A 121,896-nucleotide genomic window follows, 5' to 3' on the forward strand; every position below is an offset into this window, starting at 1 on the left:
TTTAACGTGACCCAAAATCCTGGTGTTTTACCACTTGTTAGACATGTGAGTATTCAGGAGGCTCTGGAAACACACAAGGGTACAGTGCCTGGGGACCACTGGGGTGTGTTTAACCCATGGGCTGCTCCATGTGTGTTGTTTTATTCATCCTTCAAACAGCCGCATAGCCGCTGTCTGTCTGTGTGCAGCATTTCCTTTTGTTCTTGTTTCTAGTTAACAGAGACACCATTTTCTGTGGAATTTTATAGGAAACTATCAGATTTTATTGTGTCCAGGTAGTTTCCACCTCCGGACACGTGGTCAGCAGCCCCGTGCTGTGCAGGGGTTGGGTGCTGCTGCCCCTCACACCTCTGCCCCCACCCTCAGGTGTCCCTACACAGCACACAGGGGCTTTTCTGCCCTGATCCTCTCTCAGGACTGTTTGCTTTCCTTGGGGCTCTGTATAGACACATACTCCCTTGCTTTGGGAAACAAATTTTTGTTACACTCTTGAAAGATTAAATGGAATTTTCCACAAGTTCATCTTTTGCAGCAAGTCGAAATTCAAAAGCAGTAATTTTGGCAAACCATCTGTTATGTTTGCTTTTATTGGCTGTGCGGAGTTTAGAGGATTGTTAAACAACTGACATGCGATAAAATAACTTTTATTCATTACACAGAAGGTCAGGATGTTTGAGGGGGTTTCTATTGTGAGCTGTTAGGCCAATTCTTCTGTTCCCACTTTATCTTAGATCAGCTACTGCAATCCCAAACACTTACAATCATGGAATCATAGAATCATCAAGGCTGGAAAAGACCTCCAAGATCATCAAGTCCAACCTTTGCCCAAGTACGCCCGTGCCACATCTCCTCAGGTTTTGAACACTTCCAGGGGTGGTGACTCCACACATCTGAGACTGATCATAAACAAAGGCTAAAAAAAAGTTTAGTATCAATACCATGAATATTCAAGAGAGAAATAATATTGAGCAGTACTTTTTTCCTAAGTTGCGGTTTGTTTATATAGAACATTCTCTGGTTTCATGCACAAGTCACTGGTTTGTTTTCAATTCCATCAGCATTAGGGAGCGCAGAAAAATCAGACTTTTCAGATTAGGCTTTTTAGATGATCAAGTGAGAAGGACTGAGACTTTATTGACCATGAAAATTCCCTATATTTTTATGCCTAAAGCTGTAATATGCAATGAAAGTGAAACACTCTACAGTGCATAAAATTGTGCAAGTTTTAAGCCACAGCATATTAACCAGCTAATGGCAGACCAAAGGGCATTTTTATCTTTTTGATTCTTGCATTAACCTTCCATTAAAATTATCTCTGAGATTATCACAAAGCATTGGAGATAATAAATTTAGGGAGTAGCAGGCTTGTTAAATATCATTTAAAAATGCTTTCATCAAGTAAAATGTGCCAAAACACAGGGAAACTCTGAGATTAGCTGAGTATGCAAACATCATAATGGAAGAATTCTTTTTACTGAGGCTGATAAGGTCCTTTATTGACGTTCATTACTGGATTATCCCAGCACTGGGGGGTCTGCACAGCTCGCTGCCTTCCCCAGAGGTTTGGGTGACCAGGCAGGATGAGGGGCACAGGAGGACAGGCCAGGGCTCTCCTGGCACTCTGGGTGCTCTCTGCCATCATCATGCTGGTGGTTGCTGGGACCAGTTCAGTGGGTGGAGTGGGGTCCCTGCCCACCCCGGGCCGTCCCACCCAGCCTCTGGTAACATTAAACACCATCTCGTGTCTTACAGGTTAACTATATTCTAGAGTCGCGAGCAAGCACAGCCAGAGCAGATTATTTTGCTCAGAAACAAAGAAAACTGAGCAGGAGAACAAGCTTTAGCTTCCAGAAGGAGAAGAAGTCGGGACAGCAGTGAGGCCGAGCCTCGAGGAGAGCCTGTGTGCCGCGTTCGGAGGAGCCGCTCCCCGCCCGGCCAGGCGGGAGCCAGGACTGTGGAGCTCCTGCTGCCCGGGGCAGGAGCGGCCAGGAAGGAATCTGAATTATCCCGTCTCTCACGGCTGGAAGATTATCCCTCGTTGGTGATGGGAAGTCTCCCCCGTGACAGAAATAAAGAGCCATATCAGCCGGAAAGAAGACTGTTACGCTTCAGGTTCCTTTGATTGGAAATAAGAGAATGACGTAGACTGGCATCATTTAATTACTGTATTATGTACAATCACAAGAAGAGATGTGATTACATATTATTTCACAGCCTGGTTAAAATAAATTATATACATCTGTAATCCACCCACGTACACGCAGGTATTGCTTGTGACATGATCAAATTTCTAAAAACAAAATGTAGGACAAATGTATCCATTTTTACTATTAATAAACAGATGTAATCTTTTTCAAGGTCCATATGATGCACAGTTCTTTTGGGGGGAGGCTGCAGTCCCAGATGGTTTCACTTCTGTTGCTGAAGTGCAGGAGGCATCCACGAGCCAGGAACAGCAGCCATGGCAGGGGAGCGCTTAGCGAGGGAGCACTGAGACAGTCGAGTCTGTTGTGTTTGTTTTGTTCAAAAATATTTTTATTTAACTGTGCTTTTCAGCTTTGCAAATGCTTTATTGGAAGTTCCTTGCTGAAGGCAGCACAGTGGTTGGAAATCCACGTCTTGGTGGTGGAGAGGAGCATCCTCCTGCCCAGGACCCTCAGCTGCTGCCACCCCGGGGGTGACGCGTCCACCGAGGCACCTTGCACCCGGGGACTGAGAAATGCCTTCACCTTCTCTCAATATTATTCTTTAAAAATAAAAATTAAGAACTACTTTGTACTGGGATTTGTAACTATCTTGGCCTTGTCCATCCTTAACACATCAGGGAACGCGGGAATGGATTGCTGGGACCCAGAGCCGCCTTTTTGGTTGAATTCACCAGAGGTGTCTTTCGTCCATCTCCAGGTCACTGGAGCTCTGCACACACACCCCGCTTTTGTAGAACTGCCCCGGTTCCCCACAGGGCTGGGGGCAGCTCCCTCTGGCACTGCCCACCCTCTGCCAGCCTCCCGCTTTGCTTTTGTACAGAGAAAACTTCCTGAGCCTTAACACAGCGTGTGGGAGCAGCCCCTGGGGCAGAGGGAGGGTCTGTGTCTCACCTGTTGTGTTTATGTTCTGGGTTTCAGGGGCTCAGCCCTGCACCACCGAGGCCAGGCCTCCCTGTACAGTCTTCCATGATACCTGCAAAACAAGAGAAACTCTATTTTATAGTATTCTATTAATTTTTTAATATTTTCTATGTGCAAATGCAGCACAGATACAATGGGAAAAGCCCCTTCGATGTAAATGACTCTTTTAACTGACTCTGTGAACTATTTAACATTAAAGTTGTTCTGTGAATGTTCTTTGGCCACCCAGTTTCAATTCTTTTTAACTGAACTGAGAAATTGCCTATTTGGTACCAGAAACTGCAGCAATCTCCTGTTTCCATGGCCATAGTGCTGTTGCCACCCCCTCACATGTATTTATCATCAGTGGGGATTCAGCATGTGCAGGTTTGCTCTCAGCAGAACCTAAAAAACAAATAATAGTATCTCTGCTGTGTGTGGTGACATTTGTGGCACAGTCCCTTGCCCAGGCCAGCTGTGTTCACACCCTCTCGTCAGTTCCACTGCCTGTTCCTGGTTTGGGTGTCCCTGGGAGCCAGGCAGAGACGGATGGATGGACAGACGGAGGTTGCTCCAAGGGCTGGGTGAGGAGTGGGGAGCTTTGGAGCCCAAAGTGAGTTTATTTGCTCCGAAAGGACCATTGACAGTTTAAAAGCAAATTTGCTTCCAAAGATCATATTCAGTTTGATACATGGCATGCAGGAAACCTTCCTTAAATCCTGGAAAGATCCAGCACTCCAGGAGCTGAGCAGCCCTCCCCCAAACACACATTTGTGCTCCTTAGTGTTTCTGAAGGAGTTAAATCGGAGCTCATGGCTGCAATGTGTGCACAGCTGAGCATGGAGCCATCACGGGCTGGTCTTTCCCCGGTAGCTGTAGATGTAATTGAGTCAGATGGGCATTCAACTGGGTCAGCAAGGCAAGCTGTTCCTCCATCCCTGCTACCGGGCAGAGCAGCGCGGCCGCGGCTCACGCCGAGGATGGCTCCGGCCTGCCGCGCACAGGCAGCTGCTGGAGGCAGCAGAGATTCCCTGAATTTTCTCTGACTCCTGCTGTTGGAGGAGTCTTGTCCACAGGGACAGTTCCCCTCCACCTCCTTGGTTTTATCAGAGCATTGGAGAACACCAGAGTGACCTTTGAGCAGGGGACACCCAGGGCACCCTGGCACATGCTGGCACCCAAGGCCGGAGTGCTTGATGCTCTCCCTGCGCTCCTCAGGGGTTTGCCATGAACTCCCAGAGGACCAATTCCAGCCAGAGGCACCTTTGTGTGTGGGTTGGCGGGAGCCTGGTGCATCCCAGGGGTTTTGCAGCTGCCCCTCAGGCAGGTTTGAGACCTGGCACTGGGACAAGCAGGCAAAACCCATCTCACAGCTGTGGGTGCAGCCCTGAGATTAATGGGGGGAGTTATTTATGGAGACATGTTTGTAATGGGTCCATGAATTCACGGAAATGCGCTGCTGTGGCGACGGGTGGGGCTGGGTGCTGCTGCTGCAGCTGAAATTAATGTCCCTTAAATCACATCCCAGCACAGCCACCCTGTGCAGCACTGGGACAAGGACGGCGACGAGGGCAGGGATGTGCGGGCACAGTGGGCACACGGCCAGCTGGGCCAGCAGGAGCATGCCCTGGCCAGGTGCTGCTCCCTGGCATCGCTGCCGTGACCATGGGAGATCTCAGGGTCACCAAAAGCTGGGGCACGGGGAGGGCTAGCCCCAGGCACAGCCCCATGCTGCTGCTCCACTGTCTGAAGGGTTAAGCACTGTCATGTTTTATTCTCCCCACACACCTCTGCTTAAATGCAAAAAGAGAAAAAAATCTCAACAGGGTGTTGTTCACTCTAAAAACCCTAAGCATGATTTGTGAACTCTCACAGCCTGGGTAATCTCATCAGAGTAATGGGATTATATTTCAAATCACCATGGCCTGTTCATTACACATTTAAACTCCTTTGACAGAGGAAAAGTTAAATAAAATGTGTGCGTCAGCCCTGGTTGACTTTCCCAGTTCTCTTTCTTGATTAGACAAACAGATGCTGAGCTCCAAAATGAAAAAATAATGTGCTCATTTATTCATTTTTCTGACAAGTCACAATAGATTTTTAACTACAAATGAGCCCCCTCCCCAGGTGGGAGCGCGGGGGCCGCCTGCGCCGTAATGGGCTGGGAGCGGTGGCGGGGGCTGCAATGGGGCACAAGTGGTCATTTCCGTGCTGTGAGCGTGGGGACGCTGCCGCGATTCCCCCGCCACCGCTGCCACCGCTGCCACTGCCGGGTGGATTTCTGCGAGGAGCTGGAACGCGCTGGGAGCGCAGCCACCGCCCGCAGCACCGCGGCCCTGGCTGAGCCAGCCCTGCCCTGGGCACCACAGAGGCTTCTGGCACCTCCTCTTGGCTCTGCTCACCCGGGCTGGAACACACCCAAGCAGCAGCACATGGGCTGCTGGGGCTGCCGTGGCCACGGGCATGGCCGTGGTGTGGCCGTGGTGTGGCCATGGGGACAGCTATGGTGTGGCCATGGGGATGGCCGCAGTGTGGCCTGGCTGTGGGGATGGCTGTGGTGTGGCCATGGGGATGGCCACAGTGTGGCCTGGCTGTGGGGATGGCTGTGGTATGGCCATGGGGATGGCCGCGGTGTAGCCATGGGGATGGCTGTGGTGTGGCCATGGGGATGGCCATGGTGTAGCCATGGGGATGGCTGTGGTGTGGCCATGGGGATGGCTGCAGTGTGGCCGTGGGCATAGCTGTGGTGTGGCCATGGGGATGGCCGCAGTGTGGCCTGGCCGTGGGGATGGCTGTGGTGTGGCCATGGGGATGGCTGTGGTGTGGCCATACTGAGCATTGCCAGCCACAGGCACGTACCTGCTTAGTGCTCTGGAGCTCCCAACGCCTCTCCCGATGCCGTTCCTCCCAAACTGACCTTGGCACGAGCCCCAGGCATGCGATGGGGATATGGGAGAGTTCAGCCCAAGGGTGGTGAGTCTTGGTGCCCCCAGGTCCTGCATGAGGCCTCACCAGGGCTGTTCAGCCTCTTCCCAGGAGCTGTAGATGAAGGAGCACGTGGGCTGCCAGCGGCATCGGGGCTGAGTGGGCTGGGCTGTGCTCCTGCTGGAGAGCAAGGTCTCGTCAGGGAGCTCCGGGACTCTATTAGGGAGCTGAAATGCCAGATAATTAGAAATACACCAGCAAACCCCATTATTGTCAGGAGGCTGCAACTGCGTACAGTAATGAAGCAATTATTAATGAGCAACTGCAAGGCTGTCATTAATTTCAGCTTTTCAGGATCACAGACTACGACAAGTTAAATGTTACAGCAGAGCCGGGCTGGGCTGAGCGGGGCTGAGCAGGGCTGGTCCCCACCCCAGCTGGGCGCAGCAGGATGTTTTGGCAGCCCTTGTCCTGGGTGGGACAGCCCCTGTGCCCACGATGCCATCCCCAGCCCCGTGCCCTCCTCCTTTCCCTTGATTCCAGCGCCAGCCCCTTTGGGCAGCCCGGGTCGTGGCACTGACAGGGATGGGGACAAGAACAGGGACAGGGATGGGGACAGGGTCAGGGGCAGGGATGGGGCCGGGCTGGGAGTGCTGCCCCATCCTGTCGCAGCACAGGCGCGGTGCCGGTGGCTCCGGGTGTGCTCGGGGCCGGTGCAGCCGGGATCTGCTCCCGCACCAGCGCAGCCCCGCGCCGCAATCTGTCACGGCGGCTGGGGCTCGCCGGCTCTGCAATATGTACCTCATGTCTGGGCTGTCATCGGACATAATTCCTCCCTGCTGGCATATTGCTGATTTGTGCATAAGTGATGCGTGCAATCCACCTGAGCCGGGAGTCAGGGGTGCCTCGATCCGGGGCTGTCAGGGCAGAGTGTTTTAGTGCCTCCTGCGATTAGCTGGAATTGACAGGCCCTGAGAGCCGGGAATTGCACAACAGGGGAATTAACAGCCAGGGCTGGAGTGGAGTGTGGCACTCGTTTAATCTGCAATTTATCAGTTTGCGTGCCTCCTTGTCGCAGGCAGAAGATTACACTCCAAAAAAGACGACTGTTTTTCTGTAGTGCCACCAGACAGGGAGAGGGCAGAGCAGCCCTCGGGGTCACCGGCGTCATGGGAAGGGCACCCTGGAGTGGGATGTGGTGCGCACTGTCCCACTCCATGGGCTGGGCTCCTCCACAGATCTTACGGGGAAGGGCCAGGGGCAGGTGCCCCCACCCAAGGTGCCAACCCCAGTCCTCACAGTGGCTCCCGGGACCACGCAGGGGTCCTCCGCACCCCTCAGGACATCACCCACGGGACTTGTGCTCCAGAGGAGGATCTGTGCAGCCTCAGCCCTGTCCCGCTGCTCCCACGGCCTCTCAGGACACAGAAAGTGGTGGCAGAGGCGATGAATCCTCGGCCCCCACCATGCCACGAGTGCTCCAATTTTGATAATATCATTAGAGGCTGATAATGGTTTCCAGGAACTCCGCAGCCTCTCTGCGAGGTGACAGCCTGTAAAGGCAGCGTGACAGATAATGTATTCTGCAAGGGTACAATAATGTGACTCCGAGCACATTAAACTCCTTTAATGCGGGTGACATACACCTTCCTCCTCTCATGCATTCCCATCCCGGGGGCACGCGCAGCCGCTTGGAGCCAGAGCCCCGTGTTCATGGGCCTTACCCTGCTCGTGCCGCGGTGCTCCCGGAGCCGGGGCTCCACAGGCCCCCGGTGCCAACGGAGGCTCCCACCAGTCGTGCTCCCCCTTCCCTGGCATGAGGACGTCAAACCACGGGATGCAGACACTCCCACTGTGTGCAGATGATCTCCTTGGCCTTCCTCGGTATCCTGCTCTGATACTGAAAACCTTTATGCAACCTCACAGTATCAAAGATTATTTATAATGAATTAAATACATTTTCAGCAGCTTCTTTCCACACTTACTGCCACACTTCCACTGCCACTTCAACTTAATTAGGGAGAGTTCGCTAAAGAGATAGGAATAAATGCATCTATAGAAATATGTCTATGTATAAATGAAGAAAGCCGCCACCGCAGGTCAGACCAGTCCTTTCAATTTATTGCCCTGGTACATTCATTTGTAAATAGCTTTGCCTTGCTGGTTTCTAAGTGCAAGGCTAATGTTGGAGTGCTTAAATTAATAGTGACGCACACCTTTCATTATTGCTATTAAATTAGGTGCTGGGCTTTGATGGATTCACTTGTTGCTGAACTAAAAGCCTCGTGGATGTGGGTGTGCATATCCATTTGGTTTTACAGCAAGTTTAGGTCTTAATGTCAAGGCAGGCAGAGCTGAGCGGGTTCCTCCTCAGCACACTCCAATTACCAGGAGGGCACCTCCCGCGCCCCGGCAGCCAGCGGGGGCTCACGGCCCAGGCAGGGGCAGGTGGCCGGGGGGAGTCGGGCAGGAGGACACCCCACACCCAGCACTGGGTTTGGGCTGCGTTTCAGGATCAGCATCCCTGTGCCTGAATAAGGGAGAGGGAGCTGGGGCCCCCAGCATCACACCTGGCACCAAAGGGCCGGCTGCGCCCGTGCCATCGCCTCCAGCGGGCACCAGCCCTACACCACACACACGGTATCCGCCTACCCACGCCTGGAGAAACACAGAAACACGACACTCACCCCAAAATCCCTGGAGACGCGGGGTGTTTTACACATACCATCAGCCCGGTCGCCTCTGAGCTGTGACTGACACGGCCCCGGGCCATGCGGAGCCTCACGCTGGCTGCTCGTGGGGGTCCTGTTGCCCCGCGCTGGCCGGAGCTGTGGGTGCCCCAAGGCCCCCAGCTCTGCCACCCTCATGACCCTTTTTTCTCACCAGTGCTGGGATTTTTGCCGGTGGCATCGTGACCCTCCTGTTCTGTCCAGGGACTTCAGGCTCTGAGCTTGGACGGGAGCTCTGAGTCGGGCTGGGGTCTCTGAGCTGGGCTGGGGTCTCTGAGCTGGGCTGGGGGCTCTGAGCTGGGCTGGGGGCTCTGAGTTGAGCTGGGGTCTCTGAGCTGGGCTGGGGGCTCTGAGTTGGGCTGGGGGCTCTGAGTTGGGCTGGGGGCTCTGAGCTGGGCTGGGGGCTCTGAGTTGGGCTGGGGGCTCTGAGCTGGGCTGGGGGCTCTGAGTTGAGCTGGGGGCTCTGAGCTGGGCTGGGGGCTCTGAGTTGGGCTGGGGGCTCTGAGCTGGGCTGGGGGCTCTGAGTTGGGCTGGGGGCTCTGAGCTGGGCTGGGGGCTCTCGGCCGTGCTGGGGGCTCTGAGCTGGGCTGGGGGCTCTGAGTTGGGCTGGGGGCTCTGAGCTGTGCTGGGGGCTCTGAGCTGGGCTGGGGGCTCTCGGCCGTGCTGGGGGCTCTGAGCTGGGCTGGGGGCTCTGAGCTGTGCTGGGGGCTCTCGGCCATGTTGGGGGCTCTCGGCCGTGCTGGGGGCTCTGAGCTGGGCTGGGGGCTCTGAGCTGGGCTGGGGGCTCTCGGCCGTGCTGGGGGCTCTGAGCTGGGCTGGGGGCTCTGAGCTGGGCTGGGGGCTCTCGGCCGTGCTGGGGGCTCTGAGCTGGGCTGGGGGCTCTGAGCTGAGCCTTTGTTCTGCCGCGCCGTTTCCACTCTTACGGTGCCACCTTGAGGCCGCCGATCGCAGCCCCCGGCGCGGCACCGGCTGCGCGACCGCCGCCAGCGCCCGTCCCTGCCCGCTCCCCTGTCCCTTTCCCTGTCCTTGTTCCTGTCCTTTTCCCTGTCCCTACCCCGTCTCTGTGCTTTTCCCTGTGCCTCTTCCTTTCCCTGTCCCTATCCCTGTCTCTATCCCTGCCCCTATCTGTATCCCTGTCCGTATCCCTGCTCCTGTCTGGAGGGCCAGTGATGCCCTCAAACCCCCCGTGCACCTCACCGATCCAGGACATGACATTCGGGACCGGATCAAGTTACGAGGTTTTATCCCGGAGAAACAGCTCAGGACACTCCTTTGGGGTCAAGTTTCTTATTTCTGGAGAAAGTCCCAAACCTCCCTGTGCTGGCCCAGGCAGTGACTGTGGGACCCACTGGTGGCACTTTCTGCCCTGTGCCACACGACTGGCAAGGACCAGCCACCATAGCCCTGCCCGCAGCCACCGAGGGGCTGCGACCCCCGGCAGGGCTGCCAGACTGGGATGCACAACATCATCCATCCATGGGCTCTCCAAGCAGCTGGCATCGGCAACCAGGTCACCGTCTAGCCTGAGGGACCAACATCCCTGTGTCCAGAGCTGGGGCAGAGACATCTGTTCATTGCAGCCTCCCTGCAGGCAACAGGGAAGGGCTGGGATGTGCTGACCCCCCTCGGCTGACCCTTCCAGCAACACGGGGGACACAGGCACAGAGCTGGTGACTGTGACAGGTGATGCTGGTCACTCTGTGTCCCTCTGGCACGGGCAATGCTGGACACACAAACTGCCCTTCTCTTGCTCTTCAGCATTTTAGGGACAATAAATTCCTAACCATCCCAAATTCCTCCTTGGTATCCTCTGCAGCAATGCTCCAATATTATATATAAACTCCAATGCTCCAATATTAATTATAAACTACAAATACTGACCAGCTTCTGTGTCCTCCACCAGTGCTGACAATCATTAACCGGAATATCAAATTTATAATGTTGGGATGCGGAACCCGGTGAGATGAACTGCTCTGCTTTTTAATCAGCTTTATGGGATGATAGAAAGCATTGATCGACAAAGACAAGACACAGCTCATGCTCCTGTGTCTGTAGCTGTGCAACCTTATTAATTTAGATTTACAAAGGGTTGGTTGAGCTGGTGGGGACAGAGCTGGGGAAGTTGCCTTGCGCTGGATAGACCAGTGCAGGAGCCCACATGTGGGGCAGCTGGAGGGGGTCTCTGGGCAGGGGCCTCGCCAGCAGCCTGGCTCTAGCCAGGGGTCCCCAAAGCTTGGCCACGGTGGCAAAGGCACCCAAACTGCACCCAAGCACCATCCAGGGTGACACCAGTGGGACCTGCGGGTTGGTCCCGGTCTGACGAGTGCTGGTGCTGTCCCAGCGACCTGGCACCGGGCAGCGTGTGCCTGCCCGCACGTACGTGCCCGAGCCTGGCCCTGCCCGAGCCCTCCCTCCTCCCCCCGAAATGCATCTGTGACTGGGGCATCGCCTTCCCACCCAGTACGGCCCAGTGGCGGCCGGACAGCTGGTAACCATATTGGTGTGTCTTGTGCTGTCATATCGCATTTGCACGCCTGCTCCTGCTCCGCATCCGGGGAGGCTGGGCCGGCATTTTCAGGTCAGAGGCTGCATCCAGCGCAGGAGGAAAATTCCCACTTCTCCACCAAGGCTTTAACTGTGAAGTGGCCTGGAGTCGGCTCCTCCATGCCGGCAGCAGCTCTGCCCTGGCACCCAGCCCTCCCCCGGCACGTCCAGCCCCGAGCCAACCTTGCAGGACACACCCCTCCGGCCACACTCACCCGTCCAGTCGTGTCCATCCCGGGGAAAGGCTGAGGAGCTGGAACAGCTGCAGGTGGTAGTGAGCAGGGCTGTAACCAGAGCCAGGAGCATGGCTGGATGGGAAATCAGGCTTGTCAAAAAATTTGGTTTCGTTCCTTGAATTTAAAAGTTTACCTAATAGAAGTAGCTGAGGAGCAGTGGTGTGCTTTGGCTTCTGTTCGGCATTTGATTTAATAGCACATGACGTTTTGATTAAAAAATTAGCTGTATATAATATCAATAGAGCTCACATTAGAAGGATTAAGAATTGGCTGACTGACAGGTCTCAAAAAGTGGTTGTCAATGGGGAATCATGATCGGATGATGATGTTCAACATGTTCATCCACGATTTGGAAGTAAATATCAAATCAGTGCTGATAAGATTTGGGATGACAAGGATTAGTGGGAAGGTGGGAACACTGACAAGGGGGAGCTCTGGGGAGCTGATGATGCCCTGCACAAGCAGCCTCCTCACGCAGCTGCCAAGGGGAGCCGAGGGCAGGTGACCCCTGCAACCACCAGTGCTACTGCAAAAGGTCCTGAGTGAGCCTTCAGCCCTCGTGAGACACAACACATTGGAACCAACACCTCCCCAGATACCCGGAGCCCTCAGCAGCCCTGACACCCCCCTCAGCTGCAGGTACCGCATTTCTCAGGGCGGTGGAGGTGATGAAGGTCTGACCCGTGTGATGCCACTGGCTGCTCCCAGCACGGACAGGGCACTGCAGCCATTCCTCCTCTGCTGCCCTCGGTAGCCATGGATTTTTGAAAGTCAAACCCCTGTTAGTGCAGGGACTGTGCCTAACCCACATGAATTCCCAATTGTGTGCACTTTCAATTAGCGACCGCAGGCACTCAGCCCCTGGATGTGTTCATTAGTGACATGGCCCTGCCGCGCAGTGACAAGCTGGATGACAAACCTGTCTGAGGGATGCACGAGGTTTCAGCTGTGGCATAGCTCCTGCATCAGCCCTGGCGAGGGACAGGAAGGGGAGGCATTTCCAGGTGCCTGCAGTGGACTGGGGATGGGATCCCACCACCAGGCACGTGGAGCCCACAGGGACCAGGGGGATGGCAGAGATCTGGCACCCACCTCCCAGCAAGGGCCTGTCACGGTGCCCACTGGTGAAGGGGCCTCCCCTGTCCCTGCTCAGCACATCCACCAGCAGGAGAGGTGCCCACAGAGCCCTGGCTCCATGAGTGCTGAGTCCTGTAAATCCCCCTGAGCAGATGTCCCTGAGCCACCTCCAGAAACACCTGGCAGTAGGACACCTCCTGTCCTCCACCATAGGCAGGGTGAGCAAAACCACGGAGGCTTCAGTGCTTCTGCGGGGCATCAGCTCAGGGGACCGGCCTGGGGGACACGTCCCAGCACAGCCAGAGCACTGTCCGAGCTGAGCCCTGGCAGGGATGGGCATCGCTGCCATCCCAGTGCCCGGGTCCTTGAGCTCCCAGCTCTGAGTGCCTGTGGTAGCCAGTAAAGGCATCCTGCTTCTACAGGGCTCAACTGGCCCAATAAAAGATTATCAGCTAAATAAAACAAGAAGTGAGTGATGCCACGATGCCCTGTTGGATTGGAATTGTGTGAGCAAAGTGGTTTTCTCAGGGAGATTTATATCCTCTGCTGGCTGCAGGCAGCCAGCCCAGCGAAGGGAATGAGCCTCTGGCTCCGAGGCCACTGCTCCCTCCTGGTCTCAGCACACAGCTTTTATCCCATTGTTGAGGGAATCAGAATAAAGGAAATACAAACAGGTATTCACCCATTGCAAAGTATGGGAGCACAGGCTCCAGTTCTGCTCCCCGGGGCCCTGCTCTCCTCCCAGCCTACAGCTCAGCCCTAGAATCCCACCTGTAACCCACAGCCAGATCCAGAAAGGCGATCCCATGCCAGTGGGGACGGTTCCTGCCTCGGGCCTAGGCATGGCATCAGCTGTGACAATGCTCACAGGCTCTGGGACATCTGTGGCCTCTGCCATGGATGATGGCATCAGACCCAGGGGCTCTGCCTGGCACAGCCTGCAGGGAGCTGCCCTGACACCCAGTACCTGAGGTTATAAAATCTCCACTGCCCAGTGGGATCCTCCCGCAGACAGTGCGGCAGAGAGAGAGCCTGGTCCCGCTCACCTTCACCACTCCTGCCACAAGCTTCATCTTCAGCCACTGTCCCCCCAGGGACCAGGAACCGGTACCTGCAGGGAGGCACAGAACTGGATCCCCAGGAATGGTAAATACTGCAAAGTGCTGGAGTCAGCACTCTTGCTGAATTTTGCTTTCAACATCTGCAGCCCAATAAATCTTTGTCTCCTTCCAGTGAACTGTGCTCCCGCTCGGGCTCCAATTTACATCCCTCAGCACTGTCCCCACAGCTGCAGCGGCCCCTGCGTCACCCTGCAGGGCCAAGGGGAGAGTGAGGGACCCGTGGTGGGCAGCCGTGGTGCCGAGCAGCCGCAGCTCCATGGGCTTGGTGACCACCGGCACTGCTCGCTTTGTGCCAAAACCCTTCCACTCACCAGACCTTCACTGGGCTTTTTTTTTTTTGTTTTAATTGTTTTCAAAACAGATTTCATGTGGTCCCAAAATGAGACCATGATTGTAAATTAAAGTGTAATTAGCCTTTACGCTTTTATATTCATTAACTCTTCTCTGTTAATGATGCAGAGGCTGGAGCACAAACCCGGCATTATGAAACCACATCCAGGAAATAAAATAGTGATTTAGATAATGGCCAGAATGTATTGCTGCTTACACATAATTAAACAAATGCTCAATTTACACTTGGAAACATGAATGAATGTTGATTAACCCCAGCCCAACGACTCTGCTGGCGCCGTGGCTCAGCGCGGTTCTGCCGGCGGGGCTGGCAGCGGTGGGCAGGGTGGGCAGTGCCCGCTCCCCGCAGGGCCCCGCCGCCCACCCGCACCTGCCCGGCCCAGGTGCCGCAGCGCAGCCGGACCTGCAGCCGCCCCGCCCGGGCCCGCGGCTCTGGCTCTGCAGGCTGGTGCCAAAAGCCACCCCTGCCACACGGACAGGGGCACTGCCACCGGCACGGGGGCGCTGCCACGGCAGTGCCACACCTGCCTCCTCACGGAGCAGCGGGGCCGGGCCGGTGCTGAGCCGATGCCAGCGGGGCTCGGGGTGACAGCGCCTTCGCCCCGGCCGAGCAGCACCGCGGGCCCGAGGGTCCCTGCCCGCCGCTCCCGCACAGGCTTTGTCTCCCGTCCTCTGTGCCTCCTGCCCTCCAAATGTGCCAGTTACTATGGAGACATCTCCTTCTCTGCGCAGGAGGAGCCTGAGACCCCTTGTGCAGGATAACGTTCTGTTCTTCGGCAGATCCGGACGCCAGGAGCCCGGGCGGGGCCAGGGCCCAGGGCCCGGCTCCTTCTCCGGTCACAGCAGCGCGGCCCTGCCTGGCCCCACAGCCACCGCCGGGGCTCACAGCGGGCCTGGGCAGTGCTGGGGACTCCCGGCCCCGCGGGGCAAGAGGTGCCATCCACCACGGGCTCCCCTGCCTCATTAGCTGAGCCTGAGAGCCAGACTGAGTGCAGGGATGGCCTGGCGGACGCAGAGCTGGATCCAGTGCCAAGCAGAGCTCTGCGGTGTTTCCTGGTGAGCACGGCCGTGGGCTGCCCGTCAGGACCAGGCAGGGGCTCTCACCAGCAGCGTGTGACCAACAGGGCCCCACAGAGGTGTCTCCCATCCTGGAGCCAGAGCTCAGGTCGTGCTGGGCACAGGGAATCCCTGTGCAGGCACCAGGGGAGCAGGAGCTGGGGGACATCCCGTGGCGAGCCCTGGGGCCCAGCAGAGCCATTCTCCACCTCAGCCTGGCTCCAGGCTGCCCGGCAGGACAGGGCAGCTGGCAGCATCCACACTGCTGCCTTCCCTGAGTCCGTCCCTGCCTCCTCACCTTGCGCATCCCTCAGCCCCGCGGTGCCGGGCAGGACGGCGCGGGTGTGGCGTGTCCAGACCTCTGCTGCCATGGACCCCGTTCATGGATCGTTGCCTCAACAGGCCATAATGGCTCCATCTATCGGGGTCAATACGGGCGCCTTTGACACATGATAGACAATAATTGCTCTTGCTTAGAGACTTTTTAGTTCATGGATCATTGACCTGATGGGCTGTAACAGCTCCGACAGAGGCTGCACACCCCTGTGCTTAACCACCCTCAGGAGCAGGCGGCTCTGTACAACCACGGCGCGGGCATGGGGCCACGTGGAACAGTCTCTCCACATCCATGCTCCCAGTGCAGGCTGCCAAGGGCCCTGGAGCCATTGGAAGCCCTTCTGGTAGGGTGGCCATGGAGGAGAGGCCATGGCAGGAGGCACAGGAGCCCAGGAGAAAAGGCCAGGAGACCCCAGGATCCCTCGAGTACCGTGGGACAGGACCAGGATGCACAGGACCAGGTCACCTCCCAAGCTCTGCAGGCTGGAGATCCCCACTCTGACAGCAGCTTCCAGGTATATGATTTAATGAAAGGCACAATAAGAAGTGAAACAATTAGAATTTCTGCCTCATTATCATGGTAATCTTATCAGTCGGATAATGAGGTATTAATGGAGATTTAATGTGCCTCTCATAACAGAATCCCTTGGAGAAAACACATAAGGAAATTGCTGTAAATCCACTTAATGATGGAAAGGTCCCCAAACACCATATTCCAGAGGATGAAAAATGCTGGATGCAAATGAGAGAGAATCAAGGTCAATAACACTGCGGGGACCAAGCTCATGGCAGCACCGTCACCACCACGCACCCACCCCGGCCCCGCCCGCCCCGTTCTGCAGCGAGACCAGGTGGGTGCACGACAGCTGAAGAAATCCTCCTGTCTCATCAGAAGAACTGAACATTTCCTAAGAAATAAAATGCCAAACATAATACTTTCAGACTTGACCATTCCCAACAAGGCATCAAACAGCAGCCAGCAGAGGGACAGGCACAGTCCTGGTGCAGGCAGAGCTATTTCTCTCCTCTCAAGCTGCTAGAACAGCCAAGCTGAAGATATAAAATAATAACTGAAGAGCTCTGTGTCAATGCAGCAGAGCTTCCTCTCTCCTTTACTGGATTTTGGTTCTTTTTTGCCAATGTCCCTTCCCTGTGAGGTGTGAGGATGGAGCAGAGCAGCAATTCCCAACGCAAAACCACACAGAGTTAGTGGGAAGCTGCTCACACTTGCACTGCCATCCCCAGCACAACTGCTGATGGCACTGGAACAAGGCAGAAACGTCAAAGCCAGGTGGTTAAACTGCTCTCCTTTTAATCAGTTTTTACAGAATAATACATTAATAATCACGTTAAGAGACAAGATGGGGTTCCTGTATACAAGATTGTGCAAGCTCGTTAATTTAGATTTATAAAGGCTTTACCAAAGAGGAGAGGCAGTACAAAGCTTTTCAATAGAGGTAAAGCACAATTAAAAGGTACAGAACACACACTACTAACTCAGCAGAGGTTAATTCTCAAGTAGTACAGGCTCAACCACGTCCCCAGCTGTATCCAGACACGAGCATCCTTCCCGCTCCGTTCCCACTGCCTTCCTGCTGCTCCAGCTCTCCAGGCACACTGTGACTCACTCGTGCCAACACACAGTTCTGCTGCCAGCAGCTCTGCCCCCTCTCCTACCCCCTTCCCCCACCCCATTCCCATGGCAGTGAGTTCTCCAATTCTGTGACAATTTGGCTTAACAGAACAAGAACATTTTCAAGCAATACAAACCAACACTGTGCTCACCAGATTCACCCACAGGAAACAGCATCATGTTCGTGGCTTTTTTTCCTGAAGTTTATGGCAGTTACATTCAGCATTTGGTAGTAAAAGGTCTTCAAAACAAAAACTTTTAAACTCAAATCCTTGATAGGCCAGACACATTCTGATTCTCCTTAAAGAGGATTTAATAAACTTTTAAAGAGAAATCTCACTTAGGGGCACAAAGGAATCTCCTAGAGATGAAAAACCCAGCCCTTTCCCTCATCTACCCAAAAAGGAAACCAGCACCTCTGTAACATTCCCAGGCACAGATATGCCATTGCTTAAGTGGCAGCTCCTCAGAACGTGCCAACAATCGGTGCTGAGACAACGACCAAGCCTGAAGTCCCTGACTGTGACCTGTTACCAAGGATCTTTCCTGCTCCACTTGGCCCAAAATGTTCCATTCCTCCTCCAGTGGCTGAAGTAGTTAATTCACAAAAAGCACCGAGATTACAGCAACAGGCCCGTGGCTGGCACCTTTTGGCAGCAGTTCTGGTGCTTTTGGTCCTTTATGCAGTGTCTTTTCACCTTCACTATTGCACATCAAACCTAACAACATCACTTCCTAGACACGGAATTTAGCATTTTAAAACAAAACATTACGGGACACCGGGGAAAACAGTAAAAGGACATTACAGGCAGGTTTTTAATTCTTTGGAAAGCCTAATTCTCTAACTACACCTATCAAGACTATATAAAGGACCTTCAGAGTAGGCTGGAAAAAAGAAGCACAGGACCATCTTGCTACAAAAACTCTCAGCTCACCTGGGGCTCACTGAAACACCTACTGATTTTAAAATAACTAAGTAACATTAAAAAAAAGACTCCAGTTCTTTTAAGTACTTTTCTATGCAGAGAAACCAAGTGATAAAAGCTGTGAAGGAAATGGTTCTTGCCCCTTCCATAAAGGAGAGTGAACCTGAAAGCCCTGATGGTGCTGACCAAACCCTGTGAGCCAGGCCAGCAGAGAGGCAACACAGAGGGTGATCAACACCTCCTATGTCCTTGTGTCTTCTTCAGGGATCCTACAAATACTCTCCTCAACCAATACCCAAACTGCAGAACTTTCAAACATCAGTCTTAACATCTCGGATATTCAAGTAATAATTACGTATTACAGGACACTTCAATAGAGATGAATTTATATTGCTTTTTGATATGATCTGGCCATATCTTCAAGGGCATGTTTGTGCTTTGCTGCTGAGTGTTATTGGTCAGGGCTGTGCTTGCAATATTGAGTTATCTGTTCAGCACCAAAAACCCATCAAGGCTAAAGAACCAGAATATTGCAATGCTACACAGACTGAGTCACCAAGTAAGGCAGATCAGAAGAATTCTGTTTCAACTGAGTATTGCTCCTCCATGAAACTGAGTCTCTAACAGAGGAGAAAGACTATAAATAAAAGGAAAAGGTTACCATCCCACCTTCTCACCTGTGATTAGTTTGGCAAAACTGTTAGACTGAGTTGTATCTGAGAGCCCTAAAAAGGAAGTTTCCTTATTATGCCTTGACAAGTAGCACAGCCAAATCAAGCACTCAGTATTTTACATAAATTGCTCTAATTCCAATTAACCACATGATTTTCCCAAGTACTAGTTGTTTACAGGTTTTAATCATCAAAATGCACACACACAAAATGAACCAATCGTGCTTTGAAAAGAATGTGAGAAAGATTTTGTTTTCTTTACCACTCACAGACACCAAGTCTTACCACATCCCTCTGTCAGAAGTGCAATGAACACTCTGGAAAGAGCAAGAAATAATACTGACATGAAAAAGTTCAATTCTCACTGTCCTTTTTCACTGTATTCAAGCTGAAAAAGAGCAGCAAGTACTTATATACAGCCAACACCCACTGGCCATGCCCCAGACCACTTCACTCATGAAAAACCCATGTGGTGTTGTGCATAAAAACCTCTTTAAATTGGTAACTGTCAGTTTAAGGGGAAGGAGGGGTGAGAAATCTATAAAACACCCTGAACTGATGTCATGATATGTTTCATAAAGAACAGTGTTATATTATTTTAAAATATTTTTTATGAACAGTAAAACTTGCACTGCTGCATAGCAGACAACACGAAGAACATTTAGTAAAAACATTCACTGAACCCCCTGGCATATGTATTTAATGTCACTAATCAAAATATATATTACAGCCCAAGGTTCTGTTAAGGATCTCTGTTTGGGGTTTGTACAGTATACACAATAGCTCAGAAAAAATATTACAGTAAGGTATTTTATTTCTCCTTTTTATATTAGACTTCTCTATTGTAACTTACAGTCCCTCTCCTCTATATATCCAAACCTCTGTAACACCCTAATGCCCTAGCCAAGAAGTGTTCAGCTAGTTAATAAGCCCTATTATAAATTCCAGTTTTAGAAATTTCAGTAATCTTAATTACATCTTAATAAATAGTTCCGTTTGCCCTTTTTAAATCTTAGCCTTTTAAGGAAGTCCTTTTGTCACCAAAACATGGTACGTCACAACCTGTTAGAGGTCAGAGAGGCTTTTGCTTGTTTATTCAAAGGATAGTAAGTCCAAAGATACTTGCAATGCATTAAATATAATTATATAATATTTACACTGTCCTCTCAGATTTTAAATTTAGGTGAAATATAACCGATAACTTTCAGTGTGGCTGGTGTTTTCTTAATAAAAGGTGTATTCAACTAGAAAGTTTACTATGTGGCTGCCCTGATTCCTCTTTTTTCAGTTTTCTGTTAGAAATTAAATGAAGTGAATTATTCATGTGAATAATAATTCAGGAAGAGGAGTGGTGGAGAAAGCATGAAGAATTTTCTGAATGTTTTGAGATTCCAAAATACCTGAAAACTGTGGTCCCTTTTGCAGTGCCAGTATCTAGAGGGGAGAAAAACGCAACCCAAAAAGAAGAGGAAAACCTGTTAAATTAATTAGATTAGTAAAGGTGTGTTTTAAAATGCCTCAATTCTGTACAGTATTTTACAAGGAAAGTCTTTTCTTCAGCTTTTGCAGCTGTTGTACATTCTTAGAAGCTCCTCTCCTGCTCACAGTCTGCCCGTGCCTGTGCTGTGCAAGCTACTTGCGGTCATCGATAGTTTTGATGAATTCCACGGCTGCCGTGAACTGCATCCACCAGTACGACTCCTCTCCGGACAAGCAGTTGGCATAGAAACTGCTGATGTACTGCACAGTGGACAGCAGGCAAGGGGGGTTTGCCTGGGGGTGGACAAGAGAGAGGTACTCACAGCTTCTTTGCAAAGCTCAACATCAACAAACACCGCAAGATACAGAACAGAAACACAATTCCCTTTGCGCAGTGATCCTCATCCTACAGAGTATGTAACCTACCTGCAGGGTAGGGACTGTTTATCCTCACCAGCCCCATTTCACACGCTCAGGAGGCATCAGGTTTGATGAAAGGAACACTTTTCCAACAAGGAAAAATGACTAGCAGGCAAAGAGAAAGAAGGGGAATGCTGGCAGAAACTGTGAAGGTCATCAGGACCTCAACACACGTAAAACCTGTTGTTTCAGCATCTTACACGTCAGACCATTCTCCACTCATGCCAAAAAAGACCAGCAACACAACCCAAGTCAGTCCTGGTGTGGATCTTGGTCCTGAGAGGACAGCATGAAGCAGGCACAGATGACAGATGTTGGTGGACATGCCTCAAACAAACTCTACTCCACACACAACATCTGCACCCCAGTTTCCTTGGTTCCAAATGCGAAGTTCGCTTGGATTCAAAAACCTAACTGTGACCACATTTCTGACATTCCCATTCAAATCCTGCTGAATCAGACCTGGGTTTGGGCCTGGACAGCTTCCCATGACCCACAGGCATTATTTCTCCTCCTAAATTTGTTTGTTGATTACAAGAATTAACTGGGGTTTGTGATCTCTGCAAAAGAACTCACCTTTATGAGGACAAAGACCAGAACAGGAACAAAATCATCTGCCCCAGGTACCGAATCCTCGTTGGCCAGACTGAGCAGGTTCATGATGGTGGAGCACATCCTCAGGATACACTGCACCTTGTCCCGGGGGGTTTTGTAGGCGCTTATTGTGCGGATCTCGGACTGCGCCGATGGCCATGGTGCCTCCCGGAGATACACCTGGGGAGAAACCAACCCAGTCCTCATTTGGCCAAGCTACTGCTGTGCACCACAGAGGAGCTGCAGTACCAGAGGCTCACAGGCTCTGGAGAAATGGGAAGCTTTAAGGCAAGATGAATTCAAACTGAAAGAAGGGAGATTTAAGTTATATATATGGAAGAAATTCTTCCCTGTGAGGGGGGCAAGGCCCTGGCACAGGGTGCCCGGAGAAGCTGTGGCTGCCCCACCTCTGGAAGCCTCCAAGACCAGGATGGATGGAGCCCTGAGCACCCTGGTCTGTGGAAGGTGTCTCTGCCCATGGCAGGGGGTGGGACAAGGTGAGCTTTAGGGGCCTTTCCCACCCAACGCACTCTGAGTCTGCAATTTGGAGATGGCTACGTTACACTCACAGTGAAGGTGGCTTCCTCATGGGTTGTAAAAACACTGTAAGGAGCCAGTACTCTGTGGGCAACTCACAAAATTAGCTTGTTCTTCTTCATGACTTGCTCAGAACCCTGTTCCAGATGAAGGCAGAGCCATAGGTGCTCTCTTCCTCACCAGCAGCTTTGTGAACACTCACACTTCACGTGTGAACTGAGAACTAGGCAGCCGCAGACATGCAGCCCCTGACAGACCCCCTGAGCCCACCAACCTGCTTTTTGTTACCCTAATAGCCAGGAGAAAAATGAAAGTGCTGGGTAAATGGAAGACACATGGGTACAGTGTATTTTTCCTGCAGGATACTTCAGCTGTCAAAGACAGCAAAGCAACCCTTCTAAGTGTCAAACAGAACAATCCTCTCCCCGTCACAGTCCCAGTCCAAACCCCAACACACATACAGAAGCAAAGGAAAGGAGTTGTTACCTCAGGTATCTGAAGTGCCTTGTGGTTTGCAGTCACTACTTTGGATAACCTCTGTATGTGCTCATGAAGGACCCTGAAAACACAAAAAATAAAAGTAAGCAGCAGCCAGCCAGCTGGGGATTCCCACCTGTTTTATGTTTGATAGGACCAGAAAGATCTTCAGGAATGTGGCCCTACAGATGATGGACACCAGGTCAGTGAAGATGCAGAGGATTGTTCTGTACAGCCAAGAACAACCATGCATCCTCTAGAGCATCCCAACAGCATCTGTTCTAAACCACAGAAACCCCAAATCCACGGAAAATACTGAGTCAAAGCAGAAAATGGACGAGGTCCAGTCCTGAAACAGGTTTTGATCATTCTCTCAGCACACACACTTGCAGACCTGACAGTCTGCATCCCAAATTTTACAACTTTATTCTGCTCTAGCAGTTTGTTGCAAACACATTTGCACATGATGCTAAAAGCCCTTCCTTGTTCTTTTACAAAATGTTCTGAACAAAAACATGAGTTTGTGTGGCTGACTCAGACAAGCCTGTCACAGGAGGGCTGCACAGCTTCCACTGCACCAACTGCAAAAGAGAAAACAAATCCTTTGAATTCCATTAACTCACTGGTCACGCAAAATATCTCCATCCTGATTAGGGTAGAAGGCGAGTTTGAAAATGCGATTCATCACACTGCGCTCTATGGCTAATTGTGCATCCTGGAGCTGCTCCTCGCTGGCGTTCTGCCATATGGCATCCTGAGCCATAGCCCCGTACAGGAACTGGAGAAAGTCCTCTACTTGGGCTGTTTTATCATCTGCTGCTGTGAGTTTCTGGAAATCTGATAAAAAGGAGGAAGAGAGAAAACATTCACTTAAGTAAAAAAAAATATTCTTTCTGATAGGTTTTTCAGGCACATTTAATATGCAGCACTATATGCTCCAGGAGCAAGAATTGACTCCAAATTCCTTAGGTGCTTCATTTAGTCAGGTATGTGCATAGAGAACACAGAACCAGTTTCGTATAAGTGGCTGTTTTGAGTTTCTTGGTGCCACTATCTCTTATGCTGTGATATTTTTGAATCTTTGAGTCACTTGATTCACACTATTACTATCCCCCATATCTTCTAAGGTGCAACCTTAGGTTCTAGACTAAGAACTGAATGCTGCAACTTAGTTTATCATGTATCAGTAGATACAAAAAATCATTAATAGTATTCATGCTTCTGCCATGGGGCAGATAATGTGATTTAGCAGAATTTCTTTGGCCAAGTAAGGTCAAATTACCTTCATTCTCTCAGCCCATGAAAAATGCAGACAATTGCCATGGCTTAGCTGCTACAACATACTGTAAAGTCACAGTAATCTGTCTCTTTAGCCATTAATTCACCATCTAAAATTAAAATCATTTTAGGAATCTACTACTCAGATCAAAAGACATATTTTAAAACATTAACCCAAGTCAGCATCTAAATATGGAGTAAAGGAATATAAACACTTTGGTCTGCATTAATCTTACCTTGAATGAACTCCCTTATTTTCTTTTCCTTGCTCTCCAGCAGTAACCTCACACACACTGTAGTGAAGTATCTGTTGGCCACTTCTTTATCTCGCAGGACTCTCTGTAACAGCCTCTCCAGGTGCGCCTGTGTCGTCTGCAGGCCTTGGCGACAGCGAGTTAAATACGCAATATATGGAGCTCTTTTCCTAAAGCAAAGAGGGTTCTACATCAGGTTGTTAATAACAGCAGAGGCTAATAGCTTTACAGACTGCTGAGTCATACTGCAAAGGATTCTTCAACTTCTTGCTTTTGAAACAAAACAATGCCTGAATTCGGAAGTTTGCCTCACATGGGTGAGACAATTGCATTGTTTTGTGGGGAAGCAGAGATGCAATAACCTGGTTTGGTTAAGTACAATTTAAAACAAAAGGGATCTTCCCAATCTGCTAGAGAATAAATACATGAATTTGGGAACCCATTGCTAACGAGACACTGGACAAGCTACCTGTAGTCCTCTGCAATGGACGCCAGCAGCTTCCGGCAGGTCCGGTTGTCGAAGCGGCTCACGCAGCGCATCGTCTCCTGCAGCTGCGCCATCAGGTTCTTGTCCTGCAGGTTGATGGCTTCAGCCAGCTGAACTTTCAAGAAGCACACAATTTCATTATCTAATAAAGAACAAAGGAAAAATATTAAGGAAAAGAAACGTAGGCACAATGAAAATAAAGTATTTTTGAATATGGGAAACACATTGATGGTTTAAAATAAAACTTCTGTACATTAGGCAATAAATGTTATTTCAGAACAATTTAATAAGCCTTTTTGAATTTTCCAGGTCTCAGAGGATAAGCTTCCACATCACTATCGTATCTAGCATTCAGAACCATTCTGAAATGTGAAGAGGACCAGATAAGGTGACAGATTCACCTGTCTGCAAATAAACCTAGAGTGAATGAAGGGACACAACACAACACATTTATACTAAGTCAACATAAAGACCCAGTAAATCATTCAAGTAGCACAACTCCCAAAAGCACATGTATTTTGAGAGTCTATTCTATAGCTTCAGGCTCTACCCACACTGTATCTGTGATATTTCATGACAAAAAAATCTTAGACCAGGTTGAGATGGCAGGTTTGTCTGTGGAGTAAGAATGAAAACATTCTGGGGGCAAAAGGCAGCCTGTGCCCTCAATATCTGTGGCAGAGAAGGGACCATAAATGGTGCAGTACAAGTGCCATTGCACGGGGACAAGGAGAGACACACACACAGTGCAAAGCCTTTACCTTCGGGGTCTGTGTGGTCTGGGAGACCATTCCTTGTTGAATGTGTCAGCATCGGGAGGGCAACAGAATCTGCTGAACAAAGAGCCAATCTCAATTTCTTCTTTGCATCCCTTAAAGAGGAAAAATATTTTCTTAACACAGTTGATGAGAGGTCTGCTTCTTCAATAAGAAGTCTCTACTCTCTTTTTTATTTAATACTGCCTAGAAGTTATTTAACATCATTTTAATACACAACATTGTCAAGACTTTAGAATATCAGTTCTTTTGATCCAGCACCATTGTCAAAGGGATTTTCCTAAACACTGAACTGCTTTGTCCTCTCAGGTTATAAAATCCCTCTTCATCAGTGGAAATATGACAGTTTGAGATGCTTACAACTAAAAGCACATAAAAGTTTACAATGAATCTATATTAAGATTCTTGTGGGAACCAATCACACAGCTTCAGTTCTTAATTCTACTTTGTGGGTAAGACAAAACCTGCAAATATATTTACCTATAGGAGAAAGCAGAACTTTGTGGCTGTGCTACTTGACTTGCAGAGTCTGGGAGGTCATCTGCAGACATGTTCTGCAAAGCCTCATCCCGTGGGGAGTCATGCATGCTCTCACCATCCCCAATTGCCTCTGTGGAAACGAAAAACACATTACACCTGAAGAGAGGAGTCAAAAGAAGGAACCAGACTAATTGTCTGCTCGTTATTCTAAGGTCAGGGAGAGAATGGAGACAGCAAATAAACCAGCTTGTTCTGGATATATGAAAAAAGAGTATTAAAACATACAACCTAGAAGCTCCTAAGAAGAAACTCCAAAAGCTTTGGAGAGCAATACACTTCTTCAGTGCCATTTAAAACAAAACAAATCAAAAAACTGGTAGGAGGAGATGTGCTATCAACAACCAGCTCCCTCAATGGCAATATGAAAGAGCTGTCCTTGGGAATACTGATTTAATTCCCAGCCTTTGAGGGACTGTCCCACAGATTATTTGACAAAAACATTCCTTGTTCAGAGGTCACACTGTTCAGCTGCTAATACCAACATTGGTCTAGAATACCAAAGTGTTTTTATCTTTAAGGAGGAGAAACTATGTTGGTGGTGATTACAAAAGCCAGGTTCTCACCTGCACTGTCGTAGTTCACTATGGCTCCTTCACTAGGACTTGTTCTCTTGATTGCATTCCTGTATTTGTCCAGAATGTCCTCAGCAGCTTGTGCCTGTGCACTGAGCCTTGGGCTGGGATCATCTGAAAGGACCATAAAAAACAGCAGGAGTTACCCTGGTGTTGGGCCAACTGAAAGCAAATACAAAAACTTAAGCCTACACATTTGGACTCTGTTTTTAGCCAGATCAAAGAAAGAGATGCTTGCGTCCCACGTAGCCCAAATTCAAATGTATTAATAAAGTCTGAAGCAAACCAGAAGACAAACAGTACAATCAAAGTGAACAAATGAAGTCAGATCCTGAGCAGATCCTCAGCACATTTATACTGCATACACAAATGGTTCTTGGATATTTGAAGACTTCTAGAAAGGATCAGGCAAACAGAAAACAAAACACCCAGGTTCAAACCATGTTTAATTTAACACTGAAGTAACTATTACAGGACTGTGTGTACAGCTATCCTTACAGCTCAGCTGTGACAAGGACAGGAGCTTCATAATGGGGGGGGGGGAAGTGAGGACTTGAGCTGAGATTCCACTACATGCACAGACAGACAAGTGACAACTTAAAAACAGCCTTCAAGTCAGGAAATCCTATCTATTTTCTTATTCAAAATGTCAGTTCTGAACATGAACTACAACAGCACATACCTGTCTGTCAATAGCTACCTGGTGGGCACTCTGGAACTCCAGGAGGCATGTTCTGAGAGAAAATTACTGGGATGATGTTACTCACATACCTTGAAGTGTTGCGTATCTGTCAGGCACCATGTCATCTTTGTCTTTTTCTTGTTTTTCTTTCTTCCTAAATGGAATTGGAGCTGAAAATGCAAGGAACCTCGTCAAAGACTACTCTGAGATAATGGCCAAATAGCAGAAACTTTAAGGAAGTGGCTAATGCAGAAAATTTTCATCAAATCAACTTCCATAAAAGCATAAGCTTATCCATGGGGTAGAGCAGAACTGTACTGTCATCACCTATAGCCAGCTCCACCTTTAACAGACATGAGGTCAGGCAGAACAGTTTTGCCTTTGAGGTACAGCACACTCTAGGGAAGTACTAGCCATGGGAGTCAGGTAGCTTCCCGTTTCTATTTACATATTTATTTATACTTTAGCCATAAAAGTGACTAAAGATATAATAAAGGCAGTGTGAACTCTGACTGAAGTACCAAACCCAGACAGACATGATCCTACCTTTGGGCATGGCAGACACAAAACGTTTTCTCCACCAGGGCTTGTTCCTGTCAGACTTCTCATCATCACTGTCTTTCCGTTCCTCAATCTGCGGAAGGGCAGAGTCTACATCTGAGCATTTACCAAATCAAGTGTAAAGAGAAAATTTCTCCTTCACATCAGCTTTTGCTACACTGACTGTAAAAACAGAACTACAGCAGAGCACAGAGAGCAGATTAAGTCAGAAATATCTCTTCTAAAGAGGGTATCCTGCAAAAGCAAACCCATAGTCATAAAGAATCTTAGATTTCACTTATTTCTTTTTTAAAGAAAATTAATTCTCAGGCTGCTGCAGTTTAACAGTACAATGAATCTGTTTCTGAAGTACCACCAAATCCAGTAAACCTCATCCAGTAAATTCAAGAGAAGCCAGATCCACTTAAGCCACTCTGAACATCTGTTTTATCTTATAAAACATTACTGGCCAATGTTTAAAGGGTAACAAACGTGTTGTAATTCCTTGGCTAAAGACATTTAATTCCGGCCTTCTGGCATTACAAGTATAGTTAAAGTGGGCACGAGAGATAAAATTACAATGATAAACAGAAGGCTCACCTCTCCCCTGGAGGAGTCCTTGCTGGGAGATGACGATGAGGACTGAGAGGCGGCCGCCAGCACCGCTGCCCCGGCACTGCTGGAGGCCATGGGCAGCTCCCTCTCCTCATTCCCAGGACGTCTGTTCCACCCAGGATCACTCATAGGCCTCCGCACTGAGGACACAATGTCTGAACTCCTGCTGCGGACCAGCCTCTCCGGGTACGAATGTCTCTGCTTGAAGGCTTCCAGGTCAGTTGGAATTAAAGCATGAGACCCAAAGTTTGGCAGTCGGGCCTCGTTACCTCCCACGGCTCCTTCCAAGATGGGTGGATCTGGAGGTGGATGAGAGGGTCTTGCATAGTGCACTTTAGGCCTTACTACAGCTGACACACCTGTGGTCACAAGCAGAAAAGAAGTCACACACATTTCTTTTAATATTATTCCAAATTACCTGGTACTAACATAGAAGCATCGAAAATGCCTATTTTTAAAACAAAGTTTAATCTTTATAACTCACCCTCATTTGAGGACAGAGGGTCAAACAATGCAAGCAAAGAATCTGTCTGAGAAGGGGGAGATGTCAGCTGACTGGCTCCTGAAATACAGAGAGAACAAAGTTAGTGCCATGCCAAAACTGCCTCCAACATGAGAGACACTGGAAAAACAAGCCTCAGCAACAAAAGGTTACAAAACTTATACTGCAAAGTATTTGTAAAGATATTCCTGTACGGAAAGATCTCTGTAGTACATTGAAATGATCAAAGAATTACATCACAAAAAGTGGGGAATTCTTGAGGAGCAGCCCAGTTCCAAAATGCAAGAGGACAGTCAATGTCATCAAACCGAATTAGGAATCTTAGATCTAGTACTCAAGCTCTAGTACGGCAAAGCAGTAGACTGGAGTCTCTTTGTCAAACAAACACAGTACTGGCAAATAAGGAAAATATTAAGCTTAGTCACCAGCACTTTGAAATTGGGAGAAATTGTAAAATTTATGGATTCCATAAATGTCACTTGTGTTTATCAGCGATTCCAGATAACTAACTTACCATGGGCTGTTTCATCCATGTCGGGACTTGTTACAGAATCTTTTCCCCCAAAGTCAGAGCTACATTCAGACCTGAGATCCTCAATCTTGTTAGGAATATCTTCAGATGTTGCACTAATACCTTACACATAACAAAAGAAGCATCTGTAATAGTCTTTCAGAGAGCAAGGAAGCAAAAATCCTGAGGCTGTTAAAATGTTTGATGGACAGTGAATAATCAAGTTCTAACTCACAGTAGCACCTACAGACACCACGAATTTCTATACTGCTGAAATAACAGTTTATTTCTGCTCTACATCTTCAAAAGTGTTATCCTAGCCATGAATACACTCTGACAAGGGGCATTAGAAAGACACTCCACTCTTGTATACCTTGCAGAAAATTAAGAACTAGAGCTATGACTGACTTAAATAAAACAAGTTGTGATAATAAAACTAAATGCAAGAAAGTTTGGAGTTTCTTCCAAAGCAACACTCCTCTGCTAACCACTGCTATTGCAACACAGGGCATTCACCTCTCTGCTGCCTTTTAAATTTCTTCTGTGAGGTGAACAAACAATCACTGCTTTGAAAATTCCAGAATGAGTACAGGATGTTATTTTATGAGTGATGTATAAATCAAGCACGTGCAGCAAAGTGAGTGCTGACCATGCTGTGATAGAGCAGCGTTTTCAGAGACAGTTCCACACACCTGATACAACACTCAGGCCGGGAGTGCTGGGCCGAGAGCTGACCTCCCTCACATCTGTGTCATCAGATGTGCTACCCAGCCCAGAGCAGCTCTCCAGTTCTTGGAGTCTTTCCTCCTGTTTTAAGTCTGGAGCCTCTACAAAAGGGAGAAAATGGAGAGTAGAGAGAGAAAGTATCATTACTCAATGCCATGCTCCCTAAACATTCACAAGCAGAAGGAAGGGGGGGTGTTGATTTAGTGTATCAAGTTTTAAGGTAACTCAACCACTCCAGCAAGAGTTTTCTTATATCCTTTGGTACCGAAGGCAGGACTCTGCACAGACAGCAATGCTCTGTCTGCACAGGCATGCTAAGGAGTGTTTACTGTTTTAAGTGTTGTATTTCTTAGACAACAGGATACAGTCACATCTTCACTAACCAAAGTAAACCGTGGTCCTGGATAGCTTCTACTCAACACCACAGGGAAGGAAAGCAAGCACAAGTTTGCTTTGCAAACCCTTCTCTTCCCCTTCAGAGCTTAAGAATTTCTTAAGTAACAGAAGTCTCTCCCAAGGCTTTCCATCTTCTTTCTGCCTAGGAACATTTTGTCCTTTTAATTCTGGAAGTATTCACAAAAACTAACTTAATCCTAGGACAGTAATTTCTTGAAGAAAGAGGAAGAGGCCGTTGTTTTGCATTCTATGCCTCTGGAAGAGTCTTAGAATCATGCTAAAGAAATAAGCAAAAACTGCCCGATTCTGACCTGAATCACTTGGTAATACTTCCACACTCCACGCCTCACTTGTGGTTTCTGATATGGTTGAACCTGTGCAGGGATCAAGCAACACGGATCCTGAACCTGGCAAACACAGCAAGCTGCCTAGCATGTTCTCTGCAGCTGCACCTGCAAAAGTAAAGCCGGAGCGTATGGCTAGAGCTGGGCCTGGGGAGTCAGCTCTAGAGAGAAAAGTAAGAACACATCTTAAGTGTCCTTAATAAAGCAATCAGGAAACACAACGTTGAAAAGAAACAAGTAACTAAGAACAGTCCAGGTCATGCACACAAAAGTCCTCCTACAGCAAATCTCCAGTTGAATCCGTGGAAATGCCCCTGTTGAGGAAAGGAGGAGGAGGAGGAGGAGGAGGAGGAGGAAGGCTCTGCAGCCTCGGTTCCAGAGCAGCACAGGACCTACCCAGAGCACAGCCGTTACCTGCGATTTCCTGCAGCCGGTCCTCGTCGATGTTGGGGTCGAAGTCGCTTCCCAAGACATCTGTACTCCAGGTTTCGCTCACAGTTTCTGATATATCTCTGTCATCAGTCAAACCCATCATGTCACGGATTTCAAACTTACGGAGCTTGTCATCCAGATTATCCTGAGTGGTGGCTGTGGAAAAATAAACAGGTCTCGATTTTCTGAAAGGCTTCTCCAATTACTTCGGATTGAAAACCTGTAAGAGTACATTAGGAAAAAAATTCCGAGCAAATAACCCCCTTCTTCTGTCAGGTAAGGCAGTGGTTTAAAGGAAGAACACATTTGTGACATAAGAAGAAAAATCTGGAAGTTCACACGGTGACCTATCAACTAAATTGACCGAAAAAATAAATTAAATGTAGTGCTACAAAGACACTGATACAATTCCTGTAGAGGAACAACTGATTACAGAAAAGCTGAGGCCTCCAGAGACCATTCCAGCCCAAACCCCCTGCCCTGGTCAGGGACAGCAGGTTGCTCACGATCATGTCGAGTCATATTTTGAGTATCTCCAGGCTGGAGACACCACAACCTCTGGGCAATCTGTTCAGTGTTTGACAAATGGATATTAAACAGAAAATTGTCCAGATGCTTCCAGACTACTTCAATCCAGATCACCCTGCTCCTGAAGGGAAAAGCTTGATATCAAGCAAAACCTTAAAAGCAGTTTCCTATAAAGGAATTAAGCCTCAAAATTCCAGACAATTTCCTTTTCCTAACAACAGACTAAAACCAATATTTCTTGGGAGAAAGAAAACCCCAAACCAAACCCACAAATAAATACAAGAGCGATTGCACAAGGAAAATTTCTACTTTTTTTTCCCCTGAATTAGTCAATTTTGCAATCTCTTTCCACAATACTTTGGCTTTAGCATCTACAGCACCTCAGGCACTTGTGAGAGAGAACTGGCACCTGCCTTGCTCGTGCTCCAGCAGCTGCAGAGCCTCAACGCCGTTGCTCCCGGAGGGGCCCGCGCCGAGCTCCGACACCGACTCCCCTTCCAGATCCAGAGATGACACAGAGTTGGAGCGATTGGAAGGGCCTGGGAAAACAGATTTTACCTTAAAACTAATTTGAATAACAGTTCCTAAATATACGGCATTAACAATGCAGGACACAAAAGCTCATGAGAAAAATTACAAGAAATGAAGTAGCAGTTCCAACACAAAATACTGACTCTCACCACTACTGTACTTAGCTGTAACTAAAAAGCCAATAAAGTCTTTGCCTTTAGTTTATTTACTTGCACATGAATTTGTTTTCTTATTTTGAGGAGACAGCAAAAACAAAGTTATGGAAGTTAAACAAAATAATGCAGAAGATGCAAACCTCTTCCATCCCATAGACACCTGTGTTTTGTTATGTCAGAGATTCATATAAAGGAGTTGTGCAGAAACTATTCTGAGATATGTAACAGCTCATTAAAACACGATGAAAAATAAGTCTGAGAAGTCCAAGTTTAGAGCTAAGTTAGATTATCTTAATAACTAGTACTGCACTTAAGTTTCAAAAAAAAAAAAACCCCTCTATTTTCTCTTTCTAAATACACTTAGTTTTTCTCTTCCTAGTTCTCAGACTCAGTTATGCCTTTGTAGGTCAAAATTTAGCTCCAGGCTTTATTCTCTGAACAACTAAGAGAGAAGACAGGCTCTCAGAGTGAAATAGCACAGCCTTCAAAACAGCAAAGACAAGATGCTGTATTTAACACACCTTCCTTTTAGAGTTAAGGGGTGAAAAAAACCAAAGAGCAACAAAACTTCTTCAAGACTTAAACAGCCCTTCACCTTCAGATATTCCTTCCAGATTATCACTGCAGAGGGAAAAGCGCAAGGTTTTATCAGGTTTACCATGGAGTTTGTTCTCGTCGATGGGGACATCTCCCTGCCCGCCATCTGCAAGCTGCATATTTAACACCTGGAGAGTGGGAGAAAGAAACAAGACTTCATTAAAATAATCTATTTTTCAGATAATTAAATAGCAAATAAAACACTGGAGGCATGTTTTTGAATTGTTAATGGAACAACCAAATTTCTAACATTCTGTTTGAAAAAAGACAGCAACCTCCCAAGTCAGAGCCTGGGGAGAATGCAAGGAACCACCCCGTGGACATCAGGCATGTCCTGATAACAACAGAGCCACAGCTCCTGATGTCATGAAGATTTTTGCCTTTTCTTTTATACCCCTGTTATACCTTTTTACAGCTTCTGTATTCCTAGTGCTTTTTGCCTACATTCTTGGACTTGTTTGTTAAGCTAAGAGACTCAACATTTTAGAAACTTCGTAGCTGGGGATCAGTGTGCCCCAGACCCCAAGGTCCTCTCCAGAACATATTCTGTAAACCAAGATAGAACCATCCAGGGGAAGGTTCCTTGGGGAGGGGGGGCTCACTTGAGCCTCTCATTGGGGAATCTTTGATAGATATGCTAATTAGTAAAGCCTATAATGTTATACCCAATGTTGGGGGGGACACAGGAAGAAAGAAGAAAGACAGAGACACAGGGAGAGACTCGGTGGGGTACATCTTGATGCATATGACCTGGACGTGTACACCTAAGGATCCTTAAAAATAAATACCAAGGTAAAATCCCTTTTCCCCTTCTAACCGTGTATGCCTCTTGATTTTAAGACCAGGAAAAGGCATCACTCCCTTATCACCCCACAGAGCAGTGCAATATGGAAAGGATCTGCACGAGGCTGCCAAAGGAGATAATCCCAACCACCAGGCTGGAGAAAGAAAAGGCTGGAACACCAGCCCTGCCCTAGGAACAGTCTGCAGGCACTGATGGCACTGTGAGCTCAGCTCTGCCCTCACAAGAACCTGGGCCTGTGCCTTTCATAAGCTGCCAAATGCATCAGGATCAGTGCTCCAGTTCTGTCATTCACCTGTGTTCCTGGATCCAAAGGACAGGGTGTGCAGAGACACAGTTTCTTCAGGCTCAGAAGCAATAGCCCAAGTTCACTCTTAAGCTTCTTAAGTGAGGGAAAAACCCCACCTAACAAAGGCAAATTTGAATGCTACAACCCCCAAGTTCAGTAACACGGAGTAAGGATTTTAATTCCCATTCTGGATTTACTACCAAAACTTAGCTTTTCAACCTCACTGCTCTGCTCTGAGAGAAGACAGAGGCTGCACAGTTCAAAACATCTGAGATGTTTCTGGATACCTCATTTTCCGACATCATTCCTGGAGTAATCTGTGGACCTGTGCCCAAAGAAATCACCAGCACTTCTTCTGGCTGAACTTCTGGAATAGTCTCCTGGGAGGATCCTTCATGGTCTCCATGCTGGTCCATTAGCATGTTTGATCTACTTCTGCTTCGAGTGGCTAAGAAAATATTTTGAAATATGGACATTAGAAAGCTCTTCCTCCTTGTCTAAGAAGGAAAAAAAGACAGTGCAACTGAAATATAGAACTGCAGTGTTTTAATTAGCAACACATACTAAACAAATTTTCAAAATCAAAGTCTTATTAAACTTTTGAGAGATGGAACTGGTGTTTAAACTTGAGCACTGCCCTGTGAAGAAGGAAAAATTCAACATAAAAGTTGAGAAGCAGAAAAACAAGGTACACTGTGACTTGTTTGCCTACAGCAATTCAGCCTATTCCAATCACAAAAAGACTTTTTATACATTATATGAGAAAATTAAGTTTGTTACTAAAAAAGGTCTGGGTTTCTGTGGTTTAAAACTCTAATTAATTTGTTTAAAAGGTTTTTTCTCCTAAAAAGTAGGAAATCTTATTCTAACAAGTGTCTCAAACCCAGACACACAATACATCAGTGGTTTACTCTAATTACTTTGCCACTCTTAAATCCTCTTTTCAACTGGCCTCAGATTCCCATGTTCGGCTCCACAGAAGGAAGAACACCCACATGAAATTAAGGTTTCTAAGAATGGCACCATGACACCAATTATTTCTTTATTTGACCCAGGGAAAACAAGGCAAGTGTGCAGAAGTCACAGCCAAATTCTGATTGTCACACAAAGGCACACGAGGGGTTTTTAAAGTCCACACGTACACCAAATGAGTTCATACACCCAAGACATCTGCAAAGGGGACTGATTGCCAGGGTAACTCAAAGACATGCTTGAGTTATGTGACACGAGCCAAAGTTTCACAGAAGAATGGAAAGAGGGCATTACCCACCAAAAGGGGTTACTAGAGTTATGTGAGCTGAGAGATTGGTAGCAGAGGTATCCCAGGCAGTGATCGCTGCCAACTGCTGTCCTGGAGTTCGAAAGCATTAAAATGAACAAAAGAAACAAAAACTTTGAGCAAAAGATATCTTATACCAGAAAATAAATGCTGTAAAGTGTCCCTACTTTAGAGGTGTAAGACCAGAACCATTCAAAAGCAGAGTTAAACCAACATGGGACAGGTTTGTTTCGGGGGTGGTTTTGTGGGGGTTTTTTGCCACTTATTGGCCTCTGTATATTTTCGTTCTTTTACACACTGACACCAAATCTCTGAAACAAAAATATCCCATGTGGTCATATTCACATAATTATACACTGAAGAAGCGTACCACACTTGCTATTTTAAAAGAAAGTATTATTAATATGAAAAAGTTCAAGATCCAGAAATCCTGTTTGAAAAACAAAACCCAACCAACCTAAAATTGCATTCCAGAATACTGACAGTTGGAATTAGAGCAGGCAAGGAACGGAGAAAGGAGAAAGCTTCTCTTCTCAGCACATACTCTAAAAGTCCTGCTCCTGCTTGTTCACCCTCCTGTCCATTCGTTCTCTAATAAAAATGTTAAACGTATTCTATCCCACTATTTAAATGCCTCTGCTTCCATCTTACTACTTTCCTAAGCAATTTTCCCCCTAGATCTGCTTCCCATCTTCAAACCTTCCTTTTATTATCACTGCCAACCACCACCATTATGACTACCAACCACTCCAGCAATTTTCTCCAGTTCGAGCTGGAGTGATGAAAGTCATCCACCACACTTGCATCAGACAGTAAGGAAGTTACCTTGTATGCTAAAGAAAATTCTTCACCATCTACACAGAAAAAGTAGGAAGTGAAGGTATAAAGAGTAACCCCAAGAGATGACTGAAAATGGCACAGAAATGCCCAAGGTGTCAGAAATCATGAGGGAACTCCGCTCGCTCTCCTTACCTATGGGCAGCCGATTTTTTTTGTTAGCTGGAGTAGTTGCAGGAGAAAGCTGGGGGGTGTTATACGGAGTCATTTCAAGGCTGCTGCTTTTCCCTGGCTTGTTCTGGGGTAAATTTGCCAGCAAGTTTTCCAAAGCCATCCGATCTTCCTTAAGCTGATCGCTTGACATGACGTTCCGCATGAAGCCAACCTAAACATTGACAATAGTTTTGGTAAGAACTGCAGTGCAAACGACCAGCCTGCTTTTGCCAAGGTGGGACCACACGGGTACAAGCTGACGCTGGCTCTTTCCAGGAGCAGGAGGCATTACCAGGGCAGTGAGCTGGCTGTAGGTCATGTACACCACAGTGCGGCTCAGCCCCTCCAGCAGGTTCACGGCCGACATCGGGGGAGTCTCGACTGCGCGCCCGTCGATCACCACGTCCAGGAAAGCAGCAACACAGCTCTGAGAGACAGCAGAGAGTGTGAATGAGAGACCATTCCCTAGAGCTCGGAAGGAAACCTATGACAGGAGTTAAGTAGTTCACAGAATAATGTACGTTTTGCTTCCTACTTCTAAAATCTTAGGCTAAAATGGCAGATATTTTAAGGTCACTGAAGAGCAAGCAAGGAAAGTGTGCAGTTACTTTTATCATTTCCTTCGTTCCTTTCCTGCATTCCAAAGTGTTACTTACTTAAGTGTGCTCTTACAATTTTAAATAAAAAATAACGGCAAGTAAACTGCCCCTTCCCGAAGAATCTGCTGAGCACAGACTAAAAGTGAAACAAGGAAGCAACAACAAGAGCACTTTCTAATCTGAGTGAAAACGTTACTTGTACAATAAATGTGTAGCTTTGTGTGGTGACTGTGTAACAACTAGAATTACCAACACCTGGAAGGATACAAGGTTACCGAGGATACCAACAGGTTTTTAAACACTTGACAATATATCAAAGATCATCAGCTTCACTGTTGCTCCGACAAAGACAACTGCTCTATGGCTATGGATGATTAATACTAACAGACGAAAAGCTGAATAAAAAAAGCAAAACTATGCAAAAAAGTAAGAGAAGTTACTTGTACTAACAAATTACTAGGTGTTAAAACAGACATTATACTTAGGTTGTCTTCAGATCAAAGGGTTTTGTTAGGTTCAGTTGAAAAACCACAGACAGTAATTCAGTATTTCATGGAATCACAGAATCGCAGACTGGTTTGGGTTGGAAGAACCTTAAATGCCATCCAGTGCCAACCCCCTGTCGTGGACAGGGACACCTTCCACTAGACCAGGTTATCCCAAGCCCCATCCAACCTGGCCTTGAGCACTTACAGTGCTCAGTTGAAAATGTCGTTTCCTTTGATTTTTTAAAATATTTTCTTTTCAGAATTATTAGGTCAGAGCAGAAGCAAGAATTCCCAACCCTTAATCCTAGTACTCAAGATTTTTTTCCCCAGCTTTGTGCAGGATTTAATCTGCTTTGCATTACATGTAACTTGGAAATTAAACACTTAGTAAATCCTTTGCAGTGTCTGAAAAAGGAGGCTGAAGAAGGATGATGATGTATTCACCAAGTCTTGGATTTTTTCAGTCTGGATTCTTACTTTGTCGAACTTAGCGAGGTTGCTCTTCGTACGTGGATCTCCCTCCTCAGAGCCTGTCATTGCCAGCTGCTGCAGAAGTCTCCCAACCTGAAATTAAAAAGAAGTACCAAGAATAAGCCTTTCAAACCAACATGATGGACCTGATTACAAAAATTATTCAAAAAAACCTCCTCCATTCTAAATCCTTTTTTATTTAATACTCCAAGGAATACTTCTGATTGAGTGGACAGAGACTTGTGCTTGCTTTCAGGGCAGAAAAAATGCAAGAAGCTTAGAAAAGAAGCAGTCATTGCCTTTAACAAGAAAATGTGCACACACAGTAGGCTGTGAGCATCCATACTTCCCCCTCCCAGGAACAAAGCATGTTTTGTTTTTACAACACGTCAGAATTGAGAGTTGAATCTAGGTCATCTAAACCTAGAGATTTTCAAAGGCTGCATATATTTTACTAAGGAAAAATAGCAGGAAGGCTAACCCTTATTTCAGAGCACATATTCTTTATTCATCTCCAACTGCAAAACAACCCTCAATTTAAAGAGTTGCCAACTGCTCTGCTGCAGCACGTGAGCAGTGACACAGGAGAGGATTGCTGCTGGATTCTAGAAAAACACTGAGCAAAACTCACCAGCGTGATTGCACTGTGAGAATCACTCCCTGCCCACTTTATACACAACAGTAAAAAGCAGGTTTTGTTCCTCATGTGGAGGAACATCCTCAGTCAGACAAGTGTTGCTCAACACCTTCAGATGACTCCTGTATGTAATACCATTTAACTACCCAAGTATTTGCATAACTACAAAAGCTGGTCACGAAGGCTGGGGAACGCTCCAAGTAGAGCATTGGGCATTACTGCCAGACAACAAGGGGTTTTCAGCAAAGTATTTCATTGTTTTTTGCAATACCTGTTACAATATGTAACATTAGCAAGAACAGAACAACATCCATCTACATACATTCCAGAATTCATCTTATAGTCACTTTTATGCCTTAGCTTCCATCCCTTATAACAGCTTTCATAAAGGGTATTTGCAACTCTTCTAAGGGATACAGGAATACATGCTGTCAGTTTTTTCAAGTCAGTATTTTAAGCAAACAGATAAACTTTGGAGCCTGCCTTTTCAGCAACAATTAACACAAATATTTCATTAGCATTCATTTTATAAGTCGGAGAGAGAATACTTTCACTTTTACTGTAGTAACATCAGTTCTAGTGGGAAGAAAAAGGCCATTTGTATATTTTTAAGACTGCCTTACTGTGAATCATACCTGCATCAGATTAAATCTTGCCACCTCATTTATAGGAGCATCAGAAATGATCCCGTACTGCTCCGGGTTGACGATGGCAGGGCAGATGAAACAAGCCAGAAGGAGATCTGTGCACATGGCTCTGACCTCCCCAACCTCCAGCCTGTCCACACACGACAGCGTTTTGTACATCTGTGATACAATCCACCTCAAGCTGTGAGGAAAACAGTAAGTGTTTTGTTTGAGATAGCCAATGAATTTGTTAACCAAGGTCACCAGCTTGGCCTCGTTGGAGTCAACCATCTCCTGGACTCTCTGCTTGAACTTTTCTGTGCCTTTCTCTCCAAATAACTTTTCCTGCTGTACTGGGGAGAATCTCTCAATTAACTTGTTTGCATCGGTTTCCAGGTGGTCTTCATCTTCAACCAGAAGCTGCATGATTGGCTCATGTAAGGTTGCAGTAAGAAAAAGTTTTGCAGAAAAGAGTCCTTCAGAGAAAAGCTTGAACAAGATGCTGAAGGCACAGGTGCCTCGTCTCAGCAGCCGCCTGGGGTTGTCGCTTTCCTTGAGCTCAAACTCGATCAGGTAACGGAGGACCTGCAGGAGGTAACTCTCATCCTCCTGCATGATGCAGTTGCCATAAATGGAGGTAAAGACTGTGTGAATGACACTCTGGGTGTTGTCCTGGTTGAGCTTCTCTCCAGCAACCAGGCAGGATGCAATAAGCCTGGGGTTCTCTCTCAGTCTGTTTAGGAATTCTCCATAAGCAGTCTCCTGAAATCCCAACTGCTTGTATCCATCCACAAACTGTGTGTCCTCCAAGATTTTTGCGTGCTGGCAACATTCAGCAGGAGAAGCTTCAGCACTTGAAAGAAAAACATTGAAACAGTTTAAGTAACTCTTAAGTAAACAAACTTGCTAAGAGATGCCACGTGGTCAATCTATTAACCAGGCTGCCACAGAGGGAAAAAAGTCTTTCCAGATTGCAAATACTTTGTAATAGCTAATTCAGGAGAGTTTGTTCTCATGAACAGAAGCAAAACACACATAGGTATTTTTAAAAAGTTGCCCAAACGGCCAGGCGTGTAAGATTCCCTAGCTGAGCTTTGCTTTACAACCTCACCATTTCTATGATTAGCACAGCAGAGGCCTCCAGGTTCCGAGGATCATCCATCCCTGCCCGAGGCGTGGCGTGCGCTCCCCCAGTACCTGGTTATGATGAGCCTGTCGAGGTTGATGCGCTGCTGTTTGGAGATCCAGGCCGTGCGGTAGAGCCGCTCCGCCGTCTTCAGCACGTCCGCGTTGAGCCGCTGGATCAGCTGCTTCTCCGAGGTCACGTACAGCCGCTCCTGCTTCAGGTGATGGGCCAGCGTGTGGATGTCCAGCTTCACCATGGTGGGCAGCGAGCGGGCGGCACAGCAGCCCTGAGCACACAGAGGGGAGAGGGTCAGTGCCAGCAGAGCGGGGACAAGTCCTGCCAGCCCCATGAGGTGACCAGCGGGGCACAGGCTCACACCAGGCAGCGAATGCTGCTGTGCCCCTCCCCTCAAATCCTCCACTCCACGATGCAAGGTTTCCCAAGTGCCAGTTCCATTGTTCCGTCACACATCAGGGACACTGGCAGAGAAGCAAATGCTATTTTCAGCTCGCCCTGGTGAGCAGGAACAGGAGCACAGCACTGCACAACCCCTGACCACACCTCGGCTACACAAGGTGGGAACCTGGCCTTTACCCAGGGCATGTGGCCCTTGCTACAGCTCAGGTGACACAAGTTCAGGGAGAGGAAGACCAGCCCCGTTCCCACTCACTGCCTGGGGAACAGGCACTTACTCCTTCGTCCTAAAGGCCACCCACATAACCCAGCACTACCCCAGGACCTGGGCGTCGGAATCTCTGGCCTGTTACCTCTCTCACCTATGCACCAGAAGCACCAAGCTCCCAATGCTGTTCTGTTCTGCTAAAAAAAAATAAATAATAACAATATTACTAATTAAGGAAAAAACCCACCAAACCACAAACCAAGGAGTATCAATACCCGGACAAGGCAGAAGTTGGAAATAAATCTGGAGACTTTGCTCAACAGTAGAATTCATTCAGAAAAAATTCCTTAAATATTTCAATTCAGAAGAATATTTCTTTAGGCCATGATCCAAAAATGTTGTTTTATAGAGAGAAAAACTGAAACAACCGTAGGCTTTCATAGCACATCAGGGGCTAAAATCTACACAAACTACTGTTCTGTATGAACGTAACATCAGCTCTAACTTCACAACTAGAAAACATCTCAGCAGAGTACTGCACCAGACAAGACACATTCCAGGAGCAAACCCATCTAAAAATTAACTCTTTTGGAGAGAAAAAACCCATCAGCTGCATTAATACTGACAAAGGAAGGGGTACAAGCATGAAGATCACAGAACTGATGGTTAACTGCTTTATGTCTTCCCCACCAGAACTAACAGCCACACCAGCTAATTTGGGAAGGACAAGGGTCTGATGCAGATGTGATCTGTAACAGATTATAATATACCTGTCCATGTGTATCAGAGATACATCAGAGGGCTCTAGTGAGGAACCCTTCAAAGCCATGCTACAGTCAAAAACTTCCCACAACCTGCAGTGACTCTGGACAAGCCTTGCTTCACAACCCCATTTAGATCATGCTTGAGAAACTACAAATAACGTGCTAGAATGCCATGTGCTGGCCCAGTGCTCTGCCCTGCTAGTGTTTTAAAGATCTGTGTTCCACCGTTCAGCAGAGCAGGAGGTGATTCTCACTGAAGAATACAGATTAGCTCCCTAATTAGGCACAGGTTTCCCATTTGTTGGGTTTTGCAGCCTGACAACCAGCTGCAATGACAACCATCACTGCTCCTGGTGTAATTAAATCCTTTCATCTATAGTTTTGACCTCACAACCAGGAGCCAGGCAGACACGAACAGAGAAGCTGTCACAAGTCTTTATGCATTTAAAAAAATGCAATTTTATTACACCTGATGGTTTAAAGGCCATTCCTAGTAAACACAGACAACTGGGTATAAAGATCTTTAAAAAACACCCCTAAACTCAAAAGACCCGAAACCAAATTCAGCAACCCTAACCAGAGGTTACAGCTGATGCATCCAAAAATGAGATTACGACAGGAACTTGAAGGATGTGCTAATTCAGATGTTTTTAACTAGGACAGTCTCAGAGAAATGATTAGAAGAAGAAACATCGCTGTTACTGCCACAGTTCTTTGTGAAACAAATAACAACTTCTTGCAACAAATTTATTTTTAGTCTCAGAATTTAAGAGCTTGCAAAAAAAAAAACCAGCAGTAAACTTGCTACTGCCTGCAAACACTGTAGTAACCAGTTTTTAGGTTGTGAGCTACTGCTATCAGCCAGGAAAAAAAGTTGAATCCATACAAACACACACAAACAAGACCTGCAGAGCTACCTTCTGGCTTTTCAGAGTTTCCCACTGTAGGGCTGTGCTCAAGAGCTGCTCATGCTTGATCAAACCTGAACAGTTTTAGTTGGCATTTTCCACTTTCAGGTGTCAATACACTCTCCACTTTCCCGGACAGAAAGTCAGTCCAAGTGGATCTCCTGCTTCTAAGCAACTTTGGGAAGGAAGGGGGGACCCACATGGGGTACCCCTATGAACAGCCTGTTGCCTCTGCCTACATTCCTATACCTTTGCTTCGCCAAATTTCAAAACAAGTCTCTGTTTTTGTGTCACTGGTTACAAACCCATTTAAGAGCAGACAAGCCAATTAAACAGCTCCCGAGGTGTCTCCTACACTTACAAGTGATTTCTCTCACAGTTTCATTCAGGGTCTTTTTCTGGTTTTTTATTAGAGAAGATGTTTTCAGCATCAGGGACAGGCAAAGCTCCCTGAGAAGCCTCTGAGGAAGATGCTCCTTCCTCCTCTGCCCACAGGTTGGAGTGAGCTTCAAAAGCCCCACCAGCAAAAGAGACAAAGGTGCTCTGGAAACAAGAGACCTTTTGAGGTAAGGTATGATCATCAAAACAGAAGTTACATTGCTGGTAACCTTTTCTGGAACTATGGACAATGAAACACAAAGAAATATACAAAATTAGTTAATACTCAGGAAGCAAATAAGACTCTCACACATTCCAAAGTCCTGTTACAAATGCATTAATCTACCTGACCAGCAAAAAGAGGTCAGACTCCTGCACTGTACCATTTGCTACCTGAAAAAAAACCTGACAGCATAAACCTCACCCCTACTTGGAAAGTGAAGTGACCACCCAACGCAGGAACAACTTGAGCACCTCCTCATGAAGAGCATCTCAGCCCTTCCACAGACACTGAGGCCCTGAGAAGCTGTGGGAAGCTGCCAATTGCTGTGCATTCTGATTTTTCCTTTTAAACTAATTGCCTCTGTGAACTCCAGGCCCAAAACAAGGCTCCAAAGAGCACCCTTAGCTGCATCTGTGCTGCTAAATATACTGGTCCTGTGACTACCTGATAACATCCCATCAGTTGGCCACTACCCACGTGTGTGTCTTATCTGCCTCTGCTGCAGAACGCCAGAAATAACAAAAGTAAAGGAGAATTGATTCAGAACTGAGCCACAGCAGGTTACTGTGTACCACTGCTTCGACAAGAACTGTGAAAATCCACAGGATTTTCCTGTCAATCCACAGGAAGACAACTGCATGACAGCAGCTTTCACCCTGTGTACAGGAAAACGGGATCAGCAGCTTCCCCAGCTTGGTAACCTCCATAAAAGACAAAGTGGCTTGACTGCCAGGATTGTTGCTGAGATGCAGCTCTGTGGAGAGGAACACCTCATCACTGCCTTCCACCAGTTTTGAAATGAATTATTCTGAAGCCACACACGCACAGCAAGCAAGAGCACAAACAATTTTGTCTTCACCTGAGGTCTCTGGCAGACACCTGAGAACACCAGAGATGTAAAGCAGCAGTTTAACACACAAGGTACTTCAGCAAGGCTCAGGGAAGAAAACCCAAAAAACCCAGTTGAGCAAGATGCATGTGCTATTCCTCTCCTCAGACACTGGTATTACCAACACAGCTTGTTCTGAAAGAAGAAACTACTGTACCACTAACACACCTACCTGACACACACTGCTCCTCCCCAAAACCTCTTCCCTTCACAACAGTACGAAAAGACAGCAGCTGCATCCTCTGACCAGGCTCCACCACGTTCACTCTGGACCAGCACTCAGGGCCAAAGCTTCAGGAGCACTTGGCCACAGCCAGTGTTTGGTGACATGCCACAGAACAGCTCTGGAGCAGAGCCTCTGCTGATTCCAGAACCTTGTTTGTCAGATTACCTTATCAGCTGCTCATAAACATAAAGGCGCCTGTAATTAACCAGCAACCTCGTTTATGACTACCACAGACCACACTTAGAAGAGCAGATATCTGTACACAGCTGTATGAAGGAGTCAGTTTATGGTATTTAGATATCCAACAGCCTGCTGTGGCTGAAGGAACAACAGATATTTAAGATTGTGCTATGTGCAGATTACTTTTCAATCCTGGAATTTCATGTTGATATGAAAACATTTCCATTTTCTGCCAGTTATTTCAAGACTACTCAGGAACCTACGAGTAACTGCGGCACAGTAAGAGCAGCTTAGCACAACAACTCAAAGAATTTCCCTTCATGATGCTCCACATATCAACAACAAAGACTGCATGACCTGACAGCATCCAAGATGCCTTGCCCTGCTGGCAGCACACATTTGCTCAGAACCTGAGGCAGTCTACCCTTTGATGAACACAGGACACAGACTGCTTCCTACTCTTAAAAGTCCTGGAAAACACGACATTGAATCTTCAGGTGCCGACCTCCACCTCACAAAGTCTGTGTGTTTGTCCTGTGATATACAGGAATGGGTCACATTTCTGCTGAGTATTTCTGTGATTCAGTTGACAGAAAAGAGATTAAGTAAAGTGGTCAATACTGCTGGTACACCAGATCCTCCTTCCTCCTCCTGTGTTTCCTGCTCAGGGTTAGTTGCTCCTCCTGAGTCTCGCTACACAAGACTCAACTTCCAGAGCAAGTTTGGGCAGATCTAAAGTCAGCAGGGCAGGGCAAGGCAAAATCACTCCGTCCTGCTGAAAAATAACTCCTAAGCAAGCCCGAATAGCTTCCAAGCTAATTCAGCCCCGATAAAGTACCTCTTTCCTCATTAGTAATTATAGTAGCACCTCACAAGCCTTATTTCTCTATACAAGCTAACTGTCTGTCTCCCACAGCTGAGCTAAAAGAGCCCTTTTTTCAGTAGGATGGTTCACCATGACCTAGGGCTCATTGCTGAACCCTCACGTCACAACACCCACCAACTCAAACACACAAAATGCAGTTCCACTGTCTAATTGACATTAATAAGAAACTCATCCCTCACATTTGTTTCTGCCCAGAGGCTGCTCTCACCTAGCCCTGGACATACTGTCCATCCATGTGCAAGGAGCACCTCGTTTCTCGTAGCCCATAACAGAATTTACCAGTAAAGCACAGGATCAGCTGGCTACTAAATTATCTATTAGGCATTACCACGTTGCATAAAACCAACAAAAGCACATAAGCAGGCTAAAATCTATTCCAGTTGCTTGTGATGCTAGAAAGTGGAGCTCTCTTTAGGTAAGGGTCACACTAATAAACTTTTAGTCGTAACAACTGCAGAACTTGAAGCTGCTCAAACTGGCAAAACCAACCTGTTCCCAGCCTGCTCTCCTGAGAGCAGCTCCCTTCCCATCCACCAGGAAGGATAGCTGCTACTGAGGAGAGTATATTCTCCAGGACCTGACAAATCTCACGTCAAAACCCGTGTGTGGAGCATCTTAAATATTTTGGAACCCTACTCGGCAGCAGCAGTTAAAAAGTCTATTTCCTGAAGCCACCATCCTGCTGCTTTTACAGAGTATTTCAGATTTCACATACTGCCCGTGCCATTTCCCCTCCATCCTCTTCAAATTGCATCTTCTTACTTGTGAGTCAACTGCATCGTCCACCAAAATAGCACTTTACCTATCAGTAAGTGTAGTGTCACATGCTCGCTCCGAGAGCTCCATCCCAACAGCTCTCAGGAGCGCGGTATCATGACTTTGCAAGAAAAAAAGCCCGATACTCCCCGGACCGAGTTCTCCAGCGTTAGGGGTCTGCGAGTAACCAAAAAGGGAAGTCACCACACTCGTCAAGTTTCAAGTTTTAAACCTGCACAACACAAAAGCCATGAAGGAGACACGGCAGCGAGCGGAGCCGCGCGGGCCCCGCTGCCAAGGGCTCCGATTCTCCCAGTGCCTCCGCAAAGGGACCGCCGGTGCCCGGACCCCGCCGGGCAGGCAGGGCTGGCCAGGGGGAGAAGGGCACAGACAAACCCCCGAGCAAACCGCACCAACAACTTCTCCCGCCGCCCCCACACCGCTCCCCCCGCCTCCCGGGCGCTCTATCGCGATAAACCCACCCGACATACCCTCCTCGGCTCCGTCTCTCCTGGGCTGCCCGCCTTCCCTCTCTCTTCCCTGGAAGAACCAAAGCGTTTTGTCAGGCCCCGGGCCTTCCTCCTCCTCCTCCCACCGCTCCCTCCTCCTCCTCCTCGGGGGAGGAAACCGAGCGCCGTCGCGGGATACGAGCGCGTCCCTGCCCGGCCAGCGCCCCGGCGGCTCCCGCTGCGGCCCGGGCGGGCGCGGCACTGCGCAGGCGGCGACGGCGCTCCTGGGACTTGTAGTCCCGGGCCCGGCACCGGGAGCGGGGCCGGGGCGAGGCGGAGCGGGGAGAGAGCCGGGGGCCGGGCGGAGCCGGGGCTGCTCTCGGAGCTTCGCTCCGCCGTCAGCCCCCGCTCCGCCTAGCCCCGGCTTGTGCGTGTGGGGCTTGGTGCAGCGACATGGCCGGGCCCTGCGACATGCTGGCACCGGCGGACGGGCAGCGGCTACCCGGGGACGGTCCCGGTGTCGCCTCGGGGCGCTGGGCACACACGCTGGGCACACACGTGTCACCTCGTCCCCGACGGGTGAGGGACGGGGCTGTACCGAGACCCCGCAGGGCCCGGCCATGATGCCGGCCCGGCTCCAACCTCCCCGCACCTCCCTCCCGGCAGTGTCCCGGTACCCCGGGACCGCCCGTACCCCGGTGCCCCCGGGAGGCAGCGGCGCCCCCCCACACCGGAGGGTTATCCCCCCCCGGGCCGGTAACCATGGAAACTTCCAGAAATCCCCCCCCCCCCCCCCGCGGCCGTGGTCCCGCCCGGCCAATGGGGACGCTCCGCTTGGCTCACACTTCTCTGTGGCCGCGGCCGGCGGGTGGAACCAATGAGGCAGCGAGAGGGGGGCGCGCCGGGCACGGCGGAGCTGTCGCACGGCGCTCGCCAATCGCGGGAGGCCAGCTTGGTAGCAGCCGGCCAATGGGAAGGCTCCAGCGAGGGCGCGGTAGCCAATGGGGAGGCTCCACGAAGGGGTAACGGAAGGTATAAAAGGGCGGGCGGCGCGGCCTGGCGGCTCAGCGGTGATCGGGGCGCGGCGCTTCTGCACGGTGAGGGCCGCGCGCGGGGAGGGCCGCACGGGGCTGGGCCGGTGGGGGGGGGGGGGGGGTGGCGCTTGAGGGCACGGAAGGAGCGGGTGGGGTCGGTGGGTGACTGCGCACGGCGGCGCTGGGCACGGTAAGGGCGGTTGCGGCGTGGGGAGGGGTGTGGGGGGCGGCCACGCACGTGGCGCCTCCGTTGTGTAACCGGCGGCCTCTCGGCAGGTGGGCGCAGGTGAGCGGCCGGCATGAGGCTTCTGCTGATGACGCTGCTGGCGCTGGGCGCCGTTTGGGCGGACGATGAGGAGAAGAAGGAGGACGTGGGCACGGTGGTGGGCATCGACCTGGGTACCACCTACTCCTGGTGCGTGGGGACCGGGCACGGGGGGACGGCCGGGCTGATGGGCTGTGCTTGGGCCTTGGAGCGGGGGGGGGGCAGGTCCTGCGGGCCCTTGGTAATGCTGGGCCTACAGGAGAAAGAAGGGTGGTGACCGCTTGCATGGGTAGTGCTGGGCCCCTTCTGGGGAGGCAAGGCCTGCGGGCCCACGGGAGGGCGCAGGGAGGAGCAGAAGGGGAGGTGGGGGGGATGTGCGGGCCACCGCGCCGCCTGACCGTTCTGCTCCCCCCCCAACCTCAGCGTGGGCGTCTTCAAGAACGGGCGCGTGGAAATCATCGCCAATGACCAGGGGAACCGGATCACGCCGTCCTATGTGGCGTTCACCCCCGAGGGGGAGCGCCTGATCGGGGATGCTGCCAAGAACCAGCTCACATCTAACCCGGAGAACACAGTGTTTGATGCCAAGCGGCTCATTGGCCGCACCTGGAACGACCCCTCTGTGCAGCAAGACATCAAGTACCTGCCCTTCAAGGTGGGCCCTGAGTGCAGAGGTGGGGGGGCTGGACTGGAGGAACTACAGTTGTGGTCAGAAGAGGTATCTACTCATAGAATAGTTAAATGGGACAGTATCCATTGTTCTCCTCAGGTGGTTGAGAAGAAAGCCAAGCCCCATATTCAGGTCGATGTTGGAGGCGGACAGACAAAAACATTTGCTCCTGAAGAAATTTCTGCAATGGTCCTGACAAAGATGAAGGAAACAGCAGAGGCTTACTTGGGGAAGAAGGTAAGTGCATGGGAAACACTGGTAACAACTGGGATTAGCAGCTTTAGGAAATGGGAGAAGGGTAGACTGAGTCAGGACTAACCTTGCCCTCCTGAACTGCAGTTAGTGCTGCAGGCCCCTCTGGCAGCCCTGTTAAATGGGCTTAGCTGGTGCTGAGTCTTCATTTCTAAAGATGGGCTAATTGTTCCCAGCACTGCTCAGAGTGGCTGGTACTACTTAAACTGTTTTTCTCTCATTTCTGTAACAAACCTGTCCCTCCCCCCTGCTCAGGTGACCCACGCTGTTGTCACGGTGCCAGCCTACTTCAATGATGCCCAGCGCCAGGCAACCAAGGACGCCGGGACCATCGCGGGGCTCAACGTGATGCGGATCATCAATGAGCCGTGAGTACCTCACCCCGTCCTGCCCGAGGGGAGCTGTGGGGTGGCACCCCCCGCTCTGACAGGCTGTTCCCTGTACAGAACAGCTGCTGCCATTGCTTATGGACTGGACAAGAGAGAGGGAGAGAAGAACATCCTTGTATTCGATCTGGGCGGTGGAACTTTTGATGTCTCCCTCCTCACAATTGACAACGGAGTCTTTGAAGTTGTGGCTACTAATGGTGACACTCACCTGGGTGGAGAAGACTTTGACCAGCGGGTTATGGAGCACTTCATCAAGCTCTACAAGAAGAAAACTGGCAAAGATGTTAGGAAGGATAACAGAGCTGTGCAGAAGCTGAGGCGGGAGGTGGAGAAGGCCAAGCGAGCATTGTCATCTCAGCACCAGGCCAGGATCGAAATAGAGTCCTTCTTTGAAGGAGAAGATTTTTCGGAGACACTCACTCGAGCCAAGTTTGAGGAGCTGAACATGGTAAGTTTAGAAAGGTAAAGTTACATAGCCTCAGCTCTGACTTGGGACTTGGGAATGTGCAGCATCTCATGCTGTGACATTGCACTTTGGAGTATAAATAACTCTGTGTAAGCAGGCAGCTGTTGCCTGCCAGGGAGCTGGGCCTTGCTGAGGCTGCGCGACGGACAGTTTGGCATCTCTGCTCCGTAGTGTTGTACTTTGCATCCCCAGGGCTGCACAGTGGGGCATGCTGGGAATAGTCTCACAGTCCTTGGGTTTTTGTCTTTCCCAGGACCTGTTCCGTTCCACCATGAAGCCTGTTCAGAAAGTTCTGGAAGATTCTGACCTGAAGAAGTCTGATATTGATGAGATTGTCCTGGTTGGTGGATCGACTCGCATCCCCAAAATCCAGCAGCTCGTTAAAGAGTTCTTCAATGGGAAGGAGCCTTCTCGTGGCATTAACCCAGATGAGGCTGTGGCCTATGGCGCGGCTGTCCAGGCCGGGGTGCTCTCTGGGGATCAGGATACAGGTAAGGACACCTTCGCTGCCACCTAAGATTGAGTTGACTGAACAGTGGATGTTGGGCGTTGACAAGAAGATGCAGAAGAACTTGGATCTTTTCCAATCCTTGGAATTCTATGCCCCTGAGGCCTCGGGATCTTGTCTGCAGTGTTGGGGGATGTGTTTTGTGTTGGGAAGCTGTATCACAGTCACGCCTTTGATCTGTTCCAGGTGACTTGGTGTTGCTCGATGTCTGTCCCCTGACTCTTGGCATTGAAACTGTCGGAGGTGTCATGACCAAGCTGATCCCAAGAAACACTGTTGTTCCCACAAAGAAGTCTCAGATCTTCTCCACAGCTTCTGACAACCAGCCAACAGTGACCATCAAGGTCTATGAAGGTGGGTGTCACCTGTGGTGGTCCCTGTGACAGCTGGAGACTGTCTGTAGGGTTTTCATTCTTGTTCCCGTTTGTCACAAAGGCTTGTAGGTACTTTGTAGATGGAACTGTGTCACTCATGGTTTCACAAAGTACAAGCCACAGCTGGGAAAGAAAGTAACCCTGTCTCATTGTTTCTTGCAGGTGAGCGTCCCCTCACCAAGGACAACCATTTGCTGGGAACCTTTGATCTCACGGGAATCCCTCCTGCCCCCCGTGGTGTCCCCCAGATTGAGGTCACCTTTGAAATAGATGTGAACGGGATCCTCCGTGTCACGGCCGAGGACAAGGGCACCGGGAACAAGAACAAGATCACGATCACAAATGACCAGAACCGGCTGACGCCAGAGGAGATCGAGAGGATGGTGAATGATGCTGAGAAGTTTGCTGAGGAGGACAAGAAGCTTAAGGAACGCATCGATGCCCGGAATGAGCTGGAGAGCTACGCCTATTCCCTGAAGAATCAGATTGGGGACAAGGAGAAGCTGGGTGGGAAGCTGTCCTCTGAGGACAAGGAAACAATAGAGAAAGCAGTGGAGGAAAAGATCGAGTGGCTGGAAAGCCATCAGGATGGGGACATAGAAGATTTCAAAGCACAAAAGAAGGAGCTGGAGGAGGTGGTTCAGCCCATCGTTAGCAAGCTGTACGGCAGTGCCGGCCCCCCACCCGGCGAGGAGGAGGCAGCAGAGAAGGATGAGTTGTAGATACCGGCGTCTCCGAATGTGGTGTGTGTATATATTGGACTCAGGAACACTTGTTTAAAATATTGAACTCTTAATTTGGAATGTAACTTTGAATCTTCACTCGTGAGTGGAGCTGGAACCGCTAGCCCGACGTGGCTGTATCCTGCTTTTCGTTAGCAGTTGCTTGATGTCTGGGGAGGGGAGTGGGGTGGGAGTGTAAATGTGGGTTTAGAAGTATTGGCAGTGGAACATTCTATTTAACAGCTTGGTCATGTGAACTTGGTGTAGAGCTTTTCTACCTGGAGTGACCACAATAAATTTGTTATTTACACTGGACTTTTGTTTTAGTTTTGTAATTTCCATTACCCAGCTCCAACCAGGATCTGGATTAACCCTAAAGAAGGATGGAGTGCAGCTCACCCCCTCAAGGTTACCTTTCATGGGTTTGTGGAAGAGTGGGAGGTTTGACAGCAGGAGTTGGGCATCTTGCCTTGGGGTGGGCTGAGACTCAGTTTCTGAAGGGAGCCAGGTGGACTTGGACATCCCTGCAGTTCTACAACAGATCCTGATGAGGAAGGGGGGATCAAGCCTGAGTAACTGCTGAAGGGGTAGCTTCCACTGAGCTGGGAGAGGGAGGCTATCCATCAGAACCCATTCAGTGCCTGCAGTAGTGATGGTGCCCAGCAGTGAGGGAGGAGCTTGGCTTAATTACATTTTTCTGCAGTATTAAAACTTCAGAGCTTTAATAAAGTCTCATATGAAACAGACCAGTTTTCTGAAGACTAAAAAGTAGTTTACACCTAATAAAGGTTCTTATAAAAAAAGAAGCCTAGTTGAAATTTGGTCTCTTTATTTAACTGATCCTTATCCAATCCATGGGATTAGTTAAGTCCAGACTGACCTTGTGTGGTGCCAGCTCCAGCAGTGCCTTAGAACACCTCGGCTCTTGCCATGTTCCCTGGGCTGGGGCTGCAGCAGGACCGTGTTCAGGCAGAGCCCCTGTCCCCCAGGGGTGTCAGCACCGTGCCAGCCATCCAAGGGTAAGGATTGTTTAAGGGACAGAATTAACCCCATGGGACGAGGCTGGTGCTGTGGGGACACTACTCGATGAGGGTGACCAGGCAGTCCCTGTGTATCTGCCCCTGTGTGTCCATCCCCCCAAACACAAACAGGAGATGGACAAAGGTGTCTTCGGTGCAGTCCTCACCCAGGCCCTGCTGGAGGGTCCCAGCTCTGTCACCTGCTGCCAGAGGTGGCTCTTGCCCAGCTGGGGGGTCTCCTGTGTCCCTGTGTGCCCCAGCCCGCCAGGGAATGACACACATGGCGTGGTCCAGCCTCCCGCTGGGCAGCGGAGGTTCAAACTGCAGCAGCGTCCACTGCTGCCTTCCTGCAGTGCAAAGATACAGTCACAGCTTTAAATGCCACACCCCAGACAGTGACACTGTTAATTACACAGTTCTGAGCATCCAGCCCCGTAGTGGTGTGACTCCAGGGGGAAGAGGCCCAGGACTTGAGCAGGTAATGTGTTCCCCAGCTGCCTGGCATCTACCATGGCACCGCTGAGAGCAGCCTCCCTACCTGTGTGATACTTGTACGCAGTATCCAGTGTCCCATCTGGACCTATTCCGCCAAAAATGTACAAGTGGTCCTGAAACACTGCTGAGGAGTGGGATGCCCGTCCTCCAGGGACATCCCCAGTGGCCGGGATCTTCACCCATCTCATGTCATCTGTTGCAAGAAAAGAACATGTCCATGGTTCTGCATTATACAAACCCCATACATTTTGTTGATTTAAACAAAGAGGGTAGTATTTTAAGCACTTAAGAACTAGTATTATGGAAAAAAGGTCCCCCCAAATCAAAGTACATCGCACACAGGTACTGCCCGTCAGTACCTCCATCCACACTTACTTATGTCGATACAGAACAGATCATTGTAAAAAATATCTCCAGCTAAACCTCCATGGATGAAGAGCTTGGTCCCAACTGCAACCACGGTGTGTCCGTGCCGAGGAGAAGGGGGATCACCATGAGTGTCCGGCTGGGACCAGGTCAGGGTGGCTAAAAACGGGAATACACGTGCATAAGGAACAAAACTCTGGAAGTTCTACAGATCAGAAACCCCGGAGCCCTGCCAAGGCTTCCTATCCAAGCCACGGGGTCTGAATCCCCACTGACTACGTGAACACAAAGGCCTGTCAAGAGAAGAACAGCGACCCATCCAGCCGGACCCATCTCCAAACAAAGCACAACACTTCCACCCCTCTGACTAAACCCGAAGGGCAAAGCTCCCTCCCACCGCCCGGGGGACGAATGCCCTCGCATGGGGTACCTGTGTCGAACACGTGAAGCCGCTGGTCTTTCACCGGCTCTGCTCCCTTGTCTCCACCCCCGAACACGAACAGACGGGCCCCGATGGCCGCCGAGGACGTGTGGAACGTCCGGGGCCGCGGCGGCACCCCCCTCACTGCAGGGCTCTCCCACGTTCCTGTTTCTAGTTAAGACATTTGATTAACCAAACAACCAACGTGGGAACAGAAGCCGCGCCTGTCCCGCAGCCCGGAACCCCGGCCCCGCTCCGGGCACGGATCTGGGGCACTCACCGGGGTCCAGCACCTGAACGCAGCTGCGGTTCCCCGCGGGGTGGGCGCCGCCGAAGACCCAGAGGCGCGGGGGGCCGGCGGCGGGCAGGAACGTGGCGTGTTCGTAGCGGGGCCTCAGTCCGCGCCAGCCGGCGGGGACCCAGCGGAGCGGGGCTGCGGGCAGGGACAGGCGCTCGGACCCGGCACCGGTCCCGGTCGCGGTTCCGGTTCCAGGCCCGCCACGGCCCGGCCCTCACCCAGCTCCACGAAATGCGCGTCCGCGAAGGCCCCGGCGGGGTCGGCACCAGCCAGCAGCAGGACGCGGCCGGGCAGGAGGAGGCAGCCGAGTCCCACGCGGCCGCCGGGCCGCTCCCCGCGCGGGCTCAGCCGGTACCTGCGGGGCGAGGGCGGCGCTCAGCGCGGGCTGGGGCGGCCCGGGGTCCCGCCGGTCCCCCCGCCCCACTCACCACTGTCCCGAGCGCGGCCGCTGTCCCGGCCGCAGCAGCGGCAGCGCCCGCGGGGCCATGGCGGCGCTCACCGGGGCCGGCCCGGCCGGAAGTGCCGCCGGAAGTGCCGCGCGCTTCCGCCCGCGCCGGCGGCGCGCTCCGCCGCCCGGAAGTGGCGGGGGGGGCCCGCTTCTGCCCGAGCCCGTGCAAGATGGCGCCGCTGGACCTCGACAAGTACGTGGAGATCGCGCGGCTCTGCAAGTACCTGCCCGAGAACGACCTCAAGGTGCGGCCGCGGCGGCGGGGCCGGGGCGGGCCGGGGCCGGGCGGGCCGGGGCGGGCGCTGCCGGGCGGGCCGGGACGGGCGGTGCCGGTGGTCCCGGCGGTCCCGGCGCCGACCCCGACCCTGCCCCGCTCCCTCCCGCAGCGCCTCTGTGACTATGTCTGTGACCTGCTGCTGGAGGAGTCCAACGTCCAGCCCGTCTCCACGCCCGTCACCGTCTGCGGGGACATCCACGGACAGGTAAGGCCGGGCCGGGCCACTCCCGGTGCAGCCCCGGGCCGGAGTCGGTGCCGATGCCCGGTGCCCGCTCACGCCTCTATCCCTCCGCAGTTCTATGACCTGTGCGAGCTGTTCCGGACCGGCGGGCAGGTCCCCGACACCAACTACATCTTCATGGTACGTGCGCCGGGTGCGGCCCGGCCCCGCTGGGTTTGACAGCGGCTTGAAGGGGAAATCCCGGGGGGCTCCCGTGTCCCAGGCCCCGGCCCGCGCCGGGGCCGCTGTTGGCTCCTGCCCGCCGGTTGTGCTGCCGGGAGCAGCGGGAGCCCCGCGGGGTGGGGCAGAGCAGAGCGCCCTGCTGTGCCCGGGTGTCCCGCGGCCGCGGGGTCACGTCAGGGCGGCGGTGAGGGGAGTGCCCAGAGCGCCCAGAGTTCCCCTGGAGCCCAGCAGGTCCCGGCTGCCCTCCAGCACTGGGTTTCTCTGTGACAGTGAGGAGTTCAGAGTGGATGTGTCACTGTGCACTTTCTCGTGTGACTCTTGCTCCATGTACGACTGTCTCTGACTTCAGGGGGACTTTGTAGACCGAGGGTATTACAGCCTCGAGACATTCACGTACCTCCTTGCACTAAAAGCCAAGTGGCCTGACCGTATCACGCTGCTGCGAGGCAACCACGAGAGCAGGCAGATCACCCAGGTGTACGGGTTCTACGGTGAGTCCTGCCTTGGGATATGTGAGGGCAACATCTGTCCCTTGGGCAACCCGCTGGCAATGCCACAGGACCCGGGGCTCTCCAGGGGCCGGGTGGGACATGGGCTCAAATGTTGTCATTTGTTAACATGGTCGTTGTGTTTGTAACATGGAAGGTGTTTAAGGCAGATCTTGCTGCTCTTTTCCTCTGGCGCGTGGGGTTTCTGCTTGTGTCGTGGTGCTACACTGAGCCGCACAGGCCCCGCAGAGGGAGAGCAGAGGTGCATGAGGTGCTCAGTCCTTCCTGCACAGGGCTCCTGACAGGGCTCGTGTGACACACCGCAGTGTGCAGGTTCTGCTCTCTGTTTGTGCTGCCTGTGTTGCCTGTTGTCCAGCGATCCATGAGGAATAAAACCATTCTCTCCAACAGATGAGTGCCAAACCAAATACGGGAATGCGAACGCCTGGAGATACTGTACCAAAGTCTTCGACATGCTCACAATAGCAGCTGTAAGTGCAAACACCACGTTAACAACACGACCAGATTGTCTAAATGGGAACTGTAGAGGTGGTGACCTGTGAAGGTTCCCCTGGCAGCGTCTGGGCTGGGTGAATGCTGAGTGTTCTGTACACGTGTCATTTCCCTGCAGTTAATAGACGAGCAGATTCTGTGTGTGCACGGAGGCCTCTCCCCAGACATCAAGACCCTTGACCAGATCCGGACCATTGAGCGTAACCAGGAAATCCCTCACAAAGGCGCCTTCTGCGATCTGGTGTGGTCAGACCCGGAGGACGTGGACACGTGGGCCATCAGCCCACGCGGGGCGGGCTGGCTCTTTGGGGCCAAGGTCACCAACGAGGTAACACTGCTGCTCAGGGCCACACAGCCCAAGTGTGGGGATGGGGGAACTAAGGGGCTCACCTCAGTGTGGTGTTTGAATGGACCATGGGCACTGCAAGACAATGAGCTCTCCTGTCACGCCTCTGCTAGTAACTCGTGGTGGTGGGGAAGCTTTGCTCATGTCAGCTAGAAAAAATGAGCCACTTGAACCTAAAAGCACAAATATAACTGCCAGATGTACTGATACCCATCTTGCTTCTAAAGAGTGTAATATGGTGAGACTCACTAGTGTCCCTGGGCTTTGTGTGGAATGCTTTCCTAAGGATTTAGGAGAAAAATACAAATTTTTAAGCAGTTCTTGAGTTAATTTTGTTGTGTCTGCACTGAGCAGACTCCTCAGGGCTCCGCACACTGGCCTTGCCTGGCTCTGATCTGGCCACGTCACAACGGCTGTGCTCAGCCTGCGCTGTTGTGTGGCCCTTGCACAGTGTATTCAGGAAGGGCTGAGCCTGGGGACAGCACAGCGCTGCTCCCTGGCTTTCATGGTGGTGTTCCTCAGTGCTCGGGTTTTGGCACCTGTATTTCACAGGGGTTTCTCACTGCTCGGGTCTCCAAATCCCCCTGTTCTGTTCTCCCTCCCGCTGTGCAGGGCCGTGGCCAGGAGCAGGATGTTGCATGGGCAGTGGCCGCTCAGGCCACACTGACCTTCCCCCTTCCCTTGCAGTTTGTTCACATCAACAACCTGAAGCTGATCTGCAGAGCACACCAGCTCGTCCATGAAGGATACAAATTCATGTTTGATGAGAAGTTGGTAACGGTATGGTCAGCTCCCAACTACTGCTACCGCTGCGGGAACATCGCATCCATCATGGTCTTTAAAGATGTAAATACAAGAGAACCAAAGTTATTCCGCGCAGTTCCAGACTCAGAGCGTGTCATTCCTCCCAGGACAACCACGCCCTACTTCCTCTGAGCCCTCGCCCGCCTGCTGTCACCTCTCCCTGTCTGCCCCTTTACAATATACTTTTTATTGAGCACTTTGCTGCTGAAATGCTGCCTCTTGCCTTTTTTATTTTTAAATTATCTAAATTTATTGTGTATTATGGTGTCTGTAGCAAGTTTTTTTCCCCCCTCCCCTAGATTAATTTCAGAGTATTTGTAATATGTCCTTGAGATTTGTACTACTGCATGTAGTCCTCGCCTAGTCCTGGGTTAGATGAACCGATTCCTTTAACCACCACGCTCCGGGAGCCACTCGGGCCCGTCTCTTGTTCAGCTTTTTGTTTTTGGTAAGTTTTAAGAAATTTCAGCAGCAAAGTCAGTGCCCAGTGTGCGGCGGGGCCAGGGCTGCCCGTGCTGTGTTCACGGCGCAGTGCCGAGCCGGCCTTTTCCGAGTGTTACGTGGATCCCAATAAAGCGGTCGAAGGGCTGTTCTCCATTCCCCGTTTGTTCCGTTTTCCTCGGGATCCCGATTAAACCCGCAAACCTGCTGCAGCGACGGGATTTGTACATTAAAGTCATTGTTCGGATTTTTTCCAGGCTCCATTGTGCTTTTACTGACCCCGTGTCTGTGTGTCCATGTGTGTGTGTGTCCGTGTGTCCGTGTGTGTGTCCATGTGTCCGTGTGTCTGTGTCCGTGTGTCTGTGTCTGTCCCTGTGTCCGTGTGTGTGTGTCCGTGTGTGTGTGTCCGTGTGTGTGTCCATGTGTCCGTGTGTCTGTGTCCGTGTGTCTGTGTCTCCGTGTGTGTGTGTCCGTGTGTCCCTGTGTCCGTGTGTGTCCGTGTGTGTCCGTGTGTGTGTCCGTGTGTGTGTCCCTGTGTCCGTGTGTCCGTGTGTGTGTCCATGTGTCCGTGTGTCCGTGTGTGTCCCTGTGTCCGTGTGTGTCCGTGTGTGTCCCTGTGTGTCCCTGTGTGTCCGGGTGTGTCCGTGTGTGTCCGTGTGTGTCCGTGTGTGTGTGTCCGTGTGTCCCTGTGTCCGTGTGTCCCTGTGTCCGTGTGTGTCCGTGTGTGTCTCTGTGTGTCCCTGTGTGTCCGTGTGTCCGGGTGTGTCCGTGTGTCCCTGTGTCCGTGTGTCCGTGTGTGTCCGTGTGTGTCCCTGTGTCCGTGTGTGTCCGTGTGTGTCCCTGTGTGTCCCTGTGTGTCCGTGTGTCCGTGTGTGTGTGTCCCTGTGTCCGTGTGTCCGTGTGTGTCCGTGTGTGTCCCTGTGTCCGTGTGTGTCCGTATGTCCCTGTATCCCTGTGTCCGTGTGTCCGTGTCCCTGTGTCCGTGTGTCCGTGTGTGTGTGTGTGTCCCTGTGTCCGTGTGTCCGTGTGTCCGTGTGTCCGTATGTCCCTGTATCCCTGTGTCCGTGTGTGTCCGTGTGTCCGTGTCCCTGTGTCCGTATGTCCGTGTGTGTGTGTGTGTGTGTCCCTGTGTCCGTGTGTCCGTGTGTGTGTGTGTGTGTGTGTCCGTGTGTCCGTGTCCCTGTATCCCTGTGTCCGTGTGTCCGTGTCCCTGTGTCCGTGTGTCCGTGTGTCCGTGTGTCCGGGTAACTCCCCCCGCGCGGGGCGGGGCGGGGCGGGGCGCGGCGGCCGCGCTGGTTCCGGTTCCGCCGGGGCGGGCGCCGTTTCCTGCTGGCGCGGGGCCGGGCCGGGGCGGTGCCGGCGGGGATGGCGCGGAGCACGCTCTCGTCCCGCTTCCGCCGCCTCGACATCGACCAGTACGACGAGAACCGCTTCGTGGAGGAGCCCGAGGAGGCGGCGGCGGCCGAGCCCGATGCCAGCCCCGAGGTGGAAGCGCTGCTCAGGCAATATCCTTTGGGCCGGGGGGGCCGGGGGAGTCCCGGGGACCGGCCGCAGTCGCCCGCACGGGCCCGGAGCGCGTCGCTCCCGCGGCCGCCCGTGACTCGCGGTGCGGTTCCGCACGCGTCCCTCGCCCCGGCAGGGCCGCGGGGCCGTCGTGCTGCCCAGGTCGCGGTTTGAGTCCTTGACCCGCCGCCGCACAGGCGAGGCGCTCCGGGCCTTCCACACCGCCATCCGCAGCTCCCCGGGCAACACCAGGAACCAGGCGATGAAGGTAGCGGGGGTGGAGGCCGGGCAGGGCGGGGGGGGTTAGCACACGGTGTTGGGGCGCTGTGAAGTGACAGTGGCACCCCAGAGATCTGAGCAGCACCGTTGCGGTTAATGAGCTTGTGCTGGCATGGGTGATCCCCGTTCCCCTCATTCACCCCTTCCTCCTTTAACCCCAGAACTGCTCACCTCGCTTACAGAAATAACCCAGCCTGGAATGTGGCCACCTCTTGCCAAATACGAATCTTGGGATCGTTTCCAGCTGTTCTGGTTCTCACATTTCCCTCTTTTCCTTGTCTTCCCAGGAGCAAGCCCAGGGAACGATGCTTAAAGTCCTCACATCTTTTAAAAGCAGTGAAATAGAACAAGCGGTGAATTCCTTAGACAGAAACGGTGTTGACTTGTTAATGAAGTACATTTATAAAGGATTTGAAAAGCCAACAGAAAACAGCAGTGCAATATTACTTCAGTGGCACGAAAAGGTACGTGTTCAGGGCACTTTTGGCTCAGCCATCCTCACAGGGTCCTGGTCAGTGGTTTCAGGAGAGCCTCTGAAAAGAAGCAGATGATGGCAGTGTCTCATCTCTGAGAAGCTCACTGTTTCCTTTTATCTTTGGTCTCTCTGAGCCTGGATTCACAAAGCCTTTGCCTGTATTTCAAACCTTACACTCTGCCATGGGGAGAGGAGACTCGTGGCAGGGAGTTCTCCCTGCTGGAGGAAGCCCCATGCTGCCCTTGGCACCCAACGCATGCAGGGGCTCCACCGAGGAGAAGGGGTGGGAGATGTGACTGGGTGGATGGATGGGGCAGCTGCAGCTTCCTCTGTGGCCGAGTGTTTGGCCGACGGGGCTCAGGCTAGCTCAGGTCTGGCAGTTTTCATCAGCTGAGTCACAGGGTTTAGCAAACCTGTTTGGTTTGCCCAGGAGAGGACTTTGAGGTCTCCAAAGATTCCACTGGGGACCAGTGGAGGCCTCTTGTGTTTCTGTGGAATGTCTGTTGTGAAACAGGGAATGTGGGATGTGTTCAGCAGCTGACCATGGAACTTTCTTCCCTGTGATGGGTTGAGGCACATCCCTGAAGCAGCTGCTGGGTACCACTGCCCCCAGGCAGGAATCCAAGTAAAGTCTTCCCCCACTGCAGGGGGTTTAGCTGAAGCCCTGGCTGTCAGTGCTCCTAGGAAAAGTGATCCCTGGGAATGCTGCAGCTCCCTGTGCAGCGCAGCTGCTGCGAATGCTGGTGTCATTTTCCCAAGGTGCAGAGCTTTTTGCTGTGGTATGTAAAGCCAGGGCTGGTGTAGTGTGACTCCAGCTATTGGCTGCTGTCACCAGCTTTGCCAGGCCTTGTCAAGGGAGGAGAGAATTTCCTCAGGACAGCAAAGAACGTGTTTCTGCTTGGCTTTTTGTTGTTTTGTTTTTTTTTCCTGTTGTTTCCACTGAGGTGCTTTCAGGTAAGTGTGGGTGGGTGCTCCCAGTGTGGGAGGTGACACACCACCACCCTGACTGGTACTCAGAGCGTGTAGGGACAGGCAAGGCATCTCATCCTCCCTGTTGTGAAAGGAACAAGGCAGGTCTGAGTAGGCTGGGCAGGGTTTAAAGCCTAGTGTTCTGTGGCAGTACTGGTAGGACATGTGGCTTGCTCAGAGCAGAGTCAGCTTAGTGGTAGTACCAGTCTGTCCTCTGAAAACGCCTGTGGCAGGTCTGGTAGCTCGGGAACTTTACCTGCCTGAAGCACCTGCAGGTCCTGCTCCAAGTGGGTGCTTTGCATTCATCCAGTTGTGTTCCCCAGTGCTGTGTCTTGCACTGCGCTGATACCCCTGAGCTGTATTGGAATTGTGGCTGCAAAGTAAATGCCCCATTTTCAGCAGTCAGCTTAAATATTTATTTTTTCATAATCGCCTCCATCTTCTAGACTTCAGAAGGAAACACTGTTTACACTGAGGGACACAAATGAAACTGAAGCAAGCCCTTCCTCCCTTCTCCTCCTCTTCTGCTCAGGGATACGGGAGGTGAGACATTCTGCTCTGTCAGTGACGTGCAACACTGGAGTCCTCGAGATCCAAAAGATGGTTAGATTTGGAGAATGACAGTTTCTAATTCTGGAAAAGAGCCATAGTCCCTTCTGTGGCTAAACTCTTCAGTGTTCTGTGTGGGACGTGGTGACTTTGTAACCTCTCTCCTTTCCCACAGGCACTGGCAGTAGGAGGCCTGGGCTCCATAGTAAGAGTTCTTACAGCAAGGAAGACTGTGTAAAGACTGTTAACTTGGACAGAGGTGACGGTCAGGTTTGGACTCAGAAGAAGGAATGAGCTGAAATTACACTGGTCCATCTTTATTAGAGATTGCAATCTACTGAAATCCTACAGTAACCTCCTCTTGGAATGCTTTTAACCTTAAAGGTGGGGGAAGAGTAAAGGTATTCCTGCATATTCCGACTATCACATACAGGAGCCAAGACATTCTCCTGCTCCCTTCTTTAACAGACAGAGAAGGCACACTCCTGCTTCCTATTACTGTAAGTGAACAGGTATTTCAGATGCTGCTTTAGCCAGGTGTGGTGATACAAGCTCCCGTGTGTCCTGCTTAGTCCCAAGGTAGCTGTGTCTGGGCCGAGATCCTGCAGCTGATGGTGGAGAAGGGCTGTTAGAACGGCGGCTCTGAACGCGTGCTCGAAGGACTGTTGGACTCTGGGGTTGGGTTAATGTAAAGTGAAGTGCCTGCTGCATCAATAAAGTTCCTGGATCACATGAGTTAAATTTATTTTCAGCTAAATTTTAAGTCTGACACTTACTCCAAAGCAGGCCAGCAATAACCCAGTTGAACCCAGTGTCCACCTTTGTATGACTGCTCCTAACTCCAGCTACTTAGAGAATTTTTCCTTAAATCCAACTGTGTCCTGTGCTTTGCCCAGGCAGGACATGACTCCTGGATCCATGGCTGTCCCCAGATCAGTGGCAGCTCCACACGTCCCTCTGGCTCGGGCAGGGCTCCCTGCCCTTTGGCACCAAGGAGCAGCTGCTTGGGGAGGCCCAGCTCCACCCCATCCTGGCATCCATCAGCTGCTCAAAGTGCAGCAGCAGCTGTTCCTGGTGGGAGGAGAATTTGGAAGCAGCAGTGCCACCTTATTGTGGCACAACTCCCTGTGAGATACCACCCTGGGCAAAGGTGGGGTTTGGGTCATGCTTTAAAGGTCAGTTTTAAATAACTATAGCATCCCAGGGGAGATAACCAGCACTATAAAAAGAAAGAAATCAAGATAAGGGGTTTGATCCAAAATGTATTGCACCACAAATTTCATAGTGTTTCATCATACAATCCATATTTACAGCATAGACGGAAAGAAATCCAATGGTGATAGAAAGGATTATGTATAACCACTGTTCTGAGACAAGGGAAAGTGCATTAGCTTTTTAATACATGTATACACACCAGTCTTGCTCTGATATCTAACAAAAATTCAACACTTAAGAACTAGTTTATGGTAAGTTGATCCTGTATGAGCTTTGGGATCTGAAACTGAAGTCATTAGTGAATATGTAACATAAGATTTTACTTTGTCACTCCGTTCCAGGCTGCCTGTCCTGCTGTCCTTACTGTTCAGCAGTAACGTTTGAAGCCAGGATCAGCATAAACCCAATAGTCATTCAGCAGGGATCAGTGGGGGTGAGGGAGTCCTGACCCCTGCTCCCACAGAAACAGGGCTGGGCAAAGGGACATCAGAAAGGAAAAGATCTCAGAGAATAAAATCTTCCCAGAACCAACAGGGTTATTCCACCCCGCTGTATCTCAGTAGAGAAACAATTGAAATAAATGTACTTTTTGATTGTCTATTTTCACAGTAGAGCAGAGCTGAACCCTTCCATGCTCTATCCTGTCTGGAAGTGCCATGAATCCAGTTACTAAGGACTGTCTGGACAAGCTTTAGTGTACCAAAAAAATTCTGTTGGTTTTCTTAACTTCTGACAAACCCAGCCTGGCTCTAAGCTGAGGAGTATCACCTGTGCCCAGTAACAGCTCCTGGGAGTACCTGTGTCTGGGGTGGGGCTGTCTGGGAGAGCAGCAGGGTCTGGATTCTCTGGATCAGCACATTCACCTCCTGTTGACTGACCTCACCTGAGGGAGGTTTCACCTTGGGCCCAGCACAGGTGTGCATGGAAGCAGGAGCAGCTCCCCTGCTGCACCTCCAGCCACTCCAAGGTCAGTCAGAGGCCTGTCAACCAAGATAAACACCTCAACAGTGACTGGATCTCCACTGGACAAAGTCTGAATTATCCTGAATACATTTAACTGAAGTATGAACTTACTTTTAAGAGAATTCCCAGAACTGCAGCCTGTTCACTGAATTCCATACATGTATAAATTTTTGGAAATACGTCTCATTTTTAAGAAGTCAGACTTAGTGCTGCTTCCCATTTGGATCCAGATTTTGCAGTGGTGTTAATAACTATGGGCAAAATTGTGCTTCCAGGGAGGGAAGTGCCACCTTGGTCCCCTTTCCTTATTGTATTAGGAAAACAAGCTCCTGGAACCATGACTTGTTCACTAGGAGTTGAATTTTGCCCTCAAACCCCTCAGGAGCAGCATTTCTTTTACTGTAATAGTCAGGACACAGTTAACATATTCGTAACAGTTTTTAAGCATCAGTATTGGAAGTACAGAAAACCACAACCAAAGGGGCAGATCCTGGTTACGAGGATTTGTTGCTAGCAGACTTGGAAGAAAAAAAATAAACCGAAGTGTTTAGTACCGGCATTCTTCACCCTTTGTCACTAGATTTTTATTTTATTTTTTTTTAAATAAAAGGTATTTTTTAGTGTGGATTTACAATACCTGGAACTCAGCTTTAAAAATTTAAAATGGTTTCCTACCCCTTTTCCCACTGCTAACAACCCATGGAACAGGCTAATAGATTAGTTGTAAAGGCGACTGAGGATTAGGTACTATAATTAAGACCATTTTAAATATTATTTTTCTTTAAGAAAAGTAAAATCAGACAACTCTAAAGTTGTGCTCTCAAATTAAATAATCATCAACATGCAGCCTTGAGGACTGCAGGCCAGGATAAATGCACCTTAAATTACACAGTGATATGAAAAAAATGCCAACCATTAGTTATGTCAGTATTAGAAGGCAAGGCAGAGTTCTTTTTTGGTTAAAGCTCCTGCTCCTGTCCTGTGAAAGGCTTTGCAAACCATCCCACTCTCAACACAGTTCTGCCAACACATTTTTCATTGCTGGCTTCCCACAGCCAGACAAGCAGCTTTTCTGTGCCCAGAGTTACTGGACTCCAGCACCCTGGAACAGCAGCGAGAATCACCATCCCAAGAGAATGAACTGGCAGCAGTGCTGTCAGCAAGGTCCTCAGAACCCTCTGGTGCCAAGAACCCAGGAGTGATGAACACAAGGAGCTGCTCCCATCACAGACACCGAGGTGGTCCCTGAATCCAGCCCAGAGCTGTTGCAGTCTGTAGTGAAAATGTCTCCTTGCACAGTATTAGTTTTGTAAACAGAGCCAGAAGTTCTTGTACAAAATACTGCAATGACAGTGATTAAGACACACCTGGAGCAGTGTGTTCAGCATTCTTTTCACAGAAAGAAGTGCCTGGATACTGCCTGCCACCTTCAGGGTCCCTTAAGGCCACAGAGTCCTTGGGCTCGAGATAGACGGCCGGATGCTGCCTTTGGGAGATGGCTTTGACCCAAACCAGGACATCTAGGACACAACAGCATGACACACATCACACAAGGTTCACACTTCTAAGATGTGAAAAAGAAATAATACGGTACACAGCCATGTTCTCATCATTTGATGGAAAGACCTATTTATAAATCAGAATGCTGCAGACTCCAGACTGAAGAAGTGGAGGCAGCTTCACACAATCAAATCTGGAAGGAACAGCACCCACTTCCCACAGGTGAAAATTACTGAAGATTATACTTACATATAGTCCTTTAAAATAATTTCAAATTAGAACTCTACAGTCATTCAAACACGGTGCCTTTAGTCAATGTAGCGTTAGAGTGTTCCCTGAACCAGATGGTGAGGAAATCTCTTCATCTGCAGACTGAACATCCCAACTCCCTGGGTGGGCAGGGATGATGCAGGATGTGGAGCTGAGGCAGCACTCACTGTTGAACATTCCCTAACCACCACACAGCCGGGGCCATGCAGATCTCATTTTAGCCCATGGAAAGGAGACACAGATCTTGGTGTCTGAGCCCAATGTCAAAAGGACAAACCCAGAATTAGACTCCTGCTGTTAAACACTGACTCTGTTGGGCAAGGAACTTCCAGCTTCTCCCCACAGATCAAGTCCACTGAGAAAGCTGTGTGCTAACTCCTCTGAGTACCAGAAAGCTGCTATTTCCCTCACTGAAATGTACAATTCCTGGCCCCTATGCATGTGATCAGCTAACATTTTAATAATACATGACATTTATTATTGTAGCTAACATTTGGAAAAAAGACACTTTTCCTAATCTCCCAGCATCTAGGAATTTTCACTGTCTCCTGGGAGTCCCATTAGAGACTACATATGGCACAGAACCCTTACCTTGTACTCCAAAGTTTCTTTGAGCATGTTTTCTTCCTCTTGTGAAAAATTCAGTAACACAGACACAGCTTTAATGAGATGGAATGCCTGAAAGAAACCAGAGAGTTGTGTTGCTTATGATGCTCTTGGGCTCTACACTCAGGACTACAGTGCAGCACAGAGTCCTGCAGGTCTGTCACAGACTTCAGCAGCCCAGCAGCCTCCCCTTATTCCCAGTTTCAATGGACTAGGATGGCCTGTATCTTACTTCTGTGTTTCCTGGCTTTCTGTTCTTTAAAAATTGTTTTGGAGAAAGAAGACAAGTGGGAGGCTGGTTAGTCAGAGTAGAGAAGCAGCCTGGCTGCTGCTTTGAAAAGTGGCTTAAACCAGCACGAGGCAAGAGAGATTCTTGTCATTCCAAATACACACTGAGGCACACTAAGTCCACAGTGCTCTCACACTCACTGGGGCACACAGGGCAGTGAGTGACAGTCAGCACTCGGATACCATGGAGTTGTACAGTTATTTTTTGACCTTACCCACTGACTTGCAATTAAGTGTTTTGTTGGCATGACTAATTTAACACAAGAGAACAGGAAGGAGTTCCAAATGCACAAGGAATTACCTCTTACAGACCAACAGCAAGTGATTTATGTCTTTTTCTTGGTTTTCTCTTTCTTAAATGTACAGCCATTCTAATTACATACTCCATATGCTCTTCAGAGCAGTGCAGAGGGAATCTCTTGTAGATGCAGATCTTAAACACCCAGATGTAACTACCTCCTAAAAACTTCAATGTCCCTTTCATGTAGTTCAAAGTAGTCTGCACTTCCAAACATGTTGCTGTTAGCTATTTTGTTTCATTATCCCCCACTGTACACTTTTTAATTGTAAAATTATGGAATTGGCATAAAGTGTCCTTAGCAGGTGACAGGTGGCAATTTCTAGAGAAAGACAGATGTAGAAAGAGAAGGTGACACCTTTACCTCAGATTCCCTGCAGGACATGAACTTTAGTACAACATGTTTAAGGTACTCAAAGTTTATCTCCCTCGAGTCATTCAAATCAGAGTTGTTGGTGACAGTCACAGAAGCATTAGGCACTTCAGAATTTGCACGTAGCTCAGGTACCTCACTGTCAGGCCTTATTTTCTACAAAAAAGAAAAAAACACAAAAAAACCCACAGAGGAAAAAGAGAAGTACATTGCAGACTCTGTCAGCTTGACACTGGGAGGGATCTGGGTTCAGGATATCTAAAGAGGGTTGTATTCACAACTGGTACAAACTGGACATCAACAGCTTCTCATCCTTCATGGGGTCACAGCAGAAAAGTGTCTCCAGCTCTCCCTGCACTGCAGGACAGGAGCTGGTTGATGTCAGTGTTCTGTGTACATTTCCCAAACCAGCTTGGAACTGGCTCCATGGTGGAAGCTATCCCTCAGTAATTTTTCCTATCACTAACCTGCCCTGAGCCTTTCAAATGTGGGCTTTCTTCAGAACAATTTTCAACATCAGAGCAAAAATAACAATTTTAAAACCTCTGTTTTTTGGGGTTTTTAAAAGACTTTTTTTCTTGGCGAGATAAACCATTGCAGAGAGTTGAAAGGGGAGTTAGCAGTCAAGCTTTTGGAATGACAGTGCAAGTACCTGCCAGCAAGTGCCATCTGAAGAGACTGAAAACACACAACCCTTACCAGCTCTTTCTGGAGAGTTTTCTTGAGTTCTGTCATTCTTTGCTGAAGCTGCTTTATCATCTGTAAGCACAGAAAAGGAGAGTTTAACAGTATCCATTGTCAGGACCCCCAGATAGCTGGAAAAACCCATGATAAACAAGTACTGAATGAAATAATAATTAACCAACACTGACAGCTGTGAAGAAGTAACCTGAAAGCCTTGCCTTGCCAGCTGCACACAGCAGCAGGCATGTGACAGGGGACACTTGGGCTTTCATGTGACAGCGCCGTGGAACTGAACTGAATTTGCACAAAAGGGCTCTGCAGGAAAGCTGTAAATAGTATCATTTGGTGCATCCTTCTGCCAAAATACATCAGGATTCATGCAGCTCTTGCTGCAGCTTTTATTCATTGTTGGTAGATCCTTGTATGATCCAGAGAAAAGCATTTATTCACAGCATACTGGATTCAAATTGGACAGGCCTGTCCTTTTAAGGCTGCAGCAGGGGCAGCACCAGTTACTTGGCTTCCTAATTAAGAGGGGAAAGACTACCAGGTGTTTCTGTTCACCTTGTTTTTCTCAGCAATTTGCTGTTCCAGCTCTCTGTTATCCTTCTGAAGTTGAATGATATCTGCAGCTGCCACCTCTCCGTTCTGTTCCACCACAGAGTTTTCTGGAGAAGGGAAATGCTCATTGTTCAAGGCTCTCGTCGACTCCTCCAGTTCTAAAACCTATAAAAATAAACAGTGAAGTGAAGAGATATCATGACATTTTCAGCCCAAGAACACTCCCCAGGGGGAAAGCCAGACTTCTTTTTGGTTGTCCAGGCAAGACAGAACTGGGGGTCTCCTGCACACCTCCCTCTTTTTCTGGGAAGTCTGACAGAATGGATTTGCAACAGCACTCACAGTTTTCTCATGCTCTCTGGCCAACAGGCACTCCTGTACCTGCAGCTTCAGCTCATCAATTTCCTTTCTTGCCGTTTCCTCTTTCTCCACTGCTTGGCTCTGACTTGCTTCTATGTCCAACTGTAACTGATGCACCTGCAGCAAGGCAGCTTCATGGTCTGGGAAAGGAGAGACCTGCTTAGTATCAGTGTTCCACATCAGATGGGAGTTTCTAATCCATTTTGTCTGTCATGAAGGCAGAAAGCCAGGGGAGAGACAGACACGAGAGACTGTCCAATTGGTAGTGAACAAGAAACCATTTTGAAAATTCTAAGAGATTAAATATAGAAGAGAAACCTAGAAAAATTACAATCTACCAGGCAAGGCCAGAACTAGAGACTGTACTTAAAGCTGTCTGGGATACAGTAGACTCATCTGGTCTAACCTTGACTGAGTTGGTTCAGTTCTTCTTTCTGTTTCAGCAGCAGACCACATTTTTCATCTATCAGCTGGTCTTTCTCCTTTATTAGGGCATTCAGATGTGAAACCTTCAAAGCAGACAAACAATGAACAGAAGTCATTAAAGATATAAAACAGAAAGAGGGTGTTGAAAGATTCCAACATCCTTCAGAGGCATCACCTCCACAATGCTGCCCTCAGTAACAAGCACTGAAGCTAATGCTGGAAGAGCTAAACCCCACTTGGCTTCTGTGCCACCATCAGATTGCCACAGGCAGCATGTGGCACCTGCAAAAGCCCCTGAGCAAAACTGGAGATGGCCTTAAACTCCTTCTACACAGAGCTGGCCCAGCAAGCACAGATCTACAGCAGTCCCAGAAGAATAAAGAACCCAAAAGATGGGACTAACTCCAGTCAAACTTGCTCAGTTGACAGTTCCTACTTTAAGCAAACACAAGCTCACACTATCCACCATTTCTTATACAGGAAGAGCAAAACAAGGCTACCTAGAACTGACATTTGGTACTGGATACAAGCTCCTCCCTATGAGGAAATGTACAAATTTAGAACTGCTGTGCTCCAGATGAATCCAGATGTGACACAGGCACTGAAAGGAACAACCCAGAACAAACAGGTTTCTTTAAAAGAAGCTGCCAAATGTCAGAGGCTCCTGATGGCTGGCACACTGGGACAGTAACACCTCACAGATTACAGGGCTCTGAAACAGTCTCAAGTTTACTGAGGCAACCACTGCTGTCTCACATGCTGTGGATAGGATTCTGATCAATTGTCTTGAATGTTGGGATAAATAAATCCAAACCTAGTCTGCTCTTTGAAAGGTCAGGATGTCTCAGATACATTTTAGAACAGTCATTATTAACCAACCTGCTGTTGTAATTCCTCTCTCTGTTTCCGTGCTTCTTCCAGGGCTTTGGCAATTTCCACACTGACAGTTTCTCTGCTGCTCATCTCATTCTGCAAACCAGAAGTAATTGAGATGTTATGTGAGACAACTGAATCAAGTCAGTCTCTCATCTTTAACCCCAAATCTATTAGGACTACATTTATCAGTGTTCTGACACACCAATTTCCAAATGAGTTAGGTTTGTTTTACTGACTGCTGCTCTCTGCATATGCAAGAGCAACACAAAACTGATGTAAGGACCCAAACAAACCCAATGCTTGCAAGATCTTTCAGCTTGAAGTCTCTATTACAAAGAAGTAGCTCCTTGCTACAACAGATCTTTATTCCAATTGGGCATCCAGGAGTAGCTACAGAAAAAATTTCAACCATCTAAAATTACAGTCAAAATTGGATAAACAGTAAACACCCGACTAATTTAAGTTTTTAACATTTTGGTTTGAACACTGTGAGTGGAATTTGATGTTGAACCATTCTGTATTCACCACTGCTAACAGGATTTCCAAGCTCTTCACATGCCTGACAATATGGGAATGTATTATTTCTGCCTGATTTAGGCAGACCCAAGCATTCTGGTTCAGAAAAGGATCAACCCTTTGTAATGCTTCTCAAACACATTTCTGCTGAGTACCAGAGATGATTTACAGCTCCAAGTACCTGCAACCTGTATGTAACAGACCTCCAAGTACTGTGCTCTTTACTGTTCCCCAGCCTCAGCTCTGTCCCAAGCCAGTGCCAGCACCCAGTTCAGCCCTTACCTTTAGCCTGTTCAGTTCAGACTCCTGTTGTTTTAAAGAACTCTCATACCCTTCTTTGCTTCCCTTGAGGTTTTCATTTTCTTCTTCCAATTGGCTCTGTAAAATAAAGTGTTTAAATATGCAGTACAATTATTCTAATGCTTTGTTTAAACAATTAAACACATCTAATACTTTGCTCATATTTAGTTCCTCAAAGTATGAGATCTTCTAGTATAATGCCAGGAGCACTGAATAAGAACAACAAGCAAGGTCCATAAGCTGTGTTAAAATCATGTTGTGAAGACTCTCACAACCCACCAGACAGTTTCTGTACTTACAATCCTGTGCTGAGTTGTTGTTTTATCCGATTCCCAAGCTTTTTCAAGAGCAGCAATCTGAGACTCCAGCCCAGTAACTTTCTGATCATACTGATTTTTCTCACTTAAAATCTGTTGCTGCAGGCGATTTCTTTCATCCTCTAGAGCAGTTTGCTTAAGAGACATAAAGAAAACCACATTAATAAAATGGTATTTTGACATTCTGACAAGATCAGACACCATTCCATGAGACACTCTCAAACTGAGGAACATTATTCCTTTGGCAGCAGTGTCATGTACTCACAGACAGGAGTTCAGGAGACAAACAGCAAGAAAACTCTTGAGGAACAAAATAGAGAACTGATTGTCTCTGGGGATTCTGAAGACTGATCTGTTAATGGTCAGTGAAACATGCAGGATACTCACCAGCTTCTGGATCTTCAGATCCTGCTCAGCAGCTGCTTCTTTGCTCTTTTTCAATGTTTCTGTTGCAATCTGTAGTTTCTGTTCCAGTTCTTTATTCTAAAATAACACCATGAATTGAACTCCTTATCCACTGGCATCTATGTTATTAAAAAATATGTGCATAATACAGAGTGGCCCAGGAGAAGAAGGTAAATATTAAATCCCTGAAATCACAGAGATGAGAGAGGCCGTCTATTTGACACATGCTGGTTTTAGAAACTCTTCACCACAGCACTACCCCAGCAATGCTTGCACTTGAGTTATTTGTTTCTTAGTACAGGCAGGATCTGCACAAAACCTCTACCTTCACCTCTAGGCCCTCCTCCACCCATAAAAGTGGGGAGATGCCCAGAGACACGGATCAATTATTCTCCTTTCAAGACCAAATCCAACTAAATGTGCAGTCTTACCTTTGGCTGGGAGTGCAGTGAGGGGAGGAGGAATAGGACATAGAGGATGAAAACAGTGGGAATCTGTATTGAAATTAAAAACTACTCACCTGTGTTTCCAACTGGTTCACAGCCCCGCTGTGCCGTGTCCTGTCTGTCAGTACCTGCTGCCTGCTCTCCTCCAGCCTCTGCTCAAGAGCAGCTTTCTGAAGATTACATTGAGGTGAAGAACAGGAGGAAGGATGGACAAAAACTTAAGTTGGGGGGGGTGTAGTTAAAGTTTTCCTTTTTATTTCATTAATAAGGTCAAACTAAAATGGGACAGAATGTTTTAGTATCTCTAGATGGACTTTAAACTGGCTTGAGCTTACTAAGCCAAGTCCTTTCATCACAGAAACACTGAGGTGATGTGACTGTAGGCACCCTGACCAGGGAAGAGCAAACGTTCCCTTGTCTTCCCAAGACCCAGCTGGGAAGACATTGCTCCAGGCTGATTCTGAGCCGGAACATCAGTGCTTGAGAAAGAGATCAAGAAGCAATGAGAGAAAGGGGATTAACCACAGCTAAGTTTCTGTTTTCAGCTGTTGTTTAGCACTTCTGAGGCTGAGGTTTTCAGCATACAACATTCTGTTTGCACACCTATGTGCAAACAGCTCCCCTCCCTGCCCCACTGCCTTGCCAAAGAATAAGGAAAAGCATTCCCTGTTCTTTTAAGGATTAATCAAAAAAACCCCCTAATTGTTCCACCTCTTGTGGGGATGCTAGAAAGCTGCTCTTTTCCTTCTAAGCAGTCAGATGCAATGCCCAAATGGACAATGCAGAAAGGCCAACACAAGACATCTGTGCAGGATCCACACAAGCAGGCCCAGCGTAGCCAGCCACATGTTCTGCCCAGCACAGACAGTGTGCCAAAACACACTGACAGGACACATGTGCCTGTATGACATCAGCAGCTATTCTTTCCATGGGTGAGAAGTAATGGATGACCTAAAATACCCCAAAAGAAACAACTCACTAATATTGTACTTCTAAACAGCCTGTAACTGTGTAATTACCTCTTTGAGCAGCTCCTGCACATGTTCATCTCCTGAGAGATTTCTTTCTAGCTTTTTTTCCAGGGAAGACACCTTTTCCTGCAGCTGTTCAGTAAGTTTATCTCTCTCAGCAAATTCAAAAGTCATCTGTGAGAATGAGAAATCACAGAATCTTTTTTGTAATGAAGCTTTCAGCTAATCTGTTGTTGTTTGACTTTCAGAAATGGCATCAGAAAGGAAAGTCCTATTTGAAATATGATCCTAGGACATTTTCCAGATGCCAAACTTCCAACTACACAAAGGTGTACATTACCCAAACGTGCACCTTTACACCACCTACAGCACACGCGTGCGAAAGCGCTTCACCTTTTGCTTCTGTTGCTCATATTCCACCTTCAGAGATTCATGCTCCACTTGTAACACTTCCAGTCTCTTCTCACAACCAGAACCAGCCACTCGAGCCTAAACATTTTGAGAAATTACTTACTTTGAAACTTAAATTTCCAACACCACATAACTGATATCTAATCTAACTTCTGCAGACATGGAGCTCTTTGAATCAAATCTCACTTGGCTCAAACTTACATTTTGCAAGTCTACAGAAAGCTGCTGAATGACAGTTTGTAGCTCCTGTTCTCTTAACTCCAGAGCAGTGATCTTATTTTCTGCATTTGTCTCAGCTGTCATTAGTTCATCTCTTCACAGAAAGAGAATAAAAACAAGTGACATACTGTTCCAGAAAAATAATCTTTAGCAGATAATTCTGCTGCTTATGAAAATGGACTAAGCATCAACAAAATTTTCTTGTCCTAAAACCAGCCACCACCAATCACTGCTTGAGTCTACATTTTCCAAAAAAAAGTGATAGTTAAGCATTCAAACTATGAAAAAAGGAAGTAATTTACAAAAAAAGTATTACTATCATTGGCTTGGCATTTACATCCCCATGACCATAGCAGAGGCAAAATTCAGTCAATTCACTACATATATAAACTCTTCCAAAGAGACAGAACTGAGCATGAAGCAAAACCACAGGGGAAACACATCCACTGCTCCTCTGAAACACCAGCTCCATACCTCCGAGCCTCCAGCTCCGAGAACTGCTGCTGCAAGTCCTGGAGATCCTTCCTCAGGCTCGAGGACTCGCTCCTCGCCTCCTGCAGCTCTGCTTTAGCGTGGGTCAGTTCTTGAGCGCGCGCCTCGAGCTCCTGCTCTGTTCTGCTCAGAGACTCTTCCTTTTTCAAAAGCTAAATATTAGAAAATTGTCTTTGGCATTACAGATGACCAGTAATACTGATTAACCTTTTCATTGAAGCTTGCCTGTTTTACTAAGTTATGGGCTGAATTAAGTGAGATAATAAACTATGCAATATTGTATTCAGTACCCACTGTTAGGATCTTGACACCAACCAAATCTGTGTACAAGCATAAAGGCTAAAAAAATTAATGCAGGGCTACCACTAACGTGATATCCTAGTAAAAATTTTAGGAACTGAAAAGTTTAAAATATTCTTACCATGTGTTTAACTTTGGCAATTTCCTGCTGCTGAAAGCCCTCCAGTTCATCGATTTCATCTCGTTTTTGGAAAAGGTTCAAACTCTGCTCCCTCATTTCTTGTAACTGTGTTTGAAGCATTTTTTTTTCCTGATAAATGAACAAAAGTGAAAGAAATCAAAGAATATCTGTATGCTTATGTCAAGTCAATGGGAGTTTAGGTAAACTCTCTGGGAAAGAAATCTTGTCTTGCAGCCATACAGCTCCTGATGGTGCTCCATACAGAACTAGAAATCCTTTCAGGTTCATATCACAGGGCAAATTACCAAACTTCAAAAAAATGTAAAAAGAAATCTGAATTCATTACAATGCCACCAGTGACCATCTGAACTGAACTCTTAAATATGGACAATGTTCCACCTTACAGAAGGACAACTTGCCCATCACAACCCATCATTCTTTACTTCCCCGCTGAAAAATAATTCTGGAAAGGCCTCCCCAAGCATTTGAGCCAGTAACAAAAGCAAATGATTTGCCTCTCCCACTGAACAAGGATCAAATAATAAAAAAGGCCAAACAGAGTCGAGTTCTGATAGAGTTGGAAGCGTGCAGGATGGTGTTTGCAAAACACACACAGAGACACAGTACACCCCCCGAGAAAAACATCCAAGATTAATTACCTTTTCAACTTGACCAAGTTTTTCCATCCACTCCTGAACAAGAAAGAAAGAAAGGAGAAAAAAGATATAAAAATCCATTTGAAGATTTTCAAGGACAACAATTATGGTTAAAAGAAATAAAAAGCATTTTTATTGTTAGCAGATACTAAGCTTTGGTAATGATTAAAAAAATAATCAGCAGCAGTACAGTAACAGCCAGTGCTTGAATAGATAAAAGCTGAGGAATCATTCATGCTACCTGAATACATAAGCTTTATGCAAGTAAAATAAATGTGACAACATTGAATCTTATCAAAACACAAGCTTAACCTTTCATTAGGAATTTTTGTGGACTCTTGTAAAAACCAGTCGGAACAGTCCAGGCAGTGAGAAGTCCTGCACCATTCCTGGCACTGAGCTCAGCACTCCCTCCCTTCCCTTGGCGCTGGCATGCTCACACAATGCTGAACAATTATTTTAATTAATAGCAACACCTGCTTAAATCATCAGGGTCATGGGAGTCAAAAGTCCTGCTCACGCTCTGTTACCTTGTCCTTTTTTTCCAAGGCCAAAGCCATTCCTTCAGCCATCTTGGCTCGACTGGCCTGGTGAGCTTCATTCTGCTCCTGAAACTTCCTCATGGAGGCTATCAACAGAGAACCACCAGCTATATTAAAAACCCATCTTTTAAAATTGCTTCTCACTTTTCTCAAAGTTATTTATAACTTTAAAGAGCTTCTTCTGCAAGTAATTAGCCCCATCTTGACTGCAGCACTAACGCTGTGCCGCTCATTCCCTCACGCTGCTTGCATGCTGGCCAGGAGCCAAAGCTAACAGCAGACAGGAATACTGCTCCTTGCTGGCTCAGAACAAAGCTGGGGGCTTCCAAAAGGCCTTTCCTGCATGTTAGCCCCAAATTTGGCAGGAGGAGTATAATAACAACTTTGTTAAACACACTGCTGCTGCTTTTTATGCTGTAAATAAGGTAACAACTCGTGTTCTAATTCTTCACAGTACAGAGGTGCACAGTTTGAAAGGAAATCATTAGCACACCTGTACACCAAACCCCTTTCCTTCCAACCACAGCAATTTTCAACTTAACTAAACAAAAAGGAAAAAAGAAAAATACGTACAATCCTGATGCTTTTCTAATGCATTTTCAAGCTTCTCTTTTATCTTCTGCAGATTTCGGATCTGATCAGCATAATCTTGTGTGAGGAGGGAGAAGAACAGACCAGGAATGGACAGACATTGGGGAAGGACATTTTTACGGTAACAAAAACAAAAACAAAAAAAAAAAGAAAAAAGGATGAGTGGCAAATGACAATGATTTTCTCAATCAGAAAATCATTCCTGCTGAAGAAAACTTGGGTGACCACAACAATGAACAAGCAAATAGTTCCTGTCCACAGGGTTGGCACAAACAGAAGGGCCTGTCCCAGGGGTGTCAGTCACACAGACAAGGGCAGAACCAGAGAATGAACAACTGTCCCTCCCTTTTTACTTCATCCCAGAACAGTGATATATTTAACTCTGTTCAGGAAAGGTTCTGGCACTGGAGGGTGCAAGGAAGGGTTTATTCATGGCCATTGCATCCATTTACTCGTTGTTCCAGTCCTACAGCACTGCCCCCATCCTCACTCAGCAGAACTGACACAGGAGGCAGGGAATAAAAACTAAAACAAGTATACACACACCCTGAAGAAGTTCCTGTACGATGGAAAAGAGGATTTACTCACTGGGTGGTTGCCTGCATGAGACTCCTGACACTCAAGAGCCTCCCTCTCCTGTGTTAAGCCCCAGCCAGCACTTTTAAGTTTACCATGTACAAGCAGATGAGCACTTGGGCCTTTCAAATTTGATGTGAAGTAATTTTGAACCCTATATTTTCTTGAACTGAACAGAAGCCTGATAAATCTCCAGAATAAATTAAAATAATCCTGATCTGGCTGTAACTTTTCCTTATTTTCCAAGGGCTCCCATGAGCTTTGGGAAGCAGCAGTGTAACACAGTCAGCCCAGTCTCTGGTCCCCTCCCTACAACAGGGAAGGCGAGCAGTGACAGCCTTCACTACAGCTTCACAGAAGAAGGAATTAGAAAGAAAAAAGCCTCAGGACTGTTTTATGTTTCCTCATTTTCAAGCTCAGTTCTTTGAGGATGGCACTGTGTTACTGTCAACATCAGAACGCTCAGACCCTATGAGGAACAAACCATTCCACACAGGTGGGGACAGACGCTGTTTGAAACGTGGGACAGAAAGCGATCCCAGCTGTTCCAAGGAATCGCATAATGTATTACTGAAATCAGCAAAGAGCCAGTTGCCTTTGTAAAAAAATAACGATACTGGATGCTCCCTCCCTTGCTGTCAATCAACAGGCTTGCTACAAATCAGTTTTCAAAAGACCCTAACGCCATGTATTTTTAACAAATTAGACCATGTAAATTCAAAGGAAAACATTTCCTAAAGTAACAAGTTTTATATGTATCAGGGCACATACCAGACAGTTTCACCTCCAGTTTTCTTATTTGTTCATTTCTTCTGAACAACTGGGATGAAAGATCCTCTCTGGAGCTGCTTCCATCAGAAGCCTTGGGAGAAAAGCAACACTCTGTAACTTACAAAATTTAGAAAAAGCAATCCTACCATACATTAAGTCTGGGATAATAACCACTCTCCTGCCTAGGAACAGCTCTTGTTTTTCACATAAAGGGGAAAATCATACTAGCACAGCAGAAAGTGTAAAAAGTGCTGAAGGAGAAAACCAGCAAGGGCTTAATAGTGCCAGGCTGCCTGCTCCCCAGAGCACAATGCTTGGGAAGGAGCTGGTGCTGGGAACTGTTTGTCCAAACTGTCACTGACGAGATGGGGGAATGGAATGACTGAGGGGGAGGAAATCGGGCTCTACAACACAGGCACCAGGAAAGGTCAAAGCAAAAGTCGTGAAAATCAAAGTAATTAGAAAAGAAGCAGTAATGCTTTTCAGGTGGGATAAGCTCGCTGAAGCCCTGATGCAGCAATCTGTCCGTGCAAAATCTGCTGTATAACTGACTTATGAGTCCTCTGGTGGTTTTTGCTCCACAAAAATCAATAGCAAGAGCAGTTAAATGAATATTGATAAAACAACTAATTCTTGGAGGTTTTCTGAAAACCACTCAAGACTTCAGTCACCGCCATTATTTGTTTTCTGTTCTCCAAACTTGCAAGATGGTAAACAGAACTTCTACATGAGAATTTCCTAAGTGCTAAAAATAACCCTCAGAAAAACGCAAGACCAATATATTTCCACTATAAAATGTATTTAAACATTAGGAGCTCCAACTTTCTGCTTAACAGAACTGAAATTTCAGCTGAGCTTCAGAAAAAAAATTATTTAAAACTCAACTGTGTAAATAACTTCTTCACTCTGCAGACAGCAAACAGTGACTCGCTGCTGGCTCTGCACTGGGTCCTGCTGGCTCCAGCAGTGGGGTGACACTGCCTTAATCCAGGCTTTCAAAAATGTGACAGCCAGCCATCCAGGGCAGAGGTGCCAGAGCATTCCAGGGCTTCATTTAACCCATACACTCCTGGAATTTTACCACTTGTTTAAACAATGTTTTATAACGAAAGAGAGGAACTACAATAGTTTTGAGTGCAATAACACTGCACAGATGTTTTCGGCAGGTAGGAAGAGTACCAGGAAGCCAAGAGGTAAAATGAAAACTGGCCAGCATCTAGCTGGCTTTTCTAAAGACAGAAGCTGTGGCTGTCCCATCCCTGGACGTGTTCCAGGCCAGGTGGAACGGGACTTGGAGCAACCTGGTCTAGTGGAAGGTGTCCCTGCCCATGGCAGGGGGTTGGATGAGCTTTAAGGTCACCTCCAACCCAAACCACTCTAGGATTCTGTGCTTCAGTAATTAATTTTACTAAGAGGTATCTCACATGTAACGACAGCTTTAGTCACTATTTTATATCTATTTATCAATGTTCTGTATTGAAACAGCTTTGTAAGTCATGTTTACACGGGAATGGAAGCCTCCTGGCAACTTCTATGTCTAACAAATGTTTTCTCTTCAATATTTAAGTTCACTCAAGCTAATGATACCTTTATGCCTTAAGAGATACACTTACAAAGACACCACAGCACGTATTCAAATAGCACACTCCACTTAAAATGGTTGTCTGCAAAACCATAATAAAAATGCTGTCAGAGAAATCAGATTTCAAAACAAGGTGTAACTCACGAAGTCGTCTCCGGAGTCTGCTCCCACAGACGTGATCGATTCCTTACTAACAGACCTGGGGATGCGAGCGGCTCCTCCGGGCCTGGGAGCAACCGCTGCCTCCTCTGCGATCTTCTTCTTCAATTTGGCAAACATTTTACTGCTCTACAGCCCTGAAATATCCAGATCCTTTGGAAAGCCACGACCTCCAACGTTTAATACGCTGACACTCTGTCTAAAGCTTCCAAATGCTGAGACTTAATTCTGAGCCTCATCCACTGGTTTACTGCATTTCTAGTGCCATTAAAGCCCTCAAGGCCTGGCAGTGCCTGCAAATCAAACAGAAATGAGTTCCACACTAAAAAATCCCACCCGCATGAATCATTTAAAGGTAGTAGAAATTCTTTTAACATCGCATCTGTTACAACACGTTAAAAAATCGGGTCTCCCGGAGCAGAATCCGTTAAAGTCCCAAACCAACGGCCCCAAACGGCGGCGGGGCCCGGGCCGGGAGAGCGGGCGGGTCCCCTCAGCCCGGCCCTCACCCACACGCGAGGGAGGCCCGGCCCGGCCCCGCGGCGGCTGCTCCGCCCGGAGGCATCGAGGGCCCGTCACCGCCGCTCCCCCGCGGTCCCGGCCCGGCCGCCCCCTGACCTCCCGGTCCTCCGGCCCCTCGCTCCTCACCGCCCGTGCCCGGCCGGGCCTCGCCGGTCCCGCGGCCGCCGCCGCTTCCCCGGGCACCGCCGACCCGGAAGCGCCGCGCGGGGCGGAAGCGGCGCCGGCCCCGCTCCTCCCCCGGCCCCGCTCCTCCTCCGGCCCCGCTCCTGGCCCTCCTCCCTCCGACCCAGCTCCTCCCTCAGCCCCGCTCCTCCCTCCGACCCAGCTCCGCCCTCAGCCCCGCTCCTCCCTCCGACCCAGCTCCTCCCCCGCCCCTCCCGCTTCGCCCCCGGCCCAGCTCCTTCCTCAGTCCCGCTCCTCTGCCGCCCCGCCCCTCCCTCAGCCCCGCTCCTCCCCGGTCCCGCCTCTCCCGCTCCTCCCTCCCGCTGTCCCACCCCGGAGCGGACCAGGCGCCTCGCTACGAGCGTTTACCACAGTTTATTGACAGCACAGTCCGCCGGCGGGGCCGGGGCGGCGGCGGCCGGGACAGGGACAGCGAACGGCTCGGACACGGCACAACCGAGAACACCGGGCGGGAGCGGCCCCGGCGGGCGGGGACAAAAGCGAACGGAAATCTGCTCCAAAGTCTCTGGAAAGGCTGGAAAGGCGGTGACGAGCAGGACGCGGGGCTGGCGCTCGGTCTGTGGTACCCGCCCGGACCGGGTGTGTCCGCTCCGGCAGGGCCCGGCTCCATCGCGGCCTTTGCTTCTCCCCGCAGTGTCCAGCAGTAACACAAACACGCTTCTTCCCTCCCCGAACAACGGCAGAGTCGATTCTGGCATCACACTGCTTTGGCGATTACAGATCCCTTGCAAAAAAGTCCATTTGCTCCAAAAAAAGTTTATTTATATATCTCTATATATTTTAAGGAAAATATCAGTTTTTACCAAAATACGATATACAGGCACACAGCTGTAAAATAACTTTAAACCAATTCACTATAAAATTACTTTTGGTAATAAATAATTTGATTCTCAGAGAGGCAAAACACTCCCTGTACCTCTGCAGCTGGGCTGCCCGAGGCACGGTCCCTCTGCATTCCCAGAACGCTCCCCAACACTCCCACCTGCACTCCCCTCGTCCTTCTCGCTGGGCCTTGCCCAGGGCAGAAGCAACTTGTGCTTTTCAGCCTGCATGAGGCAGAATCCTGCTCCCAACAAACCAGTTCAATGGTGGAATGGTAATAAACACGTGCCAAAAGCAACCTGTGAAGTCAAGGGGGCAGATCCCCCCAGCAGGGTTTATTCTGGAAGGAGCAGCTGCTGGGATGGGGCTGGAGAGATCTGCTCTGCTCTGGGGCTCCTGCAGGCCAGCGAACTGTGCTGGGGTCTGCTCCCAGTGAGAATGAAACCTGGAACAAAACATCTATGCGTGCATCTAGGCAGAATTCAGAGACAGTCCTTAACCCCAAAAAAGATCTGTCAGATTCAAAAATCCTGAATTAACTCTCCTCAGCCATGGCATAGTAATGGTTTAGATGGGAAAGCAAAAAGTGGCTGACTGTCACTCCTAAATCTAAAGCAGTTACGTGTGTCCTCTGCTCTATTAGTGGACACCCAGATCTTCAAAGCACCTGAATACATTTGGTCACAGAACAGAATTGCTCTAAAAATCCAATGTTAAAATCGTAAGAGAGCCCCTTCGGGAGTGTATAATCTGCTCTGGAGAGCTTTGCCCTGGCCGCTGTGCCCAGTCTGACCTTACGAGGTGCACAGAGCAGTGTTCAGCTCTCTGTATTAGATTTTTTTCCTTGTTCATACAACTGTTCCTGCCTGCAGAGCTCCCTCAGCCCCAGGAGCAGCCACAGCCACCAACACCACCAGGACTGAGTGAGGCTCGGCCACTGCTGCACCACTGAGCTGCACTCGGACAGTTACTGAGGAACTGAACACAGGTAAAGCTTTTACAAAAGAAACCTCAAGACAAAACAGTTGTTCAGACAGATTCCAAGATTTTTAACTTTCAGGAAGGAGCAGACTTGCAGAACAGCATGGTTACAGGACACAGGAGGCGGTGAGGCAGGGGAGGTGCTTCCTAACTCATGATAGGGATGGGCTATGGAACAGCACTTCCATCCCATCCTTAGGGGAGAAGCCTGACCAGAGCTACTCAAATTGTAGCTTTTGACGATGATTAACTGAAGCCAAATTTCCTGTTGCCCCCATCTATTTCCTATGATCCTTTAAATACATCTCTGCACATCTCCCTGGGGAACACTCCTGAGGGGTTTAGTCCGTCATGACTTGACAGACATTGTTTTGATGAACTACTCAAAGAAGCATCCTGAAACTTCTCAAGAAAGCACTCCAGGGAGCAAGTCCTGTTTGCACAGCTCATGGAAGTTAGTGCTCTATTTAGCTTGTGCACAAAGCAAAATGACACATCACATCCCAAGAGGAATTAAAAACCAGAGCATTAAAGACTCATAACCCTGCATTGCCCTCTCACTGTTATTTTGAGAAGTCAAAGGGGGAAAAAAGGCAACAGCAGTTAACTTTGGCGAGATGTTCCAAAGCCAGTTTGAGCAGGAGCACAAACCTACTGTGGGAGCAGGATTCATCTGAGCACACCACATGCAGGGAGTAGGGAGCCAGGCAGGAGCAGTCCTGTAAGGACACAGCTGGTCCAGTTCACCTTGTCCTCTCAATGTATTACATGCAGAATTTACCCCTTTAATTTGGCATTGCCTGGTGCTGGCAAGTCTTCTCCGCTAATATAAGCAATAAAGATACATGGAGAAAGGGAGAGCGAGACAAGAGGGAAGGCATCAGGCCTGAGAAGAGAAGGATTTGTTCTCTTCTCACTTAAAAGTGGTTCAGTCTTTGCTTCGCTTCCACACTGAGGACTGCGAGATACAGAAACCAGATTTTCTTCAGTACACACAAGCATACACCGAGAGGTACCTACGACCATAGCACAGAGCACACAGTAGCACAAGTTTAGAATGACTTAGTTCAAACAAGACAAGCTTTTACTTGGAGGGGAAAACATCAACATTTTCATCTTGAATGCAGTTCTTTGGGTGGGAAGGGAGGGGCTGGCTCAAAATCCAAGACCGGACACTCATCCTAGCTATAGCTAGAGCAGACAGAGGGTATGAGCCCTCTGCTTCCACAGTACAATTCCATACTCCTCCCAACACAACAGGAGTGAAATCTTTATCTTTGAACGTCCCAGTACTGGACCTTCTAACAAAGATCAGCAGGTAAGAGGAGAATTAGGAACCTCAAGAATTAATTTTTGACTTGGACAGTCACTGCTGCTAAGTTCAACTTCTGAACTAATTTTCAAGGCCTATATTCTCCTCCTACATTCCAGCTTCTTCAGGGCGTTTTGTATTTTTAAAAGTGCATTCTTCTCTGACGAGATCTACCTTGGCAAAAAGCAAAGAGAACTTCCTCGAAGGGCTGCAAATGGTAGAAGCCTCTCAGGTCACAAGCAAGGACTCCCCACTTCAGCCTGGCTAAACAAAGGTAAGGAGCACCAAGGCTTTCCCAGTCAGTTCACAAGCAATGTCCCAGAGGTTCACCAGCCCACATGAGTGGAATCATCATCATCACTCCTATACTTGGAAACAGCAATACTCTTTTCTTTTCCACAGAGATGGAACCAAAATGAGAATAGCTTCATCAAAGCAAAAGCTAAAGCAAAGCAAAAGCATTTGGTTGGAAGGCAGTGAGCTGGGGAAAACTCAATTCCCTTTTTCCATGCAAGCTGAACACTGCTGGTAGAGGAACAGCAGGCAGGGCAACAGATAACCTGCCTCTCACTTGCTGCTGCATTAAAAGCTTCCTGCATCTTTAGCCTCCACATACAATCCCACATTTTAACAACCAGGGACCTCCTACCAGGCAGAAAGGCAGGGATCAGCTTCACAGTAAATACATGGATCTTATCACTGTAATACATACAGGGGTACCCATTCCCTTGGCTAACTAAGGGCTCCTGTACCTGGAATCAGTTATGAATCATTTCAAGGCCCAAGGGTAAGTCCCTGGAAACAGCAAATTACAGTGGCAGAAGAGCCATAACCTTTACTACAACCACAAATGATCTGCAGCACCTTGTGGAATCCACCCAACATGGCGTATGTGTGTATATATAAATTTTGTATATAGACATTGTAGTGGTTCATTCTTTTAATACATATACAAGTACCTATACATATATACATATTTACAATTTACACCAGCCAGTAGATGTATGTGTACTGTACATACACACACAAACGCCGAGCACACACATGCACACACACAAACACACACTCGTTGGAACAGACTCCACAGCCCGGGAAATGAAGTCCTGCCAGAGTCCAAAGAGCAGCACCAAGGGGAGGGGGGTCTCAATGTACCAGCTTCAAGACTGCTTAGGACAAACACGAGCATTCACAGGATTTTGTACACTTGGGAAATAAAGAATGGATGGTGCAAGCTTCAGCCCAGCTACAAAGAACCTTCATGCAAACTCCCCAGCTACACTGCAGCCGTTCCTGCTGTTCCACACTGTGCTCCCTCAGCAGAATGGATCCACCACTGCTGTTCTGGCTGACCAGATCACAACCCTGGGTGATGCTCTGCACCCAGGGCTGCCATGACACTACAGCAGTCACCAAGTTCTGCACTGTTTCCACCTACGCACAGAGGCATGGCTGGGGTTCAACAAAAAGCACTGCTCAGACTTGTCCTCTCACTTCTTTTCTAGCAGCCCATGGAACAGAGACAACTGAGTTTTTCATTTAATAGTTTAAAGTATCTCCATTCGCTCATCATTGCACACCCTGCACTGCCAGGAGCTGCCAGAGCTCCTCTAGCTCTGCAGGGCAGGCAGTGCAGTCCCAAATGAGCCAGCCAGCACTCTACCCAGCAGCCACAACAGCCTTCTCCAGCCAGCCCCTTCCCAAAGGCCACTGTCCTCCTGCAGACACCCACACTGAGCTCATGGGCTGGGGAGCTGATGGTGCTGACACAGTTACAGCCCCTCGGTGCTCCTGGTTCCAGGGCAGGACTGAGCCATGGGGGGGACATGCAAAACATCCAGGGGTTATGGCAGCTCCCACTTGGTTTCACCTGCAAGGGGAACATCAGCACCTCTCCCAGGGCACAGGGCTGTGGCACAGCGGGGTCAGACACACGAGTGACAGGAGGGGCTCGTACAGCACTGTACAGGATGTCCTCTCAGCTCCTGTCAGGGAGTGGTCATGCTGTGGGAGCCACACATTCCATCCACACACGGAAAGGAGGGGTAACACCTGCTGGAAATGCTGGAATTTCTAAATAGTATCTCAAACTGGAGAATGCCCCCTCCTCCTGTGGCAGCAGCACAAATGGCAGGATGCCCCACATGACAGTGAGAGGTGGGGGCTGACTTTTAGGGTTTGCAGTTTGTTCACCTATTGACCACCTGCCCAACCAGGTCCTTGGCCAGCAGTACACAATTCATACAGAAAACTGCTGTTCAAACTTATAGGGAGCATTAAGTATCTTTACAAATTCACTTCAAAGCACTGCTCCAAATGCAACTTAATTGTCCACAGTTTTGTCTCCTCACTTGCCTAAGACTGAAAAAATATATTTGTTATGAAGGAATCTGTGTTATTGCTATTGTTGGTTTGCACTGTGTGGTTCCATCTTTAACATTTCAAATCCAAACTCTTTGGGGATAAAATATTGGTTTTTCTGTTGATTTTTTTCTTTCCAATTTCTTAAAATTGTATAAAAATAAAGGATTTCCACAAATGTGGGCTAAAGGTAACCAATAGTACTTCTATGCTTAGGATCAGCTGTTGGAAATGTGGTTGACAGCCACAAGACCAGAAATAAACCTCTAGTGATTCTTTAGTTTAACATTTAAAAGACATGAAAACTTCTGTTTATAAAATTGACCCCATACAGAATGGAACAGCTCAACTAGCAGCTGTTTATTATTACTTTTTAAAATAATGGTCCTAAATTTAAAAATAAAATCAAGTACTTCCTTTTATGATTTTCACATTATAAAACTGCACCATTCAAAATCTGTGGCCAGGGAATCCCCTTTGCAGTAAGACAGTTTCTTTTAATAGTCATCGAGTGTGTTTTCCAGGAAAACATTCCTAACATCCAGTATGGAAGCCAGCTCCAAAATGTGCTTTTGGAGGTGAGGGTTCTCCACCGTTTCATCTCTTGGCAGCTGAGGATAAGATTCAGGATAATTTCGAGTCTCCTGCTAGATGACAGTGAAAACAAAGAGAATGAGACACTCATTTCTTTCACACCCTCTAGGAAGAAGACTGCAAAATGCCAATTTCACCCTAATCTGTTTGGTAAGGCACAGAGAGAGAAAATATTCTAGAATTTTCAGTTTTCTCTTTCCATTGACTCAGAGATGGTCACAGTGGCAAAACAAATGCCTGTTCATCTGAGATAGTTACTGGTATGTTTGCTGAGGCTTTGCAGAAAAAAAAAAAGGAAACCACTGAAAAAGACAAAAAAATATTCACCTTGTACTTACCTACTAGGCTGGAGTTCATTTCTTGAAATTACAGACATGTAAGCATCTCCAGTGGGAGATTCATCTCATCCTAAAACAAATATCTAAGACACTGGGGGCAAATCTCTCCACACTAACACAGACCTACTTCTTTTCCCTGGTATCAGAGCAGCCCAGGTAGCTGACTTAGGCTTGGAGAGCTGCTGGATGTCTCCAGTTCCACAGCTGAATACTGCACCTTTCAGTGCTCCACTCCCATTTTTCCCTGCAGTGTTTAAAATGGAGCAGGCAGTTTACATGCCAACACTCACATAAAATGGTGTAGATCCAGAAGCAGACTTCTCTGGTGGCACAGCTTTAACCGACAGGGAGGCAAAATACCATCTTCCTATTTAGTGTATTCATTTACACTTCAAAGACCTTTCAAAACCCATTCACATGAACACATTGCAGAAATAATGACCCACTCCTCCCCACTTCCTCTTATATTCTTGTTCTATACCTTTTTGCTTGTGTAGAAACAATAATCTTAGGTTATTAAGAGGAATTTTTCTAGCAGACAGGGCTGTCCAGAGTGACATAACTGAACTGGAGTGTGCCTGCCGCGTTATGTCCAGGACTGAGGCTCCTGCAAGTCAAAGGCTTTGTGCCTTTGGAGAGACACAAAGGCACAGCCTCAGTGCAAGCTGCAGGAACAGCATGTGAGCATCAGTCACCTTTCTGAGGTCACAGGGACCTGCTCAGCCCTTGGACCCTCCCACCTGAGCCAGGGCAGTTCTACGGCCCCAGCCTGGAGTTCCCACAAAGGCACACACATCCCTGCATACCCGGAAGATTTTGTGCATCCTCATAGTAGCCGAACAGAAGATAAATCTTGTGAGAAGCAAGCGAAGAAATTCATCCCCAAAAAACTGAAGAAAGGACTGATCTGTACAGAAGGCAAAGAAAGCTCAGTTTAGAAAGGCTCCAAACTCCCCGAAAGGCTCAGCTGTGCCTGGCCAGGCCGTACCTATGGACCGGGAGTGGGTCAGCAGCTGGGCAATGTCCCGGTTGATTTTTCTGAGGTAATCCTGACACTTCTCCCACAATCCTCGGCGCATGCTTGATAATCCAGAGACAAACAGGAATGCCATTAACGGATTGTTCAGAAAGAGTGTGAAGAGGCTACCCCGCTGAGACTGATCTAAAAGGAAAAATAAATCAATAGACAAAGGGATACATTTGGCACATGAAACAGAAACAGTGTCCCTGCCACAGAACGAAGTCGCTCACCTGCTAAATTCCGTCACAGAGGAGCTACTCCTGTGTGTTAGTTACACCTTCTCTCGTGCAGACCTGATCAATGACTGGCAATAAAGGCTTGCTGGAGACGTGCATTAACACCAAGACACCTTAACTGACTCTGCTCCCTTTCTGGGAGCAATAAAGCTGCCCAGAGTTGTAATAACCACCCTCACCCCACACTGGGCTGGCCACTTCCTCAGGCTCCGTGTAGGAGAGCCCTTGCTCCTAGCACTTGTTGGAGCCATCTCTAGAAATATCATCAGTGTTGGAATAAATTATTTACCACATGCAGTAAATAAACTTTATCATACTACTTTGGGGACTGTTAACCTGATTTAGGGGTTACACAGCAGTGAAAAGCTGTCTTTTCCTGAGGAATCTATGTTCTGCTGGGGATAGATACATGATGCAACTGCCGCTTGTTGGGAAATGCAATACTGCACATACCTTGTAATGCTTTTGGATATGCTGTTGGAGAAAGCAAGCACACCAATGGTTGTCCAAATAAGTTTGTGAAATTCTGTAACAGATAAGAATTTTGAAGTATTGATGGTCACTTCGCTTGCCTTGAATATCCAGCAAGTCAAGGGTACGAATCATATTAATGACAGAAGACACTAATGCCCCTCTCACAGCTCAGCATTGGCAATGAGCCTGACAAGTTCACTTACTCAGAGATCACAGCACAGAAGGAATATAACCAACTACATTTTAAAGGAATTACAATTCTCTCATTTCATTGCTACTGATGGCAGACACTAATTTCATGGAAATATGGCTTTCAGTAGTAACACATTACTTGAAAAAAAAAAATCACGTTCTGCAGTAAAAGTGAAAGCAATTGGGTTTAGCATCTTCCCTCAACACCAACTGAACTGCCCAGTCAAAACCATTCATTTTCCCTTTTCTTTCTAGCAGGAGGAGCTATGTCTGATGAAACAGGAGGGCCCAGAAGAGAGAAGTTTTAAAGTAAGTTTCCTTTAAAGCAAGTATGTCACAACCTTAACATGTGCTGTACTGAACCCTCATTTTACAACACTCATTTCATGCCTCTTTCACCAGCACCTTAAATATTGCCAGTGTCCAATTGCACAAGAATTTGTCCAGAACCTGGAACACCAGCATTGTCCAGCTTCACCAACATTTACCTGATAACCAATATTTACCTGGTAACAGTCCTACTGTGTATCTGCCTGGTGGTAAACAATTATCACAAAGGGAAAAAAGCCAAAAATCATGCACACAACCTCATTAGCTTTGTCACCAGAACAGCTTTCTTAAAACTGAAGGCTTGCAAAGCTATAGAAAATGTGATTGTGTTTGCATCCTCACAGAGCTCAGACTCAAACCACGCCTCCAAAGCAACCGAGTGCCACACACACATCTGCAGATTAGATTCTTAAAACTGCAGTTTACAAGTGTAAGACACAACACCAGAAGTATTTCCTTGTGTAGAATCCTCAAAAAGCTAAAAAGATTAACTCCTTTTTGACCTCTGCATAATTCAAATGAGCTTTGCCTTCCAGGCAGTATATTTCAGTTATATTCGTTTTACAGAATTAATTGATCTAAATCTGCTAAATACTAGAGACAGAAATCTAGTCTAATCAAAATAAAACATTTCCCATCTCTGACAGAGCGCTGAGTAGTGCTAAAAACCCTTCTAGTTCATTAGGAGCCCAGGGAAGACTGATAATGCTGGACACTAAGGTTTGGTCTCTAAGGAGGAAACAAAGACAATTCCCTTGCAGACAGAAACTATAGGCCAGCCCAGGAATTGGTGAAAGAAACATTTCAAACTCCAGGAGTCACCCCAGACACTGCTGGTTTGAATCATACACACACTGGCAAGGTTCTACCTTCTCCAGTAACTCGTATGCTCAGTACCACGAGCAGACTGACATGTTTAATTAATTCCATCCTGTGTCACTCAGTTACAGACCAAAGCAGACACGCCACCAGTGAGAACAACCCTGCAAGTCCAACAGCCAAGAGCACCCCTGGGTCACTTGTGGGTCTCAGGCAGCGTCTGAGAGCACTCTGGACTCTGTCCCAGCAGAGGTTAAGCCAGGAAAACCTGCCCTGCAGTCCAGATGTTGACAGCAGGTCTGGATAAGGAATGCCCTACCCTTGTGGACAACTCCAAAAAGGATAAACTCCATTTTGTTTCAAAATTGACTGTTTTCTTACTTGAGTGTTCAAGTTTTCCAACAGAAGTGTTCCTGATTTTCACAATGCATGTCATGTACATCTCTTTCCAAGAAAGAACTGCCCATCATCTCCAAAAGAAATCACTTCACATTCAAGCTTTGCTAAGCTAAGTATTCATACCACATCACTGACAAAGGCCTTGCATTCTCACTGGCTAGAGGTTTTGGTTTGGTTTGGTTTTAAGACTCTGCATTTGACCGTGATCCTAGACAACCACAGCTACAGGAAGATATTGATTTAAAAATATTATTTCATCCACATATGCAGTGGTAACCTTCAAGAACACACAGCCATCTATATTTAAATGGAAGTGTTAAAAAAAAAATTCACGGCTTTCAGTAGATATGCTCGATTTGCAGTTATCTTCCACTTTCAGCTAAATATACAGGGGAGGAAGCTGTTCAAGTGCCGCTGATTTGACAAACTGACAAGTCACTTCCTGGCAGGACTTACTTTCAGTCATCACCATTTAAGTCCTCCAGAGAGAGGGAGAGGACGGGGATGCGTGCAGGAGAGCAGGAATGGGCTGCAGAAAAAGATGTGTGAGCAGTTGCTGTTCCTGTCGGTACTGCTGGCAGTGACATTTAAATGTCAGGATAGCTCCTGTCCTATCAGGAAGGATCAGAGCAGCCATGTGGAAAAAAGTCAGTAGTGACTTCAATTCCTCACACGGTCGCACAGAACCTCTTTGCTGGTGCCAGCACTTGAGCCTCCAGACGCCTCCCAGCCCACCCGGGGACAGTCACGGCACAGCCCCGTCAGGGCACTCTGGGGACAAGGACCCCAGCACAGCGACAGGCAGGAGCGTACAAGGGCTGGAAAACACTGACCTTGAGAGCTCTGCCACGTACCTTCAGTGGAAAACAAAACAAGACACCTACACCAGTCCCCTCACATGTCTGCCTATGCTCAGTAGCAAGAGATGGCAGAGGTGAATGTCACTTCTGAAATGCTGGACGTATTTCTTTTTAGGTTCCTTGTGCTCTGGGTCAGTGTTCCTAGCAGCCACTTCTATAATCCTGTCCTGAAATACTTCCAAAACTCACATTTCTGTGCTCCTTCCACACAGGCAGAGCTGGATGCTCTGCACCAGCTGTGCTGAACAGACTGGTGGGTTTTACACCCCTGTCAGCTCACTGCAGAACAAGGGAAAGAAACTCAGTGGAGGTTACAGAGTTGCTTTCTGTCAAACAAATAAAGAAATTATCAAATTTAAATGTAATACAAAAAGCAAATTCTACTGTAAACACTTGACATTATTCTCACAAGACCTACAAATCTACACGCGGAAATCCATTGCCCCAAACAGGTCCTTTGCTCTAAGCTTTGCACAGAACCCCAGTCTGTCCAGAGCTGGTATCCCTTGCTCTCTTACAGAGCTGATCCACTTGACATCTTTTAACAATTCTATTGGAGAGGAAGGGAGTAAAGAAAACAAAACCAAACCAAAACCCGAACACAAGCCATACTTTTTCCCCTGAAATGAAACCAATCCCCCTAATGTTATACTGGAATGCATGTCAGGAAAGAGCAGAGGGAAATAAATCCCTTCCAAATGCTCACTTTCTCAGAAAAACAAGTAAATCATTCCAATTGTGTTTCCGTCCATGGAAATGGGGAATTCAAGAAAAAACAGATTTGCTCAGAAACCCAGCGTGATTAACTTAAATATAGCGGTGTTTAAAAAGCCCTCTGAGATACATTACACTACAACAAACCAAAGACCCAACAGAGAGGCCAGATCATTATCTGGCTGTCAGGCAGAAGCTCCCTGGCTCGATACAGAACTATCCTGAATCACACTGACCACTGATTTAGTACCTCTCCTTGGCCAACACATGCCTTCAAAACAAACAGCACAGCCTGTGGACACTGAACAAGGCACAAGCTCCTCTGGCCACTAGACGTCCCTGTTCCTCCTCCAAAATACAGTTCCTTTCCCTCACTGCACATAATGGAGCTATAAAAAGGAACACAGAAGAAGTGGCACTTTCCCCAGATATAGCACATTCTTATTATCCCATTCATGAATGAAATAAATGTGTAATGCTCTCCAGATTCAACTGGCCACGAGTGCAATGCCTGCTTCTGCATTACCCGAACTGCAGATTCCCAGAGGTGATTTGGCATGGAGCAATTCTACTGTAAGTCCAGAGCACCCTAGGAAGGAGGCTCAGTGTTCAAGCAAACACCACTCTACAGTAACACTGCGTGCTAATTTGAGGCTTGTTACTTCCTTGGTTCAGACACTTTTCAGACACAGACACCCCGTGTTTTTTAAGATCAGGCTCAATGCTTTGACTTCCCTTCTGCTGCTTAAAAGCAACTGAATGTTGGATGACTGGAAGAAAGAAAAGCACATTAGTTATCTCCCTCCCCCATGCACACACACCGAGATTTGTCTTTGGTATAAAACAAAAATAAACCTCCCACCAGAGACCTTGGAAATCTTGAACCTTTTTTCCCTCCAGGAGGATTTATTACTTTCCAATGAGCGGCTGTTCATGTGCTTCTCCTTCTTGTTCCTATTCATAGGGTCAGATCCTGACTAGCATGCACAACCTCAAAAGAAAAGAAAGACTGAATACAAACTGTTTAAAAAAAATAGCCCGTTAAAAGAGTAAGCTAACTAGGGGTTGGCACTGTATCCTACCATACAAGGAGCTGCCTCCAGGGGCCTTACCTTGTAGGCAACGCTGTTGGAAGAGTCCACAATGATGAACAGGGGCTTTCTGGTGAAAGGGTAGAGATCTCCAGGGTGAAGGCTGCAAAGAGAAAGGGACAGCTCAGAGCACCGCAACTGCTGCACAGCTCTGACACTGCAAGCGTCTCAGACACACAGCTGCCCACAGCCAGATAAAAAACAGACAGGTTCCCCATGCCCCAGTCCCCTGATTCCTTCTCGGAGCGCAACAGCACAACTAGTGGCTAAATACAGGTTGTGGGACTTCTTAGTTCAGGAGCTGTTTAACTTCTTGAGAAGCCATCCATCACTGATCTGAGTTTGCCAGTAATTAAGAACTTATGTCCCATAAGTAAAGTTGAAGTGTTTAAACAATCATTTAAAGTTGCATAAGTTGCACATTCATTTCTAAGTGTTCAAGCCAATCTCCATTACGATGTCCTGCACTGAGGAGGTTGAATTCCAGAGGCATTGATGCATTTTTCTCTATTAAAGACAAACTCCTGTGAATTTGCAGGTGTGCACCACGACACTCACCAGTGCATCTCCTTGTAGGACTGGTTGCGCTTGTGGATCGCGTCCCCATTGATAATGTCCCGGTTACTGTTGGTCAGCACACCCCCAAAATCGTACGGACCTTCATGTGGAAAAAGGAAGCTAAAATTAGCAGGGGGAACTCACCTCTGCTGGACATTGAATGATTACGTGGAAGGGAGGAAGCAACGACAAACCCCAGAAAACTAAGGGAACCTGAACTACTGCAGTTGTAAGGAGGGGAGAGAGGAATGTGGAGACCTCACTAACTATATATTCCTTCTTATGCTTTTTTAGCATATCAGTATCTATCAGATAGAAGCAAGGAATGCAACTTCATAACTTTTAATTTAATTATTCACTATTTATCCACAAACATAATGCAAAAGATCCAAATACTGGCTCTTGTTACACTATAGAGAACAAAGATTAAAACCCATTACACATCTGACACAGGAAAATCAATACCTTTGTAAAATTACTGTATGAGTTTGCATATTCCAGATTCAGAATTTGGTAAAAAAATAAGGCTAAATGAATCAAAAAGACTAGAAATACTACTGTCATTTGCAGTTCTAACACTGCAAAGGGGAGAAGAGAGAACTGAGAGAATGACAAAAGGACAAAACAGTTTTAACCAGATTTAAAATCTGTAGCAAAGGTTTGTATTTCAAGATTTCAAAGTCAGAATTCACAACTTTCACATGCATACGCCCTGGACACGTGCTCCCACACGTAAGCTGAATATTCTGCCAAATTTGCAAAACTGAGCTACCCCCTGAATGTCTGATGGAGAGCAAAGTTGAAAGCAATGGCTATAAAATATATCAAATCCTACAAGATACCAAGAAATATTTCTGCCATTGGTATGGGTATGAAATGCCACTAACATTAGTAAAATAAAGTATTAGGGTTTCCTCATTCTGTCATACATTTGCAGACTTGGCTGACCCATATTTGGCCACCAAATGCAATTTTTTCAGGTTTGGATACAAGACGCCTTTCCATTTAAGGGAAGCTTTGGGGATACAAAATCAGGAACAGAACAAACATTAATTTAGCACTGTTACAAACACCTCACGTGGTCTGCCAAACACATGGCTTGCAGGCGATGCACAGTGCAACTTGCAGCTGCTCTCCCTTTTAATAAGGCAGAACTGTGTGCAGACCACACCACCTTATTAAAAGAATGCAGTTGTGATGGACTCATTAAGTGAAAGCTGCACTCTGGCTGTGCAGCTCTTCAGGTGACCGAGCCTAGATGCCTCTGCCACAAGGTCTTAAGCTGAAACAACACATGCAGAGAGGGGGACATACCACAGGCTTCAGAGAACACACTTCAGTTAGGACCTATCACCAAGCTGCAGCAAGAAGTAAAATGTTAAAAGCATTTAAAAAAATCACTGCCACCATCCAAAGCTGACAGGGATTTTTTCCTTTTAACATTTTGAGAGCTCTATAAATCATGCACTGGGGAGGACAAAGCATGCATCTTATAAAGGAATGCAAGTCTCAAACAGATGAGGTTTTTACAATATTTAGGATGTTAAAAAGTTATTTTGATTCTTTTCTTGAATTATATAAACAGATCTTTGGACTGTGTTTACTTCAGCCAACCAGTTTTCAGCTTTTACAATGCAGCTGCATCCAAATATTCTGCTAGATTGCAAAGAACAGGAGGGTGAGGTGAGGGGAATTGTCAAAAATCATGAGAAGGGCTTGAATTGTCAGGTTAATGAGCGTGCAAATAGACCAGTCCCTGCAGCTGCTCGAGTCCTTTCACCACCCATCTCCTGGCCACACCATCTCCTGGTGCCGGGGATTGGAAAGAATCACAGAGTGCCACTGAGCCATTTTATGAACTTTGTGCTGATGCATCAACTGAGCCACGTGGTCTTCAAAATTGGGAGGCTTTTAATACTCCAGATGCATCAAAAACTGGGTGTGTCCTTTGAAAAGTTCTCAGGTAAATGCACACTAATTAAAACACAAAGATTTAATTACTGTTTGTGGAAAATAAAGGCTATCTTACGAAGTAGACAGGAGAATCGAATTGACTTGTCTTTTAAAAGGAGCTTTGTGACATCTTTCTTGGTCACTTGTCCTGGAACATAAAGAGAATTCAAGCCCTGTTCATGACAGGGAGCATTCCTTTATTGTACCTTCACTATCCGAACGACCTGATGGGAACACGCCCGTGGCAGACAGGTAAATCAGCAGCACACTGTTTGCAGGCAGCTCCTGGAACGCAAACAAGGGCACAAGTGGCAAGGGAAGAAAGGTAAAAGTTTATTTTAATACTGAATCATCACCTTCATACATACATTGTCATTATAATTGTGCTACTACTCCTGCTTCTGGTTCCCCTCCACTCTGCTCTTGGTACATGGATTTGCCCTGCCCCACCACACACAACCCTTCCAACAGATCAAAAGCGTCACCTGATGAAATGTCTGTACCTTTTCTCCGCACAAACCTCCAGGCTGATATCAGAGCTCCAAGCAGCACTGAGAAAGCATCTACTTACACACAGACTCTTTTACCATCTATCCAGATCTGAAGCTTTCCAAGATACAGAACCCAAAAGCTGCCAAGATCCACGCAGACCCCAACTCTCAAACAATTCACAAAGGAAGCTTTGTTTACAGTTCAAATGGGATACAGGGCTGGAGATTCAGCAGCTACACAGTGCTCGAGAGCAACAATTTCCTGATGTACTTCCCTGATTTTGGATTTTTCTGTTCTCTAGATCAGTGCTGATCCACATTTCATTCAGTTTCACATACAGTCCTGGATTGTTTTTTTTATTACAAATAAATTCACCGATTTCACAAACCTTAAATGATGCTGCTAAAAATGTATATAGCTGGCTGAAAGTTGGCTTATAAAGTAGGTATTTATGGGGGTTTTCCCGCCTGGCTGGTTTCTCTGTTGACTCCTGTTAAAAGAAAGAAACAAAATACTACTCAAAAAACCCCAACCACCAGATATTATCAAAGCAGTTTCATAACCCTCTAAATTTCTGTTTATTAGAATGTTCATTTCCAGCACACTTCCCACACAAATGGGTCTGCCCATTCTACATTTCCTACTACACAGTAAAGCAAGATGCACAGTATTCAAACCAGAACTTTATATTATCCCTCACTGAAACTTGCTAACTAAATCTTCCTTCGTCTTTAAAGTATCACCCAGGAACTGAGTGACAAAATTCGCACTTCATCTCAATCAAATAAATTTTAAATCTTCGTATTCTCTTTTGGCTCCAGATAAAACACTTTATGCTTTCTCTGAAGGGGACATTAACTTTCAGATGACTCAGTAATCTGATGAGTCCATGGGTTTGAGCTACTCTTCACTGGTATCTAGTAAAAGTTACACCACCTTTACTAACCTGCTCTGCACAGCGACAGTACTGAAGGAGTACACTTCTTAAAACCAATCAATCAAACAAAAAAACAGTTAAGATGTGTTGCCAGGTTTGTTACTGGAGTGGAACTCACCTGCATTCCAGGTTTGTTCATTTGTGACGCCAGGTTCATCGGTTCCCTCTCCAGGGCTTGCAGCATTCGGAACATGTCGATTGTTAATTCACTGAACTTGACCTGCAAGAGAGTCAAACAGTTTATTCTGCCAGATACCCATTAAACAGAATTTCTCTGGAATTATCCAGCTAAGAGACTCCACTGCACACCTGAGAGACCATTCTCTCTCAGGGATCTGTCAGTGTCATCTTTGAATCTCTAAAGAGCTGTGAATGACTTCTAGTAGAGCTCACAGAGGACAAAGTCTATTTGTTACTGATCTACCAGGCCAAGTCACTGCACTGCAGACCCCTGCATCCAAATTACAGGCTTCTCTGGCATGTGTACAAATCAGGTGCTGGAAGGGCTATGTACCACGAATTCAGACAAAATCTGACAAAGACACACTAAGTGTAGTTTAAATACAACTCCCTTGCTTACCTGAAGAGAGCTCAGAGAGAAGTAATGAAATTTGTACAACTTCACTACCATTATCATCTAAAAACCAGGACCCAGAATGTCTTTTGAAAACCACTTCCTGTTGCCACTGAAGTTGCAACAAGCTGGAGTGAGTCATATGAAAGCTTAAGTCAAGCTTTTACTAGACATATCTTAGAAGCCTCGCATGCTTGAATGTCACAAACAATCCAGTATATGAAAATCAATTGTATCTACTTAACTGACATGTTGAATATAAGCAATAAGAGGTCAGTACCACAGGTCTAATATCTAACATTTTTCATTTTTAGCTCTTATTTCTGAGAACCCTCTTCCTCTTGCTGCAACTGCAACCATCAAAATAAAAATATTTCAATATTCTCCTTTGTTGGAATCTCTGTTGTATAATCAGAAGGGATGTCATGGGGGGGAATCCAAAGATGCAAACCCAGGTGCCCAGAATTTCCTTTACCTGGTTGTTGCAGTTCCCAATAATGAGCGCATCTGCAAGAGCAAGCTGTCCCACTATCATCCCCTGCTCCAGCAACGGAGCTCCCGTCTCAGAAAGCCTGTTAGAGGTGATTACAATGGTGTTGTCATCATTTAAAACCATGACAGGGTCTGCCTAAAAAAAGCAACCAGAATAAATCAAGAATTCAGGAAAGCATACAGATTTGCAGTCAGAGAGAAGTCCACAGGTCTTGGCACTTACAATAAACAGTTCACAAGTGAGGCAGATTTTTTAAATTACTTTGCCATACATGTATTAATATATTTGTATGCAGGCTACAGGACAATGCCTTCCCACCTGGAAAAGCAAAGTACTTAGGGACTGCAAGAAATACATGGTACAAGCACATGAAGGTACAGCAAAGAGAAAAGCATACTGCCTCCAATGACATGGACTCTGCTTCAGCTTCTCTATACCTGAGGAGTCAAATATCATCAACAACCTTACAAATTCATGCTGAATAAACTAAATATTCCTACTTTCATAATAATTCTAGTTTGCCCATTTTAGCTTGCCTTCCCTTTGTAAAAATGAATAGCAAAGGAGGCGAGTGAATGATAATGCTGCCACCCATTCTGGCAATATTTAAATAGTCCTGTGAACATGAGTCAGTGATTAATGGGACAGGCATACTGTCCCCGCACTGGCACACCTGCTTCCCTCACAGACATGGTGATACAGGAACACTTCCATCAACAAGACAGAAAACTCTGAAACAACTACAGGAAATGGTATTCTCACCTCAATAAATGCTGCCACTTCCTGAAGAACCAGGTTCCACTCCACCTGATCTTCAGTATTGAAACGGTGAGTGTAGTCTTCAATTTCATCTGACAGCTCCTGATGTAAACAGTTCAGAGACAGACACAGTCACTCCTAAAACCAGACTTTAACAGGCAGTCAGTAATCTTACATTTGGTTAGCTGTGCTGGCCTTTAAGAATAATAAATAAATAAATTCCTTGAGAACATATGCAGCACACTCCTGACTAACATGCCAGCCAAAACGCGCTCTTTCAGCAGACAGAATGCCAATGTTACACCGAGTTCTGGCAATGCAAATTGTCTTTTACGTAGGTCCAAATGCAAAGAATATCTGGAGTTAAGTATAATTATCCCACTCACAGCTATGTCACTGGTTATTACCATAAGCTATGGATACCAAGGACTCAAATTTCAGCTCGCAAGTAACTTTAAATACATTGAGAAAGGGGATGGTGTGGCTGGTTTAGCTGTGCTAAGCTAAGCCTGCAGTTCAAAGGAGCTGTGACACAGACAGCAATGCAACCTACACAAAGCTGTCAAGCCCAGGAGCTGCTTGAAGCGAGGTTGTCAGAGGGGCTGGGAAGCATATGCTGTGGGGAGCAGCTTGCTGTTCCTTTGCTGCACTTCCAGGGCACCTCCCTGTCTGGGCTGCAGCGATTGGAATATTTTTACTTGCTGTTCAAACAATGCTACCAAATCACTTGATCTTAAAGTGTTATTATTAAATGTCTGAATCACAGAAGGTATTCCCTGTGCTGGATGTCAGATAGACTAGAAAAGCAAGGCTCAGCAATCTCCTACCCCTCAGCACCTTTATCCTGATTTTAACATACCTTTACAAGGTCCTTCACAACATCCATTTTGTTGAGCAGGAGACAAACCACGATAAACCTTGCATAGTAACGCAGCTTCTTAACCACTAATTCGGGCCTAGACACAACAAGAACACCACAGCCAAATTTGAGATTAGAATAGAACAGAGGTAGGTAGCAGGGGTAAGGAACAGGAGTTTAAGACCAGAGCAGGACTGAACACCTGCAGATTAAGAGTTCTGACTGAACTCATGTGGTGATAATAGCTACCTGGCTGCTTGGAGGTTTAGTTAAAACTGAGTACAGAGACATAAAAAATAATTTAAGAAAGCCACAGCCTTCTTACATGTCAGGGGCATGGGAGTCAGGTACCACGGCTGGCTCTTCAAACCTTGCTTTACTGCAGCACGAGCTGATGTTCCCCTGAAAGGCCTGATCAGAATCAAACAGATTCCTCTGCCTCAGCCCAACTGACCCATCTTCCACTCACAGCATTCTGGGTCCCAGCACTGATACTACACAGGATTCAAACTGACAAAACTTTGGGGCTAATGGCTTTCTATCCAGGACCAGGTAAAAGAATATTCTTTCAGTCATACAGCTAACCTCTTATTTAACCTGAATTTTTCAATCGTAGCAGAAGGATTAAAAGAAACTCCTGTCAACAACACAGGTTCTATCCCAGTTATGCTCCTACAGTTTACAGCTCTTTGCTGCCTCCATACACCTTCCTAGTCTCAAAAAAACAAAGGCCTCCATTCAGACATACCTGTCTTCTTTGTTGACTTGGGAGTAGTAGGACCTCTGCCTGATTGCTGAGTAGAAGGAGAAAGCCTCATTGAGATAGCTGGTTTCAGAGGTGCGCAAGCTGCAGGGGAACAAGGGGATCAGCTCACTGCCTCAGAGGGAAAGCCATGCCAAACCCTCCCTTCCTGCCCCCTCAGCCATCCTGTGCATCCACGGCAAAACTCCCTCCTCAAGTACCATCGTATGAAAGCCAGACTCATTCTGGGAAGGCAGATGTCAGAGCTTGGATCCCATTTTAGGTAACAATCAAAGCTGCCCATCTTGCACCCACACATACAGGTGATGGGTACACTGAACAGTCTAAAGGGACACTAAGCTCCCAAACTCGTAAATCACACTTTTGCACAACATTCTGATACAGCACACATGGAAGACACTTTGGAGGCAGGAGCGAAGTCCTTGGGCAGTACCAGTGTGACCAGCAATGTGGCACCAGCCTCACAGGGGCCTTTCCCTGCAGCACCCCATGCAGTCCCCAGGGCCCTCATTCAGAAACTGGCATTGTGACTCAGCCCAATCACTGATTCCTCCTGACTGAGCATCCAGACATTTGGCATGCAGCTGCCACTAACCCTGCATTGCCCACTGCATCCTCTTCTGTGCTTACTTACTAATAATGGTAATAGAGCTGCCCAATCTTGGAAGCAATTTCCCCAATTTGCCACCTCTTCAACCCATACCGATTGTCCAATACTTGTCTATGTCGCAAGAGAGAAAAGAAAGATTAAAAGGATTCCCAAATTTCCCAGAACATCCCACCAGACAAGACAAAGAGCCATTGCAGGGCCAAATTCAGCTTTCATTACTGGTGCAGCATTGCCAGCAGCAGCCCCTCACAGAGCCAACAGCACACACACCCCACAACAAGGGCCATTTATCTTGCATAAACTTGCAAGAACCAGACATAAGTGTGTTGCACAAAATACACACAACAAAAGGTCACAGCTTCCCAGGAGAACACTCAGACTATGCAGCCAGAGGAAGGTGTGAAGGATCAGAGCCCACGCAGCAGCAAGAGACTTCACACCATTCCAGATTCTGCTCTGCAGAATCCATCACCTCCTTGGTAAGAAATTAAAGCACCTCACACTCAGGTAAAGCAAAAGGGTTTGTTAAAAAAGTCACACTGAAAACTCTGCAACATTTTAATTCAATAGACTGTGAGCACTGCAGGAAGCTGCTGTTCCCTCCCTTCATGCTTGAACAACACAGTGAAATCTCAATCTTAGCTGGGGCCCTGGGCATACCAGAGATTAAAGCTGCACTTAAACCCACACAACGCATCTGCCTACAACATTCCCTTACCGGTGCTGCTGTTGGAACTTCCAGAGCTTGGTGTAAACATCAAATGTTCGCCCGAAATAGGATTGCCACTGCTTCTGCCCATACTGAGGTAAATCCCTGCAAGAGACAGTGACAAAAGCAGAATTAGGAAGCAGAATCCAGTCAGCCCAACATGACAGGAGCATGTCTGCACCAAAGTCAGAACAGCTTTGTTCAGGATTCACCCGGCATACTTTAGAATTCTGCCTGCACCCAGAACTACAAGAACCATGATTCCCAGAGTTTCTCAAAACCTGTTGTTATTGGATCTCTCCAAATAGGAAATGACCATGTTCCTACATGCAACAGGTGTTTGAAAACATCTTACAATCTTGCTAAAAGAGAAGTAATTTTATGGTTATATCCACAGAAAGACAAACTGGACTCTTGAAATATCATAAAAATAAAAACCCTACCCAAGAGCAAGCAGAATAACCCAGTGGAAATCAGTTAGTTTGGACTGATAATATTTATTGTTACTCATTAAGGAAATAATCTTTTTCAAACAGATAAGGCTGTTTCAGAAACAGAGCCAGTGATATCACAAACAAAACTGCTGCCCCAGTGTCACCAGGTCAGGGCAGCATATGGATGCTCACAGCTAACATTCACTGGATTCTGTTACACCATTACCACATTTGTCACCCTCTATCTCACAGTTAGTGACATGACACAACCTGAGAACTTCTGGATTTTTCCTGTCAGTTTCCAGTGCTACAAGGTGAGTCAGTCAACCCAGTTCAGTTCTGCTCTCCTATCTCCCCTTGATTTCCATGCTGTGGTATATTTCCACCCCACAACTATGATGTATTCCTAAGGATTTGGGCATTAAAGGTTTGTGCTCTCAACCCTCACTCCTCCCATCTCCAGGGAGTGACCTGAATCTTGAAACAAATGCAACAGAGGAGACAAAACCCCTGAGTCCCACTGAGCACATGTTCCCTACACATCTACACCAAGGCTCATTCAAAGAAGGTGCACAACTATACAAGTGGAAGTAGAACAGCTTTTCCAAGACAGCATCCTCTTTCATTTGACTCAAGATTGATTTCCGCAGGGAATGCTCTCTCAAATCACTGTGCTGGTTCATGTACCACCCTCAGCAGACAGAAGAGCAGCACATTCCACTTCCAAGCCTGGAGGGTAGAGACCAAGGGAAGCACCCCCTTTAGGAAACCTTGCCATGTCCTCTGAAAAGAGTCAGAGAAGCAGAGCAGTACACACCATTTCAGAGCAGCATTCTGGCCTCTTTCTGCTCACTGTAATTGCTTTAACAGCACCCGAGGTAGGAAAGGAAATTAATATTCCTCTGCTTGTCAGCCAACTGTACTTCCCACACAGCTTGAAGGGACCTAGCTCAGCTACTACAAGTAAAATGAATCCCTTACCAGCTACAGCTCTTACCAGCCTGGAAAAGCATTCCAGTACTTGGTGCAGATATTCCATGAAGATGCCAAGGAATCTGGGCAGAATTTTACTAAATTAAAAAACAAAAAAATCCCTTCAAACTTGCAATTGGCTGCTCAAAATCTTGCAACATATGTCGGTGTAGCAAGGGGTAAACAGGAATATAAATATGTGCTTCAGGGTACCAACATCTTCATTCAAATACAGCTCGATACAAACATATGCAAGTTTAAAGCATTTTCTGCAAGGAACGATTCACCACCTTCTCTTGTTGTAATAGATGTAAACATTTTAGCTAAACAAAAGAAGCTAAGGCACTGTCCAAACACACACCCAAGATACAGCGCAGACTTCAATATAGCAAGAGGTAGCTTTAACTTAATTAGCATATCCACAAGATTCAATGTTTAATTGTATTAAAAAAGAAGTGAATACAAATACAAAACAATACTAAAATGGATAATTAAAAAAAAATGATACAAATCAAAGTTCCCTGGCACTAACTCATAGAATGACTGGATTAACAAGCTGACTTGAAGAGCCTTACCCATAGTAAAATGGCTTTCTAGGCCAAGTTGCTCAGGACATTTGAGCAAAGGTCTAACATATAGGAAAAAGAAAACACCCTTCTCTCAAACACCGAGAAGCAGGTATGTGCACAAACTAAGAAATAACCGGGTAACTATGGGCTGATCATGCTCATGCATGTATTCCTCATCAGTGAGCTAATTAATACGCTCTCTAAACCTCACCTGTCACCTACCCATTCCACACCTTCCTCTGCACAAGCCTAAACACTCTAACATAACCTAAACATAAAGCCCAGCTCAACTCACTGCACTGCATTAGATTTGGGTATCTGAAAATCAGCGGTGTTTTAAGAAGCCTCTGTTAGTACAGTGTCCGTGCATTTGGCCACTGCTGTCCGCAGCCGCTGCTGGGTGTCCACACGGATATTCCTCAAGCAGCGTGCTCGCCTAATTGCAGCTGGCATAGCTGCACAATACCATGGATTCCTCGGCTCCCCAGGGAACGGGAAAGATCTCCATGGAAACAGACAGTAGCACTTGTTCTTTTGATAGTATTCTGACATGGCTGTAATAAAACTTCATTTATGACAATACATTACTGAGGTTTCACTACAGCTTTTCACAGACAAGAGCTGCCCTTGCTGCCATCCCTTTACTGCTTTGTGCTGAACATCATGCATGTTGCTCCCATGTACCAAGAAATTTTGCCACGAGAAAACGGATGCATAAGCAAAAGAGGACATTAAGTGCAGTTTTTTTAATAGGACATGGGGATATGCACTATTTGGTGAGAAGCAGGCCAAAAGAATCCCAAAGCCTCGGCTGACTGCAGAGTGGGCTTTTAACACAGTTCCTCCCACCAAAGGAGACAGGGAATACATGATCCAAATTGAGGACTAAAGACCTATGTTATAGCAAGACATTTTGCTACTTCCAGATCTACAGAAGGACACCAGAGCAGTGAGGAGAGACAAAGGCAGCAAGTTTTCCTGTGGGGTGTGCCCAGCCCAGAACCGGTGGCAGGGGGGCACCTGCTCTGACTGGACACCACTACAGGAGGGATAAAGGGGCAACCAAATGAATCCAAATGCAGGGGAGGGACTGGAGATTTCATTTAGGACAGTACAATAGCCACAATACAAGTGGAAACCATTTCCAATTTCTTGGCTTTTAAAACATTCCAAACAGGACATGAAGACACAAATTCCGATGTTCTAGAACGATGAGTTTCTCCCCCTGGGTGCAGAAGACTGTTTCTTTTGCTGCAGTAGAGTGGCTGGTGGATAAATTTCACAGACAGTCCAGAACTTTATCCAACTCTTGCTGTACTCTTTGACTCCACAAAGACCAGCACTACTTACGTGCTCATAATCAATTCTCTGTCAGGAGTTCATTTTTGCCATGCTGCCAGATAATACTGGCTGAAACCCAGTTAAAGGTGCTGAGGTGTGCTTGGCCAGTGCCACATGGAAGTTGTCACACAGGGACATTGAAGATGTTGAGAGAGTCCTAGAGACTCAGCAGTGCACTTCAAAGAGGAAGGCTACAATAACTGTAAGTTTAATATTCAAAGCTTTAAACACATTCACAGTTTTGACAGGTGATAAAAAGAGACAATTTCCTTTTATGTTCACAGGCTTGTAGTAGTTACAGGTTCCTGTTCCCACAACCTGAGCAGCAGTGGCATAACAGTGCTGTGCTGCGCAGCCAGAAGGTCCCCCCTGAGCCTCCTCTTGTCCAGGCTGAGGCCCCCCCCAGCTCCCTCTGCTGCTCCTGGTGTTGGAGACCTTTCCCCAGCTGTGTTCTCATCTCTGGATACACTCCAGCCCCTCAGTGCCTCTCTTGCCATGAGGGGCCCAGAACAGGACGAGGCGCCTCACCAGTGCCCAGTACAAAGGGACAATCACTTCTCTAAAATATAGTTGTGGAAAGTCTTAATTCCTTGAAGTTTCAGGCTTCTTTGTGATACTGAACCCACTTAAGCACTTTTTAACATTTAAAAGAAAATAGTACCAGTGACAGTACACCACGACAAACTGCTTCCTTTCACCCTCCCTCTTCTCAGCCTTTTTCAAAAAAAAAAGCAAGTGGGAGTGGGGAAAGGGGAGAAAAGAGCCATTGGAACATACTTCATTAACAGTTTATTCTAACTTATGGCCCAGGGCACAGACACTAGAAAGACAACCCCCTCTGTGTTATCCTAGCAGGCACGGCCACAGGAGATGCTATCACTAGGAGCACGAGCACAAAGTACACTTTCGAGCAGCAACCTTGGCAGACCATCATATGTTTTCCTCAAATGCTGTATTTGGCATCTGTATTGGGAAGAGAGGAAGGAAATGCTACTGAAACAAAGACGTGGCAGGCTGAGCCCTCGCAATTTCTGGCAGCAGCAACAGCTAAGCAGCTGCCAACACAGCTATAGGCTCAGCTCCCTGTAGCTGAAGTGCCCAGAGGAGGTTTTGGGAAGGAAATCATTGCTCTCCTCTCCCTCCCCCATCACTTCTTTTCCATGAAACATGATAGGGGCAAGAGAATGGCATAAAACGCAACACTGAAAGCCACCATCATCTTCAAAACAGAAGGTGTCAGGCATGCATCAAATACATTTATTATGCTGGAGGGAAAAGCAAGCAACTGGACTAAGAATTGGGATGCTTGCCAAGACATTTCCAGGTGAACTCCCCAGAGAACAAGCACTAACAGAGGAGATACCTGAGAATTATAACGTTGCTTTATCTTGTCATTATGCCCATGGAAATCACAGGTCTTAGAGGTGAAATGGTGGTCAAGTGTAAGAAGTAACTGTGCCAGGTTACAGTAAGGACAGAGGCAGGTTCTGGAATGTTCTGGAATGTTCCTATTTTCACACAGCAGAACTGGCTGCTTAAGCCCATCTCTCTATTTTTATTTGTCATACTTCATCCAAAGGTATTTTCCATTTTCTTTTCATTTAGCTGGACAAGAAGGTTTCTTTCTGGAAAAGTACCATGGATATACTGAGCAACTCCATCCCTCATCTCAAAATTTGACACAAGCACTACCTCCCTCCATGGCAAAAGGAGGGACAGAATGGCTGGAGGTTCTCTGCCACCTCTCTGATCTGAACTGGAGCAGCATGCAGCCACACATCAACTGTGTTCATTCGTACTCTTCAGTGACTCAGGCCAAAATTTCAAACAAAATCTGTCCAAAAGCCAGTGTAGTGTCATATACAGTCCTGGAAATCCTGGTCTCAAGATCTCAGTCCTTTTGTTTTAGACTGTCTTTCATGGGGGGTCAAATGCCATCTCCAAGAACTCCTTGTCTCTACTGCCCATTTGCCATTCAGATTTTGGAGCACAAACTGTTTGTTTTGGATTTGGTAATCAACTTCTAAAGCACATGAAAGGATTATCAATAGCGGGGGGCGGAGGAATTAAAAGCATCTTTGCTAACCATCTGTGTTTGACTAACAGCAAGCTATAAGGGCCCAAACATACAGCATTACTCAGAGACCAGTAAGAGGCTGAACTGCCAACCAAATATGAGCTCAAACCCCTGTTACTTAAGAGACTCTACAGCAAAGCTTAGAAATAAAGCAGCTTTGGATACATGCTGTTTAACTCAGCATATATTGACATAAACAGGATATCCATATCACTGTCCAAACGTGGATGCTCCTGCAGACAAACCAGCCAGACCTTCTAGCTGTTGTTGCAGCTGCTTTGTAGATAAATGTAATTTTACTTTTTTCCACAGTTCAGATTAAGCATTTGTTTCCCAGACACATACAGGGTATGGTTTGGATGTTTCTGTTTATGGTTTCCTAAATTTCTTCCCCAAAAATATTCCCTCTGCTCCTTCCCTCCCATCTAGACCAATCCTTCTCATTCCTTTCTTTTTCCACAGAGACTGTGGTGTTTTGGATTTGCATGCTGTTGACTGTACACAGTTACACCTAATCCTTAATTGTGCCCTTCAAACACACCATTTCAGCAATAATCACATCAATTTAATGGAATTTCCAACTTCTAGTTTACTATTAACTGGAACCTCTGCTCCTACAGACATTTCTTACATACATGGTCCAGAAGTACCCATACAGAGGTGCATTGTTCTCTCCTAAACAAACTTACTGGGTTTGGGTTTGAAGTGTTCACTGTACCACTGACTTCAGCATTGCATACTGCAGTGTGTATTCCAAGGCTTTTCTGAAGGAATACTGTCAAAAATCCACTAACCTTAAGCCATTGAAGAGCTGCTTAGATTTATCCAATAAGTAGCAAAAGTCTGTCACCGTTTTTCTCTCTGCTTGAGGAATATCATCTTCAGCTCCCCCTGATGACATGATTTCTTTTAGGGCAAGATCAGTCCTATGAAGAAGAAAATAGCCATATTACTCAAAAATCAAGGGCTGCTATGAGGTCATCCAGACTGAGATGCATGTTCAGTTCCATGGGGATGTAACACAGAGCATGCAGTTCTCCACAGGTTACCCTTCTCAAGACTCATTAAAAAAAAACAGCTGCGAATCAAGGCATGGGACTAATTGTTGCACAATGCACTAGTTAACAGAGCAAAATTAAAAGTAACAGTGGTACAATAGTCACAAAATAAAATAACTCTGAGGACTGTCTTCACAAACACAAAACTGCCAATGAAAGGACTGTAGCACAAACAGCACTTGGGTTTCACACTTGGACAAAGAAATCCTCTCCAAATTTGCCTTCTGCAGAGGTGCTTATCCTGCAGCTGTATTTAGAGAGACCAGCCTCAGTTCTCCTTACATTTCATTTTCTTCTGCAAGTGCTGAAAGCTGTTGCTCAATAGTTCCTATCGCTGAAACAAGGCAAATTTAGCCAGAATGCTAAAAAGTACCCTACCATCCCTCCTCTCTGCATCCTCATGACTTTAATTCCATGGCTTGCATTGCCCACAATCATACCTGCAGATCCATGTTTATTCTTTGTATGAGTAAAATGTTATATTGTACAATAATCACAGTAAGATATAACGTAGATAACTGTAGTATTGAGTAAGTAAGGCAATATGAAAGCTTACAGAGGCAGAGTAGCTTTTAAAAATATTACTCCAAAGATACACAGGTATCAAATTATCCTGTTGAACATACAAAGATGAGCTACAGATTTTGCAGCAGCAGCAACAGCCAAACATCTCCTCTGGAAATGGCTGCTAGGTGTTCAGCTCTGCCACGCTCAGGATTTTTGTGCAAGATAAACATACTTCTAACTGGGCAAATGCAGAGCTTTTACTTCCAGCAGCTTCTCTACCAGTTTTGGTTTAAGTGTTTGTTAAGCAACAAGTTTCCATTTGTGCAGCAGCTCTGTTTGGATGCTATTTGCACAAATAATTACCTACACGTCCCAGTCCAAGGCAGGAAATGGCAAAGCTAACTCTTTCCAGCCATTGGGAAGCACCCAGAAGTATCTTTTAGCAACTGTCCCAAAAAATCCCTCACAATAACTAAAGAGGCTTCAGAAATGCTTCCCTGAACAAATACTTCATGCCTAACAAATGCAGGAGAAATTGGCAGTTTCCACCCAGCTTTTGGGGTAAGTTAGAGGGTCATCCTGCCAACCAAGCAGTCTCATGATTTCCCAGTTTAGAGAAGATGCAGCCCACATAGACTTGCTTTTACACACCCACGTGAAAGCACACCGGAGCACCAGTGCAAGGCTGTGGGGGCATTGCACAAACCACTTGTTGAAGAGCTCCAGAAAAAGGTAAAAAGTGTCTCTGTATTGTCAGGGAACTGCAATATGGGTGCCAGAATCCAAATGCCAGATGTCACAAGCTTTGGCATGAGGACGTGAACATTGTGAAGCACCAGGCTGTGTCTGAAGCCTCCGAACATTCACATTTACACAGCACAGAACAAACAACACCAAGTTATTTAAAGCACCAACATATGAGATTGAAGTGAACAGTGAGACCTAAAAGACAGATGTCAGAAGTAGCCAGGAGGGGTGATTCAGGAATTTCAGGAAGAGGGACAATACCCCAGGTCCTGTGTGCTCCGCAGCAAGGGTGACCTAAATCCTGCAGCGAGGCTGTGGGTTCTGCGCTCCACCGTGGTAGTCCAGGCACTCCAGAGCAGCTTCAGACACATTTGCAAAAAACTGAGGAGCTTGCTTAAATTGCAAAGTATGTTTCATACAGTCTAGATATCAGTCTTTTAATTTCATGGCAGTGAATTTTATTTTACACTATCCTTAAGTTATACTACCCAACAACCCCAACCGCTGCCAACATAACCTGTGTTAGCCCTGGCACAGGAAAGTAAAACCAACTAGGCTTTGCATCATTTTTTTAAAACCAAGTAGTTCTCACGTGGAAGAAGTTCACCAGACCCACTGTGAAGAGACCATTTATGCAATCAATAAAAGATACGCTAGAAAATCCATAGCCTGCCAGTGTGAAAGGTATCGGAAGGCAGGAAAAACACGTGAAGCTGGCTTTTCCAGGTGACAAAGAAGGAAAATAAAATTAGTTATCTCATGCACTGGTTTTGGCTTATCATGCTCTGGAGGGGATGGTATTTGGTGCTGTACAAAGGAAGAGCTACTACCAGGAGCAGCTCGGGAGAGGAGGAGGTGCTCCTGCACTAAGGACTGTGTTGTAATGCAGCAGCAGTACAGACAGGAGGGAGAATTATTATTAGAACAGCAAGTGGGCACAGTAAAGGGAGGAATACAGATCCTGACATCGCCCTTTCCTAAGGGACTGCTCAGCTCCAAATTAACAATATAAATGAAATGCAGCCAGGAGCACATCCACAACAGGGACCTCTCTTTCCCTTTGATACTAGAAGTTATCACATGCATCTGTGCTCATCTGCAGACAGACAGTTCCCCCAGTTTTGACAGCCCAGCTATGCCACGAATATCACCTACTTAATTTTCTGTTCTGTGTTTCATGCTTTTTGCTTTCTTTCATGCAAAAGAAACTGTTGGGCTGATTTGTACGACAATTTTTCTTAAGTAACACGTTAACAAAATGCTCTCCAGAGTCTGCAAAAGGAGACACTGAAACATTGGTTTGAAAGACTGTTAGAATAAGTCAGAAAATGGTGGCTTCCAGCAGAACTTATTATTCTCTCAAAGATTTTGCCAACTCCTCAGGCCATACAAGGCAGAAAACCCGTGCTAGCCAAGCCCCACACTTGGTGTGCCAGTTTCTTCCCTACACGTTCTCATAACACAGAATTCCAGGTTAGCGTAGTGTAATACATTAATGGATTTTACAAATTCATCCCATTGCAGCACCCAGGGTAGCACAGCTTTACAGACATCCCAGAGGATGGCAGTTAAAGATGGAGCTGAAGGGCAGCGGGAGGAGGGATATGGGACAGGGATGGAGGTTTCATGGTGCTGGCCAGTATTTTAAAAGTCAGATGTCACTTACATCACACACGTCTCCACTTCCCTGTGGTTTGCTGTCTTTTGGCTAAGGTTTACCAGGCTTAGCTGGAAGGGAAAAAGAGTGCTGAAGTTAATGGTATGCACTCCCCACTGGCCCTACCCTGGAACTCAGGCCTGCAAAGCAAGGCAGGCTTTGTGAGTGGTGAGGGAACGCTCTGGGTCAGGGAAATCAAGCTGACAATGCAAGTCCAGCATGGGTATGTTCAATAAGTGCATTACATCCTCTTAGATTTGCTACGTAGCCAGGATCACTGTAAGCTGCCATTCAGCTGCCTGCTGGAAGGGGGGGGGTCATAACTTCACGCCTGACGTGTACAAGCAAATAAAACCTCACACACCGAAGAGGCAGCAATGGTGTAACCAGAGGGCACAGTGGACAGGAGGATGACAGGGGTCTATAAGCTCATGTATCAGTGAGGACAGGTAGAATCAGGAGCAGTTTCCTGAAGCTGCACAGCAGAGTAGGCTGGACATTGACAACTGGTCAGTTGGCACCTTGACCTCCTGACAGAGCACTTGTACAACCCATCTCCCTTTTTTTAAGCCACCACTTCCTCTCAGTTATGGAATCTTGACCGGTTTTCAAACGCTCCAACTCCTTGCTTAGAGGCGCAAGTGGTAACCAAAAACCAAAAGCAAACACACTTTGTTCTTCCATCTTGTTGATACAGGATTTTCCCCAAACTAAAATGTTCCTAGAACAGCTCTCTACAGAAACCAATGGTGGAAAACACATTCCAGTCTATCAGGATTTTAAAGCTGTCAAACCTTGAGTCAGAGACCAGCTCTCTTTCTGCTTTCCATCCTGACACATCTCCCACAGCATCACTGCCAAAAGGGGATGTGACACAAAGCCAGATGCCCAGCTGGTATCTGTTTCTTATCTGCAAATTAACAACACAGATAAAACTAAGCTCCTGATTATTGATACATAAAGCCTGGAACCATCACGTCTCAAATCGCTACCAAAAACCAGCCGATCTTACCTCCACCAAGCAGGATGCCTACCATGGCTCTCTATTTGCCTCTCCTTTTCCTCTGCAGACTGGCACACTCATGTCTCATGTTTTCTTTCAACGCTATACTGCACGTTTTGGGAAAACCATCTGTGTGTTTCCATGTGATCTGCTCAGAGTGCTAGTCCTGACAGAGCCTCAGACAACACAAAATGCAGTAGAACCCAAATTCATTCCTCTCGCCAGAATACCTAACTCTCCATCAAGAGCCACTGCCCTGAAGTTCCCAAGGCACCACTTGGTTCTGCCCAAGAAACACTGAAATAAATAAATAGCAATTCCCCCAGACAGGCACTGAAAACCTCACAGCCTGCTGGAGTCAGGAATTCAGAGGGAATGGCAATGAGCAGTTATACATCAAACCATTTCTTTATAAAATGTAGGCGGGGGGGAAAGGATTTCCTTATTATTCCAAAGTTTTTAGTAAAATTTGGAACCAATCACAGACATTCCTCACCCCAACCACTGTTCACCTCAGGGCACGTCTGCACTGCAGTGGCTGCAGCTCTTCCAGATATATCCAGCTCCTTTTCCAGCAGCTCGATGGATACTGCAGGAGGCATCTGGGAGCAGGCTGAGCCCACACCTGAGCTCCTGGCAAGGCTCAGTCCTGGGGGACAGCAATGCCCATGGCGAGCTCAGAGAGCAAGCGGAGCGTTTGCGTCCCAGCTCTCCTCAGTGCCCTATGGACGTGCACATGGACTGCCACAAGGAAAAGGACACAGCCTGGGCTTTGGGGACACTTGTCTGAACACCACAGTGATAAGCAACTTTAACTTAAGAAACAGAAACAAGCTGTTTTATTTAACTGATAGCACTGGTCAAATCATGTTCTCTCTGCCTGGATGTTTGCTTACTTCAAAGGACACTAAGGAGAAATGAATTACGAGGGTGAAAGCCTGATTTCATATACAAATTACAGTGTGGCTGACAAAATCACCCGCAAATGTAACTAGTTCTAGCAACTACCTCCTATTGGGAATTCTCCAAGAAACTGGTTTTCCTACTAAAGTACACCATTTGTACAGCTAACTTGCAAAAATACTGCTACCTCTAAAGATTAAGCAAGAGGGAAGTCACTTTTTAAAATAATACAAACATACAAACCCAGTGAGCCTGTGCACGAACACACCCACACTCTTCTGCACAAGCAGTCAGGGCCAGCAGTCGCTCCTACAGGGACAGGGAGCCTGGTCCCATATCAGCCTGGATTGATCCTTCCCTTCACATCCCAATAAACCGAGCTCTCCGCAGCACAGGGAAAGCTTCCTAGGGCTCCACACATTAGGAGGGGCTGGCCAGATGCTTCCTACAATGTAACAACTTCCTTCTGTCTGTCCTTCCCTTTAATAGATGCACTGAACATCACTCTACTTCAGCTTCCTCTGAATTTTGTGAAAATCACACACTAGATAATCTTCAGGACCTCTCTCCCTAGAGCAACAACAGTTACATCAGACAAGGAATTCAAAAGCTGCTAGGAGAAGAAGAAAAAAGAGGAAGCCTGAACGTGCAATTGCATTCCTAAAAAAGGGAAAGGAGAGGGCAGGGGATAAGTAAGAAAACAAGACAAACCCACACACGCACATTCCCCAGCTGCACACTGCTGTGGCCAGTGGAAGTGGCAGAGAGCAGGCACTCACAGTTACACAAGAACTGTTATACAAGTTGCACAGATTTTAGTACTGCAAACTGAAAGTTTACTACTCTCACATGAATGCATAATCCGTTCCTCAGCGCATCAGAAGATGAGAAGATCTGCAAACAGCCTTGCAATAAGACCTCAGAGTTAAGGGGAGCTGCCACCTCTGCATTACCTGGGACATCTCAGCAGAACAGTCTCATGATTTCCTGTGGCAACACCACAAATTCAACTCCATTCTGAGTCAAATGAGTTGAAAAATACAACATGCAGTGTCAATCCCATTATTTTAACTTCAAGTAAGTGCTTCGTCTGTAGAATCAGGCTTTTCATATGTTTCAGACGTCTTTAAAAATCCTTTTATCGCTTAAAAGCACACCTGTCTGTATCCAGAACTGCAGCTTTGGCATCTTTTCTCTCAGAAAAATGCGGAGGTGCTCATTAACATCATGCCATGGAAACCGTGTAGTCCCTTCCTGCCTCCTACTCTGAGATCATGGAAGCCACACCTCACCAGCAGACTCCTCTGAATTCCCTCTGGGCGGACTCACTTTGAACACAAGAGACATGATCTCACCATGGGATGCACGTGGCCTTCAATCGCCTACAGCACACAAAACTTTCGCTTCTCTTCTTTATGTTTCTGCCACTGACAATTTGTTCCACCTTTGTCTGTTCTGCGCCCTCCATGATCCCTCTTTCACTGCAGTTCGCGACCTTTTGTGTATAGAATGAACAAAGGGCACAGGCTAAAAATGTCATCACAGTTGGGCCTCTGCTCTTCTACTGACTTCACTAGTTTGCTATTAGAAATAGGCTCAAGCTCAAAGTCAGACCAAAGAAGAATTTCTGGGTCATCAGAGTCCAGGAATCTCCAGAAGATGGTGCAGAAGCAATGTGGAAGAGGACACAAGTGTTTCTTTTCATCCAAATTCAAATCATGAATCTGTTGTGGTGCTTGCATACCACCTACATGGTACTTAGCAGTCATTTGCTTTGTATGAAAGAGCAAGAGAAAAAAGAACATCAGGCTGGCCCACTCTTGGCAGGGGTGGGAGGGTAGAAGGGAGACAGAAAAACACCATCAGCTGTGGCAGTGAGTTGTGTGTATTTACATTTCACAGGCTGAACTATTTAGTGGTTTATTTACACACAATGTTCTTGGAGCAGCTAAAATGCCAGTTGTGTTTTATCTCGATATTGTGGCAATGTGCATAAGCCACAGAATCATAGGAAGAGTCTGCAAATGAGAGATGAACCTCCTGCATCTGGAAAAGCACGTAAGCCACTGTGAGAAAGGAGAGAGATTTCAGGAGCACAGGCACAACAAGGGCTGAAATGCATCAGTTATGACAAGACACCAAAATACAACCCAGGGACTCGAAAGCAACGACCCAGTCACAATGCAACAGCTTGTGCTGCAGGGATTGCACATCCCAGGGTAACCCTCACAGCCAAGCCAAGCTACGGCACCGGCACGGCGGCCTCGGGTCCCTCCGGCTGCCCCTCCATGTTAGAGTGAGGAGGGAATTGCAGTCAGCTCCATTTTATGCACATTTGATGGCAAGACGCCAACACAACTGTTGACTGAGCCAAATCTGGGCCCCCTTGAACTAAGCCATCACCTAAAGCAGGGTGGAAAAGCACATGCCTCTCGCCTTCCCAGCAGCCAAGTTCCTGAAAAGCATCCCAGTTACAAGAACGATTTTTCTTTCTTTCCTCTGACAACAACTGACGTTTAACTCTTTTATGTACACTCATTAATATGAAATGGAACAGCTAACATCAAGCTGCATTGTAGAGCAATGGGATGGAGAGGCTTCTTTCCAGCGAGCCAAATGATTTACTGGCTGGCCCAAATGGCAGCTGAGGCCAGTGCCCGATCTGGAGGGCAGCTGTCGTCACACTCTGCAGCCTGTTCCCATCCTCGGCCAAGGTGCCAATGGCTGCCTTCCAACTGGAACTGTACTCTGACAAAAGGGAATGCAGGACAAGCTTGGGAAAGCTTTCTGATCCCTTCGGTTCACTTCTTCCCTCCAAACCAGTGTTTGCTGGGAGCTGCCAGCAAGCTTGGGAATTGCATGGATCATCACTCTGGGAATTCACCTTCCTGAGCAGGTACTGCTCCTGAACTGTGCCTCTGCCTCACAGCAGAGAAATTCCTCTGCTGACTTCTGCTTTAATTATATTTTTAAAACTCAGCTATTAGGCTGTGTTCCATTACATTAATAGCAATAATTAAAAATACCTCAAACAACAAGTCCTCTAAACCTGCAGTTCCATCCAGGCTTTCTGGCATCGCACACTTCCTTTCCTGACTGACATCCTCAGGGAACCAGATTGATGGTTACTCCATTCCATCCCTGCTGCAGGGCTGTGCTGCGTTCTCTCAGCACATGTAAGCTGCAAGGTAATATTTATATTGGCAACTTCCTTACATACTTTACAGAACCAGACCTCCATTTGACCCTCAGTGCAGCTCCCACACACAACTTGGTCCACTCCTTTGAACTGTCTCCTCCTGCTGCAACACATACTCCATACCACACCTCTGTTTCCAGCCTGTTCAAAAACTACACATCTTGAACAGAGCTTTTGTGCTTCAACAGTGCAACTTAGCCACAAAAGCCAAGCCTGCAGAATGCTCTTATGCAAGAATACCAAACAGAATTATTATAAAATCTGCATGTACAAGTCCTGGTTGTCCTTCTACAAAGACTGCTCCAATGAAAGCAATCATTTTTAAGAAAAAAATGAGAGCTGCGTAAAGTTATGTGTAAAAAGACATCAACATCCAGGTTTTTATGGCCAGAATCCAACAGCTATACTGTGCTTTAGGGGGCTAGTGGGGGCATTGGGGGTTTTTGTTTAATATCAGTTCCATTTCAGCTCTTTAGGCAGTAACACCACCTCAGAACAGACTTTCACACCGGAGATCCTCCTTCCTTACCCAAAGCACACCAAGCAGAATAAGAGACAAACCAACAAAGTAACACATCCAGATGATCCAATGAATTCCCATTATCCATCTGTGCCGCAGCAGATCATCAACTCCACTTAACGCCAACAGAGCTAAACCAGAATAAAAGTGATGCAAGAAGAGGGGAGATGTGAGTGGCACACGGAAGCGAGGCAGCTGCAGTGCGAGCAGGGGACTGTGCAGAGCATCATGTGACAGGAGCAGCAGCCGCGGGAGAGCTGCAGCCCCCGGCCCCCACCTCCCCAAATCTGTGCCCTCTGTGCAAGGCCACAGACACCACCATCTGATTTCAGTGCAGAACTGACTAGGGTTAGAAGCTTCTCGATGTTTTGAATCGTTACACTCCATTTTTATTACTTGCCTCCACAAAATAAAACAGGGACACAGAAATGATTAACAATGAGCTTCATGTTCCTCCCGCTGGAATGCACTTTCAGCATCTTTATCACTTGTAGATCGAGTTTCTCAAAAGAGCACAATGAGCACAGAACACAGTATCATTCTTACACATAGAGCAAAGCCCAGCTAGACATCGTTGTGATAAAATCTTCCCATGTTTGTAAGGGAGATGGATTGCCAATTGAATTTTGATACTGTATTGTAGCTACATTTCAAGACAAAACAATGATCACATTCTCCTTTGTAGCACAACGAAACACTTCCTCTCTCCATATAGTTTCTGTGAATGGTTTTTCTATTTCCTGCAGTAAAGGACCTGGCCATCATATTCGTGACCGTCTGTATTGCCTTGGCAGCCCAGAATGACTGGAGAATAATGCTCTCTGCTCCTAGTGAAGTGACTCACTCTTTCTTTCACTTAACAGAAATCGTGGTCCAATTTATCCAAAGATCTTAAAAGAGACTGTATTAATCTGATTTGAAAATGAAGCCTCTTTTTTCTACACACACAATCCCCAGCAGGACACCAGGCTCCCAAAGTGCTCCCTCCACTGTGCCAGGGACAGCACACCCACCACACCACAGGTTCAGGTGGCGTGAGGAGACCCCAGGCAGCAAATCCCACAGCAAGACCCATACCAGGATGATTTTCCACGATTTGCAGAGACTGGTACCACCACAGCAGTCCTGCTGCCTGCGGGAGCAGTGGGAAGCACACGCATGCTGGGAGACTCACTCACATTTTAGTCTTCATATGGTCCCACAGCGCTGCTTTGCATTAGCTTGGACAAGATGCCCTGAATTACAGGGTGCATTTGGATAGCTCATGCAAAATCTAGGTATTTTTTATATTAAGTGGTCCATTTTGCAGGCTGGAGGACTAGAAGTGCTTGGCCCAGACACGGCTAAAGCATGGAACCTTGGAGTCTGGTTATTAAATGACAGACATGCAACTCAGACCTTGATGAAAACAGGTCTTATTCTGTGGTGGGAGATGAGATCTAGAGCTGAAAACCAGCAGTCTTGATCCTGGATGTTTTACCAGGTGATGGACATTTTTATAGTGCAAGAAATTTGAGGGGATGACACAACACAACAACCATCCAGCTACTGTCCCCAAGGGCATCTCATGTCACCTATTGTCCAAGCCACTTCTCTGTACAAAAGAAATAAAATTTGGTGACAAGGGAACTGCTGCGATAGAAGTTGAAAATCAGAACAAATCCGTGATGATTCCATCAAACCCGCAGTTTGGATATCCAGCACTGCACAGACTGCTCCCATAAAATCCTGCAACATTCCACCCCGACGGGTTCGTTTGCCGATGCCGGATGCCGCTATCTGTCACCGGCGTGCTCAACACCCACAGCCTCGCCCGCCGCAAGCGGGAAGGGAGCGCGAGCAACGGAGAAGTTAATAAAGAGGGGGTCGTCTGGGCAATTATTTCAGCTACGCTGCCAACCCAGGCCTAAGCGTTAGACGTGTCACATCGCGTTCCTCCTCTCCGTTAGCAGCAGAGACAGCGGCGAGCCCGGCCCCGTGCAGCCGCCGGGCCTCGGCAGCTCCCGCCCCCGCCGCCCCTGGCCGCGGCACCGGGCACGGACCCGCCGCGCCGCCGGGGGATGTTCCGCACAGCCCCCGCCCGCACCTGCCGCCTTACCTGGGCTCCCACTCGTGGCGGGGCTCTTCCGCCGGGCCCGGAGCTCTGCGGGGGCGAGACCGCGGTGAGGGGCGCGCCGCCGCCGGGCCTGCCCCGAGGCGCCCGCAGCCGCCGCCGCTCCCTCCCGCCCTCGCCGCCGCCCCGCCCGCCCCCGCCCGCGCCGTCGCTCCGCCCCCCGCACCTGGAGGCCGGGCCGGAGCGGGGCAGGCGCTGCCGGGCGGCCCCGCTCACCGTCCGTACCCGCCGGTCCCGGTCCGGGCGCGGCCGCAGCGCCGCCGCCGCCGAGGTTCGGGGAGCGCGGCTACCGCCTCGCGCCGGTCCGCGCCGGCCAGCCCCGCCCCCTTGCGCTCCTATTGGCCGAGCGCCCAGGCTAACAGCGAGAAGGCGTTCTGATTGGCTGCGCCGGCCGTCAATCGAGAGGCTCCGCCCTCCCGCGCGCGGCCGGTGAGGCGCGGCGGCTGCTTGGATACGGCGGCGGCAGCACCGCGGGGAGCGAGGCCGGCCCGTCTGTCCGTCCGTCCGTCCGTCTGTCCCCCGCGGCTGCCTGCGCGCAAGGCCCTGCCCCTGCTCCGCTCCGCCGCGGCGGTCACTCCCGCCCCGCCCGCCATCACGTCCCCATCACTGCCGGTGTAAGAGTGCCGCACCTCGGCCAGCGCGGGAACACCGGCTGCGCTCTGACCGGGCTCCGGCGGCCAAGAGAGGGAGGGGGCGGCAGCCGCAGCACCGAGCGGCTCCCGCGGGGCTGCAGCCCCAGAGCCCGGGGCCGGCCGTGCCTCCCGCGCCTCCCGCCTTCCCTGTCAGCGCCCCGGCCGGGACCACCGTGCATCCCGCGGGGGGCGCGCGGCGCGCAGGCTCCTCCCCCCGTTCAGCGCGCGTTGGTACGGTCCGGCCGCGGCACCGCCCCTGTCTCTGCGCGGCTTCCGTCCTTCCGCCCCGCGCCGCGCGCCGCCCGCCATGGTGAGAGAGCCGGGCCGCGGGTCCAGAATCCACCGGCATCCCGCGGGAACAGCCACCGGCGATCCACCGGCATCCCGCGGGAACGGCCACCCGGGGATCCACCGGCATCCCGCGGGAACGGCCCCCCGGGGATCCACCGGCATCCCGCGGGAACGGCCACCGGCGATCCACCGGCATCCCGCGGGAACGGCCACCCGGGGATCCACCGGCATCCCAAGGGGCACCGGGACCGGCAGTCCGGGAATGCCCCCCAGTCCCACCGGGACCGGGAATCCCGGCAATCCGCCCACATCCCACCGGGCCCCGGGCCCTCATATTCGCGCTGCGGGGGCTGAGGGCGGGCGGGATGCGGGCCCAGGGGTCGGGCAGGGGTGCTGACGGCCTGTCCGCCGCCCGCAGGCCAAGATCAAGGCCCGAGACCTGCGCGGGAAGAAGAAGGAGGAGCTGCTGAAGCAGTTGGACGATCTGAAGGTGGAGCTGTCGCAGCTGCGCGTGGCCAAAGTGACCGGCGGGGCCGCCTCCAAGCTGTCCAAGATGTGAGTGGGGACGAGGGGAGCTGGGCAGGGGCCGCGGAGTCCCCGGCTGCGCCGTGGCTGAGAGCTGCTCTCACAGGTTGTGGTTGTTGTGTGCTGTAAAAAAAACCTAAAAAACGCGCGTGGAAGGGGAACACATCTCGGTAGGGCTGGGGGTTGCTCTGTGCCTCTGCTCAGAGGTGTTGAGTGGAGATGAGGCAGGCCCTGTCGGTGTTCGCTGTAATGTGGCGCAGTGTAGGCGGTCCGGAGCACACACGGTACCCCGGGTTTGATCCATGGAGCTGGTCCTGCAGAGTGTCCTGAGATCCCTCTCTTTCCCACCTGCAGCCGTGTGGTGCGCAAATCCATCGCCAGAGTGTTGACTGTCATCAACCAGACCCAGAAGGAGAACTTGAGGAAGTTCTACAAGGTAAGGACAAACATCTTCCATAAGTGGCCTTGCAGCTCTTGCTGTTCACTATTACAGTTTGTGGGAAGGAACTGAATTTGTTGATTGCTACTTAAAAGCTTAAAACTCAATGAAAAATACTCATTTATGTTCAGTTTTAAAGTTCTCTGGCCATGGTTGCTTTCTAATTATTACTGCAAGAATTCTGTAAGCTTGATCTGAGTCTGCTTTCTGCAGGAGAGTCTTCTGGCAGCATCCCTTCTGTGGGGTGGCGTGAACTTGCTGGAAGATGCAGTTTGCAGAAATGCAGATACCCTTTTATTTTAAATTTAATCATCTTATGTGTGACCAAGAAATTCTTTAATTCAATAAGATTTTTAGAGTATTACTTCCTGGAGTTTGAATTAGGTCATATATGGGGGGAAGAAAAACCTTTTCAAGAGGTGTTGGATAACTGGGGCTTGTACGATTAGGCATTACTTAAACCTGAGTCAAAGCTGCTGCAAAAGTTACACTCCACTCGTGTTTCCCAGCGGAGAGGAGTCTCCTAAACTTGCAGGCTGTAAAGGTAGTCCCAAGGGAAAGGGGCTTGAACAGGGGTGCTGGTGCTGTGGCAGGAGCTCAGCTCGGAGCAGGGTCTGAACCCCACTGCTGTGTGTCTTTGCCAACAGGGCAAGAAGTACAAACCCCTGGATCTGCGGCCCAAGAAGACTCGGGCCATGCGGCGCAGGCTGAACAAGCACGAGGAGAACCTGAAGACCAAGAAGCAGCAGCGAAAGGAACGTTTGTACCCGGCCCGGAAATTCGCCATCAAGGCATAGCGCTGGGCGAGCTGCAGCTCCGCGCTGGGTGCCTGAGGATGGCTCATTAAATGGAGTTTGGTTTGGAAGTGTCACTGGTGGTTTCTTTGGTAGTGGTGGGTAAAGAGGCCGTAAAGGAGTCATCAGCTTAATGGAGGGAAATGAGAGAATTCACAGAAAGTGTTTAAACTGTGACTGATAATGAAAATACAGACCTGGCAGTTTTATTTTCCTCTGAGGAACAGGCAGTGAATGGGTACAGATCTGTGAGGCTGGTTCAGCCAAATACGTAAGAAGTATATAACCTGAGATTAGTGTAAAATGGAAGCTTTTCACAAATACTGGCAGTCAGTCGATATTTATCTCTTCAAGTTAAAAGTTTTGTCTTGGGCCAGTTGTTTAAGTGTTAACAAATAAATTAATTAGCTGAGGGGTTTTACGAGACTTCGTGGAAACTGAAGGATTTTTTCGGCATTTGGTTCAGATCTCTGGGCAGCTCGTAGCTTCCAGGAACCCCCTGAGGGGGGGGCAGTTTCAGACCAGGTGTTCTCTGCGTGGGTGTGGATGCTGATGATGGCACAGGAGCTCAGGGGGTGAAAAAAGTCTGAGCTCCTAGGGCAGCACCACTGAACTCCCAGGGCATCTGTGGCCTCACAGTTCCACACCCACCTGCAAAGCACAGCACGGGTTAAATGGTTTGTCTTTGCCCCCCATAGAGTTCTTTGGGACTTGGAGATGGAGTTATGATTCCAAAAGCCTTTTTTGGTCCTGATTTTGAGGAAGAGTTCCACAGTGCTGCTGTGGAGCGTGAGGGCTGCAGCACTCATGGTTTGTGTTAGTGCAGCCCATACATTAGAATATGACAAATTCCCTATCCATTAGGGAGTTCCTAGATTGGATCCAGATTCTGTTTAGGAAAAAGATCTTAATTCTGCTCACTCAATTAAAGATTTTTGAGCCTCAAGCTAGTTTTATCCAGAGAGGCCTAATCACGTGGGGTGCAGGGAATTTCCCCTACATGGTGGCATTGCGAGGGGTGGCTGCGCTGTGATGTCACCCGGGCTGTGCCGTGGCTTTGTTTGGAGCCCAGGGTGGATGGGACGTGTCTGGCAGCGAGAGGGCCCTGCCTGGCACAGCGCTGGGCCAGGCTGCCAGAGCACGCCGTGGGCCGGCGGGCTGCGTGTGGGAACCGGCTCCTTGGCTCACGGTCGTATTCCCAGGCAGGCCGGCAGGGTTACAGATGGCTTTGTTTCCATGCAGAGTGTCCTGCCGTGGCTGGCAGAGCTTCTCTGGGGGGAGCATGAGCTTCTTGCCCAGCACACACAGCCCCCAGGAGCA

General features: G+C 48.0%; 9 protein-coding genes and 1 long non-coding RNA gene across 33 annotated transcripts in view; 5 read left to right on the top strand and 5 right to left on the bottom strand.

The window, feature by feature from the left end:
* Positions 1 to 2,354, top strand: part of MAPKAP1 (MAPK associated protein 1) — an 83,968-nt gene extending 81,614 nt beyond the window's left edge. For all 3 annotated transcript variants that reach the window (XM_039561732.1, XM_039561734.1, XM_039561733.1), the window contains one exon: positions 1,753 to 2,354. In XM_039561732.1, the coding sequence (XP_039417666.1) occupies positions 1,753 to 1,878 (126 nt within the window). In that variant the 3' untranslated portion in view covers positions 1,879 to 2,354. The remainder of the gene's footprint in view (positions 1 to 1,752) is intronic.
* Positions 2,355 to 2,461: 107 nt separating this feature from the next.
* LOC120410909 lies at positions 2,462 to 8,223 on the bottom strand. The gene is made up of 3 exons (XR_005603255.1): positions 7,757 to 8,223; positions 5,967 to 6,259; positions 2,462 to 3,180 (listed from the first exon to the last, which is right to left on the bottom strand). It is a non-coding gene; the product is annotated as an uncharacterized LOC120410909 (long non-coding RNA).
* An 8,549-nt stretch (positions 8,224 to 16,772) lies between these two features.
* On the bottom strand, positions 16,773 to 47,135 carry GAPVD1 (GTPase activating protein and VPS9 domains 1). 6 transcript variants are annotated; one of them, XM_039561925.1, is made up of 28 exons: positions 47,117 to 47,135; positions 46,316 to 46,364; positions 40,064 to 40,278; positions 38,876 to 39,719; positions 37,610 to 37,696; positions 36,338 to 36,472; positions 36,028 to 36,217; positions 35,047 to 35,127; positions 34,064 to 34,224; positions 32,684 to 32,813; positions 31,816 to 31,941; positions 30,857 to 31,030; positions 30,410 to 30,550; positions 29,669 to 29,803; positions 28,980 to 29,099; positions 28,448 to 28,525; positions 27,949 to 28,322; positions 27,355 to 27,442; positions 26,898 to 26,978; positions 26,118 to 26,240; positions 25,495 to 25,624; positions 25,000 to 25,109; positions 24,221 to 24,380; positions 23,734 to 23,921; positions 22,843 to 23,056; positions 22,229 to 22,301; positions 21,188 to 21,385; positions 16,773 to 20,485 (listed from the first exon to the last, which is right to left on the bottom strand). In XM_039561925.1, exons 3-28 carry the CDS (start codon positions 40,246 to 40,248, stop codon positions 20,345 to 20,347), a joined length of 4,467 nt encoding a protein of 1,488 aa, XP_039417859.1. In that variant the 5' UTR covers positions 40,249 to 40,278; positions 46,316 to 46,364; positions 47,117 to 47,135; the 3' UTR covers positions 16,773 to 20,344. The 6 variants fall into 6 exon arrangements, with proteins under 6 accessions (XP_039417859.1, XP_039417861.1, XP_039417862.1 ...); XM_039561927.1 differs by lacking the exon at positions 47,117 to 47,135 and adding an exon at positions 45,871 to 46,001 and having other exon boundaries at positions 46,316 to 46,527; XM_039561928.1 differs by lacking the exon at positions 47,117 to 47,135 and having other exon boundaries at positions 32,747 to 32,813; positions 46,316 to 46,527.
* Positions 47,136 to 47,351: 216 nt separating this feature from the next.
* On the top strand, positions 47,352 to 51,268 carry HSPA5 (heat shock protein family A (Hsp70) member 5). Of its 2 annotated transcripts, XM_039561931.1 has the most exons (9): positions 47,352 to 47,370; positions 47,584 to 47,722; positions 47,996 to 48,227; positions 48,342 to 48,479; positions 48,750 to 48,862; positions 48,941 to 49,331; positions 49,603 to 49,840; positions 50,044 to 50,211; positions 50,394 to 51,266. In XM_039561931.1, exons 2-9 carry the CDS (start codon positions 47,607 to 47,609, stop codon positions 50,951 to 50,953), a joined length of 1,956 nt encoding a protein of 651 aa, XP_039417865.1. In that variant the 5' UTR covers positions 47,352 to 47,370; positions 47,584 to 47,606; the 3' UTR covers positions 50,954 to 51,266. The 2 variants fall into 2 exon arrangements, with proteins under 2 accessions (XP_039417865.1, XP_039417866.1); XM_039561932.1 differs by lacking the exon at positions 47,352 to 47,370 and having other exon boundaries at positions 47,599 to 47,722; positions 50,394 to 51,268.
* A 492-nt stretch (positions 51,269 to 51,760) lies between these two features.
* On the bottom strand, positions 51,761 to 54,060 carry RABEPK (Rab9 effector protein with kelch motifs). The gene is made up of 7 exons (XM_039561933.1): positions 53,981 to 54,060; positions 53,771 to 53,907; positions 53,535 to 53,687; positions 53,264 to 53,425; positions 52,843 to 52,992; positions 52,511 to 52,660; positions 51,761 to 52,319 (listed from the first exon to the last, which is right to left on the bottom strand). Exons 1-7 carry the CDS (start codon positions 54,037 to 54,039, stop codon positions 52,033 to 52,035), a joined length of 1,098 nt encoding a protein of 365 aa, XP_039417867.1. The 5' UTR covers positions 54,040 to 54,060; the 3' UTR covers positions 51,761 to 52,032.
* A 65-nt stretch (positions 54,061 to 54,125) lies between these two features.
* PPP6C (protein phosphatase 6 catalytic subunit) lies at positions 54,126 to 57,524 on the top strand. Of its 2 annotated transcripts, XM_039561935.1 has the most exons (7): positions 54,126 to 54,245; positions 54,387 to 54,482; positions 54,573 to 54,638; positions 55,030 to 55,171; positions 55,580 to 55,659; positions 55,800 to 56,009; positions 56,715 to 57,524. In XM_039561935.1, exons 1-7 carry the CDS (start codon positions 54,171 to 54,173, stop codon positions 56,961 to 56,963), a joined length of 918 nt encoding a protein of 305 aa, XP_039417869.1. In that variant the 5' UTR covers positions 54,126 to 54,170; the 3' UTR covers positions 56,964 to 57,524. The 2 variants fall into 2 exon arrangements, with proteins under 2 accessions (XP_039417869.1, XP_039417868.1); XM_039561934.1 differs by having other exon boundaries at positions 54,126 to 54,482.
* A 1,061-nt stretch (positions 57,525 to 58,585) lies between these two features.
* ARPC5L (actin related protein 2/3 complex subunit 5 like) lies at positions 58,586 to 61,788 on the top strand. Its single transcript, XM_039561745.1, has 4 exons — positions 58,586 to 58,777; positions 58,971 to 59,043; positions 59,342 to 59,518; positions 61,223 to 61,788. The coding sequence occupies exons 1-4, from the start codon at positions 58,638 to 58,640 to the stop codon at positions 61,283 to 61,285; spliced, it is 453 nt and encodes a 150-aa protein (XP_039417679.1). The 5' UTR covers positions 58,586 to 58,637; the 3' UTR covers positions 61,286 to 61,788.
* A 501-nt stretch (positions 61,789 to 62,289) lies between these two features.
* GOLGA1 (golgin A1) lies at positions 62,290 to 80,185 on the bottom strand. 5 transcript variants are annotated; one of them, XM_010397891.4, is made up of 23 exons: positions 79,896 to 80,185; positions 78,828 to 79,135; positions 77,102 to 77,192; positions 75,737 to 75,811; positions 75,152 to 75,249; positions 74,625 to 74,657; positions 73,966 to 74,094; positions 73,527 to 73,696; positions 73,035 to 73,146; positions 72,816 to 72,911; positions 72,471 to 72,596; positions 71,526 to 71,621; positions 70,988 to 71,083; positions 70,583 to 70,735; positions 70,266 to 70,361; positions 69,471 to 69,560; positions 68,572 to 68,674; positions 68,148 to 68,305; positions 67,809 to 67,970; positions 67,260 to 67,319; positions 66,552 to 66,716; positions 65,587 to 65,673; positions 62,290 to 64,745 (listed from the first exon to the last, which is right to left on the bottom strand). In XM_010397891.4, the coding sequence occupies exons 2-23, from the start codon at positions 78,960 to 78,962 to the stop codon at positions 64,665 to 64,667; spliced, it is 2,412 nt and encodes an 803-aa protein (XP_010396193.1). In that variant the 5' UTR covers positions 78,963 to 79,135; positions 79,896 to 80,185; the 3' UTR covers positions 62,290 to 64,664. The 5 variants fall into 5 exon arrangements, with proteins under 5 accessions (XP_010396193.1, XP_019140419.1, XP_019140420.1 ...); XM_019284874.3 differs by lacking the exon at positions 79,896 to 80,185 and adding an exon at positions 79,491 to 79,535 and having other exon boundaries at positions 73,527 to 73,684; XM_019284875.3 differs by lacking the exon at positions 79,896 to 80,185 and adding an exon at positions 79,491 to 79,535 and having other exon boundaries at positions 68,187 to 68,305.
* A 5,173-nt stretch (positions 80,186 to 85,358) lies between these two features.
* SCAI (suppressor of cancer cell invasion) lies at positions 85,359 to 118,603 on the bottom strand. 11 transcript variants are annotated; one of them, XM_039561744.1, is made up of 19 exons: positions 118,062 to 118,146; positions 117,881 to 117,925; positions 110,167 to 110,228; positions 106,983 to 107,114; positions 100,805 to 100,900; positions 100,111 to 100,197; positions 99,462 to 99,560; positions 98,714 to 98,810; positions 97,858 to 97,956; positions 97,078 to 97,230; positions 96,147 to 96,248; positions 95,480 to 95,581; positions 94,806 to 94,884; positions 92,647 to 92,746; positions 92,110 to 92,191; positions 87,663 to 87,735; positions 86,941 to 87,114; positions 86,759 to 86,859; positions 85,359 to 85,667 (listed from the first exon to the last, which is right to left on the bottom strand). In XM_039561744.1, coding segments are annotated over exons 3-19 (1,728 nt in total). In that variant the 5' UTR covers positions 110,169 to 110,228; positions 117,881 to 117,925; positions 118,062 to 118,146; the 3' UTR covers positions 85,359 to 85,517. The 11 variants fall into 11 exon arrangements, with proteins under 11 accessions (XP_039417678.1, XP_039417676.1, XP_039417675.1 ...); XM_039561742.1 differs by lacking the exon at positions 117,881 to 117,925 and adding an exon at positions 108,762 to 108,859 and having other exon boundaries at positions 118,062 to 118,134; XM_039561741.1 differs by lacking the exon at positions 118,062 to 118,146 and adding an exon at positions 108,762 to 108,859 and having other exon boundaries at positions 117,881 to 117,934.
* RPL35 (ribosomal protein L35) lies at positions 118,560 to 120,647 on the top strand. The gene is made up of 4 exons (XM_039561746.1): positions 118,560 to 118,837; positions 119,237 to 119,373; positions 119,698 to 119,779; positions 120,430 to 120,647. Exons 1-4 carry the CDS (start codon positions 118,835 to 118,837, stop codon positions 120,577 to 120,579), a joined length of 372 nt encoding a protein of 123 aa, XP_039417680.1. The 5' UTR covers positions 118,560 to 118,834; the 3' UTR covers positions 120,580 to 120,647.
* Positions 120,648 to 121,896: the final 1,249 nt, after the last annotated feature.

Source organism: Corvus cornix, chromosome 17 (genome assembly GCF_000738735.6).
Source record: "Corvus cornix cornix isolate S_Up_H32 chromosome 17, ASM73873v5, whole genome shotgun sequence".
In the NCBI taxonomy this organism is placed as follows: Eukaryota; Metazoa; Chordata; class Aves; order Passeriformes; family Corvidae; genus Corvus; species Corvus cornix.

Bases quoted from the DNA above. Each gene is read 5' to 3' on its own strand.
- RPL35 (XM_039561746.1), top strand. The intron at 119,374-119,697 runs GTGAGTGGGGAC...TCCCACCTGCAG, and splicing joins GCCTCCAAGCTGTCCAAGAT to CCGTGTGGTGCGCAAATCCA. The intron at 119,780-120,429 runs GTAAGGACAAAC...CTTTGCCAACAG, and splicing joins ACTTGAGGAAGTTCTACAAG to GGCAAGAAGTACAAACCCCT.
- GOLGA1 (XM_010397891.4), bottom strand. From the start codon at position 78,962: ATGTTTGCCAAATTGAAGAAGAAGATCGCAGAGGAGGCAGCGGTTGCT. The intron at 75,250-75,736 runs GTACGTATTTTT...CTCTGTTGATAG, and splicing joins ATTAGAAAAGCATCAGGATT to CCTCCATGAGGAAGTTTCAG. The intron at 64,746-65,586 runs GTAAGGGTTCTG...GTTGTGTCCTAG, and splicing joins AAGAAACTTTGGAGTACAAG to ATGTCCTGGTTTGGGTCAAA.
- SCAI (XM_010397896.4), bottom strand. From the start codon at position 108,871: ATGTGTCTGAAGCTGCTCTGGAGTGCCTGGACTACCACGGTGGAGCGC. The intron at 97,231-97,857 runs GTGAGAATACCA...TGCTTTTTTTAG, and splicing joins AAGTGGCAGCATTTATTGAG to GCAGACCCTGTCATGGTTTT. The intron at 94,885-95,479 runs GTTTGTGAAATC...TTTGCGTTCCAG, and splicing joins TTTTAGCAGCATCATTTAAG to GAGCTGCCTGCAAACAGTGT.
- RABEPK (XM_039561933.1), bottom strand. From the start codon at position 54,039: ATGGCCCCGCGGGCGCTGCCGCTGCTGCGGCCGGGACAGCGGCCGCGC. The intron at 53,908-53,980 runs GTGAGTGGGGCG...CTCGCCCCGCAG, and splicing joins CGGCCGCGCTCGGGACAGTG to GTACCGGCTGAGCCCGCGCG. The intron at 52,661-52,842 runs GTAAGTGTGGAT...TTCTTGCAACAG, and splicing joins TCTGTTCTGTATCGACATAA to ATGACATGAGATGGGTGAAG.
- ARPC5L (XM_039561745.1), top strand. From the start codon at position 58,638: ATGGCGCGGAGCACGCTCTCGTCCCGCTTCCGCCGCCTCGACATCGAC. The intron at 59,044-59,341 runs GTAGCGGGGGTG...TTGTCTTCCCAG, and splicing joins CCAGGAACCAGGCGATGAAG to GAGCAAGCCCAGGGAACGAT. The intron at 59,519-61,222 runs GTACGTGTTCAG...CCTTTCCCACAG, and splicing joins TACTTCAGTGGCACGAAAAG to GCACTGGCAGTAGGAGGCCT.
- PPP6C (XM_039561934.1), top strand. From the start codon at position 54,171: ATGGCGCCGCTGGACCTCGACAAGTACGTGGAGATCGCGCGGCTCTGC. The intron at 55,172-55,579 runs GTGAGTCCTGCC...TCTCTCCAACAG, and splicing joins CCAGGTGTACGGGTTCTACG to ATGAGTGCCAAACCAAATAC. The intron at 55,660-55,799 runs GTAAGTGCAAAC...ATTTCCCTGCAG, and splicing joins ACATGCTCACAATAGCAGCT to TTAATAGACGAGCAGATTCT.
- GAPVD1 (XM_039561925.1), bottom strand. From the start codon at position 40,248: ATGGTGAAGCTGGACATCCACACGCTGGCCCATCACCTGAAGCAGGAG. The intron at 23,057-23,733 runs GTAAGATTAATG...CCTTTTTATCAG, and splicing joins AATAAGGGAGTTCATTCAAG to ATTTCCAGAAACTCACAGCA. The intron at 22,302-22,842 runs GTGAGTTAATGG...TTGTGTTTTCAG, and splicing joins GGAGATATTTTGCGTGACCA to GGTCCTTCATGAGCACATAC.
- HSPA5 (XM_039561931.1), top strand. From the start codon at position 47,607: ATGAGGCTTCTGCTGATGACGCTGCTGGCGCTGGGCGCCGTTTGGGCG. The intron at 47,723-47,995 runs GTGCGTGGGGAC...CCCCAACCTCAG, and splicing joins CTGGGTACCACCTACTCCTG to CGTGGGCGTCTTCAAGAACG. The intron at 48,863-48,940 runs GTGAGTACCTCA...TTCCCTGTACAG, and splicing joins ATGCGGATCATCAATGAGCC to AACAGCTGCTGCCATTGCTT.